Source organism: Ascidiella aspersa, chromosome 9 (assembly GCF_963924565.1).
Source record: "Ascidiella aspersa chromosome 9, kaAscAspe10.2, whole genome shotgun sequence".
Classification (NCBI taxonomy): Eukaryota; Metazoa; Chordata; class Ascidiacea; order Phlebobranchia; family Ascidiidae; genus Ascidiella; species Ascidiella aspersa.
In genome coordinates, this window is record NC_139455.1 from 1182827 (window position 1) to 1302276 (window position 119450).

General features: G+C 35.9%; 7 protein-coding genes and 1 non-coding gene across 10 annotated transcripts; 7 read left to right on the forward strand and 1 right to left on the reverse strand.

The window, feature by feature from the left end:
- The first annotated feature begins 8824 nt into the window (after positions 1-8824).
- Positions 8825-20527, forward strand: LOC146131796 (uncharacterized). Its single transcript, XM_083396864.1, has 12 exons — positions 8825-9008; positions 10315-10481; positions 10938-11010; positions 11329-11408; positions 12315-12384; positions 12717-12793; positions 13753-13949; positions 14509-14604; positions 15734-15833; positions 16881-17099; positions 17548-17692; positions 18432-20527. Exons 1-12 carry the CDS (start codon positions 8868-8870, stop codon positions 18513-18515), a joined length of 1449 nt encoding a protein of 482 aa, XP_083252990.1. The 5' UTR covers positions 8825-8867; the 3' UTR covers positions 18516-20527.
- Positions 20528-29035: 8508 nt separating this feature from the next.
- On the forward strand, positions 29036-32263 carry LOC146131797 (AP-2 complex subunit sigma). 2 transcript variants are annotated; one of them, XM_083396560.1, is made up of 3 exons: positions 29036-29222; positions 30799-30889; positions 30989-32263. In XM_083396560.1, the coding sequence occupies exons 1-3, from the start codon at positions 29167-29169 to the stop codon at positions 31169-31171; spliced, it is 330 nt and encodes a 109-aa protein (XP_083252686.1). In that variant the 5' UTR covers positions 29036-29166; the 3' UTR covers positions 31172-32263. The 2 variants fall into 2 exon arrangements, with proteins under 2 accessions (XP_083252686.1, XP_083252685.1); XM_083396559.1 differs by having other exon boundaries at positions 30799-32263.
- A 2064-nt stretch (positions 32264-34327) lies between these two features.
- On the forward strand, positions 34328-37569 carry LOC146131798 (U3 small nucleolar RNA-associated protein 14 homolog A-like). Its single transcript, XM_083396600.1, has one exon. It carries the CDS (start codon positions 34343-34345, stop codon positions 36440-36442), a length of 2100 nt encoding a protein of 699 aa, XP_083252726.1. The 5' UTR covers positions 34328-34342; the 3' UTR covers positions 36443-37569.
- A 6-nt stretch (positions 37570-37575) lies between these two features.
- Positions 37576-49456, forward strand: LOC146131799 (2',5'-phosphodiesterase 12-like). Of its 2 annotated transcripts, none has more exons than XM_083396601.1 (13): positions 37576-37756; positions 38069-38225; positions 38762-38929; positions 39952-40139; positions 40740-40860; positions 41678-41868; positions 42487-42626; positions 43708-43867; positions 44282-44411; positions 46143-46271; positions 46647-46821; positions 47685-47845; positions 48499-49456. In XM_083396601.1, exons 1-13 carry the CDS (start codon positions 37593-37595, stop codon positions 48616-48618), a joined length of 2004 nt encoding a protein of 667 aa, XP_083252727.1. In that variant the 5' UTR covers positions 37576-37592; the 3' UTR covers positions 48619-49456. The 2 variants fall into 2 exon arrangements, with proteins under 2 accessions (XP_083252727.1, XP_083252728.1); XM_083396602.1 differs by having other exon boundaries at positions 46170-46271.
- A 756-nt stretch (positions 49457-50212) lies between these two features.
- Trnaa-ggc (transfer RNA alanine (anticodon GGC)) lies at positions 50213-50287 on the forward strand. Its single transcript has one exon. It is a non-coding gene; the product is annotated as a tRNA-Ala (tRNA).
- A 12644-nt stretch (positions 50288-62931) lies between these two features.
- LOC146131801 (mitogen-activated protein kinase kinase kinase 1-like) lies at positions 62932-105840 on the forward strand. The gene is made up of 29 exons (XM_083396827.1): positions 62932-63217; positions 63633-64311; positions 64580-64671; positions 65068-65157; positions 65668-65724; positions 81029-81199; positions 83649-83762; positions 84511-84627; positions 86434-86579; positions 87764-87885; positions 88457-88611; positions 89261-89427; positions 90318-90447; positions 91127-91248; positions 92149-92240; positions 93244-93391; positions 94385-94511; positions 94777-94946; positions 95405-95813; positions 96626-98154; positions 98801-98873; positions 99229-99331; positions 99726-99994; positions 100339-100470; positions 101300-101462; positions 102529-102660; positions 103334-103476; positions 104508-104639; positions 105474-105840. Exons 1-29 carry the CDS (start codon positions 63014-63016, stop codon positions 105618-105620), a joined length of 6135 nt encoding a protein of 2044 aa, XP_083252953.1. The 5' UTR covers positions 62932-63013; the 3' UTR covers positions 105621-105840.
- Positions 105841-110592: 4752 nt separating this feature from the next.
- Positions 110593-111633, forward strand: LOC146131802 (choline/ethanolamine transporter FLVCR2-like). The gene has a single exon (XM_083397055.1). It carries the CDS (start codon positions 110593-110595, stop codon positions 111631-111633), a length of 1041 nt encoding a protein of 346 aa, XP_083253181.1.
- A 1196-nt stretch (positions 111634-112829) lies between these two features.
- On the reverse strand, positions 112830-114793 carry LOC146131803 (putative MFS-type transporter C09D4.1). The gene has a single exon (XM_083397059.1). The coding sequence runs from the start codon at positions 114791-114793 to the stop codon at positions 113393-113395; it is 1401 nt and encodes a 466-aa protein (XP_083253185.1). The 3' UTR covers positions 112830-113392.
- Between the last annotated feature and the right edge of the window lie 4657 nt (positions 114794-119450).

The following is a 119450-nucleotide window of genomic DNA, read 5'->3' on the forward strand; positions in this document are numbered from 1 at the left end:
AATTTGAATTATATGACCCCTTTAGCTAAAAAAATGTCACAAAAAATATTTTGATTAAATATTTTATATGCTTGGTAATAGCCTTGTTTATCACCCAAACTTTTGCTAAATTTTTTTTAGATAAATTTAAATTTATTTCGGAACAACAAAATAATTCAAATAAAGTTTAAAAAGTAAACTGTATGACATGACCAAATGACCGTAACACATTTGACCGTGACTATAAACCAAGTAACAAGGAGGTACCCGGTAAAACGCCCTGGTAAATCATTCTATGGCCAGGCGATGTGTACAAAAGGATTGGCGATAAGCAAAAATTTAACTAACTGAATTCAATTTAACAGAACTGAACTGGACAACCCACTCAACTAAAATAATGTACGAACTGTTAGTACTGTTTCATGAATCTTAAGTTATTCCTGTAAGTTGATTGCCGTTCTGTTACAATTCAATAAACATAGATACGTTTAATCCTTGCTGTTGCTTAACTGTTGGAAGACCCAACCTCAACAAATGGAATCGGATTCAATCCTAGCGTAACTAGCATTAGTGTCTGAAAAACTCAGTTTAGCTCTGTAGTCTCCAATCAATTCTTTTAATCAACCCTAAATAACATATAAAATGAAATCAGCATTTACATGCGACCCCGTTAGTTTTCGGAATAAGTAATTTTTCAGTTAATGCACAGGCGATTGAATAATGCGCTTAAGATTCATAGGCTACAATTTCAGAGAACTGTTGCTACACATTTGTATTAAAATATGAAGTTCAAATTGACACATGGATTTTAAGTTAACACATGAAACACAATTTTATATTTTTTTAACACTTACAATACACTTATTATGCTTGTTTAATCCACCAGCGCAACAAAACCACCAAAACTGCAGGAAAAATTGGTTTATTGTATAGCGGATATTTAACTCCCAGCGTTATATCGGTATCTCGGTATCAATAATTTTAGGAAAGTATGTTTTCTGATATTTTACTATGAAATAATTGGCCTTAAAAACAAAACAATTATAATTTTTTTAACTTGCAAATTTGTCTACATTTTAAATACTGACAAATTTAACATGAAGTTAAGTTTCATGCAAGGCTAGTAAACAAAAAAAAAATTGTATTATTAAATAGGTAAATAAATTTAATGTTACTTTCAACTAGTTTAAATTATAACAATATCAAAGGTATAAAAAAAATCAGGATCGGGTATCGGTTGACAAACACATAAAAATCAGTTAAGTCAGTGGTCGGCAAACTTTTGTTGGATCCAAAGTACTTTTTTCAGAGCTACTGAAGGTCCATGTAAAACCAATACGAGAAAATAGTTGTGAATTCTGGTCTCTGGATATTTGTTTTTGAGGTAAAATATTACACTGCGCCTTGTCCAAAACACTGCCATGCCATAATGTAAAAAAAGGTCTTGCCCTAACATACAGATAAAGTTATCAAAATAAAATAGTTAGACAGGCTCTCGGGAACACATTTTGGGTCTGAACCACGCTTAATATATAAAAATTTTAAAACACACAAACTTTTAAAATAAAGTGCAATTATAATAAAAATATCAAAGCCCATACCGAGGTAGGTATCATTTTGAATGTTTCGAATAACTTTTTCATTTTAAGTCTTACTACAACCTACAACCAATATGCTCCAAAGTGCAATCAATGTCACTACATGATAACACTAAGCTTTTTAAAAGTACATCACAGCCCAATTAAAAATGGCACTGCGGCCCACAGTTCGCCGATCATTGGATTAAGTGATAACAGTCTATCTCTAGTGACTTTACTCACCATTTGGTTTATCTTCAGCGTGATGATGATAGTGTAAGCCAGGTTGCTTTTATAAAATTCTAAACGTCTTAATTGGGCCGAAAAAGTAATTTATTGCAGATAGACCAAAGTTATGGCTCTCAGCCCTAAAAATACATGTTAAATCTTTTTAAATCAATATTTTTAAATTGTTTGCCATTGATGGAAATATATCGAGAATCCGGCAAAACTGTAATATAACTTACAAACTGTATGTTTTCATAAATTACATTACATTAAAAGACAGAAAAACATATAATGTTTTGTAATTGACAATTTTGCGTGCTGGTCTGGAATCCTACCACTTTTGTTTACAGTACTGAAACTAAAGTGAAATTGTAAGGAAGAAGTAAATATGGGAGAATAAAAATATAGAAACCTATATTGCACCCTAGCCCAAATTATATCAGGAATATAAATCCCTAAACGCAAATATTGTTGGATTCTAGGCCAGCAACATATTTCAACCTTAGTTCAGAATAATGAAGCTTGAAAGTAATGTTACAAATTAACTAGAACTTTGTTTACAACACTGGATATTATCATTTTGGTTACCTAGAATACTTTGTTGGTACCTGCGATGAGTCTTCCAGATGTCATGAAGTTATGGCAAGAGGAAAAACATGCTGAAGTCCTCTTTGATGAACATCGTTAATAAGGAGAGCTCGGAGAGATCATCCCCAGAATGAAATGTTTAAATAAGTTTGTTTGGGTTTATTTGGTGCAATATTCAACCAACCGGGTCAATATTGCACTAGCTGAAGTACAACCTTAAGCCAAAACTGAAGAATATAAAATAAACCGTGTTATTCAATTTGGTAACAATCTGCGACCAGAGTTTAGTACAAATTCAGTTAGTAATTTAATACTCTTTTTATTAAGTAGAAGGTTCTTTCAAGTTGTATTCAACATTTAGCTTATTGAAAAATAGTTTAAAATTATTTCTAATGTAAGTAATCTAAAGAAACCCTGTTTATGCCGATGTTAAAGTGCAAGTGAATAAATATTGGTCAAAAAATGGTGTTTGTTTATTTAATCGATAAAACTTTTAATATAGTAGGATGCCATGCCACACATGTTTACGACTTGCTGCTAGAAATCAACATTTAGCTTATTAAAAAAATAGTTTAAGATTCTTTCTAATGTTGGAGTATCTGGCAAAAACTAGAAAGTGTTTAGTGGTTTCTGGAGTGTGCCAAAATCACACATTAGTTTTGGATGGCATCCAATCTTATACAGATGGTAGTTTAATTAGCTATAGCCAGTACAAATTCTGGTTCAGCAACTTTTTAAGAATTGCTAAAGTGTTGTTATAATATAAAGCAAAATTTGCAGATTACTGTCTAGTACAGAAGAAGATCGAAATCGACTGAATAAGACCTAAATCTGCCGGAATACAGCCTAAATTCATCGGAATAGGGCTTAATGGCTAAATTTCGCCTAAAACTGTAGGTAAGGGGTATGGGACAATCGGTCTGGAATCAGCCGCTTTGGTGACTACGTTGAACGCCCTAGTTTGACCGGCACCATAAAGGTGCCACAGCTTAGGCACCGCATTTTTGGCCCTGTTTGGGGTTATTGGTGGATAATGGGTGGGGTTAGAAAATGGGTTAGGGTTGAATTTATCAGGGGAGTTAGTGATGTACTTAGGGGTGAGCTTTGGGGGTAGGTAAAATGCTTTATAGGCTTGATTCTGGTTTTTAAGGTGTTATTCCAATAGGGTTAGGTCTTCCGATTTAGAAGGTACTACAATCATTAGGTATTTAGTCCAATTTCGGTCTTATTTCGAATGGAGTTTTTTTCTGATGTTGATGTTCTTCTTATTTCATATAAATCCCTAAACGCAAATATTGTTGGATTCTAGGCCAGCAACATATTTCAACCTTAGTTCAGAATAATGAAGCTTGAAAGTAATGTTACAAATTAACTAGAACTTTGTTTACAACACTGGATATTATCATTTTGGTTACCTAGAATACTTTGTTGGTACCTGCGATGAGTCTTCCAGATGTCATGAAGTTATGGCAAGAGGAAAAACATGCTGAAGTCCTCTTTGATGAACATCGTTAATAAGGAGAGCTCGGAGAGATCATCCCCAGAATGAAATGTTTAAATAAGTTTGTTTGGGTTTATTTGGTGCAATATTCAACCAACCGGGTCAATATTGCACTAGCTGAAGTACAACCTTAAGCCAAAACTGAAGAATATAAAATAAACCGTGTTATTCAATTTGGTAACAATCTGCGACCAGAGTTTAGTACAAATTCAGTTAGTAATTTAATACTCTTTTTATTAAGTAGAAGGTTCTTTCAAGTTGTATTCAACATTTAGCTTATTGAAAAATAGTTTAAAATTATTTCTAATGTAAGTAATCTAAAGAAACCCTGTTTATGCCGATGTTAATGTGCAAGTGAATAAATATTGGTCAAAAAATGGTGTTTGTTTATTTAATCGATAAAACTTTTAATATAGTAGGATGCCATGCCACACATGTTTACGACTTGCTGCTAGAAATCAACATTTAGCTTATTAAAAAAATAGTTTAAGATTCTTTCTAATGTTGGAGTATCTGGCAAAAACTAGAAAGTGTTTAGTGGTTTCTGGAGTGTGCCAAAATCACACATTAGTTTTGGATGGCATCCAATCTTATACAGATGGTAGTTTAATTAGCTATAGCCAGTACAAATTCTGGTTCAGCAACTTTTTCAGAATTGCTAAAGTGTTGTTATAATATAAAGCAAAATTTGCAGATTACTGTCTAGTACAGAAGAAGATCGAAATCGACTGAATAAGACCTAAATCTGCCGGAATACAGCCTAAATTCATCGGAATAGGGCTTAATGGCTAAATTTCGCCTAAAACTGTAGGTAGGGGGTATGGGACAATCGGTCTGGAATCAGCCGCTTTGGTGACTACGTTGAACGCCCTAGTTTGACCGGCACCATAAAGGTGCCACAGCTTAGGCACCGCATTTTTGGCCCTGTTTGGGGTTATTGGTGGATAATGGGTGGGGTTAGAAAATGGGTTAGGGTTGAATTTATCAGGGGAGTTAGTGATGTACTTAGGGGTGAGCTTTGGGGGTAGGTAAAATGCTTTATAGGCTTGATTCTGGTTTTTAAGGTGTTATTCCAATAGGGTTAGGTCTTCCGATTTAGAAGGTACTACAATCATTAGGTATTTAGTCCAATTTCGGTCTTATTTTGAATGGAGTTTTTTTCTGATGTTGATGTTCTTCTTATTTCATTTTTATGGCTGGAGTCCGAAGTAATATTTACATTCTAGGTAAATCAACCTAATTTTTAAGTAAGCGTGCACAAAAATTACCCCCCTCATCCCCCCTGAAAAATAAAACTATTTTTTCCAAGTTGCAATATACATTAATGCAATTTTTCGTTTTTTAAGTTTTTCATTTAGGCGAATCGATAAAATCTTTGTTATGTTTGTGAAGAAGGTTACACCTCTTTAACCACAAACTTCAACCATATAGAGTCTTATAGACCAGTGGTCTCCAACCTTTTTAATAAGCGACCCCTAAATAAATTGAAATCAGAATTAACATTGCGACCCCATTTTTGTTTACAATTTTTTTTTTTATATAATTCTACTGGAACTAAGTAGCACGAGAGGATATGCGTAATTATACCCCAAAATCATTTAATTTAGATAGTTTTATTTAAATTATGAATTTGTCACACAAACGAACACAAAAATTTCAATTTGTCTCAACCATAAATTGCATTTAGTGTGATGGTTGCGCCTGCATAGTGCCCACCAGTTCTGAAAAACGCGGCTCCACTTTGCATAAATAAATAATGCTCTACAATCGATTTACGGTGTTTCATTTTTATATGCACACTGCGCTGAATTTCATTAAACAGAGCCATTTAGTTAAAAACAGAAAGAGTAATTAACTCAAATTGGATGAAGTTGGATAAATTTGCTGAAATCTTTGTAACCTATACCAGCTCTTAGGAACTAAAACAGCTATTTTATAAGATTACTTTTTCTATGTAATCAGTCACGTTTATTAGGATGACGTCACTGTAAAAAAAATATATAAATCTTCCTAAAAATGGGCAACAGAAGAAATGTGGTAAGTAATGGCGACCCCAGAAAAAATTTAGGCGACCCCTTGGGGTCGCAACCCACAGTTTGGAGACCAATGACTTATAGACGAGCTGTGAAGCTTCCAAGGTTAGTTTTTTATGACGTCACGTTTCGATGTAACTTTGTGCCGCCATGTATTAGGCTGAATCCCCACCGGTTAGACAAAAACGCTTTAAAGCAGTCTGGTCGCGACTAATGAGATGGAACGCTATTTCTTTTGTTGTCGCGTCTCCACCGACCAGACTTGACGCAAATCTTACGCACAGCAGACAGACACGACTAAACGCGTTTTTAGCGAGATAGCGCGTGCACTACTTTTTAACCGTGTCTGAAGATGCTTTTTGATAGAAACCATTAGTTTTTTCCGGGTTTTTGTGGGTTTTATATTAGGAATGTTATTTTAAAAGGTTAAGCAGGTTATTTTTTTAAAATTCCAATAAAAATATGTTCCTGGAAAGGTCTAAAAGCCTTTTAATTCGTATCTTTCTTTTCCATGTATGATTTTACCAGCTTGACTAGTTAAAAAAACAATTTTGAAGACACCCTTGCGTACTTTTGAAACTTATCTTCATGTTTTATGAAAGTTAGAAAAAGTACATGGAAAGAAACCTCTTTATACCTTTTTTTTACAAATAGGGTGTACCCAGTACTTGTGTTGTCGTATAAACTGCTGGTTACGTTTCCAAATACATATCGCTTCCAAAATTTACATGTTATTTGCCTCCGCCATGATCACAACTGAATTATATCGCCTAGCTTTGACCAGTTCAAGTTTCGCGCGCTTTGTCGGTGGGGATTGGACAGAGTCGCTTTCAGGCACGACGCGACAAGTCAACAGTCAGACATGTTTCGTCGCGTCGTGTCTGAAGTCCGGTGGGGATTCAGCCTTAAAGTATCTTTGTGGCGTTATCTCTGAAAATCTATGTCCCCGCCAAACATACATAGATCCGCGCCTGCTTTTAAATACAGAAGTCAGACATAAATAATAATTTAATTAAACTTTCGCTGTTTTCCACGGGTGAGCTGAAGAGTAGTGTGCTGTTATTTGGTCTCCAAAAGAACAGTCTGTCATTTGCTTTTGTGCATGTATTGAATATTTTAATATAATTTAACAACTTTTAACAGTTTTAACAAAATAATTTAATTATTTAAAATCTTAGATTAAAAGTTTTTTTATGAAATTGTTTCAACAGTGGTACATCACCGATTGGGACTTTTAATGATGTACGTTTCTATTACATTAATTTTTTAACATAAAGGGACCGTTATTTATTTTTACAGTTTCATGTATTTATGAAATAAGCTGCAAATAAACCAATAAAATATGAGAATACTTGCAAATTAACTAATTTTATTTTGTTGTAAAGAAACAATATGTGACTACTGTTACAGTACAGTCTTCTGGACAACGCCTTTTTTCACTGTAGCCAAGTTTTTTTAGCTGTGTCATCTACAAAACAGGTTTTGTTTGTGTGTAAACTGCATATTGGTGCTAGTCTAAAATCCTACCAGTCCACGGGTTTTTATTGCTAAGATTATTTTGGTTAGGGTGGGCAAAGAGACTTTAACAAATCTCTTTAAATCTCTTTGGGGTGGGTAAAGTGGTAATTATTATATTTATTTCTCTGATTTATGGAATGAACATATTTTATCATGTTTGATAAATTGAAATTCAAAAAAATCAAATGATGTTTCCTAAACGAAAATTGATTGGAACTCAAACAGTTAAATAGATTTTAGTTAACGTTGCTTGATTTTTGGGCGCTCTTTCACTTATGTACGTGAAAAGTTATGCAAAAAACAAAACAAAATAATACCGCATACCACAACGCATATTGTTTGGGTTAGGGTGCGGGTTAGCGTTTGGGTGAGGGTGGGTCAAGTTATTATTATACATGTGTAGTAACCCGCGCGCCAAGTCATCCAGAACGGACACGCTCCGACTGAGGCAGTTTGTGACGTTTCGGCGCGCCAGGGAGATAGCCATGTCGACCTGACGGAGCCAGGCCTTGTCCTTGAAGGTTCCGGCCACGATCATGCACTGGATGGCGCTGTGGCGCGAGTCAGTGCCCCGGTATTTGTCGAAGTGGCCGAGAGGGGTAATACTAATTTATGGAATGATGAATGGTCGGAACGCTCACTAATTTACGGAATGGTCGGAATTGTCGGAATGGAATGAATAGGGCCGAAACTAATTTGATGAATGGTCGGAACGAAATTAACTGTCGGAATGAAATGAACGAAGCTGTAGGAACAGAATGAACTATCGGAATGAAATGAACGAAGCTGCAGGAACAGAATGAACTGTCGGAATGAGAGGAACGAAGCTGTTAGGGTTAGGGTTAGGAATGAACTTTCGGAATGAAATGAACGAAGCTGTATGAACAGAATGAACTGTCGGAAAGCTTCGTTCATCTCATTCCAACAGTTCATTCTATTCCGACAGTTCATTCTGTTCCTACAGCTTCGTTCATTCCATACCGTCAGTTTATTCTATTCCTACAGTTCATTCTGTTCCTACAGCTTCGTTCATTTCATTCCGACCGTTCATTCTGCTCCTACAGCATCATTCAATCTATTCCGACAGTTCATTCTATTCCGACAGTTCATTCCGTTCTGACCATTCATCAAATTAGTTTCGGCCCTATTCATTCAATTCCGACCATTCCGTAAATTAGTAAGCGTTCCGACTATTCAGACCATTCATCATTCCGTAAATTAGTGTTACCCGTTGTGTGAAAGCTTGTCAACTGTGTAAAACAATGTGTTAACAGCGTGACTTGTTTACAGTTATATATAGAGAGAGTTAGCTCCAAGAGGCAACATATCAATAGATATAAATCGTTCTATTGTTATATTACATATTTAAATTAAATCCAGCAACACTTTTACAGTTAAGCTTGAACATAAAAATACTGAGAAAAAATAACTTTTAGCCTGATAATGTGGGGTCAGCAACAGCAGCAGCCACCCCTACCGCCCGGATGGGAAGCAAAATACGACCCAAACAACCGTCGCTGGTTCTACATCAACCACCAGACCAAAGTCACTCAGTGGGAATATCCTCAAACTGCATATCAAATGGTGAGCCATGATCGCTTACGAATAATTTGTTTAATATCTTTAACACAAGAATTACTGGTGCGGTCAGTTTGACTGTTTTTGGTTTTCAATTGTTTATATCTCCAATAATGTAGCTGTTGAATATTGAATCTCACTGATTTTTCTACTCACAGTATGAGAGCAGAAAGCGGAAGTAATTCCACACGAATGTGAACTGTCAAGAAAATAAAATGCAAAAATTGGTTGTGGTTGCTGTAGATTAAGTTGCAGAAAGTGTACAAGTGTGTGACACTTGAATGTGTTGCGTTGAATGAATTGCGCTAAGTACTGCTAATTTTTAGGTTCATTGTATACTTTTAGGTAGCTATACTTGTGGTCCATGTGACAAGCAGCATAATATAAAATAGCCTTTTATACTTTTAGCTTATTTAAAACCTAATTGTTTTTCAATTTCGATGTTCATGGTAGTTGTAAACAAAACAAACAAAACCAAATTTCCTCTAGGCAGCTAAAAAACAAGTTGAAGCCCTACGGCTACATTACATCAATCCGTAGATATGGTCTATAAAATATATTTCAAAACATGATATTATAAGCCTCCAACATATTAATGTCAAACCTACAAAGGTTTAGGTCGCTCAATATTAGAAGAAACAATTATTATGCATTTTTTCTTTATTCTTTTTTATTCCAGGTAATTGTAGGTTTGTTCACCGCGCGGTAATTCTAGTGTTGAAACTGTGACAATTTTTTAAAAATAAATAGATTTTGGAAATTGGTGAAGTTTTACTTTAAACACATTTGCTTTGTACAGAAGTTGTATGGATTTTCTGTAGTTGTTGTTTTACGCTTCGGTTTGCTTAAAGTTATTAGATTCAAGGTTAATTTTTTTTTGTGCAACTTATAAACCCTAAAAAATTGACCATGACTATGTTGCTTCGAAGTATTTTGGGGGGCTTTGGTTATAAAACCTTCAGGATTTTTTTTGCATTATTATTTGCTTAATTGTTTCTTGTAAATTAGTAGAGAAATTAGATAGTCCTATTAAAACTGTCAAACAAAAAAAAATTGTTTTAGAAACCATTTTTTGATAAAGTTTCCTAATTATATATATGTCATAAACAGATAAGTAGTGTAGTTTGCTTTAATCAATTTAATTGTCGTCCACCAAAAAACACAATTACTAAACAGTAATAAGTACAAAATAGTAAAAATTGTCTAATTTTAAAAATAATACACATAGCAATAAAATGCGAAATTGTACATTCATAGTCAAATAAGACAAGCTGTATTGCACTTTTGTATTAAAACTGTTTCACTTTGATAGCAACAACAGCAACAGAGACAGCAACAACAACAACAACAACAACAAAGGCAACAACAACAAACGTACCAAGGATTTCAGCAAAGACAAGAAACCAGCTTTATTGAACCAAACCCGACCAAAGCAAGGGAACTGAAAGAAGACTATGGAATAGACATTGACATGGCTAAGTTAGTCAAAAAACAGCCCAATATTTTTTGAAGCTTGGTGGCGTAGGGTTGTAGTTAGACATGGAATTATCAAAGTCATACAGATGCAAGTAGAATTTTCAGATGTTGAAAACTTTCACAAAATGCAACCTACTTCTGTGTGGGCTTTGATATTCATTCTATGTCTACCTATAACCCCCAGCCATTATCTTAAGATTTATTTTAAAACATTCAAAATGCTGCCTACTTCTGTATGGACTTTAATATTCTTTCTACATCTAACCTAATAATTTATGTTGATTTTAGATAGTATTTGTGCAAATGTGTTAGTAAACCCAATCTCCTGTATTTTTTGCTAATTTATCAATTATATCCTACAGTAAGTTTGCCGACAACAATAATAATGTTGTTATTGAGCAAAATGTAACTAATGCATAAATACAAAACTTGGATATTTTCAAACCTGTATTTTTGCAGTGCCTTGCTGAGAACTCACTCAAATAATGTTGATTCAGTGGAACAAGCACTCAAGGGAATGGGATACAAAAAGGTAATTTCTAACTTGATCTAAATGGTGTCATAGTTAAAAAAATAGATTAGCCTTAGGACTGTTATTTGATTAATGTTAACTTTAAATGAAAAAAATCATTTAAATAAAAAATATTTTTGAATCCAGCCAACAAGAACCTGAAAGGATTTTATATATATATATATATGTATATATAGCAGGAACGTTTAATTAAAATTTTAGTTCTACTTTCTCCACAAATAATTGTAAAATGTTTCTAACTATATTTTTTGGTTTGTTATCAGTTTATCACAGGCCCCTTTTTTGCCAGTTTTGTATTATATATATTTGCTTTTTTAGAAAGAGGTTATTGTGGCCAATGAACATTACGCAACTCAAATACGAAGTGACTACCCTAGCGCAAGCATAGACGTGGTTAAGTAAGTCATATTTTTAGCATTTACAAAAAAGTTAGTTGTTGTATATTTATATATTGTATCTGTTATATGATTTGTTAGTTTACCAATGAATTCTAAAGCTTCATGTAGAGATTGAGTGATATTACTTTTTTCGACTGAAACCTTGAAGCATAATAGTTGGAGGATGTTAATAATGAATAAAGAAACATTCTAAATGAATAGGTTTAGATATTCTTACTACACTGATACCAATAACCTATATTTTTAAGTTTTTGTCAACCGACAACTGATACAGATATCAATTTTATTTATACTTTAACTATGGTAATTACTTGAAGCTGAAAAACAAATCTAAATAACATTAACTTTGCATGTTGCTAAACACCGCAGCCGGAAATCTACAAATACAACTGTCAAATTTGCAAGATTATAAATAGGAAATTTGTTTGTTGTTCAAGAAAATCTATGTAATATTTTCTTAGTAAAATATCGGCCCAAATTTACTGATACCGGTGGCAGGAAGGGAATATCAACTGATATATCAATCTATCTCTAATCTCATGGGTCACTTGCTAGAACAGGGATGTCCAACCTTTTAGCAGAATGGGCCACATTGCCACTTTAAGAATTTCGATAGGCGGCAAAACCTATTAAATTAAATGGGTGACGTCATAAGTTATGTCATATCTTGACGGCATAAAACAACTTTTTCAATAAAGGCTACTGAAAGTAAGAATAAGTGGTTGGCTGCACGTAAACATCAGACGGGCCGCGGGTTGGACATCCCTGTGCTAGAGTTTGCATGTGGCATTGTTTTCTTTAAATGCATTTTTACTCACACAAGTCAAACGTAAAATAGTAAAGCCAGATGGAAGAACCAGGAGTATATTTTTAAGGTTTGCAGCTAATGAGACTGAATTTTTGCAGGGAGTCACTGGTCAAGCACAAAAATGATTACATGGACACAATCAGAGACCTGCAATCCAAGGGATATAAGGTACTCTTGTATTTTTTGGGATTATTCACCTCCAACAAATTTCCATAGTAGTTAATGCAAACGTTTCTCAACTGCAGATTACTGAAGTATTTATGTTAATTTGGAGCATAATAGTTGCAGGTTGTATTAAGACATAATAAAAATATCAAAAGAATTTTAAATGTTTAAATAACCCTATAATAAGGAATAACCCTTTTTACGTTTTTTTTTCAACATTAACGTCTAATAATAGTGAGTTATTCAAAACGTTCAAAATGATTGATTTATATACACTAAACCTTAAATTAAAGGTGACTTTTTGTAAAAAAAAATTCCCGAATATTTCTTTCCAGAAAGAAGTCAAGCCAAATGAAACGTTGGTTCAACAACTTAAAAAAGTTTACTCTGATGCTAGTACTGACCTTATAAGGTAATTTATGTTTTATCACTTTTTACAATATCAGACAACACACATGAATACTAGATTAAAAGTTGGGAATATGCAAGGCAGGCCAAACATTTGCTGAATATTTTTGTGGTCCACAGTGGTTTTACAGATTGAAGTATTTCTACTGTATTATTTCTAGAATTTACCTAATTCCAACCAAACGATAATTTAAAAATTGACTTTGTTGATCTGTAATGTTACCTTTCAAAAAAATTGTGTGTGAAGCTAAATTTTTGATAATTAACCAACTGTGGCCTGCTAACGATAAAATAAAAAACACAGTTCTAAAAGTAGTTAAATTTTTATTTGCCGTACACACGTGGCCCACGGGGCGTCATTTTGGGCACCCCTGTTGTAAACACAATTTGGAGAAAACTAACACAAAATACACATATTAGTATAAATACCTAATTTGTCAGATGAGGTTTACTGTTATAAGATGGTAATTATTCATCTTTATTTCAGCGTACAAAATTTAATTTTTTTTACATTATAAAGATGGAAATATGATTATCTGTAATAATACCTTTTTTTTGTGAAATATTTTTATTTGGACTTATTATTAAATAAAACACATTTGCTAGATAAGGGTTAAAATGCTTAGTGTTTTGATGCGATAATATTGCCATTCAGATACAAAAGTATTATAAACATGTCAGTTACATTTTGCAGTCAAAAAAACATAATAGGTAAATAACCAGTGATAACTAAACTTCTGAATGCTAACGCAAATTGTGACCTAATAAACCTGAATGGAAATTAGCACTGAACATTTCAAATTCATAAATTTATCTTGTTTGAGCATAGTAATTTGGTTGTAATACTTTTGATACTTTTACTCATAATATCGCTATCGAAATAAAAAGTCAAGTAACAGACATTCCTAGTATTTTTCACTGTAAATATAGAATCGGTGATTTTATAATGCAATTATCTTATAGGGATTTACTAATTTCCACTGAAAACAAAGTTGGTCCTTTTCGAACCAAAATCGAACAGCTTGGTTATGAGAAAGGTGGAAAGAAAAAAGAGGAACTTTTCAAAAAATCGACGCCCAAAAAGACGGCCACTCCCAAGAAAGTAACGCCTAAAAAAGAGACCAGTAAGCCTGCACCACCCAAAAAAGCCATTAACAAAAGTTAGTATCACGTCATGTTTTCATTTTTTGAAGGAAAAATGAGTTTGTGAATGTCAAATGTGTACGGAATGGAATGTTTGGGGTTTTGCAACACACTTCACAAGAATTAATCAGCATGCATTTATCTGGAATAAATCTATTTTGTGAGAGGTATCATCCATTATCATTATAACATTTTGTTTTAGTTTTTTAATTTTGATAAAATTAACAGCCCCAATGATTCACCTTATTTTTTTAAATAAGCCTCTTTTTGACAATCCAAACATTAAATGCTAAGTTTGTTCACAAGCAAAAAATGTAGTTTCAATACTTTCTGATTTTCCAAAGTGAATCACTCTGACTAGTAAACTTGCAATGCCTTTTTGTATTAAAAAAAAAGTATATTCCTTTTTTACCTTATTAATGTGATCTTTACCTGTTTTTTTAATAGGCTAAAATTTAATTACCAACAACTTTGTATGTGTTGTATGTGTATGTTATTTGTACACAGAAAAGTGCTTAAAATAATAAGTGTTTAGATCAAAAAGTGTTCAAACTAAATTGTTGTACTTATTGCTAGTGGTAAAAGATCTTCAGCAAAAGCTTCCTGGAACCAACAAGAATGTCATCGAAATGTGCCTACAAGAAATGAATTACAACCTGGATTGGACGGAGCGTAAATGTTTAGTTCTTAAAATTATAAAAACAATTCTTTAAAAAATTAAAAAACACAGATGTTGACTTTTTTAAATAGAAACTTATATTGATTGTATGACTAAACTTTGAAATAAATGAACTTTTTTTTTTTAAATTGTTTATTTTTGCTTTCACTGTACCTCTGCTTATCGTTTACATAAGTGCTGCTGAGTTGGTTAAATATAACCAGAGTTCAGAAATTGTAAATATCACAAAAATCGTATAATTATAGCGCAGATTTATACTGGTAATGGTAGGAAAAAATAAAAGATTTGTATTTGTTCCCTTTATCCAGCTTTGTTAATTTTTGAATGAATTAGCACAAAGGAACAAACATTTTTTCAGGGAATCACGTTCTTTGTTCAAATCACAATAGTGAATTATATTGTTTAGGTTTTTTATAGTTTTTTTTTTATATTATTGGTTTTGTTTTGCATAATTACATATAAGTAATAGTGAGCTCTGGACGATCAGAAACCGCGAATGATAACAACTGGCCTTCCGTGTTCTATTAGTAAAGTTCGGATAGATTTCATTCACATTATCTGATGGAATGCTTTTCCTCTCAGCTTATTTTGTGAAATTTTAAGGACGAATTACAGTACAAAAGCCACATTAATAAACGTATTACAGTCAGGGACGGATTATTGTGTGCTTTTCAGGTAAAATGTGCGTTGTTTGTGTTTCATGTTTATAAGGGTCAGGTTTCGAGTTTTATTATATTGTTTAGGTTCTTATCCAGCCAAAACAATATACTTTAATTTAAATCCAGACAATTTAATGGAGTTCTGAGTTCGGCTCCAGATTTTTCAGCCTATATTCTACCAATTTACGTAACTGAAATAAGATTGAAGGTTTTCGTGTAATTCATCCAGCCACAATGTGTGGTTGGAAGAAATTCACCCATATGCCATTGCACCTTTACAATTTTGTGTTTGCGACCTTATCAGTTTAGAAACCTATTACTGCGCAGTGCGCATGCACACGTCACGGTCAGACTCTGGTAGTTTTACCTAGTCTTACTCGAGTCCCGAGTCCGACTCCAGCAAAACAAACCGACTCTCTCCGACCCCGCAGCCCTGCTTCACAACTATTTATATTTTTTTCAGAGGCTTTAAAATCGATGTCTACACAAACAGACACAACACCAAAAAGAGCGGTGTACAAAGAAACTGATTTAGATGAACTGTACAAATCAAGCAGTAGTGCGTAAGTACAAAGGTTTAAATGTTTAGTTCTGTGTGCTTTGCAAGTACTGTTAATGAAGGTACCTTAGTGTGTAAACAAGTCATTTTGAAGGGAAAATGATGCTGTCACGCTCATAACCAAATTGCCCAAGTCATTTTTATATGATTTTCAAAGTCAGTCACTCCTTGTTGCCATCCCCATCCATAGAAAAAGTACCTAAGTCATTTTTTTGCACAAGTGAGTGGAAAATGACGTAAAAACGACCTGAGCACTTTTTCTATGGATGGTGACAAGGAGTGACTGAAGCAAAAACTTTGAAAATCAGTAAAAAATGACTAAGGCAATTTGGTTATGAGCGTGACGTCATCTGTTGCCCAAGTCAAGTTGAAGTTTAGTAATTATTAGAGCAAGCCAACTACAAGTTCAGTCAATGATATAAAAGTAGATTAACCTTTAAAATTGGTTAACTTGTTTGAGTAAAGGAATAGCTCAATAAAAAACAACAACATTATAATCATGTGTATAAATTGAGACAATTAGCTCATTTTTATAATAAATGATTAAATAAAAACACAGAATTTCAACCAAAGATATTTGACTCAGGATTAAGATGAAGTAAAGTCATTTGTCCAAAACACTTAAGTTAAGTCAAGTATTTTTTACAGCCTCTTTTGAGTTCGTGAAAAAGTGTGCATGATAATGTAAGCAGGACGCTGGGTACTTAAAAAAGGTCTTTGTTGATACAATTGTGTACCATTCTATATTTTTTTATACAATTGTGCGCCAACCCTAATTAAATATCTCTTTTTATCCACTCTGGTTAGTTCTTCAATCAGAAAAAATACATTTGGTAGGGCAAAATTCACACTTATAACTAAAAACCATTTAGTTAAAAATTACCCTGCTTTATAACTAGACTTTAAAAATTATGCTTTAAAATTTTTAAACAAAAAAAAATATTGCCTCCATAACTTGGCTTTTATAATTAAGCCTTTCATTTAAAAAAAACTTTTTTAACAAAAACACAATATATTTCTACTTTTAACTAAATCACTTTATTTTCTGCAGGCCTGTAGTGTTTGGTGCTGAGGACGAGCCGTCCGCAACAAGCTCGATGTCAAAAATGCCCGACTACAGCAAGTTGTTCAGTTCCGCGGCAACATCATCCTTTCTTAAACCAAGCTTCACTACGTCAACATCTAGCAAACCCACAGTTGGTTCTGCTGTGCGCTCCCAAGCTAGACAGAAGAGGGTTAAGGTTACCGACAAGAAAATACACAAATCAAAGTAAGTTTGTGGCTTTTACCAAGATGAAATCGCTTGAGTCAGTGTGTTTGTTATGTTACATATATTGCTTAAAAATTGCATTGCTATATCTATATGTTGAATGTTGTCATAAAATATTGTTGTGTCCATTCCAATTATATGTTTTAAAACGGAAACATTTGTTAAAATTATTTTTGGCGTTTCGATAAGTAGACCAGCTGTGAAGCCCATGTTATGTACTCTTGATAAAGCTGGGGATAGCTTTTGGGTGGAATAATTATTTATTATTGTCGGACTAATTGTTTTTCGGTAGATTTATTTAATATGCTCTTTCACATTTTTAAGTAAATTAAAATTATATTCGAAGTTTTATCATTAGTTGCATACCACTGCCTATATTTATATATTTTTGTACTTTATTTGAAGCAATGGCTGTTTTGAATGTGATGTAATGCATTTTTTATTCCAGTGCTGTTAATTGGAAGACTTCAGCCAATCGTATGAAGCCCAACGGTCCAGACCCGGCCAACCAAAAAGGACCAGACCCAAGTTTACTGATTACAAACTACATTGTTCCGACTGGACCCAACCCAGCTTACTACAATGGACCACAGGTGCGGTTATTAGGGATGTTATATAATATCAAATGGTGTCTATACGTCATATTGCAGTATCTGTACTTGACTAACGGCCACAATAGACCACAGCTGTGGTTATTACGGATGTCCAATCATATCACACAGGACCAATGCACAATTCTTTAAAAGTATCAGTATTTCTTTGGTACTAGAGCAGTATCGGTTCTTCTCTGAAACCAAATTCATTTATATATTTTTAACATAGTTTGTGATCCAATGTAATTTCTACATTTTAATGTGAACTTCCTGCAATATTAAATAAAAAACTGAAAGGTAACGAAACTTTATTATGCGAAGCTGTTTGGTTAAATAAACTGAGGAATTTACTGTTGAACTTTTAATTTCATCAATTTTTACTTCTAGTGGTATTGGTATTGGTCCGGGCAGTCATACTTTGATAGACACATTGGCATAATGTTATTTGGGGTGTGCAAAAATAACAGATACTTGTCTACAATACACCACAAGTGTAGTTATTTGGGATGTCCAAAAAATAACAGATATGAGCCAATGTGAAGTGTCAAGTGATAATATTGATAGTTATTCCAAAACTAGGGCGATTATAGTAGCAATCAACGGTCCCGGTATGTCGGAGGTCGAACCTCACTGCAGGCTAGTTGTTTTTCTAGGCTGCCTTGCTTGCATCATTGATCGACAGATTTTTCAGTGTACATTAAAGCAGTCACATATTACAGAGATTTTTTATTTTATATAGAGTACAAACAGATGTGGACCACTGCCAGGAAATCGTGTTGGTCCAAGTGGAATCGCTGTCGGTCCAGCTCAGGCAGTTTATTAAGTGCCTGTTGTTACTTTTAAATAACATTAAATTGCTTATATAAACTGTTGCTACCAGTCATAATATTAATCAAAAACAGCTCCTCTGGTAATTAAATGTGTTAAGTAAAATTGGTTGGTTACAATTTTAATTACCATAGGAGCGGTATTTGTATAACATAAATATTGCTGGTCGTTTATTATTGTTGTGCTGTTTAACATCTATATTGCATAGTTAACCTCAATATTGCATATTTTTATGTTCCATGAATCTCATGTTTAAGTTACTAAATCACACACAAAGAGTTGTGTTTGCTGAAAAAATGTATAATCGTGGCTTTAAAGCATTTGTTGGCAACCCACACTATTTCATCGTCATTATTAGAGTGGTAACTAAACTTCTAAATGCTAAAGTCATTTGTTGCCTAAAAACCTGGAAAAATTACAACTAAATGTTTCTATTTTATCCTTGTTTGGATCAGACTGCGATAATTTTTGTCCTAATTACCGGTGAAGTCTTGGATATGTCTACCAATAATGCCTATTGTTGTTGAAGTTTTTGCAGTTAAAGAGTTAACTGTAGCGTCCAAACCTTGCATGAAATGCTTGTTATATAACCTTGACGGCAAGCTGTGACTCTTACATCTCTGTATTCTGGCTCCTGTGACTCAGAAAGAGTGAATTTATTTAGAAAAACAAGTGTTGTCTTACACACACCTGACGAAGATACATTATCTTAAAATTTCACTTACAAAAATGCACTAAATTAAAGCAATAAATCTTTAAAGGACTACTTTTAAAAAAAAACAATGTATGTTGGGTGTTAACATTTATACAAGTTCCGATACTTTCCCGTTTAAGGCTGTTGGCAAAATGTAAAATACCAAAGTTTCAATGTGTAAATGTAAAACATAAGTTTAAGTGATGTCCATATGTTAGCTGTTTGTTTAGGTTTAGTCAATAATGTGGCTCAGAGATAGATTAAAATGGGACAAAAAGTGGTATTTTTTACTAAAGTTTGCCAGCACATGGTTTGTTGAAACATATACAACAACACCCCCGTATTCATGATATGCGACTATTTTTTATTTACTACTAATTATTCGTTGTCTGTGTGTTATTCTAAGCAAGTGTTGTATTTTATATATTGCATGAGTAAAAACCGTATAAGACGTGTCTTAATGTAAAGAACTACTGGTGATTTCACTTTCTTATATAGCTGTTTTTAAAAGCGCGTTTTTAGTTTACCTAAGTTTCCATCTTTTTATTTCAATGTCTTGTGGCCCTGAAGAAAAACTGGACACATTTGGAATACAACGCATTTAAGATTATATAAACCTGGGTGAACTTTTTGTCTTAGCACAAATTTTTATTAAATGCCTTTCTTCATTTTTTGTATTAGACATTTCTGGTGTCTACTTACACGTTTTTACATGTACCTTTAAACAAGAGCTATTTCTTGTGCTTGTGCTTTTATATATGAATAACATTTATGATTCAAAAAACAGATGCATTTTGTGTATTTTAGTATTTGTTAGTTTACTATGTATAACGTTTTAATTTTAATATTTTTACTGCTAATTAATATATGTTTTAATTAAGTTCTAACATTAGTTGCTCCAATCAGCTAAACTGTAGCCTAAAATAAATTGTTATATTTCAGTAGAGGCAACCAAAATAGCTGGCATAGATTGGCAGAAAACGTAAAAACAGTTATATAGAAAGTACATTTGCAAAAAGCAATTACACTGAGGTGGCGCTTATGAAATAGAATAAAATGCAATTCTATGTGAACTAAAAAAAAAAGTGAACTTAAAATGAACTTAAAAAATGGTGTCCTGGGATATATATTGACTGTATCTATGGCTTAATGCCTGGTGTGTGTGTATTATGTAAAGTAGTTTAAAAACTTGTACAGAAATGGCCTATTCCCCATGAGATATTTACTTTGCATTTTCCTTAAGGTTAATTATATGTGATGTTAAAATTTGTTTTAAGTGTGCTACACTAAGTTTTAGTGCAAATTTTGTTCATAATAAACTCACACCTGATAACATTTGGCATGATAGAAGGGTGATGTGTATTCTGTTGCAACATCTTTATAATATCAGCCTTCTTCCGTAAAACAAGTTAATATGTAACTATTTGTTTGCCAAACATTTACTCGTAATATAAATGGACTGTTGTACAATAATTCTGTGGGAAAGTTTTGATATTTTCCATTATGAAATCAACTTCATAACCAAAGAATATGTCAGAGTACTTTATTTTTTATAATTAAAAATAAATTATGGAAGACAGTTCTGCATACGAAACTTCCACATTTTCAACAGGCTCGCAGTTCCAAGATTTAAAAGGAGAAAGTAGCACATCACAAGATCGTGTTTACTTTCAAAATGCGGTAGCCAACCAAACTGGCTGGAAAGACCCTGAAAGAGCCATTGAGCTGGTAGGATACAACAAAAATAGTGAATTTGAAACAAAATTGTTTAAAACTGAAATAAATTACTAATCCGGTGGCACTGTTAAATATGAATTGTATTTTATAATTGGCAACAATATGATACAACTTGTTATTTAACAGTGGCACCTGACCAGAAAAATAGTGAATTTAAAAAAAAGTGAAATTATTGTTACTTGATTATTGCAATAAATAATCAGGTGGCACTGTTAAATGGGGAATAGTATTTTGTATTTTAGAGCAACAATATGATACAATTTAACATTACCACCTAGATTCGAACGAACAACAAGGAATTAAACTTTAATCTTTGTGCTTGTGAAAACTTTTTTGACATATTTTTGAAATTTTACAATTGTTTGAATTAGAATTCACCTGAAAGGTTGGAAGTAAGTTTGTATCAAGCTGAGACAAGTTTTATACAACCTTCTAAAACCAAAATTATGGAAAGTAAAAGGTGGGTTCTCAGTAGTTTACAAGAGCTTGTTCAATTAATCTAACTTGCTGTTTTTTTCCTAAGTGTTATTTTTGTTACAATTTTAAACATTTTACAGAACGACTCAAAAACCCCCATCAACTCAGGTAAGAACTCTATGTACAAGTCAAATATGTTAGTATTTTGGTTACTTATTTTGTATATATTTTATTTCAATTATAAAAAACATAAAAGAGGCCCAACATGGGTTCTATTTCCTCACAACATTTAGATTTAGTGTTTTTATCCTTTTAAAGTGTGTTATTTTTTATTTACAAGGAATTAATCAGAAAACTTACACTGGATTATCCAAATGTTCCAAGAGGAGTTTTCGAGTAAGAAAGATTTTCCTTTTTACTACCATTCATATGGATAACACTTTTTGATAACTTTCATTATATTCCTTTCGTTTACCAAACTGTTGCTGGTTTGAAAGTAAGATTTTAACAATTATTATTTAGGTATCAACTTTCAAAGAACAAAAATGATTTGGCCAAAACGCACGAAGCTCTTAAACGACTTGGATACAAGAAGACACCAAGACAGCCTTTGCAGAAACAACAACCTCGCCAAACATTAGCAAAAGTTCAAACTGCTTCAAAGGTTGTTTCTATTTATTTGTTGTTATTTTGCTTTTTTTTAACTTGAATAATTATATATTTACCAGGTGCCAGCTGTTAAAGAAGAACCGATCACTATACTTTTACTGGAGTACCCACATATAGAAAAATCAAAACTTGAGTAAGTTTAAGTTCTAAATTTGGTGAGGTAATTGCATTATACAGTAAGCAGACAAGTTGATTTTAAATTTATCCATACTTTTTGTCTAAAACCAAACCTCTTTGCATCAATTTGATGCCTAATAAGTAAAACCCAGTTTTGTTTGGTTTTACAAAACCTTTCGGTTTAATTTGGCTTTTCATCATACAGCTTTACTGTTGCAGTTAGCCAGTTACCTGTAAAAGTTATATGCACTGTTGTAAAAAGTTATAATTGTAGATACTACCTGTGGCAGAATCATAAAGATCTCAACCTGACGAGACAATACATAGAAATTCTTGGATACGGAAGAAAACAAAATGAGGGGATCAAACAAACTGGTACCGTTTTTTTGAACATTAAAAAACTGTGTGAACTATTGCTGAGAACAACATTTTTATAGATTCACCCCTTGGAAGCACAGATTATTTTATTTGTATTTTTTTTAATTTTGTTGGATGTAATAATTAAAACACACTTTTTTAATATGTACAAGTTTGATTGGTAATACTAGCCACTGAGATTATGGTTGGAACTAGTTAAAATTTGATGTTACATAATATTTTTGTATAATATTACATTCAAATTTTAAACCCTATTGGTGTGGCGTGAGTGACAAATGGTTGTAGAAAACTGTTAAAAAAGCCAAGGGGATTTCTAATGCTTTATATAATGTTGCTGAGAATATAATCCCTCCATTTAAAAGTCAAAATAAAACCATGTGCAGTAGATAAAATAAGAAATACTAGATTAAAGTTTGTGGTGCAATACAAATTTTAATAAAAAAAACCTAAAAAAACCTGCACAAAGCGTTTATTTAAAACAACATTGAAGTCATCATTGTATAAAAACAGGAAGAAAGGTTCAAGCTTCTGGTTATACACAACAACCATCTCCAAAACAGTCTACAAGTCGAGTTGCATCATTTTCAGGCTCATCAAGTCACCAAATTTCTCCTAAAGTATGTAACCGTTGTTCAGAATAATCACTATTTAAATTAATGAAATAAATCCCTGTATAAAGGCAGAATCTGCTGGAAACGAGGCAACAATAAACATGTTGTCAAGAGAGTATCCAGAAATTTTAAAAGGCAATATTAAGTAAGTTTTGGGATATGTATTTTTTTAAAACAAAACTATTTGTTGTATTTCAAAAGCATATTTGTATTGTGTCTTGAATTTAGATAAACGCTTAAGATACTATTGAATGTTTGATTTTGCTTTTCAAATTATATATATTTTTTAATTCTAAAATTACTTAAAAAAATAAATTTAGTTTTCAAGAAGTGTTTTGTTTAGATTTCAGTTGTTAAAATATAAAAATGATGTGGATAAGACAAGAAAAGCCCTTGACATGTTTGGAAACAAAAGAGATTCAACACCTAAAACGAAACCAGTTGTACAACACACAGTTACTCAACCATCAGAATTTAATAAAACACATTGTACGGTTTAAACTTCCTTTTTATGTTAAGAAATTTTACTTCCTTCTTAAGTCATTTAATTAAACACTTTATTTTTGGGCAAATCACCTGTACTTTATGTTTCACAGATAAAAACCAGCTGATGCAAAAGTTTCCTTGGTTAAATGATGAATCAATAGAAATGGTTATAGCAGAAGCAAACAATGATATGCAGTTGGCAGAAGGTATGTAGAAGAAAATAAAAATAAAAATTATAAAGCCATAATATTTGATAAAATCAACATTTCGTTGTTGACAAAACACAAAAATAAAAAGTGCACAATTAACAAGAAAAGAAGGCGATGTAGCCTGTAAGTCAGTAAGTGCCACTTGGTTTTAAAAATATTCAAAATCATCAGAGACTCCAGCAACTATTTTATCAAGTTTGATATCTTTGTTAATTTTATTGAAATTACTAAGAAAATCGTCTATTGTTTTTCAAAGAAAAATACAATGTTCGTAGTTATAAAACTTGCAAATTGGGTTTAAAAACATACAACAAAATTGTTGGTAAGCAAAAAATAAGTCAAAAGTTCAAATGTTTAGGTTGACGTTGTTATTTTTGTAATAGCCATGCTGCAGTTATTCAATTCAAATAATGAATCTGGAGGCTCAACAGAATCACAAAGGAAACAAAATCCAACGACAAAACCAGCCTCTAAACCAGGAATAAGCAGGTCAGATGTTACAAATAGGTCTATTTAAGGCTTTCCAAAACCTAAACTGTTGTAACGTTGCTAAAAGCAGGGCTCCGGAGTTGTTTGTTTTGCTAGAATCAGACTTTGTATCTAGTAAGGCTACCGGAGTCCGACGTGCGCATGCGCAGTATCAAGTTGCCAAACTAGTAAAGGCGCAAATTGTAGTAGTGTATCAGCATATTTGGTTGAATATTTTTCAGCCACGTGTTGTGGCTGGATAAGTCACATGACAGAGTCGGAGTCTCGTTCATGTTTTTTGGGGGGGTTTTCTAACCGACCTCGCAGCCCTGGTTTCAAAAATCCATTGTTGTTACTTCACAGCAAAAACCACAAAAAGTGTTGTGTTGGCTATGAGTTTAAAAGCAATATAAAAAGTGTTTCTTTATGTGGTGTGGTACACTTGAAAATGATTATAGGCCTATTGTGCTAAAAAAATTCATTTAGCGTTTAACAACATGAGACATAATTTGGTATTTCACTTAGGCAATTTAAAGTAATGAAACAAAAAATATTGGTCTGTGTTACAGGCAAACAACAACACAAAAAACTGAAACTCCGAGCAGTGCGATAAAACCATCAACAGTACAGAGGAAAGTTCTTAAAACTAAAGAAGCGCCTTCTTCTTTGGCAAAAGAACAAACTGAACAAAAAGTGAAAGTCGCCCAACAAAAAGTTGTGCCAAAGAAAGCAAAGAGTTCAACATCCTCAGGAGAAAAAGCTGAGGCCCCAAAACAAAGATTACAGAAAATTGAAAAACAACAACAGCCACACAGTTCAAAGTAATATACATAACAAGTATAAATTCAATTAAAAACTAAAAAGTTTGCTGGTGAAATTATTATATATTTTTCGTTTTGAAAAAACGTTGGTCCGAGTTTTTTTTTATGTACAAAATAAAAAAATAACAAAAAGAAACGCATTTACTTAAAAAACAGTAATCTTGTTTATTGATAAATAAGCAGCTTTTAACAACGATAATATTTTAATTAAATAATATTTTCAGCTCTTTATATTTTTTGGGTTAAGAGTTGGAATCTAACTTATAGTTGTATAATAATGTATAGATTTATTTACATTTATTACCACAAGAGTATATCGTTTTTAACCAGAAAATCCAACGCTGAAATATCAAAACTTCAAGGCAAATGTCAATTTAAGTCCAAACTTCGCCTTACACCGATGGGTCCTGATGCAACGCTGAAAAAGGGTCCGGATCCTACTTTAAGAACGACAAGGATAAAGTACAGAGGACCCAACCCAATGAACCGCTGTGGACCACAAGTAAGTAGGACCTTTTAAGAACTTACTAATGTACTAAAATACGCCAAACAAAACTACTGGCTAATAAATAGATAAAATCGCTTTCCTGATATAACCAAAGTTAGCCTATTAACCGACGTTTTGGGAGCAGAGTTTATGTCATCATTTCTTCAATATAAAATCTGGATAATGTATTTTCGTTTTAGTTATTTACCCTGAGGAGGTAAGTTAGTATTTGCTTTAAAACGTCGATTAATAAGTTCGTTTAGACCAGAACGCCTTCAGGGTGAAAATATAGCAATCCACACTTAGGCCTACCATATATTGCTCACTTACCCACGTAACATGGGTGGAAAATATTTCATCCTAGCTATTCTACCAATACGATTTACGAAAAGTAGCCATATCCGTTTTGCGCATGTCGCTTTCGGGAATCGGCTAGTCTGTATCAGTCTAACTAATCTGGTTCACACTAGACGCGTTAACGTCTAGCATTAGCGTCTGGCGTCTAGCGGCTAACGTCGTCCAGTTCACACATAACACGTTGCCAGCGTTTACGGCAAATTTCCTCGCTTCTAACCGAAAGCGTCAAAGTTGAAATATTTCATCTTTTCCGCAACCGAAAGCGTTTTTAAAAAACGTTTTACGTTAACGCTAGACGCGTCTTAACTGATTTAAGTAAACTGCCCAAAGGCAGCCAACGTATTGCTGAATATAAATTGAACAATATATCAACAAATAGGTTTTGTTAACAATTCTCAACGTTATTATTTGTATTTTTTCAGGAAAGTTTTCGAATTGGTCCAATACCTTCAAATCGCAGTGGACCAATCGCGATACGTTTGTAATTAACAGACGTTTGTCCCATCTTAACGAAGAAACAATTGCCGACTAGTTGGTGACAGACAAATCTAAAAAGGCTTGGTTCTCCAATAAACAACTTTGCCTTATCGCGTTATATGCCACCATATGAGCTTTATAAGATTCATAAACACGTTTTCTTCTCTATTCTTATAGCCTAAGTGTGTAATTTTATACTGTTTTAACTATATTTGCTTCTTCATATAGTTTTTTTCTGAAATTTATATATGCCACACAGTGTTTTTAAGGTGTTTTGGGACCGAAACAATCCCCCAAATTTCTCCAGCGGTTTCCCAAATTTTTGACTTGCAACTTTTTGGTATTTAAATGAAACACTTGTGGTCTCTTAAAACTACTTAGCGGTCACCCAAACCAAACCTTAAAAAAAAAACTGATGCCACATATCATTTAATCGTGAAGTTGTTTCTAAACTTTTCCTTTGACACTAACATGATCAAAAGTATAGATGGTCGCCTATTATTTATTTTAAACTGTGAAAATGTATTTTTTTGGAGTTACGAACAAAATCCTTATAGACTACCTTTTTATTTCAAAATCAAGTTTTGCTCTATTTGCGTTAAATTGTAGTGAAGTTTGATTGTGTAGCAGTCTGGTTATGCTGTCACTTTAATTTCCGGTCGAGTGTTGTAAATTCGTTCGTCGAATAGCCGATTTCCTAAGTCATTTTGTGTATCGTGTTTTCTAACGAATTAGTAACTACTAATATCTGGCCGATGTAGGCTCTATAAGAACCAGTAAAAATCGTTATTAGTCACATACTGTTCACGCGTGGAATCGATTGCGTATTTTACGGAGATGAACTTATCGTAATTAAAAGTGTAAGTTACCGTTTGTTGGCTCCCTATAAATATTCTCTCAATGTGGCCCACACCCACAATAGCATAGGCTAAGACGTAGTCTATGCTGCCCGCTAAATTATTCTCCCCTCTATTTCCGTTTTCTTATTGTGTCTTAGGCTTTTTAAAGCGAGGTTTGTGTGCCCCTTGTGGATAAGTCGACTAGTTATGGGGGTCCATGAAAGCCTAATTGAAAACCTAGTCTATAGTTTAAGTAAAATGATTTTTTAGGCGAAACGGGAAAAGGGACGCTTTTACGACTTCTTAAATGAATTTAGACGCAATTTAAGTTTGATATTAACACACAAGTACGGGTGGAAACAGCCGTTACTTTTGTTTAACTGTTTTATAACTTCATTTCTAAAAGAATTCACCCGATCCGTCAGAAATCAGTGCAGTTCTAAGCAAAAAGGTCCACGACAATCAGTGCATTCAAAGGATCAAAAAGTCCGACTTTTAGACTTTGAGGTCTTGGACAATGCACTAATTTGCATTAACAAATGTGCATAAGAAGATTAAGTTTAACAATACTTGACCCAACCAAACGCTAACCAGCGCCCTAACCAAATAATGTGCGATAATTTAATAATTATAACGCAGGCCCCAATACCTCAATTTGTGACGTAATAATCTTAAATACAATGGACGAGAAACCATCCGAGTTTGGGCTTTTTTCCCCAGCATTTAAAGAATTATTAAAATAACGCACATTATTTGGGTTAGGATTCGGGTTAGCGTTAGGGTTTAGGTGGGTCAAGTGTTATTAATCCTATCTCACAATTTTTGTTATCTTTTCTGAACTTTTAATGAATATTTTTAATTTATCTTCGCCGGGAGTTTACCTAAAGGTCCAAACCAGTGCATTGCCAGGACCTCAAGGTCTGAAAGTCTAGACTTTTCTGCCATTGGATGCCCTGATTGTCGTAGACCTTTTTGCTTAAAAATGCACTGATTTCTAACGGATCGGGTGAAGAATTCCACCCTGTACCATGTGAACCCAAAAAATGTTTAGGTCGCGTTACAAAAAGGTAAATAAGCCCTGGTCTTAGACTTTTTTCCCTTTTTTGCGTCCTTAAATCCTCGCGTATTTCCCAGATAAGTTTTGGTCGAAAGCTAAACCGGACTGAGTAGGCCTATTCGCTGTTTAGAGTGATGCACCCCATTCTGATAAATTCAGATACAACGGACTCGAGAAACTTGTGCGGGCTATATTAATTTGTTAGGAATTAATCAAAGCAAGAAACTTTAACTTTGGACATGTCCGATAATAACGTATGGGAGCCGATACCTGATATCAAGTGGTTGTTTGTCAATCGTCTTTAAAAAACACCATTAAATATTTCAATTTCAACAATTTTGCCTTTTGAGCAATGTTATGACGTCATTTGCCATCGGATTGCGGTACTCTTCACATAAATTATTGCATATCGAAAATGTCAAATATCGTCCCCGGTTAATGCAGTTACCCTTGTAGTAAGTTTACCAAAATAACGGAATTAGAATGAGAAGAATAATGTATTTCGACCAAATGGCTGCGCGACACGCGGTACGCGACATTTCGTGACTCGCCCAAGAAAAGTTTTATTGATTTTTGCGACTTTTTGGTGGAGGTTAAGTAAGTTAAGGTTACAACTTTGAATTAGGTTTTATTCGTTTCATAGAATATTATTTTAGTTTTAAATTACATTGTATTTCGTTTGAATAGGTTTAAATACATCGGAACTAATTTACTTATTAAGAGCTGGTGTAATTTCACAAGCTCTGTAAATAAATTAAGTGCTAGTAAAACTAGGCCAAATAACCTGAATTTCTGCATCTAAAAACAAGCTTGGTTGTAAAAATGATTCGTTTTATTCTCATCCAAAACAGAGCTGGGAAAACCAGACTTGCAAAATGGTAAGGAATATTGTAAAAACTTAATATACTCAAAGTTGAAACTGTATACCTTTATTGAAAAACATTTTTTTAAATTTATGTTGTTTTCTCCTTTATGTTGTATGTATATGTGCATATTTGGCGCTGGTCTAGAATCCTACCATATCTTCGCCCAAGGGTTTAGATTGCTAACATTATTTGGGTTAGGACGAGAGTTAGAGTTTGGGTTGGTCATGTATTATTATTGTTATAGTTGTTTTTATATATTTATGCCTAGTTGCCATTTCAACTTTGACAACTCGTTTCGTTACAGTTGAATTAAATGTGGTAGGATTCTGGACCAGCGCCAAATATTTATTATTCAGCATGTCGCAGAAAGTGAGGCAAATCTTGACATAACTTTGCAGATTACCTATAGGAAAATCAGGGTTGTATTTCATTTTTGGGGTGCGGGTTGGCTCTGCTTAGGTCTGCATTCCAGGGTAAGTGCGCACCCGAGATTTTTTGAAAGCAGTTTGTGTGCACACATGAATTTCATGGCACATCAAGCCAAGATTGAGGTGTATAGCGCCAATTTTTTAGGTGTGCAGGTGCACAATCAAGGTTACATGCACACCTGAAGTTTTGAAGTCTACCACATTTCAACCTTTTTCTGGAATTTGGGTTTGGAAATCACTAATAGAAGTGTGCCACAAATAGCTTTAAATAATCTTAGGTGTGCACCTGTCACACAGTGCACCAGTCTGAAAAGTATGGCAGATCTCGATAAGATGGTTGTACAGCCGAAAAATCCAGGTGACCGGGTGCAACAAAGTTAAGAAAAGTGCTCCCAGGCACTTTTAAATTTCCGGGTGCACTTTATGATATTCCGATGCACTCTGTATTGCATTCATTGCACTGTAAATGTATGCCACACAAGTGTTTACATATTTTAGGTGAAGTTCAGATTTTTTTGGCTGTGCACTTTTTAAAAGTTGAAACAACCTTGTGGGTGTACTTTTCATATTTATTTCCACAGTGGACAATGCAGAAGGCTTGACTTAGTAACTTACACACCTTAATTCTAAAGAAGGTTGAGGCGTACTAGATTCCAGAGCCTCAGTTGTGCATAAAACCATGATTGCATGTATGTCAAAATTTAGCGCTGCACACGGAGCACTTGCTATACTTTCCACTGTGATATACCTCAGTAAAAGGAAGTTTTTACATAAAATAAATTGCATACTTTTTTTTTTATAAACATAGGGTCTTGCTTTTATGATGTTTTGTATGTTGTTCAACATTTTGCTAAATTTTAATTTAAAAATACTGCGCAAACTGTTTAGTTAGAGATGCAAAAAATAAGCATTTTGCTTTGTAATAATGTTGTAACTTACCATTAATTACCACCAATATTTACTAAATGCCAAAGTTTTAAATAACTACTGTAATAGCATTATTTAAACATAGCATCATGTGAATGAACTAGAGGAAACTCATTATTAAGAAAAAAGCACATTTCTAAGATATAAGAACGAAATGTTGACCCAGCCTATACTTCATTTTTGTCCTGCAATGGTTTCAAGACTTAATGCATAAAAAATTATGTTTACTGAAGGTACATGCAGTTTGATGACGACGAAAAGCAGAAGCTTATTGAGGAGGTTCACGCTGTTGTGACGGTGCGCGACGCAAAACACACAAACTTTGTCGAGTTCCGAAACTTCAAGATCGTCTACAGACGTTACGCCGGCCTCTACTTTTGCATTTGCGTCGACGTGACCGACAACAACCTCGCTTACCTGGAGGCCATTCACAATTTTGTTGAAGTCCTCAACGAGTATTTCCACAACGTTTGCGAACTCGATTTGGTCTTCAACTTTTACAAGGTCTACACAGTTGTGGATGAAATGTTTCTCGCCGGCGAAATTCGAGAGACAAGTCAAACCAAAGTGATCCAGCAGCTGCTGATGCTGCAGAACTTGGAATAGGGCCTTGATTTAAAGTAGGGGTCATCAAGCTATAGCCGGTGGGTCGGATCTGACAGAGTTAATTCTATGGGACCATGTCATATTCTCTTCATAACCAAGAATAGTAGAAATTAGGTCAAATTCAATTAGAAACTAAACTTTGATAAAATTTTAAACTGAACAACATATATTAAGGCTCACTACAATTTTCGTTGCAAAGTTATTTATACTTTCCTAGCTTTTAATGATAATTAAGTGATAGTAGTTCGTTGCAATATTTAATATCCAGCCTGTAATTATCAATTCTTACAGTTATCCGGCCTTTTATGAAAAAAAGTTTTGTGACCCCTGACTTAAATAGATAAAGGTCAATTTTCATCGCATTATGTACTCCGCCATTTATATAATATGATCCATTGTATTGTGTGCTCGATTTCTATTAGTCGTTTTAAAATTATTTTATTTTTAGTTGTTTTCGATTGCAAGTAAACTTAAGCTGTTAGAGTTGCATTATGATAATATTAGGCGGCATGTTTTGGTTATTTTGCTTGTTCTTTGTGTCAACTGTAACTACATTATCTGACAGTAAGCTTTGTTAATGCTTATAATTTGTTTATTTTGTTATAAAATCCTTATTTTTAAAGCCAAAATTTAGTCAGAAATGTGTTTCTTCTTGCTTTCAAATTTACGTTACTATACTTTAAAAAATCTCTCATAATCTTAAGCTTTTTCCTCCAAACTTTAGTTTTGTTTTGTAAATGTAGAAAATGCTGCATGAAACACCAAACCTAGTTTTAATAAGTTGTGCAATATGCTGTGTTCCTCATTTATTATTAGGAACAGTGATATCTGGTCTATACATGTTTTACCAAAATTCACCCATACCTACTTCATATATGTAATCATATTCTGTATTGTGCTGATTAAATTGTTACACACAGGATATTCTTTAAATGGTTTTATTTCGGTAAATCTCTTTTTGGCTCATTAAGGCGTTTTTGGTGAAATAACTCAAATGCAAATTAAAACATAAAACTGTTTATACATTGTGAACATTTGGTTGGCAATCCAACAGAGTGAAACGATCTTCGCCAATACAGAACATTTATTTACTATTGTTATCAGATATAATTTGCTAGCGACATTAAAATGAGTCTTTATCATGATCAAGTTAACAACTGTTAAGTGGGAGGTAAAAGTTGTCTTATACTTTGTTGGGCAAATCCGATATAAAAAATGTTACAATGTTTGATCCGATACGAAAAGTGGTATCCCTAATACCAAACACAAAAAATAGTTCAAGTTTTGGCATACACCAATAAACTCCGTTATTCACTTATTTTTGTGTTTGGGTTAAGATATTTAAATATGAACTTCTTACCTTTAGTCAAAATTTATCTTCAGCGTGTGAAACACTGAATAGTTTTAAAATGTATAAATAATAAACAGTTTAATATGAGTAAACTGCATAAGCTAATTGTTCGTCTGATCGGCATATATTCCACCCCAGAATTGTACTAGAATCTAATTTATTTTTACATTATCAGAGATCCAAATGGCGGTAAGATTTATTGCCATTGATAAGCAATTAAATCAATTTGTAAAGGAGCCATTTTGCCATTTTAATGCAGATTCATAACAGCAATAATAAAAACAAAGATGTTTAAAGTTCTGTTCCTACCGTAGCCTATCGCTAACTTACTTTTGTAAGAATTTCAATAATCCCAAATGCACTTCAGTTATCCTGTTACCAACACTAACATATTGATGTATGATCGGCTTAACGTCCTACGGCTAGGTCAAAGAATTACTATGCATCGTGCTAAACACGGACGATTTAAATGTCAAGAATATTAAGTAGCTATTTCATATACAAAAGTTGGGAATTACAGATCACCGTTAACAAATATTTTCTAGTTATGTATTGCATATAACTTGCTTAAAATGTACATTTATTATTAAAAAAAGCACCTAGTGTTTGATATGTAAATTAGGTAAAACACCACATGGATTCACACATGGGTTTTCAATTGTTGCTCTGCGTTTGCGTTTTAATTGCAAACTTCGTTTTATAAACCTTTATTTAAAATATAAATCTGTGTGCAATAAACGTAGTTTAATTCAGTAAAGGTAAATGTTAAAAAGGCTTCTGATAATAACAGCCTTTGTATGCGTTGATTGGCATGGTAATTTTTTTGTACAAAGTAAAATATATTCAAGCAGTTGCCAGTTATGGTGAAAAATGCAAAAAAGTATGTCTGTTTTCTGTTGCAAAATATATTTAGTAAATAATTTGGCGCTGGTCTAGAATCCTACCACAGTTATTAAATCAACACACCATATTTGGGTTAGGGTGTGAGTTAGTCTTTGGGTGGGGGTGGGTAAATTATTATTAATAATTGGCTCTTTTTTACTTATGTACGTGAAAATTTAAAAAAAAAATACTTTCTTTAAATGCCGCATACCACAACGCATATTGTTTGGGTTAGGGTGCGGGTTAGCGTTTGGTTAAGGGTGGGTCAAGTTATTATTAATAATAAACATAATATTACTTGACCCACCCTCACTCAAACGCTAACCCTAACCCAAACAATATGCGTTGTGGTATGCGGTATTATTTTGTTTTGTTTTTTGCATAACTTTTCACGTACATAAGTAAAAGAGCGCCAATAATTATTCAATACTATTGCATAACCTACCCTAACCCAGATAATGTGCGTTGTGGTAGGATTGTAGACCATCGCCAATAATTTTGTGGATTATACGGATTTACCTTTTTTGCATACCTAATAACTAGACTTTTGCCAAAAAATAGCATTAGATAATTTTTTGTACTTTTAAGTCTGCAATCATAAATTTTTTGCTCACATATTTATGAATTAGAAGAAGATGTTTAAAAAAAACATTTGATAAAATGCTCCAAAATATGTACACCCTGATTCTCCCAAACTTTCACCAAGCACTGTGAACTTTTGACATTAAACACTCAGCCACCATATGTTTAGTTAGGTACCAAACCTATATGCAAACCAAAAAACTCTTTATGTTTTTAATTTTATGTACACAGGATAAAAAAAAATCCACTCACAATGATTTTGAAAAAACTAATGTAAACTTTTTGGTTGGTATAATATACCTAAATATTTTTTTCTAATTTAGATAATATAAAGTTAAATTTTATAGTTCTTTAAAATGAAATTTCAAGTAAGCAACAGTCTGAAGGAAAATCCATTGGCCGAAACAAAAATGGACAATCCTGACGATGAATTTGCGAACAATGTAGATGAAGCGAAGCATGACGAGCTGCTGAAAAGCCTCGGTGTCGACGCAAATAACAATTCGGATTCAAATCGGCGCAAAGGTCTTAGAACGGAAGCCACACAGGATGTTTCAATGTTTTCATTGCTCGGTACCGAAAACGAAAATTTGACAAATCGCAAAGTTCATCTTCATCAGCTTTTAAAGGGGGTGAAAGAATCGGCAAACGTAAATGTCCTTAAAAAGCAAATTAACAGGGTTAATCGGTCCAATATTCATTTGGATGCTCCACTATCGCGACCGGTTGCTGATCGCCTTCAGCAAAAAGTTGAGTACGAGAAGACGACAGAGAAGTTGACTAAGTGGGATCCAATTGTTCAAAGCAACAGAAAAGCTGAACAGCTTTCGTTTCCGCTACAGCAGGAACATGTTCATCTTAAAACTGTTGGCACTTTATTGTCAAAAAAGGGTAGAAAGTTAACTCCACTTGAGGAGGAAATTTATGCACTTCTAAATGGAAACAAATGCATAGAACGACCAGACAATGACCTCACTGTCGCAGAGGAGGAAGCATTGGCTGCCGTCAGCCTCGAAGAAGCAAAAGAACGTAGAGCAGAGCTGCAAAAACATAGAGCACTTATGTCCTATCACGAGCAGAAAAGCAAGAGGCAGAAAAAGATAAAGAGCAAGCAGTTTCACCGGATTCTTCGCAAAAAGAAGAAAAAACAAGATGAAGTGAATGCTCCTGCCGAAAACCCTGGCGATGTTGTTCAAAAAGCTGACAAACTTCGAGCAGAAGAACGAGCATCGTTACGACATCGCACTGGAAGTAAGTGGGCTCAAAGTCGAGCAATAATGGCAAAACACGACAAGGAATCAAAACTTTTGCTTGAAGAACAGTTGGAAAAGCATAAGGAACTTGTCACAAAAGCTCAAGTTGAAAACAGCGATGACAGTGATGTTGAAATTGACAGTGATAGTGACAATAACAAAGATAATAATGCGGGTGTTAAAGTTCATTTGGACGACAAAGACTTGGATAATCCTTGGTTAAGTGCGAATACGTTGAACGAAAGCCAGGAGTTGCGAGATTGGCTCTCTGGGAAGGAGATTGATTCTGAAGTTGCCGAGAAAGTTCCAGTTGATTTGGTGAACACTGAAGCCATGAAAGAATTTCAAAAAGCATTTCAGAATCTAAAAAACGCAAAGGATAATAAAGAAACAAACAATTCCTGTGATAAGGACAAAAACTCTGATAGCATCACGAAAGAAGATGATATAGGTGATGGCTTAAATGAAACAAACAATAATGAAATGGAAAATACTGTTGTAGCAATTTCTTCTCAAGATTACAATGGTAGTGATAATGTGCCTAAAGCTATAGGTGTTAAAACCGATGCTTCAAAAGTTTTGAGTGACGAATTGGCAACATCGGCCTCAAAAATAAAACCGGATCTTGTCACCGAGGAAGACGAACAAGAACAAATGATGACAATCGAACAAGCGTTCGCCGATGATGATGTCATAAGTGAATTCCGCAAAGTTAAAAACCAGGTTGTAGAAAGTGACCAGCCAAAAGCCGTGAGTCTTGCATTGCCAGGGTGGGGCGAATGGGCCGGGTCTGGAATCAAACCGTCCAAGAGAAAACGACGGCGCTTTAGGGTCAAACCCGTTCCGGTTCGGCCGAGATTGGACCAAGAGTTGGGTCACGTTGTTATCAGTGAAAAGCGCGACGCTCACATCGCAAAACATCGCGTCAACTCTCTGCCATTTCCATTCACAAATGAGAAGCAGTTTGAAAGAACAATTGCCCAACCGGTCGGAAACACTTGGAACACCCCTTCAGCCTTCCAGACCTTCATTGAACCGAAGGTTAAGACCACTGCCGGCGCCATTATACCCCCCATGGACTCGGAGCTGGCCCTTAAGGAACTTGAGAAAAGCAAAATTGCGAGGCAAAGCAAGCGAAACGCAAGAAACAACAGAAAAGAAGAACACCAAATTAAACTTAAGAAGCTTAAAATGTTTCTTTAATATAGTTTTTTAAAAAGTTTAATGCCGTTTTTTTTAAACCATCTTCCAATGATTTTGTTTTGAATTTGAATTTTCTAATTCTTGTGAAACGATTGTACAATTGTGTTACTTGAAACCAGACCTTTAATTTTAAAATGCAAGTTTTTGTAGTCCTTCACATTTGGCAGTGATAAACAGATGTTTATGTAGTTTTTACTAAATGAATCAGCAACTCAAGTTGGTAGTATTCGTTAAGGTCATAAAAGTACAATTTATTCACATGTACACCACATCCGTCAAAAATGGCCACCTAAATCAGTCGTTCTGAATGGGATTGTAGTGCAAGCAAGGCCAGGCTAGAACATAAACTAGCCTGTGGTGAGATTTCGAACTCACAACCTCGGTCACTCTACCAACCGAGCTACGCAGACTCAGAAGGTAGCCAGTTAAGAAAACCATAACACCATTGCCTGCTGCATGCTGTTCGTACATACAACATCAATCGAAGGGGTTTAACAGCCTGTATTCAGCAACTAAAACATACATGTACACAATGTGTGTGTTGTGAACATTGTACCATAATCCTGATAAGGCCGACTAATTTTGTTAAGCCTGTTCCAAGGCTTCTTGTGTACTACATAATCGGTGCCGTTATCATTGGCCAGTACGACTCTAGAAAGGCTTGATCACAGAATATACATTGTGTATATGTACATTAAGGTTATACACATGTATTTATACTTGTGTTGGATTTATGTAGCCCCGCACACCTAGTTTGGGAAGCCCTGCTCTAAACCGCATGTAGTTGTCTTGAAAAATGATGTTTTTATTCTTATTGCAGGGTTGCCACAAAATCTTTGAATTTATTTTATGTGAATCTTTCTGTGTTTTGAATGTGTCATACTACAACTCAAATAATACTATTCATTGTGTTGTATTTACTATGGCAATGATACTGTTTTGTTTTCAAATTGTATTTAAAACATGTTGATTAATCCAAAAATTAACCTTTTTTGAAAAGTCTTTTAAATTTATTTCATAAAAATGTTTGGCAGCCCTGCCCTACTTAAATCCCCCAATTTGAAAAGTCCTTCTTTAAACTGCAAGTATTTTTCTTGAAAAATAATGTTTTCCTTTTTGGTGCCTAGCCTAGGCAGTCCAATGACCCCAGATGAAAGTTGCACTGCTAACTGTTTGTAACATTAGGCGCAACCTATGCAACAAAAATCTCAAACAGGTTGGCCTGCTTCACCATTTTCTGGTTTTTCAACCAAAAGTTAAGTTTCCAGTCCAGCCTGTCAGGACCTACACTCCCATTAAAGAATACATTTACCGGTAAGGTGCAAGGTGTTTCAATATTTAGATAAATGATAAAAATATGTATGTTGTTTAGTACCATTTTAAACATTTGGCATTTTTATCTTTGGAACATACTGGCTGGATATTGTTTTTAGATATAAAATGATTATTATTAAGAATATTTTATGTACTCAAAACATTCAAAATATGCTACTTATTCTGTATTGGCTTTAATATTCATTTTTGAAAAAAGATTTTGTTTTTGTTACATAATATGTATAATAGACATAATACTTACTTTTTTTTCTATGTATGTGTATTAAAAGTATGTTTTGATAATATATATAGGAAATTTGTCCGGTTGTTATTCCCATCGGACCAACAAGATTTAATTGAAAAGATGCCACAGTTGTCGCCAAAACCCCCCAAAAAAGTTTTGGTCTCCCAAAAACCGGGCGATTCAAATTTGTGCATAACTTTAGAGCTGTGTGGCAAAATGAGACAGGTATGTTTTTTGCTTACTAAATGTTTATAAAATATATTGCCTTGCTTTTTTAAGTTAATGACGACATTGACTTCAAATAAATTGAAATATTCTTAAGAATTTTCTGGCATTATCAAAGTCAGTCATTTTATAAGATGTACAAAGAATCATTTGAATTAACAGACTAGCGATACAGTTAATAGTGATATATATTCCTCCCTAGTTCGTATTTTATGTATTCCTCTCTAGTTTCGTAGTTTTTTTTCCCTATGTTTTTCAAAAAGTCCATGGAATTATTTTGTCTGAAGATTAAGTTATGTGTTTAGAAAAGTCATGACACTTACCCACCTAGCGAACTCAAATTTTAATTCTATAATAAATCTGACAAGATAACCATTAACAATAAAAGTTTTTCCTAATAGCTTTTAATATTTTTTACTAGATGGCATTCATTTATATGGCAAAATGCATATTACAAGTTTTAGACTTTGCTGACTGATGTGGTTCAAAGCAGTACGCTTGTCAAGCTAAGATGACTAATATTTTTTTTATTTCAGCTTAATCGTCCTTGTGACGAAACTGTGGAAAGCTCGTTCAAGCGAATCCGCGCCAACATCGCAAAGTACTCAGCCAATAGGAAACGAAAGCGTCCAAAAGTCGAAAATGAAGAATTTGTCGATGATTCTGACGTTAAAATCACACTATTTAGTGCAGACGATGTTCAGGTGGATATGAATGAAATATAAGTAACATAATGGGAGAAATAATCGTCACTTGATATTTTTCTATAATCTCAATTATTTTATGTGAAACGTGCGTCCAATCTGTCCGCTGTTTGGTCAAATGAACTAAATTGATAAAATAGATTTTTTAAGCATAATGGTTGGAGGTTCAACATCATTGTTTAAAAATGGATCAAGAGTTATTTAAAACCAGGGGCGGGCAACATACGGCCCGCGGGCCGGTTTCGGTCCGCAGACAGTTTCTGGCCTTAAATGATAATGTGACCTACAGCCACATTTCGCTACTAAAATCATTATACTTATGATGCTTTTAATAGCGAAATATTGTTATCTTATAACTTTAAATTCCAAACAAACCGATTTTCGGTTTACAAAGTTCTGCACTTAGTTTATTCTTCAAGTCGGGAAGTAATCAGTATGTTTAATGTGCAATGAAAGTGTGGCCGTGTTTAAAGAGTACAACATTCGCCACCATTATGCGACAAAACATGCAAGATTTGACAGTACTTAATCCTGCTTACCAAGTACTTTTCCCACATCTGGCCCGCCAACGGAGAAGTTGCCTGCCCCTGTTCAAAACGTTCAAAACGCAACTTACCTCTGTATGGGCATTAAAATAGACCTTTTAAAATTTTATTTAGCGACCAAAATTTTTTGAAAAGAAATTCAACTTATAGTTGTGTGAAGAGTTTGCCTTTTAAGTTAGAATTTGCTGTGATAGATTGCAAACCATGACTGATTTATGCCTAAATAAATTTCGGTATCGGCAGCGATACTACTCTGAACGAATATTTTGCGCATCTTTAACTAAATCGTTAAAAGTGGGAACCAAGCACAAGTTTTTAAACCTTTGGTCCATAGAATACAAATTTTACCCAGTCATAGAACACTTACACTGAAATGCGAAAAAAGTTTTGTTCAAACTTAGTTTATCTTATAGCATTTGCAAAAAAGGTATTCAATTTGCAAAATAACCCTTTCTAAATGTGTTTTCTCTTTTAAAGTTTGAACTGGAAGCTAAGAACGGCGATGCTTGGCCGGAAGCTAAAATTCTCCGACTCAACGATCAGGATTATTCCATCTACTTTAACACTCCAAGCATAAGTAGTCTATGTTTGACCACAAATCCTGTGGCTGGAACACTTTTATATCCGAGGATCTTGTTTGAAAATGCTCAGCATGCATATTCCAGGTATATTTACTACAGCAATACAAAATGATGTATAATTAAACTAAAATTTCTAAATCATATATACACAAAAGTTTATGTCTTACTTCACTATTTTGAATTATAAATGTTATAAATCTAGCAAGGGTACTCTCTTTGCCTTAAAAAACAAGCCTAAGAGTTTTTTTACTTTGTTATTAATCTCATCTGTATCAAGCCCTTGTGTTAAAAACAAGTAACTTTGATTGGTATAATGAAGCTGTGCTTTGTTGTCAAATATTAATTGTGTTACTAAAATCTAAAAAAGTTTTTTTAGTTTTAGGGAACACAATTAAGTAAAAGAACATTTTTGTGTTTTCTTTAAGAATTCTGCTCTTTACTAAAAATGCAACAATTTTTGCCTAAAAGAGTTTATAATTTTGGAGCATAATGGTTGGAGGTTGTAGTAAGACGTAGTAAGAATATCAAAGTCCATTCTAAAATAGTTAACATTTTGTGAACGTTTCGAATAACTCTTGAAAATAAATAAAGAGTTATTTGAAACGTTCAAAATGATACCTACTTCTGTATGCGCTTTGAGTTTATAATCTAATTTTTTATCTTTATAATTTTTTTCACTTTTAGGTTTTCTTGGTACCGATCAACTACTGAAGTGCCAACAACAGAAACAATGGAAACAGATATTTCTGCTGCAAATTCCAACAACAAATCTGAAGTTGAGTGGGAATTTCTACATAATGACAAGGTTTGTAATTAACTTACTTTAAGGTAACTTTGAGGAATATGTTACTTTTTATGTGGCAAACATTCAACAAAAAAATTTTTTTATCAGTGTGAAAAAAATGTAATTAGTGTTTTCAAAATGTTTTATATTTCCCATAAAGTAGTTTAAACAATATAATATAATTAAAACACAACATCTTTATGGAATCCAAAACCAGTGGCAGTAGATTTTTTTTTTAAATAAATCTGATCTTGGTTTTACTCGCGTTTTTAAACTTTATTGTTAGTTTAAATTAGATTTTTTAGACTTTTAAAAAGTTGTTTAATATGAAACCGTCGATACTTACACTGTGTGTATACTGCCACCAAACAATGGATTTTAATTACATTTGCTGATCAGTATGTAAATGCTGTGTTGCTATAAATAGGGTTTAATTTAAACTATTTTGCTTGATTATGCTCAGAAAAAACGTCATTTTTGTTATCTGATATGATATTTTTCGTTTAAAATATTGGGTATTGGAATAAAAAGTTACCAGACATCCCTAGTTAGCATATTACTTTTTGCAAAACGGAGAGCCCTGCAATTAAACCTATTAATACCGATTGTATTTGTTAAAAATAGTCCATATTTAACAAACCTACAAGAATTAAATCATTACCATTTATTGACCTGTTTAACCTTTTAACAAATAAATTTACCCACTTTAAAGCATTTACCAGTTTAAAAATCATTGTTTATTTAATATTTTTTTTAAACGACAAACCAATGGTCTCAAAATCTTACCTTATTTTGAAAGAATGAAAAAAAAATACTATTTAACTTTTATGATTTGCAGACGCACGACTTGACCTCTAGTGACGTGGGTCACGTGTTCAAGGTCGAAGTTCAGGCGGGAAGCGAGCGCCACCCAGCGACCACCTCAACCGATAATATGTCGGCCACTTGCGGCGCTGTTTTACGTGCCCAAGAAAGCTACATTTTTAGCTCGAGGCATCTGCACACAAAGGAAAGATGCGAGAATGGCAGGTGAGATTGGAAAGTGACTTTTTGAACAACAAATCCTCATTTTTTTGCATCGGAACTAGGAATGTAAAAAATATTTTAATTACTATTTTTTAAGCAGGAGTCCCCAACCTGTGGTACGCTAGTGGTACGCCAAAGTTGTTCAGGTGGTACGCTAGTGGCTCCCGTTATTTATTGATCTGTGTAGCTCCCAAAGTTTTGTTGATCTGTGCAGTTAAAAGCTTTGCTATATGTTGTTTACAAACTTTAACTGGGCAAAAAAAAAATTTTGTTACCTTTTGCTTTAGTATGTGAAGGCCCTTTTTTGGAGGCACTCTTAATTAGTTTAACAATAACTTCACCCAGTTATATCAGTAAAAATCGTGCCTACAAAGTTCTGGTTGCCAGCCTGAAAATATTTTTGTATGTTTACCACCCACAAGCCCAAAAGTTTAAGAACCACTGTTTAACACCACTCAATGTTGCGCAGTTTTCATGATGTGTGCTACAACATCATGTGCCATTCACCTTTACTATAATATATTATACGTGTGTTAATTTATAAACTATCAACCAAGTGTTTCGTTTAAAGTGTTTAATTTGTACTTTTTTACCACTCCACGTTTTTTCCATGTTGTGCAGTTTCCGCGTTGTGTGCTACAACATATTAGCCGACTGTTACGCTTCCACCGAATACGCACAGAGCGAACTGTTCGGTCACTGTCCACCACACGCCATCGACATCAACTACAGGATACAATTACTACTTAAAGAACTTAAAGGTTGGTAATAGGGATGTCCGATAATAACTCATCGAAGCCGATACCCGATACCAAGCAGGAGTATCGGTGCCGATCCGATACTAGTGCCAGATAAACACCACATACAATAACTTATTGGGCAGTCGGGTTTATGCTTTGTTTGTCAACTATGGCAAACATGGGCGCCGAACTTTCAAATTTCCAGGGCGTTTTGACGCTCTACGAGAAATCCAGGGCGTCTAAAAATGCTCTGCACACTAACGTTCGGCGCCTATGATGGCAACCTTAATCAAGCCCTCGGTATATTTTATAGACAAAAAAATTGGGTAATTCGTACTGTGTTGTGTAATTCGTACTTGTGTAAATCTTTAGCAAACGTTTGTAGCTGTTGTAGCTTGTTCTAAAAGCAAATGGTTAGTAAATATTAACTTTTATCACTGTATGACTTTTTTCTATATTTAAGACAGTAACTTTTTATGACACTTTCTGCATGTTTGTTTTGCTATTTAACGTGAGTTTTTTACTTATATATTTCTGACAAAATATTGCATAGCATCTAGTCCAGGGGTGGGCAATTATTTTTATCCACGGGCCGCATGAGAAACCTAAAATATTGTGGCGGGCCGGGTCAAATATAGGATCTAAAATACATACAATATGACGTCATACTCTGACGGTCTAAAACAAATAATCAACCAATGTGTTATTACGTTTGGAGTTGTGCGAAAATGTGCAATTTAAGTCGGATTTAAAGCAGGTCGCGAAACGTCGCGCGAAGCGCGAAAAATTTGCGACTATGTTTGTTTGAAAATGCAAACTTTAATTTAGATTTAGATGGTACGCGAAGCATTGAGCACCGACTAAAAATGTATATTGCTTGATATAATAGCGTTTATTAAGTTGTTGGAAGCGTTGACCCAAAACTTAAGATTAAAATACGTGAAAATTTCGTACGAAAAACTTACCTATATGTTCTTTCTTCCTTTTCAAAACTTTAAGTTACCGATGTGTTACAAAGTTTAACAAACTTAGCCTAATATTTATATATATTTTAAATATCAGGCTAAGTTTGTTAAATATACGAATAAAAATATTTTTCCAGGTTACAATGGCGACATAATCTGCCTCCAGGAAGTTGATCGTTTTGTGTTCGAGGATCACTTAGTTCCAGCCCTCTCCTTACAAAACTTTGGGGGTGCATTCGCCCCTAAAAAGCAGGTTAAGGAGGGGGTTGCTCTCTTCTACAACCGCAGCAAGTTCAAGTGAGAACCTGCTTTTGTTTGGGTTTAAACATCAGACAAAGACCAGTGTGACGTCGTAAATACAAATTCTATTATTGGAACACAATGCCAGTTTTTGGTCTGCCAAAAAGTAGTAGATTCAAATTTAAAGCGAAATGCCAAATTTTTGCAATGACTGCGCGAATAACAACATCATCATTCCTTTAAAACTAAGTAAAAATTTATGAGCTTTTCCGTTTTTCAAACTTTGTATTACAATTTCTAAACAGGCGAAAATTAAAAAGTTAATTAAAATACTAAAGAAGTTTTTTCTTGAAGTTCTAAAATCAATCAACTTTTCATAATAAACAAAGTTTTAAACAAAAATCCCATGGTAAGGAAGAACTGTACTCCAACCCATATTTTTCGCGAATTGTTGTTTTTTCACATTTCCAGGGTCATTTCGATCGAGAACAAAATAATTTTCGAAGCTCTCAACAACGATCCCTGCTGCTCCGGATTGTCGCAACGCTTGAGTAACGATGCCCTTCGCAACCGCGTCACGCAACGAGCAAGCTGCGTGCTGGTGCGTGCTAAATCAAGCTGTTGTCAATAGGAAGCTCCGATAATATCGGATCGGAGTCGATACTCGATGCCAATTGCTGGTATTGGCGCCGATTCGATACTAGGGTGGTATCGGTACTCGTCCGATACTAGGGTGGTATCGGTACTCGTCCGATACTAGGTTGGTATCGGTACTCGTCCGATACTAGGGTGGTATCGGTACTCGTCCGATACTAGGGTGGTATCGGTACTCGTCTGATACTAGGGTGGTGTCGGTACTCGTCCGATACTAGGGTGGTATAGGTACTCGTCCGATACTAGGGTGGTATCGGTACTCGTCCGATACTAGGGTGGTATCGGTACTCGTCCGATACTAGGGTGGTATCGGTACTCGTCCGATACTAGGGTGGTATCGGTACTCGTCCGATACTAGGGTGGTATCGGTACTCGTCCGATGCTAGGGTGGTATCGGTACTCGTCCGATACTAGGGTGGTATCGGTACTCGTCCGATGCTAGGGTGGTATCGGTACTCGTCCGATACTAGGGTGGTATCGGTACTCGTCCGATGCTAGGGTGGTATCGGTACTCGTCCGATACTAGGGTGGTATCGGTACTCGTCCGATACTAGGGTGGTATCGGTACTCGTCCGATACTAGGGTGGTATCGGTACTCGTCCGATACTAGGGTGGTATCGGTACTCGTCCGATACTATGGTGGTATCGGTACTCGTCCGATACTATGGTGGTATCGGTACTCGTCCGATGCTAGGGTGGTATCGGTACTCGTCCGATACTAGGGTGGTATCGGTACTCGTCCGATGCTAGGGTGGTATCGGTACTCGTCCGATGCTAGGGTGGTATCGGTACTCGTCCGATACTAGGGTGGTATCGGTACTCGTCCGATGCTAGGGTGGTATCGGTACTCGTCCGATACTAGGGTGGTATCGGTGGCAATCCTATACCAAAATAAATATAAATTTATCAACAACTATAGTAGGTTAACAATTGGAGGTAACTAAATTTTTAATTCTAAAGAAAATTTTGCTGTAGTTACCAATTAAAATTTACTTTTGAACGTTTTAATTTATTCTATTTTTCTTGTTTGAGCATAATTATGATGTCATTTGGTATCGATATCGGAAGTATCGGAAATCCCTATAGTTATAACCAGGGCTGGGGAGCCACCGTAAAATAGCATTAGCTCCGGCTCCAGCTCCGGAGCCATCAGGCAATTATTAAATGGCAAGTTTTAAAAATTGCTTTTGGCTAACTAACGTTGGAGATGGAACAAAATATAATTTCTTAGCTTTAGCACCACAAATTGAAAAATGGCTCCAGCTCCACAAAAATAATAAAAAGGGCTCCGGCTCCAGCTCCACAAAAACAATATAAATGGCTCCGGCTCCGGCTCCAGCTCCACAAAAATAATAAAAATGGCTCCGGCTCCGGCTCCAGCTCCACAAAAATAATAACAATGGCTCCGGCTCTGGCTCCAGAGAAAATGCTTAGCTCCGGGCTCCAGCTCCGGCTCCCCAGCCCTGGTTATAACAAACTTGTTTAAATCCCGAATAGTAATGATTTTGTTGCAAATTACTGACAGACAAAATCATATGAAATAAAATTCTATTGAAACTAATTAAAAGCTGCACCTTTAAACTCCAATAAATTTCTAATAATAAATCCTTTAGTTAAAAGCAAACCTTGGATTTAGGCTCTTTTGTTTGCAAGTTTTCACATCTTTATTACGTCACAGATTTTTCTATTCTTTATTACGTCACAGATGTCGGTTCTCCAGTCGTTAGAGGATCCACAGCGACTCCTAGTGGTAGCCAACACGCATCTTTACTGGCATCCGAAAGCATCACATGTTCGCCTTATTCAGGTTGGTGAGATAAACTACATGAAGGCGTTGTTTCGTTAACAGGTAAATAAATGGTTCTTTGTTAATCTTAAGAAGAAGAAATTGGCTTATTAGTGAAATAGTGTGTGATTGGATTACACCAGGGTTTCCCAAACTTTTTTGGACCACGCACCACTATTTGTAAATCTGTTTTTTTCGCCGACCGCAATACAATTAAAGTTGAGTTACTGAACTTAACAATTAATTCAATGCCAGTATAATTACACAATTAAATTATCCATCAATTTGGTTACGAAAAAAAAAAAAAAAAAAGATTTGATTCTACTTTATTTCTTCAGTTAGGAAAAAAATTTTTTTTGCTGTCATTGATTCTACTTTATTTCTTGATTTTTTTAGACTGCCGTCATCGTAAACCTTTTGGAGGACACGTTGCGCCAACTAGCGGAAGACCGTCCCGACGCGAAGTTGAGTTACTTGGTTTGTGGTGATTTCAACAGCTCGGCTGACACCGCTGCACTTCAGTTGTGGCTCACCGGGAAAGTACCGGCCAACCATGCAGACTGGTATTCCGGTGAGTTTGTTTAAACAGGGCGAATCAAGAATAAAACAAAACGAACCAATTTTAATGGTTGGTAAATTTTTTTTTGCTATTCCGACTGAGAATTGGGGTAAATCAATTTTTTATCGTTTTATTTTTACATTTTTTGTTTTACCAATGATTTTAAGTTAATTTTTGTTTTAATAGTTAGTAATATGTTTTTTAACTTTTTTGGTCGTATGCTGGGTATTTTTTACGAATATTAAAAATTTCCTAATTTTCACGCATCTTTTTAGGTTTGTTTTACTTTTTTTGATGTCCTTTTCAAGTTGTTGTGGTTCTTCTTTATTGACATTTATATTTACTGTGCCACTTATCGTTAATTTAAAAAGATCGATATATGGAGCATTAAAAATGAAGATGTATACTATTTAATACGTTACTCAGTATCAAATAGTATCAAGTAAAACTCATTAAAAAAACATGAGTAAAAACAGGATCAGACGTTTTGTTTAAAAAGAAAATATATTTCGCCAAGTGGCATCGTCAGCTCATGTAAGAGTACAAATAAATAAATAAATAAAATCATCAACAAACCAATAAAAGTAAACAATGAAATATTAAAACATGATAATAGACTAAAAAACGTAATGAAAAGCACTACAGCCTCGCAGGCAACACGACTGGGATAAACGAGTAGGCGACGCAAATAAGTGGAGGAAGGGGAAAAAATACATATGAGCAGTGCGAGATGCTAGACGGTAAAATGCGGCTTTGGATTCTATAAAGATACACCCTATTGTTGTCAATACCAAATACGTCCATTGTTCAAACAGTCTCACCCTCCTTTATTTCGTTTAAATTGTAAACATTTTTTCATTTCGCTTTACCACAAGGCGGCAAGACCGAATACCACAACAACGAGTACATGGGTTTGTCTCATGAACTCAGTCTCACTAACGCGGGCGGCAACCCGGCTTACACCAATTATGTTCCTGGATTCTTCGAACAACTTGACTACATTCTCGTCCACAAGAATTCACTAGAAGCAACCAGGGTGAGGTTTGCAATTTCCTGGTAGATACGATTCATTTTTTCTAAAACTCATAAAAATTAACGAATGACTAATTTTCGATTTTAAATTGTTTAAGTTAAAACAACTCATTTTAAAGTGAGACAAAAATGAAAAAAACATTAGAATTGTGTCACTTGATTTTTCCTATTTTTTTCATATGAAGATAAAAATATTGTTATGTGGGCCCAAAATTTATTTTAGGACACATCTCCTTATTTGTTATAAAACTAAAACAAATCAGAGATAACTTAGAAGAAACTATATTTACTTAAACCTGAAAGACCACGAACGTTTAAAGTTAGGTTTTCATTTCATTAAATTGAACCAACCTAAAATCCCCTAAACCCCTAAAGTTTAGTTATTCATTTCAGGCTTTTTACAAAATTTTACCAAATATTTAAATCATTTTACTCTGGAAAACTATTAAAACTGGAATATTTAAGCAAGCTTCCACCCCTTTATATTTATTTATTCGTTTTATCGCGACGCAACCTTTCCGCCTTTCTGAATGAAATACCGGCATCCCAGTTTGTAAAGCAATAAAACCACACCAGGTATTTAAAAATGTGATTTTCGAAGCCCCAAACTTTAACTTCATCAGAAGTAAAAAAATAAATAAAACCTTCTCCCATCAGGTGATTCCCCCTCCCCATCACGATGACGTCATACGTTACTCTTGCCTGCCGAGTGTGGCCGGACCATCGGACCACATCGCCCAGGTGGTCGACCTGGCCTGGATAGACGGCACCGAATGACGTCATCATCATTGCCAAACGCGATGACGTCATAACTCCGACGAGGCTTCGAGAGTAGAAGATAGGGGCGTCCCCTTGTGTGAAACTTTCGATGGACCGAAATGAAAGTTTGGAATTTAACGAAGCTGAAGTAAAATATTCAGTTTTTTAAGGTAATTTAGCGAGAAATCTCTCGCAAATAAATTGTCCTTTGCGCGAACGCCACAGGAATTTACCCTGGGCAAACGAAAAACAGTGTTTTTATTTTTTTTGGTAGGCTTTTATGGACAGGACAAATATTTTGCGAAGAATATTTAATTACTTTATTTTGAGTTTATTCTGTGCGACAAAGTAACAAGAATTAATCCTGAGCATTAGTATAAATAGAATTATACAGCAGCTTCAGATCTTGTAGTAGTTTTGTTTACGGACAAAAAACAGTCGACGAAGCACATCTTAAGCTGTTTTTTTGTTGAATAATAATAATACACTCTGTATATTAATTGTAGTAATATTGTCCAACGTTCATGTTCTGTAAATTGTATTTATTTCCACGTTGGTCCATATGTGCATTGTGCGTACAAGACAGTCCAAAGCAAATGTCCATGCAAATGTCATCAAAATATTTGTAAGTTGTTGCACAAAAAATACGGTGTTGACACCCTGGGTTAGAACCTCCTATTAATTAAAGAATATAAATAAATCCGTGATTAATGTTTTACAACTTGTTTCGTTTTCAAACTTTTTGTGTTGGTGGTTTGCTTTCTTCTGTATTCTTCATTAGAACAATTTCACAAATTTTCGTTTTGACTTTTTCCAGTATAGGTAATTTAGTTCCAAAATAAATTAATAAATTACATTCTCGAGTTCAGCGTTTTCGCTGATTGGATATCACTTAATCTGTCGTATTTCTAAATTTAAATGTTATTTGTTTTATGTATGAATTCCCGATAATATCAGACTGTAGCCGACACCCGATCTCAAGTGATAACTTGTTTTTTGTCGTAACCAAATTGATAACAAAAAAATCCAAAAACTTTTGAGATAGAAGTACAGATAGAAGAAATTGAGATAGAAGTACATACCTAGGTAATCAACAACTGATTTAAAGTCAGTTTTTTTGTCCGATATCACCCGTACCATCATTTGCAGCAAGAACAGCAGCATATTAACTACGTGGATACTCTCAAGTTAATTACACCTAGCATCAAGCTTCAATCCCTTTATATTTATTTCAATGCCTCAAACTTTAACTTCATCAGAAGTAAAAAAACAAAATAACCTTCTCGCATCAGGTGATTCCCCTCCCCATTACGATGACGTCATACGTTACTAGTACAATAACTAGGTGGCATCGGGGTCTATCCGATTCCAAATTAATATAGAAATTTTGATCTTGCACAATTATTTCTACATTAAAATGTAATAGTCAAATCGTTGGTCAAAAAGCAGCTTCAGAAGGGCTAGATTTCAGTTGTTAACACACATATATGTGCACATATGTTTCATTGGATAATGATATGGTACTGTGGATCCCCTTCAATATGAAGTTGCTTGTACTAACAGATTGAGCAAGCATTGGCGTATGGTTGTTTCTCGACTCGTTCCCTTCTGAGCCTGCATAGCTCAGTTGGTAGAGCGACGGTCCCGGCTTGACCGGAGGTCGTGAGTTCGAACCTCACTGCAGGCTAGTTGTGTTTCTAGTCTGCCCTGCTTGCATCATTGATCGACAGATTCGGTGAGTCTGCAATGGCTTTCAGTGTATTAAAATGTAATATTATCAAACGATAGTAGGTCAACATCTGGAGGTAACTAAACTTCGTAACGCGGAAGCAAATTTTGGCAGTCCTGAAAGAAGTGCATCTGGACGTTTCAACTTCATCTAGTGTACTTGTTTAAACTTATTAATGACTTCGTTTAATATTGGATCGCGGTAGTTTTTGTCTAAAATATCGTTTATCGGTATCACAATAAATTGAGAAGTATCGCCAATCCCTACAATCTCTAGTTTTAGATCTTCGCCCACCGAAAATGGTTTATAAAATAATGGTGTTGAACATGTGGTATTTTTGTAAGGCAGAATTTATTGGCACATTCAGTAAAATACCATCATATCGGTGCCCATTCGATGGCAAATTAAAATAGAAGTTTCAGCTAGGATTTGTCATCAAGCGCCGCGATTTCAACCTAAAATGCAAATTTAATATAAATATCAACTGGAGGGTAAATTAACGTCTTATTGCCAATGTAATTTGGGCCTAATAACCTTAAGGAAGTACCTTCAAGGCTTTAATGTCACCAATTTTCCTTTTTTGAGCATAAATTGACGTCTTTTTCTATCTGATGAGATGGCGGTATTTAATACCAAAAATATCGGAAGAAAATGTCAAGTATTACACACCCCTAATCCAGGACCCACACAATCACGTCGTCGTGATAAATTGCGGCCTTGAAAAAGCAACAGAGCGCGAATTTTCACGCACGTCATTGCTACGGCATGAAATTCTGGGTCGATCGAAAAAAATAATCTGGCCTTGGATTAAGTGTTTGGTTCTGGCTCAAAATAACCGGCGTCAGCCGTGTACGTAAGCGCTGGTTACGCTTATTTACACGGCAGCTTGGCAAAGTTAAGCTTGCTTCAGTGGGCTTTTGATTTATCGTTAAAATAACGTTTTTTGTACCAGCTATCGTTCGATTAGTTATGTTTTGGGCCTTTAAACGTATGAAATATCTAAAAGTTACCGTTTTTACTTAAATTTTAAAGATTTTAAAATAGGTGTAATTTAAAACTTTTTAAACTATCTAAACGACATTAAATTTCACACCTTTGGAAAAAATATTTTAAGTTATTCAATTTAAAACTATCTAAAATACATCCGATTCGACTTTACCGACTCTAAAAATATCTTAAAACTTTTATTGCCACCTTTTTCGACTATAAATATATAAAACATTAACATTTTGGTGCCAGTAAAGTTAAGCAAACTTAATAAATCGTGAAGATTAGGTAAATGTAAAACTTCCAAAAAGTGTTTGCAATTCTCCGTACTAAAATTACCAATAATAGTGTTTATTTGTAATTGGACATTTCCATAATTTAACTTACAATTTCCTAAAGTGCCGCCGAATTTTGTTACTATCGAAAGTGTGACTATTGCGACAAGCGGTCACGTATAGCTTTATAAATTCCCAGCCGAAAAAATAAACGTTCAAAATTTAATCGATAAAAACGTGGGTGTGTCGTTAATTCAATATCGTCAGTAACCTTGAAAACCCATCAAATAATTTGCATTCGGTGATGTTCTACGACGGTTTGACGTCTTTTGATGTAGATTTTGCCAAATCACACAAAGACGTGCTTTATTTCTAGCTGGGGGTAATGGGGGTTTACGTACCATCAATAATATCCCCGTCTGTCGCTTAGTGTGACCTATATTTATGTCCTTGTGTGTGTTTAATCGGATTTACGGTTGTAAATGTCGTCGCTGTATGATTGCACCGATCCACTAACGACAATTTTTAATGGATTTATGGTCGGACACCTTCCGAAAAACATTTCCTTTTATAGCTCTTTGTTTAATATATATTTGATGCAAATTGCGGTGCCCCGAAATGTGAATTTAAATTTATCCGATAAGGATGTTCTGTCGAATAAATTTTCCATTGATGAAGATATTTCTTTCAAGTCTTGACGTAAACAAGGTATTTTCTTTAAAAACAGTCATTTTCTTCAGAAACAAGACATTAAAAAGATCATTTTTCGTAGCAAATTGTGCTGGTTAGCGAAAAAATTCACCTTGTTTTTGCGAGACTCTATACTTTTAAACATTTTATTTAATTTTCTAATTAGAAGATTTTAATTAAGCCTCCATGGACCCTTTTAAATATTCCATAAACCCTCAAAGGGCCAACGGAACATTATACATCTTTAAGCTTCGAAAAACCATGAAAAAATAGTGTTTAAAGGAAAAAAATTGTGTTCTTTGTAAATGAAATAAAAACTTTCCAGAATGTATTGGACTTTTCACCAAAAAAATGTTACATAAAAACAGAGTTGTCCGATCGGAGATATCTGATACCAAGCGCTATTATCGATACTGGTCTGATAATAGGGTAGTACCGGTTCCAAAACTAAATGAATATTGGAATTTTTGTCATGATTTGCAATCAAAATCAGCATTTTTTTCGTTAAAAAGTAAATTTACCAAAAAACAGTAATTTAACAAACGTAGATAAATAAACTTCTTAACGCTCATGTTTGGCCTGAAGAATTGCAACAAATACCGTTAAACAGTTAATTTATAATCATTTGCTTGGTGTTATTTGATCATAATAAAGATGCAATTCGGAGCGGATCGCGATACTTAAAAATATACGCTAAAATATCGGGTTATCGGAATCCAATTTTTTGTTAAAACTTGCTCCTTTTTTTACCGTCTACGTTTTCCAAATACCCCTTAAACAAGTCAGGAAAGAATCCCCACGAACAGGTTGACTTTCTCGGGGGGATTATATGAATTGTCCTGATATGACAAACGATTGCTGGCCGATGGCGCCAATCAACGTTACAAGTGTCATTAAAGTGCGCATACGTCCCAACATAAAAGTATTAGTTTTATTTGCAACATTGCGCTAAGCAGGTGAACCGAATGCTTTTTATTATTGCTGAAACTATCATAGTGACTCCCAAGCCCTACTAAAACAGTACTGACCTACATTCGGCTTATAGCATCTGCAAAAATCCAATGTCTCCCTATCTAAAGCCTGGCTCCACAGGTTGTAGAAGAGCACGTGATGTTTATATTAGTTGTTAGCACACAGCGGCACAATTTCGCGCCAGACTAAATAAACAGTCGGTTGTAAAACACGCTGAGCACCTGATAACGTTTTATGCGGCTCTTACGCCTTTACCGACTTAACGATTTTATGTCAGATACGCTCGCTTGTATAAACGTCCCCAAAATAAACCTGAAGTGATTGATTTTGTTTGTAAACATTGTCGCTCATTTCAGGAAAATCGTAGAAAATTATTGTAATATTTTAAATACCATCGATTTTGTCACCGAGTCCTGTTTTTTTGTTTGCTTCAGCGCTGCGCTTCTGCAAATGAGGGCGTTTTATTGATATTTATGAGTACCCCTGTGCGTCAATGTTAAAGCATTTGGCAAGCAATGCGAACGAATTTTGGTAAATTTAAAAATCCTAAATATATTGAAAGATAAAGCTCATAGGTTAGCAAGATAGTACCACTTGTATTGTCTTTCACTTAATATTTACAATCGATAAAGCAGGGGTTTCTTAATGCTGGTCCTCCCCCTTGGGGACAACAAAGCAGTGTTCGGTGGCCCACGAGCATGCCTTGTTTAAAGGTTAAACATTTAAACACAAATTTGTCGTTTTCCATATGAACCTTATGACTTGATAATAGTTTTTTTTTTGAAACGTGAACAAGGGGGTACAAGTTTTAAAAATGCATGCAGGGGACCACCTTGAGAACAACTGCGGTGTTTTGCTTAAAGAACACACAGTCACAATTTGGTGCGTGAATGATAAAAATAATCGAAAATTCAAGATTGCATACATTTCACAGATTGAACACTTGTAATGTTTCTCAGGTGCTTTAATCAATCTTAAAAGTTTTGATGCAAGCAATTATTCGATGCAGCACATAACCTCGATAACTTGCGCTTGAGTAAGATTCGAACTCACGCCCTTCAGAATTTAAGATCATCGCTATTAACCATACATTATATTTCTTTACAGCGATTTAATTTCTTTTAGAAGTAGTGTGGTCCTTAAACCTATATTATGTTCCGTAAAGGTCAAATATTTAAAATTTTATTTTATTTTATACTGTTATTTTTACCGGATATTTCGGGTAAAACTCCAGTCGCCCGATTCGATACTCAAAGATACCATTCTTGTTACAAAAAAATCCAAAATCCAAACGTGTAACAAAGCCCATACAGAAGTAGTGATATTCTTATTACGTCTCACTACAACCTCCAACCATTATGCTCCAAAACGTGTAGCGCTTTAAGTTTTTATTTGTCTATAAGAACTTTACATTTAATTTTAGAAATCGCTACAAAGTTTGAAATTCCTACATTTGGATCGGTATCGATACCACCCTAGTATCGGACGAATAGCGATACCACCCTAGTATCGGACGAGTATCGATACCACCCTAGTATCGGACGAATAGCGACTACTTAGTATTTCATATCAGCTCCAATAAGACATTTTGGGCCACTTGGTTAATTGTTCGTGTTCTACAACTCAAATACGCATCTTGTCGACAGACATATTTTTACTTATCTGCGCTCTTATTTTAATATATACACATCTGTTTTTATTTTGGACAATTGTCTTAACATACGTCGTTTGCACAAATGTCAAATGGTCTAAAATTGACTTATATATCTTAAGTTTTGCAGAGAAAACAATTTGCGCGCTCTATGTTACGTTTTGTGTGTTTTAGTTGAGTTACTGCTCATAATCGGACGAGTTTACGAATTTTAGTAGTTCATCGTTCAAGTTTTCTGACAAGGACTTGACTTGCTCTAATTATGACTTTTGAATGGGACTTAATTTTTAAAAAATGACTGGACTTGGACTTACAAGTCATTTCAAAATAGTTTGTTTACAAGACCGGTATTGACTGGAGGTCGTGAGTTCGAACCTTTTTGCTGACTAGCCCTAGTTGTTTTTCTAACCTTGATTACTTGCATCTTGATCGACTAATTCGACTAATCTGGTAAAGGCTTTCGGTGTACGTCTGTAGCTTTTCATAAATATATTTTATTGCAGCCGATAGCGAAAACATAGGACGTGAAAAAAAGTAAGCGAAAACATAAAATCGTACATAAATAGGCGACGCTTAAAGTATAAGAGCAATGAAAACGACAAAATGGAAAAACTGTCTAACAACGAGTTGGAACCGGGACACTGAACAGGAACAAGTTGTAGAGATTTAGAAAGTTCTCGAGATACCGGTCGAACTGCATTAGGAAATGGTAGTTTCTGATCACCTCTAGTGAGGGGCTTGGCAGGGATGGTTGGTTGCAAATTTCGCAGGGGGGATAATCACTGAGGGGTCGAACCACTATGGGTCGACAGTAGGTGGTCTCCATCTGTATAAAGAGGGCGGAAATATCGTTTAAAACTGGGGAAACAATAGCACAAAACGACCGTTTTGGTCAATGACTGAATAATATTGATCATTTGGTACACAGCCATTATTATGTAGCCTTGTAGGATCCTCTTAATACTATATATATATATATATATATATTCCTTTAATAAATAAATGTTTGATTCAGTTTGATAGTTTATGTAAATTATTGATTTTACTTAAAGAACGTTTCTTTAAATTAACTAAAATGTCACCTTGTTTTAAACTGAATAGACATTAAACAAAAAAAACTTTGCCCCGTTTTAATGTAATTAGCGCTTGAATAGACATTCCTTAAAGCAGACAAACTTAAATTCTGTTCTATTTGTATTTTAAATTTTATTGCTTTTGCTTATATTTTTAATTTGTTATTGCATGCACTGCAAAGAATTACACGAAAAACAATTTAAATAAAACTAGATTTAGAAAGTTTATCGCTAGGATGAAAAAACTGCTGCATCTGCATTCCATCCTAGTTACTTCGAATTGCAGTTAGTTAGGTGCAAATCATTTGTTCAGCATTGACATTTTTACTATAGTTAAATTCCCCACCTCGTCTTGAAATGTCCCCATGAACTGAAACAGCAAGTTGGCCACTTCAGTAAGCAGAACGTTCACGCTGTAGTAGCCGTCCTGACGCTGGGAATTCCCCGGGGCGCTGACGTCATAACTAGGCGACCCGAAGACGCTCTGCAAGTAATAGTTGAAATCCTGGAGCCCCTTGAGGTTTTTCTCCATCGCGCTGTTCCAGTTGTTGTTTTGCTGCAGGAAAAAAGTGGATTTTTAATTTTGGGATATTAGTTATATACTGCGAACTTAATTTTTGCTGTAGGCTTAAAAAAAAAAATTTTTTTTTCCACGTTGTAACGAGATGCAAAGGACATATTCAATTTCTGTACAGAAGTAGTTTGAACGTTGAACATTTCATTACGTGAAAGTTCTAATCAAACAATACGCATTTCTGGCGTCATAATGATTACAAGTTACAGCAGGCAACAATAGATTTTACCTACTTTTGGGGGGATATTTCATGACTTTAAATATTATTAAGTTTTCAAAAAGTCGTTTTTGGTTTGTTTAATTTTGTTTCCCTGTCACTTTTACTTGGTTACTCTTGTCCAGCTCATAAAAAAACGCTTTTAGTTCTTTAGGTGACTTTTTTACGGTAACGAAACGAGTTGTCAAAATTGAAATTGCAAATATGAGAGAATAAATGAATAATATTATTATTTTACCCAACCAAACGCCAAACCCAAATAATGTTCTTAGCAATAGAAACCCCCGGACGAAAATGTGGTAAGATTTTAGGCCAGAGCCGACTTTTTTTGTACTGCTGAAAAGTACGTACAAACTAATACACAATGTTCACCTGCGGAATATCAACAGACGGCAAATTGGTCAACCTCAAACTGGTGACGTAACTTCGACACGCCTCAATGGTTGTGCAATCCATCTGGTCGCGAATCTGGAAAAAAAATTGAGGGATGATTTTGCTGCTATCGGCCTTGCTTTTTTAACCTGTCGTAACTATTAATGTAACCTAGATATTTATTTGTTTTGAGCTGGCAAAAAAGGGCATTGTAAGAATAATAAATAAGGGCCAATTTTTTTTTATGTGTGATCATCTTATGGTGAAGTAGGCTCATGGTAACTCATACAGCTTAAACCAGTTTTTAACTTGCAATTATTCAAAGCTCTGTGGCAACCCCAAACCATTACAAAGCCATAAATTCCGATTTATTTAAAACAATGTTAAACATTAACACTTTTGGAAATTTTCCACATAATTTCATGCGCATTTAGACAGAGCTAATGGTTGTTAAACGGCAATTTTGGTTGTAATATAACATTACTGTACCCTCTCAAAACCAAATAAACCGACTGTCCCAATTTACGAAAGATGTTATTGCTCTTGTTAAAAACCTAAAATACAAACGATTGGAAATACTGGTCAGGCTCAAGTTTAACTAAGAAAGTGCATCTTTACTTAAAATTAACTCCGTTTTTGAAAGCAATGATGCCAATCGCTGAGTTAAACAATAAATGTTGGACAACAAAGTTTCCGAGATTTGACTATTCCCATAAACTTACAAACTTGGTGAGAGCTTGATCCGTGAGCCTTCTCATATCTGCGATCTCACCCTTCAACTGGGTCGGCTTGCTAAAGTCCCTGGGACCCTGCTGGTTCAGGGGAATTCCCTTCGAAGGCCCCATTAACGCTGCAAAGAGGCAAATTACGAACAAAATCTTCGAATCAGCGGAAAATTGCTTTCTGGCCATTGCAGATTCTGGTGTAGCTCAGTTGTGAAATGTAAATCCTCTTTGATTGCTCTGGTAGCAAGAATAACGCTTAGGGCGCGATTTTGCAGCATTTTATACGAATTTTGCGGCTAATTTAACCGAATGACGCACAGGCTGAGTATTTTTACGATAACTGTGTTCGGCTCCCCCTTTTTTTCGCTCTCAGCAATATACTTTAGCAGAAAAAAATCCTTTTTCGCGCGTAATGTACACGTCATGTTCATTCGCCAATCGGAAGACCAATATGGTGTAAAGCGACGCTTTAAATCATCGATTCGTACTCACAGAAGCCACGGTGTTGATACACTGATTACAATATCGACGTCTTCGCTGAAAGCAGAAAATAGTGACGTGCTGCTGTGTGGAATCACTATACCGTTGTTCCGCCCTTAAATTCCTGCATTTTTCGTCCTGCACTGGAAACGAATGATTTTTTCATCGCTAAATCAGACAGTTGGCGACCAGAAAAGCAAAACATTGCAAAAAGATAAATGGCCACAAAACTTTTTTATATTTTTGTTTTACGAAGAATGCCGTAAGCCACAAAATTGGGAATCACTGTTGTAAGAACGGGCGAAGGGCGGATATAAAATTTTGTGCCGAACTTTTACTGATTTGATCATTATTGAAGAACTAAAATGTCGTTTAACAGAATATACAATAATTTTTTAAAATTGTGGTTTAGATTAAAATTTCATTAAATTTTAGTTTATATTTGCATCCGTACACTATGTAGCCTACAGATCTGTAATGCAGCTTCAAAATTCATGTAAGAGCCAATAACGACCAATGGTGATGTGTCCGTCTGAGGATTTTTTTACACAAAAGTGAGTTTCAACTAATTACAACCTAATTTACAAACAAAGAATAAATATGAGCCTTAAAACATAGTTGCCCATGTTTTGCTTTAATCAAATTTGATTAGTTTACTGATTAAAATAAATAGCACAAAATATTTTACTTTTGGTTTGACGGGCGTGTTTTAAATGCAAAATATTGCTATCGAAATAAGATACAGAAAAATTAGGAATCCCTAACGAAACTACGCTATTGTAGAGAAACAAATCGTGCGTGACGATATATGTATAGTTTGTCATTACCGCGAACAACACAATATGAGTGACTAATCTTCCGAGCAAACAATCGGTGTTTAATTTCGGAAGAAGACCCTTTCCGCTGGAATGTTGTGACCCTCGCGGTTTTATTGTTTGTTTGCAGATTTGTCTGATTTCACTTATTAACGCTTGTTATTTAAGCGGTTGTAAATTTCCTGACGTGTTTGGAATTTTTACCGATAATTTCCCCGCATTCTTGTGACGTAAAATAAATAAATGTAACGATTTGTAATTAGTTCCATACCTCTCTTCTTAATTTTTTTTATTTATAAATGTGTCTCAGTGTATAAATTCAAGGTAGAAGATTTTCTATTGCCCATTTTTTGTTTATATAAATGCACTATTACACTATTATTGTAGGCCTACCATGAATTTTGTTAAGGTTTGGCTTTGGTGACTGCCAAGGATTTTAATTTTTGTGGGGTTCTAAAATGTTCAAAAATGACGTCATAGTGTAACGTCATTAAGTGACGTCCTAAACAGCTCAACCTGAAGCGCCGCCTGCTCTCGAGCGAACTCGTGACCAAATATACAAGTGATATACTGTATAGCTAATTGAGCTATAGGCGCTAAACAAATTGCGATTATTTTGTTTAAATTGCAAACTTTTGATTTAAAAGGAGACGCGGCGTATTTGGCACATAAAATATTCGTATATTTCTAAAATTGGACTTTGTAGCTTTCATAAGAGACCCGACGCCTTATTCGGACTTAAACATTTTCCGCAACATATTCCAAAATATTTTGGTATACTATGCACGGATGTAATGTAACTTATAATGAATTGCAAAAGTCAAAAAGGTGAATTGTTCGACATCATCTTGATTAAGACGTTTCCATAGGGGCTTGTATCATCGTCAGATAATGTGATACAAGTTCGTATCTTGACCTTTTTGACTTTCAAATTTAGAATTATACTAGAAAATAAAATAAATTCTCGCTAAGCGCGAACAGAAAATTGAATATACATAATAAAAGTTGACAATTAAAGTTGTGGTCTCCCCTTGATTTGCACGTAGCCACTTTACCAACATGACTCTTTAACAGTAAAACAGTTTTCTATTGTAAATGAATAAAATTATATTTGTTTTATTTTTCCTGTACTTTCGAACAATATCATAGTGCATGGTCCCAACCTTAATGACCCCCTAAAACCTATCTGAAATCTATCCTAAACGTAATATAAGTCAGATTAATTATCTTGACGTTCGAAAGCAAAGAACTGTGTTTTTTGTGAAACGTCATTCTGAAATTGTTGACGTTGACGTTTTAGTGACCTAGTAGTCCTTCCGCTTTAAATTCCAATTATTTCAGATAAGTTTTTAGGCAGTGAATCATTTTTCGAAATAAACTCTCTCCTAGTTTAAAGTCTGTGGAAAATGTTGGAGAATGTAGACAACGTATAAGACTATCAATATTAAAGACGTCAAACCCGTAAAGTCGCCCGTAAAAAACTATGAAGTTAAATTCGATGCGTATGACTCCCGCATCCTTTCTGTTAGCTTTGTGTCTAGGAATTACGTTAACAATGCAGCAACCAATGCTTTTCGCATTTAAACTAAATCCCTGGAAAAATGGGTAAAATAATAAATTATATTTCCTATAACGAGCGTAGGAATTCATGTGTAATTCATGTGTAATTTCATGTGTATATTGAAATCAGTTTATCTTTATTTAAAATCTGTTTTAAGCTTATTTCTGAGTTAATCACTGCCAGCTCGTTAGCGCTGTTTAGCGGTTGACAGTTTGTTAATATGGCAAAATCTTGGACTAAGGTTAATGTTGCTATTTATTAGAAAGACTTGTTTTGGACTTATATAATAAAATTACTCGTTTACGGCCTTATTGGTATTCTTGGTAAATATACCTTACGATAGAATCAAACACAAATATCTTATCGTTAGGTAACGACGTGAGTTTTTATCTAAACCGAATTTCGTTTTAAAACTCAACATTTTTTCTTTGAAATGTTAATACACTTCCTCATATGATGAAGTGTATATTTAACGATAAGTTTATATAACTCCTTTGTACAAGACTTTACGTTAGCCAGTAAAAGCATTTCTAATTCACGCAAAATAACTATTTAGTGGCAAATTACACACATGCAATTTCGCTCTAGTGTTCAATGGCATGTTTATATGTATTACATAAAAAATAAATATTTTTTATATTGTGCTTATAACTGCGAACATGTTCAAGACGAAGAAACAACAAACTTAATCACGTTTGTACGTCAATTTGATGCTGTTTTAGCGCACTGCGTTTTGCCTAATATTACAACACTAAAGATGGCATAGCACTATTGTCGTTTTTTTACAAAAAGCAGACATTTATGAAAAGTAATTTTGCCTTTTAGAAGTTTAACGAATCTTGCAAACGAAATGTATAGCGGCAGTAAAATAAATTTTAAACTTCCGCGTGATGACGTTAAAGAGGTAACCATTAACGATTGATGAAGCTTGTTTTTGGAAAGAAATCTACGAAAGTAAAATGTGCTTTTGAAAAAGCATTCAGGAAATTTAGGAAGGTTGGTGTTAGTTTGCAAGTTGTCTCTTACAAACTGGACAATATTGGATGAAAAGGTTGTGAAGTGTAGCATTTGTAAAGCTATGAAAAGCATTCTTGACAATTTTTAAAGTTTCGCAAATATAACTTTGGAATGCAAAAGCAGTGTATTTATGTTGAGCAGTTATAGTGAAGCAATAACTGACAATTTAAATCAGAACTTAAAACAGTGTTGGTTAATATCTGCATTGCTAAATATATGTTTTTTATATTTAGTATGAACAATATATTTAGTTTATACACCTAAGTGTGCATTGCATCACGTTTAAGCAGTATTCTGATTTAAAAACGAAGCATTTTTAAATTTTGTAATTTTTAGAGTAAATTTTTTAATAAAATTAAATTATTTCCCAAAACCCAATTTGTAATATAAGGAGCTTTAAAACAAATTTACACTTTTTTGTTTAATGAATAATATTTCTTGTGCAATTTAAGAAATTTGAAGATATCGTATAATTTTTTCGGTTTGTGTTTAACTCGGTGTTAGGGATGATTCAACTACGTTTAATTTCCCAAGTGTTTTTCCCCGTGCTAATTTATAAATTACGTATTTTTTATCAAGCACTTTTTCGATTTCAAGGTGTCTTTATTCTGTACCCAGTTAAACAGCCAAGATTGTTTTTAATCAACCTGTTTGCACACTGGAATTAGTTCAATTCAGTAAAAGTTTAAGTTTTGGTAGAATTCTAAAACCCAGGTTTACATAGAACGCTAATTGCATGTCTGCACACAGGAAAATTGTGTTGCACCACTGAGATCTTGGCGAAAAGGGCACTGGTCTAGAATCCTTCCACATATTTTCATCAGGGGTTTATATTGCTAACACTATTTGGGTCAGGGTGCGGGTAAGCGTTTGTCTAGGTCAATATTATTGTTATATTTCTGCCTTTCATGCAATTTCAACTTTGATAACTTGTTTTGTTAGTGTTAAAATAAATGTAGTAGGATTTTAGACCATGCAATCTTCAGCAAACATTAAATGTTTTTGTTTGTGATATTCAAATTAAATGTTTTAAACATGAGATTTTTTATCTGATAATTTAGCTCAGAGGTCTCTTAAAAATTTAAGGCTCTAAAATTTAATTTAATTGTTTGATTTCTTCTTATAGCTGGCCCTAGGCGTTGTATGCTTGCCTGCAAATGTGTAAAATGACAGCCTTATAGTGCACAGCAACTCAAAAGCACATTTTGAAACAACACAGGATTGTGGATTTATAAGCAATGCAGCTTGCGTGAAGCAAATTCAAGAAAGCAAATCATGTCGGTGCATTTAAGGGCCAGCTATGCCGGGGAAGGTTCTGAGGTCATGTCGAAATCTGGCAACAGTCGACTGGAAACAATGAAGCGACAGTTCAACAAGAAAATGGGACGAAGAACATTGCCAACACCCCAAAAAATTAACGCAGCTTCGAAAATGTCACCAGCTTCTGAGACAGCACAGAACGATGAGCGTTTGCAAAAGGTAAATTTTGGTTTTAAATTGTTGGCTCTATGCTTTTTTTTTAGACCATTTTTCAACATTTAATCTTGATTTTCTTTCTGAAGCATTTTTAAACATATTTTGAAAATTCGATAAATGTTTGAACACATTTGCATGTCAATTGTTTGTTTTTTAGTTATATACTTGTATTTTTGAAATATTTTTCTTTATGCTTGTAAAAGCCTTAAAAGAAGTAGATTGCATTTAATAACAAAAAATGAAACACAATACATAAAACAAATTTATAATGTTATTTTCTTACATGAACTGATTTTTTACTTTTAATTTTTATCAAATACCTAAATTAACAAATATATATATTTGTTATCACAATACCAGACTTTACAAGATGTTTAAAAGAATTAAAATTGTTAACTAAACTGCCTTTTTCTTGCAGGACTCTTCACATTCCAACAGCAGCAACAGCAATGCGGCACCGTCCACTTTTAATCAGAGTGGCGCCGTCATAATGAGACGTCCAATCAGAAAGGAATTACCCACAGGCGTTCACAGGCAAAGCAACCGAAGAAAATCAGCAGAAGCTAAGCTTAGTGAGTCTTCAAAGGAGGAAGCTTCAAGTTTAGCAGCTCAGTCAAACAAAAAGGAAAGTGGACATAAATCGTTACGTGCTTTGGATCGAAGGACTCCGGTTCAATCGAGACATAACCAGCCGAAACCTCGCGCCATTCAGATGCAAATGGCCACTTCTTCTGCAAGACAAGTTTTGGAAAATGTTCTTACAAGAGAAATGCGTGGTGTTTACGTGCCAAGAAAGCGTAACGATACCGCTCAATCAACCGAGGAAAACATTCCAGACGAGAATCTTGAAGGGAGTACATCGACAAATGACCCCCAAGTTCTCGAAGAAGGTCCCATTTCCCCCGTTCCGCCTTCAAAGGAGTCGTCCAACAATCAGCGGTCACCCTTTGCCGGTCATTCCGGTTTGCTGCCCCCTGGACATGTTGGAAACGCGAATATCCGCGAAAAACTGAGGCAGCATTACCGACATAATACGGCTGCTTCTAAATCGGAAGCCACAAAAGTTCAGGATAATCCTACTCAAGAATCCTTTACAGGTCTGGATTTTAAATTATAAAAGTATTTACAACATAGGTTTGTGTTTTCTTTTTTTTTCTGAAAAAAAAGGATTTTTCACTGGAAACTTGTTCTGCTGTTTTTTGTTCTAAACCTATTTTATAGTTGTTTTTTTATAAACATTTAACAAAAATGGGCAACGTAAGAAAAAAGTTTGAGAACCACTGACGATCCAAGAAGAAAGATTTTCCAAATAAGGCCTGTTCAATGTATTTTTTTGTTTTTTAACTTCGTCATTGTTTTATTTAGGGGAAAGTTCGAGCACTGCAGAAAGAAATCATCCATCTACCTCCAACACAAATGAGACTATTCTAAACAAAATCCGTCAAAAGGGACCCGTGGTTAGTTTTGCTGGATGCCTTGGTTGTATCGGATTTTCACCAATTGGGTGCACTATGCACGGATCTGTAATGTAGCTTGATAATGAATTTTAAAGCCAAAAAGGTCAAGTACATCGTCTTGATTTTATCATCTTTTTGGCATTAAGTTTTACCACTGTATAGTAAAATATATTTCGTTTATTTCAAACAATTTTAATTTTAAATCACTTCTAAAGATGTTGCCTGCGAAATGAATTGTTGTGGTATTTATATATATTTCTTTAAGATCTAGTAATTGAATTTTATATACTAAGAATGAAAACACCGTGCAAAGATGTGCACTCTGCCCCTCTCTGCGGTATTCAACAAGACTAATACAATGTTTAAACATAATTAGAGTGCCAAAACTATTTTTAGGTTGCCAAGCAAATGGGAAGTCAGTCAATGGAAGAGTTGGAAAATCTTGCTGCATCTCCAAAGAAGAAAAAGATACCTTCCCAGGCAAAGGTAATGTTATATCATTTTTTATATTTAGTGCATAAATCTAGTAAATCTATTTTGGCTCTTGAGCAAATCTGAGCATTTTATGTGATGAATGTTTTGCAGTTCCTTGTAAGTTTTTTTCCTATTTCCCTTTTGAACACCTAAAATTATATTTTTTTTGTGACCTTAAGCTATTTGAACAGTCGCTACATAATTGCTGGACAGAAGCAACATGTAGTATTTCAAAAGCATTAAAAGTGCTATTAACATATAATCTTAAATATAAGTTATTTACTTTGTGGATTTTTTTGAAGTTGATATTCAAAATATCAACTTGAATGTTTTTAATACACTAATATTTGCTTCAACATGTCAAAGAATCATTGTTAGTAAATATACAAGCTTGTCTTTTTTTAAATTTAGTTATTTTAACATCTTTTTTTAAACATAAGTGTCTCACCTTAACACTAGCTTTACTAGACTAGTGTGCTGTTACCTGTCAGGAGTTTGCATGTTTTATTTCCATGTTTGTAGCCTTCCAGTCGACCTGGGTCTCCAAGAACTCCAAGAAGAAGGGGATCCCCCATAACAGTGAGTGCTAAAAGTCATTAAAAAGTTGTGTTTGGTCTTAATTTTGTATGTGTTTGGTCTATATGTAAACACATATCGTATAAGCAGATCAGAATAATGATAGATACACACACATGTACACTGTACAGCAACTGTTTTTAAAGCATGGTTTGTTAACCAGGGTTGCGAGAACTGTCTAAGGGGGTGTGGGGATGCTGAATCAGGCACAGAAATTATATAACTGCAATTTATTTCTTTGCTCAATTAAATGTAAAACTAATCAACATTATGATAGTGTGGTATCAGTTACAAGTATAAAAATAAAATTACAATGGTTTTGTTATTTAAGCAATTCTAACAAGGGGTGCAAGAATTTGTTGTTGATTGGAGTGCAGCAAGGAAAAAGGTTAAGAACTACTTTTCTAAAGCAACAAATAACTTGCAGAGCCCTTTCCTATGCTTGGCTGTAATTTAATAATGTGTGCTGTGTCCAAATTTATATTAAAGAGCTGAACTTAATGTGGCCAACTAAATAAGTTTAATAGTCCCATTGTTGGTGATGTCTTTGATATGCGCCTCTTAAGATTCAAATCAAAGTCCTTTGATCTTTGGGCGCTGATAACATATTCAAAATTATTTGGTTGTAGTGGTTTTGTAGAGGGCTACTTAAGGACATAATAGTGTGAGATATATTAAAGCAATTGAGGTGTGGCTGTAGATCTTTCCTTGTGGTGTGCCAATGTGCTGGTAAGATGTGCTTTGATTATAAGATGGGACCAGCCACTACAGTACACACCCCTTTGTTGTGCTTTGAAGATCCAATAAATATCCTGGTTTCGCAAGGGTTGAAATGGTTCCGCCTGTGTTGAAAACTTTTCATTTATTTTTTGTGTTTTGTTGTCGCCTTAAAAATGGTTTATTGCTTTGCATTTGTTTAATAAATAGGCACAGATTTACTATAAATTGCCAAACTATTTTTAAACTTGCAAAAAAAAGTGGAATAGATTGCCAAAGTATAACTTTTTTCATGTTACATTAATAATATTCACTAAAATATATTGTTGGAGAAAGCCAAGACAAAAAAGTAGGCTTATACATGAATAGGTTTTAGTTTTTAACCAGTTCAAGTGCCTTGTTTATAAACCGCAGGTTTCCAAAGTAAAAAAAAAAGTCGCCATATTCATCATACACCGTAGAGTATTTTACTTTTAAAGTAAAGTTATTGCCACCCTCTATATTTTTGTGTACAGAGATCGAGTATCTTGTTTAACTATGTTCGGATTGCAAAACAAGCTAGAGTATGTTAAATACACAGCCAGAGGTGCGTTTAATTCAGTGTTTTAATGTTCGTAATTTCGCGCCCTGTGCTAACTTTCCCGCAGCGCCAGATTTCTCTCTTTTTATTGCCCGAGTTGGTCGGAAACTACAAAGACTTGGCGTCTTGTCGATTTTAGCGATCGAATTTGGCGAACACCCGCGGGCCCCTGCTGTTACTTGATGTTAGGGAATGAATGCTTGGATTTATAACAAGGGAAGCAACTGTTTTCAATGGCGGGCAGAATTGAAATATTATTGTTGTCGCAGATTACATTGGTTTTATAAGAATCACTTTTTTGGCGTTGGATCCTTTTATTTGTTCACAGTTTTATTCAAAGTGTTTTGAGAAACCTTAACCATCTCTCAGCTGTTTCAATGTTTTTAAGTATAGCTTCTACTTGTGTAACTAAAGCAAAGAAATAGCAGTTTGCACTCAGATGAAATTGGTTGCCGTCTCCTAACGTTATTAATGTTCTTGAAAAACAAAAGCTTTAAAAAACTGACTGTACAATTAATGAATAGCGCATATAGCAATTGCAAAATACATCGTATGTGTGGCACATATGCCTTTCATAGTACACAAGAAACATGCGAAATATTAATAAACTGCGAGAAGGCCAGTATACCAAGCTGAACACAAGTTATACATTTCACACAAGTTTCGCATTTTGAAGGGTTTAACTTTAATTAAACAGCATCCCACGGTAAATGGAATAAACTACTTGACAAGGCTGTGTGGGCTAAAAATAAGGGCTGCGGGCCTTATGTTGCTCGCTTCTGATTTAGACGCTCCAAGACCAAATATAATGATTTTACGACGTATATTGGTGATTTCCATTTCTTGTTAGAAATTTGATTTGGGTTTGTCACAATTTTAAAATCCTAAGCACATAAAGTAACGGTAAATTAAAAACAAACACGAAACCAAGGCTTATCCAATATTTGTTATTACCACCTGTGTTGTTTTTTATTTATTCTATGTAATACGCTACAACCATGTGCATTGTGCAACCAATATAGCACATTTTATGGGCGAAATTCGTTTATATTACAAGCGTCAAATACTAAAGTGAAATACCTGTCAATGAACTTCCGAACTACGCCGTTTCACAAACAAAATGAATTAATCAATTGGCTTTTATTTTACCGATGAAGGCCTTTTCTAAGTCACTTCAAATTACCTTCAATAGGTTTGTCGCTTGCATGAAACGATTTGAACATTTTAGACAAAACTAATTTACCATTTTAATACCCATTTAGTCAAAATATTACCCGCATCAAATTTTTGTTAACTTATGATCTATTTGACATTTTCTTGCGTGTGTAAGTATATTCCAAGTGCGTGCAAATGCCCAAGCACTAAATCCGAATATATCCCTGTTATTGCCTCTGTGAACTAAATATACTCAGGAATCAGATTACGGCGTTTCGCCACGCACAGCTTGGATGCTATTCTCTGTGGAAATCAGATTTAGTGGTTTTCTTCCGCCGTCGAATTCGATGTACAGTTGCTAGATTGGTTCACGCCCGACGAACAAATTCTAATTCGTTGGGTTGCAAAAGCTTTGTACAATCGGGCAATACGAGATAAAGTGAATTTAGAGTTTTCGTGTTTTAAATTGTATTCCTTAAGTAAAAAATTAAGAAACGGCTCAACAACCTTTGCCTACCTAATTATTTCGACTAAACTTTTCGCAAGCCTAAAGTGAACAAAAAAGAAATAAGACAGCGGAATTGTTGGATTTAATTTTATTTGATACCGAGTCATGCCTTCGTATCGCTTCAGCAAATTTCGTAAATTTTGGGAAAAGCTTTGCTGAGAACAAATCTAGATAAATCTGACAATATAAAACCAATGCAGCCGGCGAACAAACTAAATCAAACGGCGACCTGTAGTTCAAGAAACACTAATATATATGTAATATAAACACACACACGCACATACAAACACACACAGACAGACAGACAGACGCACATACAGACAACCCAACTTGGTCCATGCAGTATTGCCATACAAGGAAAAGCCAAATTAATACTTTCGAATTATTTCAGATTGCCTATTGTTTCGTATTTATTAAGCATTTAACATAAAAAAAGCTTCATCAGAGCCAAAAAACGTACAGCTCCCAAAACATTCAGCTAAAATCCCCTTAAAGTCTAAATAGGGCACCGGTAACATCCGAGGCCACAATCCCATTCTATCGCCGCCAAAAAGCCCGCGCTGCGAGCCACTGTTTGTACAAAGCAGCCCGTTATTCCCCCGTAAGTAAGTGGAGCGTCAGTGTGCCATTAACTGCGGCAACCTGAGCCATACTGGGGAAGCTTTGATTGCCGGTGGCTGCCACTTGTTCTGTTGTGATATCTCAACTTGTGTTTTTAGCAAACGTCCCACTCTCGTGACCCCTTCGTAGCAGAACCTACGCTTACTTGTTATTGCGTTATAAGTGACTCTGGGTGATTTTAATGGCCTTATATATTTCCCTATTTGTACGTTTTTTGACGAGAATATGTGGAAATTGGAAAACAATAATTTTGTTTAACTTACGCCTGCTTAATACGTTGATGCTACTTTATTAAGTGGCTAGGTGGTTTTAATAGCCCTATTTTACTATTTTTATGTTGTGTGACTAGCGGTTGTCGAAATAGAAAAACAATAATTTCATGAAATTTGACATGCAAACTTACGTGAAACGTTTCTGCTTCGTTATTAAGTGACTAGAGATAGTTATAATGATCTTGTATATTTTACTAATTTTATGTTGTGTGACTAGCGGTTGTTGAAATAGAAAAAAAACAATAATTTTTATTAAATCGATTTAGCAAAGCCACCATTCACGTTGTTGCTACGTTGTAAAGTAACGAGAAAACAGTAATTGACGGCAATTTTTACCTTTTTTGTGTACTGAGAAAAATTATAAATTGTACCCCTTTCTTGAAAAAAAAAACGTTAACTTGTTTCTATGTTATTAAGTGGCAAGATAATTGTATCGCTGTATTTAATTTCGCCCCTTTAAATAAGTGTAAAAATATAAAAAAAAACCTTCATGACCCCTTTTTAAGAAAACAGGTAGACGTTTCGAATAAATCTTTTTGCATTTGAAACATGTATGTTAAACTAATTCCATATGTGCTGTAATACTATTACTACTTATGCATTTCGTAAATTTTTTTTGTATATTTAAATTAATGGTCACAAGAAAGCAAAAAATAATGCCTGCGCTCCAAAGAAACCAAACGAATTATTTTCCATAGATTGTTTTGGCAATTGAACGAATTAAACCATTTTTTTTGGACGCCAAGTCGACTAAAAGCCACAAGAGCGTTACTTGACGATTGTGCCTACTATCTACTGCTTAGTCACGTTTATACGACTAATGCCTTACACCTGGGCTTTAAAACGCTACACAAACACGATTAGCGCAAACCTCTGGCTCGCTGTAGCAAGTTTCGAGGGGCTTCGATTCGCACTGTTGCACCCCTAAAGGGGCGGGGTGAGTTTTCGGGAAACCTTTGGTTTGAGGAGTCGGTAGTATAAGAAAAATCAAAGAGATGGAGCTCTAATAAAAGGCTTTTTAAACATTTTAGCTCGCGGCGGCTTTGAAAATAAAAAAATCGCGGCACATTTTCTACACAACAAGTCAGACCTGGGATAAATATCAAGGCACATACATAGGTAGGTTGTATTTTTGAACGTTTCGAATAAATCTTAAGATTATGGCTGGACGTTGTTGTTAGACGTAAAACATCAAAGCCCATTGTCCAAAACTAAGTAGGTAGCATTTTGAACCTTTCAATTATCTGTTTATTCATAGACGTTGAAAATATATATGAGAAACTACACATAATGCTACCTACTTCTATATGAGCTTTGGTATTTTTGCTACGTCTTACTACAACCTCCAACCATTATGCTTCAAAATAATAATATTTGATTTTTAATAAATAGTGTGCATTTAAGTGTAGCATGCTTGCCTGCTTGCGTATTTGTAACACAACTGGGTTAATTGCCTTCCCCCCCATAAAAAAAATCACACCGATTCTATCATTACATAACAACGAAATACATTTGTAACTGGACCATCACTTTTACTTCAAACGAAGTAAAACAAACAACAAAATTACGAGTTGTGTAGTAAATAAAGTTTTACTTTCACGTCTACATGCCCATATCTCCACAAATACAAACCTCGACGGAGCACTTGAGAATTTTTCGAGGCATCCAGTTTAGGAACCAGTGTTCCAAAACCTCAGGTGTTCCGGCTAGGATTTCAGTAGCCTTTACTAGTTAAATATCGGCGCCGAAATTCGAAGAATCACGGTCAAACGGGTTGCTGCAAGGACGCAGTCATTTCTGCTTTAACGCCCCCAGAATCCGAGGAATTTACAATTGGCGGTTGGCTGGTTGGTCCAGTTTTACGCAAAATAAGTCGTTTTTAGTGTTTTGAAGATACGCTCGCTTGAAAATGATCACCCATTTCCGAAGGGGGCTTTGGGTTTTAAATCTCTTGGTTTTGGGTTTAGCTACTGTTTTTTTCTCGAAGGGTCTAAAGATTTTTTTTAAGAAGTGGCTATTTGACCGAATCGCTTTTTACGCTTGCACCAATACATGTTTATGCATCAGGTTAGGGTGTGGGTTGGGTGATGGAATTATATTTTAATTCCAGAGTTTTGTATGATTTACCCGCATGATTCCCAAATCGATTTAAGTTGCTTGTTAGCCGGGTAAATAGCCTCAGCAGATGCCTATTGGCTATTTAACCGGATGGCACTTTTACACTTGCACCTGTTAGTGATAATATGTTGATTTAAACAACTTTAGTGTCCGGGTGAATAACCTTTTCCTTTTTTATCCGGCCAGCGATCGCCAACCCTCACAGTCATCCATCCCTTCACAATAAGTTAGGCGACCCCTTTTCTAATTGAAGATTTGCAAACATATATTTTAATAATTTGAAACTTATTTCCAGTTATAGCTCACTCGTGTGTCCCATATTATTTTGCCCTTGAATAATATTGACCTTTTAAGCGTCGTAAGGCTGCGATTCCCCATAGGAATAAAACATAGCAACAAGCAAGCTGCATGTCTGACCCTGTGGGGATTAGAAATCGACCAAGATGCTCAAATTTAAAGGCTTTGAATCGCTTTCTTACCACCGACGATTAGTGGACATATGGCCGGATTAAAGCGCGATCTTACGCATATGGAACCACTGTTGTAAATAATCAAGTGTAAAGTGCACCTAAGTCACTGTTTTCAATTAACTTGACTTTTAGACTTTCAGACAAATGACTTTACTTGATTGTAATTTTTTGACAAATGACTTAGGTTAAAATGAAGTGTTTTCATTAGCCTTTTTTTTAAATTGAGCCGTAATTTTTGCACGTAAATCAATTTTCTTGTTATGTATTTATGTTGTATATTTCTTATTTTTTTAAGTAAGTTTTTGCTCATAACGGTACAAGTTTACAAATTTTAATGGTTCAAATTTGTAATAGTTTAAAAATTGTAATCGTTAATAGACGACTATCAACTAACGATGAAAAAGTACTTTCAATTCAGGGATAAACATAAGCCACTCTCCTTTAAAACTATTCGTAGTAAAATTCCATTAAATGGTCTACCTTGTCAAAAAGCTCAACATTTTACAAGCCACGCCGTCACTGGATTTCCAGCAAACGTAATTGACTCGTAATTTGGCGCAAAAACGCGAAAAAACGCTCGTTCAAGCAGCAGGAGTCATTCATTAGGCTCGTCGAGTTCTAAAAATATCCAAACCTCAGCTCATCTGCACGAGCACTGAAGCTATTGTGTCTACACCAGGAGCAAATCCATGGTTTTTGTTTTTTGGGGAACGTAATTTTCAGGCATTACGTCACGAAATTACGTCATCACGTGACGTCACAAATTTATGTGATCTTGGCTTAATGAGGACAAACTTTAAGAACACCACACAATTCGTTTATTTTGTTACAATTTAAGGTTGGATAGATGCTGCTTTCAAAACAAAGCTATATTACAGAGATTAAGTGTTATGGGGCGGTCCAAGCGAAAAAAAGCCCCGAATAGGTGGTGAAACGTTGGAACTTTAATAAAATTTTGCCGGAAGAACAGTTGTACAATTGAAACAATGCCTGGCAGAAACAGCATATTCATCAAAAAAGCCGTTATATTGTTTAAGTTGCCAAAACGTTGTTTTTAGAAGGTGCTATAAGACGCACGGAGCCTTTGGGCTAAAATAACTTTAAAATTTTTGTCAAAATAAGCTAAGTCATACTTAAAAATACTTGAAACAAAATTTCAGTATAGCTTGAGACCGAAAAAGGCAAAAAGACAATTTATTATGAATCCACCTCCCCCCTTAGACCCCCCCCCCCTAAAATGCCCCTGGTCTGTACTTCCGTAAAGCGTAATATTTTCCATTCCCTGGCTGTGGTAACTCGTTTTACGCCAGCAATCTAAAAGATCCGGTCTCCGGTAATTACCATTCCCCTGGCTTAAGTTCTTGTCTCTGTGGCAATTTCTTGGACCGCATTTCTTAAGGTTATTGTAAATAGCGATTCTGTGTGGGCTTTGTGTACGTTTTTGCAATACACCCGATCGTTATGCTTTAAACTAGAAACACACTCTTTAACCTTAATTCACCTTTTTGTATTTAATTTGATTTTCATTATTCTATTAAAGCCATCATCGCTAAATAACTAATTGTAATTTGTCTAAAATTTGCTAAAAAGTTTAACGTTCATTTAAAGGCTTTAACCTTTTGTGATTTGAGTATTTGTAGTAGTTAATAATTATGAAGTCATTTCTTGAGATAATTCACCCGCCGAGTAACGAGTAGCGACTAGTTGTCAATTACTCGGTTATTTCTGTCGTCGTGTTATAGTTATCGCTTTTTCCACAGCGCTTGTAAGTATTTTGTCACAAGCTATAACCCTCCTTTTTCGAATTAAAACTCCAATTAGTATAAATTACGCTAGTTGCAGACTCACATTTCAAACAACAACAAAACAAAATTCCCCTATTGTTTCGTCGCAAAGTAAATATTGCGTCACAAGACTTGGTGACGACCTGAAAAATCAATCAAACGAAGTGAGCGAAGTTGCTTTTACCCATTAACGTGGAAAGGCAAATTGGTTCCTTTACAAGGATAGCCATCTTTTTGGGCCAGCTGGCTGTTTTCTATAATTGGTTCGTCAAAATGTTTAAAGCAACAGAGTTCTGTGGGTTTTTTAACTTCCGGGCGTTTACAAGCAAAAGTTTAAGACGAGTTTTTTTTAGTTTTACTGCGGAAGTAACAAGTTCAGCAGCTGTACAGCAACCTATGCTCCTTAAAACTCCGCACAAAACAAAGTTTAACTGTTAAAATTGCCGGGTGACGCTGACGTCGCTCTTTATGTCGATTTCGATGTCGATTCGTTTGTAACAGAAATAAACGCGTACTCCCAACTTACTTACCCCCTACACCCGATTTTTCGTCGAAAATAGGAAACCGCTCGTTTTTGCGGCTTTTTTTACTGCCGTGTGTCGTCTCTGCGTTTGCCCGTAACTTGAACGGCTGCTTGTAAACCAGAAACAGCTGTTTTTTGCTGCGCACAAGCCCGAAGAACGTGCCTGCTTTTCCGAGAAGCGCTTTCTTGGGAGAATGTTCTGGACAACTAAGCTTAAATATTTGAAGCTTTTTCAATCTTATATACCAGGATTGTCAGCACTTGGGTCAAAATGCGAATTTTATAGTTTTCCCGCGCCAAATATAACATACAATAAACTCTCGAATGTCGTGTTATTATTTTTTTTTAAATTGCCCAGATTTCGCCGCTTTTTTTCATTTCATAGCAAAGTTTCATAGCTTGTTTTGTAATAAAAATAACCAAACGTTTCAATAACTTGGTCGAGTTTTAAACTTATGAACTGACTAAAACCAAAAAAAAGTTTACTTAAATGTGTGAAAAAAAGGTTTATTGAATTGTTCGTCATAAAATAAATAAATTAATTTAGTTATAAATCTTATATTCTCGCATTTGTGAACCATTTGAAAAATCGCTGTCAGCAATTTGTGGGCCACATTTATTATTGGTAATCTCCGTGAGGAATCGTAGACTTGCCTTAAATACACCCCAAGTAACTTGTGCTTGCAAGTTTTAAACTGAACGCCTTACATCAATCATTTTGCCAGACACGCGAACATTTAATGACGTTTGGTGATAAATTCTTGGCACCTCGTCGTTAAGCGATCTGTCAAAACGCCAGTCTGCTTTTTGCCACTTGTTGTATGCATATTAGCAGGAACTTCCAAAAGCCAGTTTGATCGGCTTTTCCAAAAAGAAATTTTCAGAAAATTTTCCGAAATGAATTTTTTTAATGCCATGATATATGTTTCAAACCCCGTATTAACATAACTTGATTATTTTATGGCCCAACATATTTTACGAAGGCTTAAGCGAACTTCGTGCTTCATTAAGTCCGACCCCAGCCTATTATAACCTAAATGTTGTAGTTTTTAATGCGGCCCCCTACATTTTTTGAGTGTATTGTGAACCTGGGTCGTCTTGGAATGTCATTGGAAATAAAGCACCCTAAGCTCGGTGTTCATGCTTGTCTATTGTATGTTGAATTAAGTCAGAATCGAAAATACCGGCAGGTTGTGTGGCCTTATTCTCGCTTCAGTGAATGCTATAATTTGTGTGTTCGCTGTATGCTCTGTAACTCCGAACCTTGCCACCCACGATTATTGCCAATATTCTGCTTCCACAAGTTTAGAAACCGAACCATTGCTTGGTGCTAAATATCCAAGCCAAAATCTCTTGTGAATTTGATTTTAAAGAGGGTTCTTCTGACAAAATTTATTTTGTGCCGACGTTTCGATTACCTATTCAGCGTTTTCAAACGAAAGTTTCGAAATAAACTCAAACTTCAAAGATTTCGCGTCTTCGAATAAAAATCGAAGTAAAAGCACGTTGAAGCGTGTTCAACGACGCGTGACGGCCGTCGAAAGTGTTTGTGCACTCATGCGGAACCGTTTATATTTCCTGCTACTTTGGCGCCAAGCATTCCACGCGAGCAGCGGACCGAAACGAGGCGCCGTAACGCCCCCGGTTCACACCGTTGTAAAGGCCGTAGACTGCTGTCGTAACATTACCCGCTTTTCGCCTTACACTTGAGTTGTGATATTCTTGTAAGGTGTGATTTGATTTGTTATACTTCATGTGTTTATGAAACTTGACCGGGTTCACGCGAAAATACCTATAAGGAACAATCTTAGCTGAATAATCTATAATAAATAGTATTAAGAAACGACATAATAAAGGCAAATACGCAGTGGTATCTATAACGGAGTAATTCCGAATTCGTCAGAATAAGTCTTCAATGGCCTAAATAACATCTAAAACCGTAGGATGATGATATCTTGTTCTGGCCGTTTAGGAATTATTCCTAGCAATGGTACTTTGGTTGTTTCTCGACTTGCTCCCCTCTGAGCCCATAAACATCAGCTGGTGGAGCGAAGGTCCCGGTATGACCGAGGTCGTGAGTTCGAACCTCACTCCAGCAAGCTAGTTGCTTTTCTAGCCTGCCTTGCTGGCACAATTGGCCGCCCCTTCGGTGTAGCAATGATACGTAAGCTGTAATCGTTGGTCAAAAGCAGCTTTAGAAGGGCGAGATCGCACGTGTTTAACTCATATGTGTGTGTGTGTGTTTTTCGCTGCTCGCTGTTTGACTTATGGTTGGTATTTGGTATTCTTCTAGGCTTAAATTTAACCTTTGTTTCTCTTTTTAAGAGTTCGATGTATTACTGTTGTTTCTTCTATAAAATTGGCCTCGGTCAAATGCAACGGCAGAAATTACAGTGATGCGTCGAACTTTGGAACATTTGGCAACATATAACTAAAATTGTGGTGTCTAGTAAACGATGGTTATACTTTTAGCTTCACTCTCGTCGGCCACACTCCTGCATATCAGTTCCTGTTGCTAGTACACTAATTGCTGTAAAACTTTTGAATATTTTGTATTTGTCTTACAAGCTTTGAGTTGGCAGTCGAATGTTTTGTGTATGTTTGGGCTTTTCAAACTTGTATAATCCGCAATACGAACTTGGCGATACGACTTTCAGGTTGAAATCGATTGTCCTTGTTTGATTGTGGATCTTGTGTGTGATTTGAAACCTTATGTTGGCTTCTGTGGCGCAGTTATAATCGATTTTGGTCATCTCGTCTGCGTATATTTTACTTCCATATTCAGTCTTTCACGTGCTTACATTTGTCAGTTAATTAGGTTATTTGACCTTGGCACTGTGATTGTTTGACCTTAACGCTGCGGTTATGTAACCTTGACGCTGTACTTTTTTACCTTAAGACCGTAGTTTTTTACTTTAAACTGCAGAAATAACACATCATTACTGTGTATATTTTAGCGTACCGTTGTGGTTATTTTGCACGGTTGCGTATGACCTTGCTACCAGGTTTTTTTTTTAAGGTTTGGTTTGGGTGGCCGCTAAGTAGTTTTAAGAGGCCGCAAGTGTTTCATTTAAATACCAAAAAGTTGCAAGTCCAAAATTTGGGAAACCGCTGGAGAAATTTTTTTGGGGGACCGTTTCGGTCCCCCAAAACACCTTAAAAAACACTGCTTGCTACTATGATTTTCAAACTATTTTCAGGGAATCACTAAAATGGTATTTAAGCATTTTTTTTTAATGAAATAAGTCAATGTTTTGAGGTCCTAATATAATAAACTTTAGATTCAAGCGCAATTTAAAAAAGTTCAAGATGTGACATTGACGAAAGAGATGACTTGCACTTCAACTTATATTCTGGCCAAATAATGCTTTCTCATCATAAAACCACGAATTTAATTGACAGCAAAAACAAACCGCTTCGATGAAAATTAATCTTTCACTCGCTGTGGCATTAAACCGCGAAACTCTCAGGTTTGTGACGTGATAATTGCCTCTGTGACAAGATAAGCTGCGTCTGGCGACCCAAGTTCAAGAGCTTTCAATTGCATCCCACTAAAGAATTGTAATGTGCAGATTCAAAACAAACGCAGTCCGAAAAACAAATCAACTATTGGTGTTACTGCTCCTAAAAAATAGACACTCTTCCGAAATCGAAATTGATTATCTGCCAAACTAATATAAGAGATTTACTAATAGTACTGTTACTCTGATACCGCATAAAATCAGAAAACAAACTTTCAGTTAACTAATCCGATTGTGTGCAAAGTGCAACGAGCTGCCATTGCGAAACAATGATTTTTGTGTTTTTTGTATTAGTTTGTGATTTTTGTGGAGTTTGGGTGCTTTGGTAACCCCAGCTACCTAAAAATTGTCATTTTATTACTTGTAGTAAATTACGCTGCCTTAGCCTGTTTTTATTTTCCACTTTGAAAACGATGGCTTTAAAAAAATAACCTGAGAAAGCTTATCTTGAAATTTAGAAGGGTTGAGTTTTTAAAAAAACTTTTCAAGACATTTTACCGAGAAAAACAAGAAATTATATAGCAATTTGCTTAATTTAGTTTGGTTAAAAAATTAAAATACCTTTATAAATTGCTTAAAAACTATTTTTTCTTTTGTCTGACCAAACAGCTGATCAACAGCTTGGTAAGTGTTGTGTGGCAGGCGGTTGTGTTGCTTTTGGTCTGCGGTGTGTTTCTGGCTCGATCGAAAAGCAGTGGTTGCTTGTTGTTGACAAATTTGTACCTTACATAGCTCTTCAAAAAACGGCAAAGTGCAGTAAAAAATACCCAGGGATAATTTTTTTGAACGACGTCGTGCGATGCACCTGGTATAATGTAAAAACATTAACAATGATGTCTTTTGTCGGTGGTTGGGACAGTCGCAACTTCATAGATGGTCATCATTTTGTTGATTTAACGACAATTAGGCAACAGACTTCCGAATTGCATAAAACAGAATTTATGCAATTTAACGACTAGACATAAGAAAAAGTGCGTTTGGCTGTTTGCAAATAGTTTTATAAACTGGCCAATGCATTAAATAAATGTGCAAAAATGTGTTTTCTATACCAGTTCAAAATGTGAAAACAGCTTTAAAATGGTAGCATGTGGCTTTCAAAGTGGCGATGGATTCATAAAATAAAAAAAAAAAACGGTTTAAAAAGTAGTTCCGGTGCTTAAAAGTTTCCCTGTAGCATTTCGAGCTGGTCTAATACGACTGTAGCCTCGGGCCATGGTTTAAAGGCGCGGGTGGAGCTTTGATGTGGTTTGTGACGATCACATTTCAACTCAACGCACCAAAGTGGAGTCAGCTGCTGAATTTTTACGTTCTTAAATTTTAGGGTTGTGGTTGTTAACGGCTGGTCCACCAAAAGTTTTTTTTGTGTGCGGTTGGCAAACTTCGGTAACTGTTTTTCATCGGACATTCTTACAGATAACCACGTGGAGCGAACAAAAAAACAAATAAAAAAGCACAAAAATCAGTTAACGCTGCTCACATTTAACACATAGTTCTACCAACACATGTTTAGAATTCTGTAGATTTCCGGCTTTTGGAAACGATTATCGCGCCAAACTTTTCGCAGTTAATAGTGGTATTAGATATATGTGTATACAACTCACTATTCATATTATATTTTTCTTTAGTTTTTTTTCAAGCTTATCTTAGTCAACAACAAAATGATATTTGAATTAAAACATTTTGGTCCCCCATATTTGACGTGTACCCTAGGGATAATTGAGCTTAACAGATAGACATCCTAAAAGCGGTTATTACGTGAAAAAAAACACGCGGTTTAGCAAATACAAGTCGTATAATCGCTGTATAAAGATCGCAGGGCTTGAATAATGTATGGCGGAATTAAGGACGGTATACGATATGTAGAAAGACCAAGAGACGCAAGATAACTTATAACTAGCAAGAATACGCCCCTCACGTGGCTTACACTTGCGTGGGACATTAGGGGCAGTTGTTAGGCCTTTGCGCGCGTGAATAATTCATAAGCGACGCGGCGAACGTTTGATTTTCTTATTTATCGACGTCGTCGCTTTTCCCTTTTTTGCTTTACCCACGCAGAAGAAAGTTTGCGGCGAAAACCAAACCCGCTTTGCTGGGAAATCGTATGTTTTTTCAGTTTTTCCTTCCCTTTGCCATGTGATTTTTTGTTAAAAAAAAAAAAAGTCGGAGTAGGGTATGACAGATGAAAACTGTTGTGCTGGTTCTTAATTTATTTTTAACTTTGCACAAAAAAAATTCTATAAAAGTTTACAAGTATTTACTAAATGGCGCCGCAATCATTTGCAATCCACCTTTCGGACATAGATGTAACAATGCATAATCACTTCAGAAATTATTAAAAGCAAATTTAACAAGGTCTTCGACGGAGTAACTTGAGCCAAGACTTAAACAAGAACGCTTGTTGTGGACTCTAATTGAGAAAACGTGAACTTTAACCTTTTTCGCATTTTAGTGTTTAAATTTTGCGCAAAAAATGCTCAAACTCGCATAAAAACATTGGCGAAAAAGGCCACAAATGTAGCTTGAAACCGCAATGAACTCAACTAGTCCAGTTGAATATGGCCTGAATTTAGTTTTACCGAAATAACATGCCACATACATACCTGGAGTGTGGATTATTTGAAACCACGTATAATGCCGTGAGATTTTTTTTAATTTGTTAATTCTCTGACGGATTTTACTTCTGGAATCACGTCAATTTATCAGTGCTCGTGTGTTCGAACCTGCACCGGCATCACTTTGTGCTTACAAATCCCTTTTGAACCCGTTTTAGCCACCCACAAGCTATAGTGTGGAGAGGTTTAATTGCCTTTGGTTGTTAAGCTACTATTTTTTAATAAATTTTCTTTTTAATGTGTATCGGTGCCAACCCGAGATCCAAATATCGAACGAATACCAAAACTTCCACTTGGTATATCGCTTCTGGTCCGATATATTATCGGACATACCTAGTGTTGTGTGTTGTTATCGTTGCACTCTACAACTTAAGAACAGCATTTCAGGAATACCTGTATAATATCAATACCTTCTTGTTTCTTCAGACCGGCCGAACCAGTCCTTATGCAAAGCGGGTCGGTAGCCCCACCAGTAGGGGAATTTCCCGGGGTCGTAACCCCTCACCCAAGGGACGGAACCCCTCCCCGAACCGAAGACCCCCCTCACCCAACACTGATGGGATTTCACCTTACAGCCCCGACGTTACATCGAAAAAGGTATGTTGTTAAAACGTCTAATTTATTTTTTTACTTGTAAAATTTTTAATGTTTCAAACCTGTGCTTTTAAACTTCAGCCTTTTCCGTATAATAAAGATAATGTAGATTGAAATGCATTTCCAAATTAAACTTAGATCAAATTTTAACTTGAACTACAATTTATTGGAGCGCACTACAGTTTTCCTTGTATTTCCTTAAACAGTTATTAAACACTTATCAGTTAGTGCAACTTTTATAACTACAGAAATCAGGTGGCACTGTATAAAGACAAATTGTATTTGATTCTCGACAAGCTTTCGCACAACCGTGCTTCACCTGGCACCTGATTTCTCTATTTAGAATTAGGACAAATACGGCCATATACAAAGATTTTTATAACTACGTTTTCTACGACAGTTTAAACATCTTATTGACTTGAATGTTTTTCCATAAAGTTTGCTTTAGGATTTACACTCAACTTCCTGCTTTACACTTTTTGTGTGTTTGAAAATCACTCTTTTACTCCCCCGTAAAAAAACATAAAGCGTGATTCATTTTGCCTTTATTTTATCCACCACCAGATATTGGGCATTTTCTTTTTTGCATTTTGTGGCGTGTGTCAAATTGACTTAAATTTATGGTAAAATACCTAACTATACTGGACCTTTTTGGAAGCCGTGCATTTTAAATCCTCTTAAAAAACTTAGTAAAAAGAGTTGTTTCTGGTTGTGTGAGCCCTACGTAATTTGTAGAGGTAATTTGTACAAGTTGAAGTACTAACCCTAGCCCCTATAGTATTTTCTGTCCCGTTATTTTGTATAATAAGACGACCGTTATAGTTGAACAGGTCCAAAATTTCAGACACCAGACTTCCTTTTTTCCATTCTGTGATATTTCCCGAATACACTGGCTCGATTTTTCTCATTGCAAAGCGACGGGTTATTCCCCCAATTTTTTCTCTTGCGTGCCTAGCAGCGAGGCCCTTCGGAAACCAACCTTTCCAGGCTGGAGGTTGTGCAACTTGTGCGTATACGGGAGTTATGGTGGAAATGAAGCGACGCTTTGCTCTGAAACACAAGCTGCCCATTAGCGCTGTGTTGACAGTGCATTGCGCTACTCTGCAATGCCTGATTTGTTGACAGTATGCTGGCCAATTACGCTCCTTCGCAAAACGTAGAAGCTCATTTTTTTCCAAACTTATTGCATTTTTTGGTTTTTAGCCCTTTACCGGTTAACAGCCCGCTTTATTCTATTTTATAACGTAAAATCGATGGCTGTTTCACAATTATGTTTGCCAGTTTCAAAAAGCGTGGACCGTCTTTTTAACCATTTTTTAAGGCAGAATGTTGATAAAAAGTTCTCTAACAACAAAAAAAATCAGACAAAATTAAAAAACTGTGGTAAAATCTAAGTAACATTAACCAAGCAACAACTACCTATTCTGTTGGGCTTCAATATGTTTTCTATAACCTCAAGTATTTTACAATTTTTTGCAATTCTCACTACTTTGTACTGTTTTTTCGCCTCAACGGTTTTCAGTAGGAATCTACTGTTGAAATGACAATGTTTCAACGCATATTGACTATCACTGGTAGCGCCGCTTTTGTTATTTCTGCACGCCATGTCTGACCTTTAAAAGCACTTTGCCGACGGAAATTGTAGCTCAAAATTGTCCTCCCCTTTTCCTTTGAAATTCAGCGGTACAAAACTAATAACGCTTAAGTGAATATTTCTAAACGTAGCTTGTTATTTTTTACCTTCTATGCCAGACACGCTTCTTCTTTGACATATTTCGGCGTTAATAACTTTGGGAAACGCTTGTTGAAATTCTGTTTGAAGCAAAATTGGTTTACTAGAAATGAATTTCAAACACAATAAACCACCTTCTGTTATAACTTTACACCACAATGACGTCGATAATATGTGCTGTCATATTGGAACGTTCAAACAATGTAACCTAGTTTTATTGATTTTAAAGTATACAACGAAAATAGAGTTTTAAAGTCAACATCAAACCCAATGTATATAGGCACTATATCGCATGAAATTTAGGTGTTTCTATCTCCAATGGTAATTTAGGCTTTTTATCGTAGTATGTGCCTAAGCAAACTATTTTTTCAGTTTCCTACTGGTGAAATAATGACGGGTTGCTAGTCAATTTACCACAAAGCAGGGATGAAGGTTGAATCATTTTCTCAGCAAGATGGAAAATGTTTAGTTATAATTATGACGTCATAACGGGACGTCTAAAACAAATAATCTTTAGAAAACAAGACACTTATTTTTCGGTGTTTCGTCTTACTTTTGCCACTAGCTTTTTTTTTTTTTTTTTCTAACCACTCGCTTTTTGCCTGTGCGTGTTTCGAAAAACAACCGTTTTAACCTACAACCAAACATTTCAACAGAAACACAATTGCTTTTTTTGACAAAGACTTTAGAATGCGTTCTAAACCCATATTTTTTTGGCAGATAAGTCGTGTGCTTAAAGCTCGTCTTTACTTGCTGCAACAAAACGGGCCCAACTCGTTTCGCATAGGAGGGGATTCCCCAGAGCACAAGTACTTGGTGATAGTCGGGCCACAGGTAAATCTAGAATTTGTTTTTTTGTGTTATTTTACGGTGTTTGGACTTTTTTGTTGATAGTTTAGCGCCTTAGTAATCACGTGGTATATGGAGAAACAAGGCTTCCTAATTTTAATAAAAAGCCGCTTTAATGTATAAAAGACGTGTTTAATGTGTAAAATACCAGAGTTTATGATTTAATTTTAAGTAACCAAAGTTTTAGTAATGTGTTTAAAAACAATTTTTATGTGCAAAATACTAATGTGAACTTAAATATGTTGTAATACTGTTAATGGTTTAATTCAGGGGTCATCAACCACGGCCTTCGGGCCGCAGAGTTTTTATAAGCTATTTTAACCACTTTCTCCTATTCTACAACACTTTCTGTTAGTGTGCTGGGATATATTTTTCTTGAGAGTAAAATGTTGGAATAAACAGTCTGGTTTATCACTTACTTTAAACAGAAAAAACTAAGGGGTGGTAAATGCAAAATACCAGTCTAATAAGTTAAAATTGGAACTTATTCTAAAGATTGTTTTACAATGTGCTACAAACTTTTTTCATGCATCGCAAACTAAGTTTAGATTGTTAATGTTACAACCATGTTTTAACCACTTCTATTATACAACAATAAAGATCTTTATAATCTCTATAATGGGCATTGTTTAATTCGAAACTGTATAACAATTGTATTATGTGCGTCAATCTATTGTTTGAAATCTTTTGTACACATTTAAATAACTTCCGAACATTATTTGTTGCTACACAGACTTGTAATTGCGGAAGAGGGCAGTTTTGTGTCCATGTGCTCTTCGTGATGTTGAGAGTTTTCCAACTTGATTCTTCCAGCAATCTCCTTTGGAGAAGGACTTTAAAGAACTACGAGGTAAACCTACTACTCTTCGAGATTTCGTTTTTTTAGTTTTTTTTTGACTCATTTTTTTCTGCAATTCATTTATATATTTATTTCAAGCAACATTTAAAGAGAATTTTTTTTGAGCAGTTGAAATTTTTTTACTTTTTTAATAAATGGTGATATGAGGTAAATCTCTTCCTTGTTGAGTTTTCGTTTTTAATGGTTTTTAGTAGATTCACTTAAATCCGCAATCGCCCCAGACGTGCTTTAAGTTTTTGCTTTTTTATTTTTTAAATAAATGGTGCAATGTGTAGTTCGAGTGGTGGGTTAAGTCGGAAGTAGAAAACTATTTTACATTGATTTTACTGACATTTTATCAGCGCGACAAATCGGATTGCACTTGCCTAAACAGAGTTTTTAAACTGAACATAGTCGCTTTTGGTGATATTTTTGTTTTATTTGGATTATATATTTTAATAAGTGACGACTGATAAGCTTTCATTGAATAAAAACAAACCTTAATATGTTAACCTAATAAATGAGTTTTCTCCATTCTTTCTGTATTCGAGATAAATCTACTACTTTGTGAAATTTATTGAGACGAATTGTTACATGCATTTTTAAGCTGCCTTTTTTGTCTCAATTTCTCCACATGTTTGAACAAAATTATGTTAGGTAGTTTTTACTGAACAATAGATGTAGGTGTGGTTAAGGCAAATATATAGTTTTTAAGGACAAAATTTGTATAAATAGCAATGAACACAACTCAACTAACCAAGTTTTTGGCACATAACATCATTTAAATATGTAGTTGCACTTTAAACCCTGTCATTCAGCTAACCACTAAGCCTTCTATGAAGCTTGTAAAGCCAACCTGACATTTGGGTCTTTTATGTGGTTCCCCAGCATTCTACAGAACCAGCTTCGCTACCCTTTGATCTATTTCACCCACTTCGTGTATTAGCCCCAGGTGCTGGGAATTAGGGGTTTTTGTGACGTCACAAGGCAGCATTATGCCGGTGAAGCCAAGCTTGAAATTGCCGCGTGTACTTGAAGGCTGGATGTTGACAAATGTCATGTTTATAAGCTAGGGTTCGATTATTTGGGTGTGTTCGCATTTATATATGGCAAGTAGCAAGCTTTTTTTTTCGAGGCCATGATGGTCGTCGATTAATTCGACATCATCTTAAAAAATAAGTTTCGATACGAACTTGTGACATTAACTGAAGATGATACAAGTTCGTATCGAAACGTCTTTATCAAGATCATGTTGATCCACTCAACCTTGTTGGCTTTGTGATTTATTATTAAGCTACATTACACATCAGTGCATAGTGTGTTTAAATATATATAACTTAATACACTACATTTTTTTTTTTTTTTTTTTTAACGAAATAAATATTAAAAGCATCATAAATATATATATGTATATAAATAAACTTCGTCATTTGAGTAGTATACCTTATCAGCAAACGACCCCTATCTTAATCATACTGCAACTTTGTACATCCTGAAAGCTGAAAAATACTGTTATCATGTTTAAATGTTATAGGTGGGCTTTAATGTTCTTACTTCGTCCAACTAATCCCCCAACCATAATGCCGCACAAATCAGATTAACGAATCCTATACAAATGAACCTTGACATTCACTTCTGCTGCTTTTAAAAATTGTTGTACCCATTTATAAAGGTTGAAAGCTACCACAAGATCTGCAGCAACCAAATCCGATTAAAGACAAACAAAATACCGCTGAATTTAGCTTAATAAACCCTGTACAACTGAACCTTGCATATATTTCTATCACTTATAAAAAAATCTTGTTCCTATGTTTGAAGGTTGAGAGTTTGTTCAAGAGCTACCACGAGCGCTGCAACAACCGAATATCGCCCAAGAAGAAGTCTAGAGTGCAAAGGCTCGTCTCACATCTTGCAAGTGGAGCTGATAAACACCCAGACGCCTCAAGCAATAGCGACGATCAGAGGTAAGTTCATTTCGGCTTAATAATGAAAGTTGTCCGTTTACTCCCTCTTCTTCTTTCCTTCTTGTTCCCAACCAAGATTCTGTGATTTAAAGCCATATATACCGGGTTTTATTGAATAGGGACGACTAGAGGTAGGTCAATTGTTGTGGGATGTATTATTCTCATTATTGACCTGTTTTGAGAACTTTACTTTTAACAGTTAATTGGGGCGATCACTTTGTGCTCCCAGCCAGTTTAAACGGTCGTTTAAGAGCGTCAAGCTGTTTATGTTAATTTTTTTAGCCGTTTTCCAACGTTTTTTACAGCAGAAAGACATACAACCTAAAAAAAATTGCATTTTTTATCAACCTTTTTTCCAAGAACAAGATGAAGCTCATTCCAACATATCGTAATATAGCAACTTTTATATTGACTTTGTATAAATCCTTTAACAACAGCCATTGGCTCTGTTAAGACAATTGCTTGTTTTGAAGCACTAACGTAATGAACTTATCGATCGCAAGCAAGATGCAAGTGGCTTTTGCAATTCGTTACTCCTTATTGATCGAAAGCTTGTAAATTTAAATTGTCTTCTCTCACTTTGACAACTGGCCAATTAACGTAGCCGTTTTAAACTTGGCTAGCTCCTTTTTATTCTTTAAGTTTTTTTCCATTTTTTAGTCGCATGTTGTCCACTTTAAATAAATGACTTTCTCGAATTTATCCTAAAAAGAGTAAAAACATGTCCCCACTGCTTTTGGCTGAGAAAAAATAAGGAGTTATGGTTTTTGTAAGACGGTTTTTAATACCAAGGTTTAAAATATTTTTCATATTTTACAGCTTTTGTTTCTTTTCCATTAATGGACACCATAATATTGATTGACCTTTTTCCTGTTTTTCAACTAGTTATGATTGACAGCTTATGCCCTTGCTTGTTTTGATTGACAGCTTATTTCTTTGCTTTTTTGATTTACATCTTATTTTGATTGACAGCTGATAAACACCTTTTATACTGGATTTTAATTGAAATCTTGTTTTGATTAACATTTGTTTTTGATTGACATCCTGTTTTGATTGACATTTGTTTTTGATTGACAGCGAATTCCCTTGCTTTTTTGATTAACATCTTGGTTTGATTGACAGCTTATTCCCTTCCTTTTATGATTTACATCTTGTTTTGATTGACATTTTGATTTGATTGACAGCTCGTCAAAGGGTGAGGAGGAGAGTTGTCCGATCTGTCTCCTTCAGATGGTTGACGGGGAGTCGGTGACAGTGTGTGAAGTCGGATGTAGGAATCGTCTACACACGCACTGCGTCAATATATGTGAGTATTTTTGTGCATATATATCAAAGGGGTTTTAGCTAGGGGTAAATGTGCCCCCCCCCCGTGTTTAGGGACCATTATAGGGTAACGAATAATGGTTTTGGGGTAAGTTTAATATTAAAGGGGTAAATTTGTGCCCGGGGTACAAAAGGAACAAAGAATGGACACGAGTGTTTTTAGGGGTTTATTATGGTTTTGGGATATAAAGAGATTATTTCCACACTCACTACGTCAATATATGTGAGTAAGGTTGTACAGTTATAACAGTGTTTGTAAATGTTCACATTTGTCAAATTATCAATAGAGTAACCCGGTGGCACTATATAAAAACAAATTGTATTGAATTCTCGACAAGCTTTCGCACAACCGTGCTTCATCAGGTCAAATGTGCTACTCTGCCCTGATGAAGCACGGTTGTTTGAAAGCCTGTTAAGATTTTAATGTAATTTGTAAATATAACTCTGTTTCTTTTTGCGGCGGATTTCACCAAATTATTTGTGTTTTCTCTACTTTAAATAGGATAAACTTCAATGTGAAGATCCAAATCGTTTACAAAGCTTGTTATTTGCAGGGGCCGAGGAATGTCGCAGGAACGGCGGCCCCCTAAAATGCCCCCTCTGTAGGGTGATATGGAAACCCGCAGAGACGACCAGGGGCTCGGGGTTGGGGCCCCTCATGGTGGAAATACCCCAGGAATACGCCGAGATGGCTGACGCTTGGATTCAGGTGCGAAATGTGTGACTTTTTGTGGCTTAGTATGTTACTTGAAGTGAGGACCATATGTTTGGCTTTTTTTTTAGAAAAAGCCAAATGAATAACTGTAGAGAATATACATGAATGGTTCCTTTAGGCAACTATTCATTGGAATACACATGGGTATATACTGTCGTCAACCGTGCTTAAGTACTTTCCAACGCTAACGGCATACTCATAATACTATACCGGGTGTAAACAACTACCCTGGAGCGAGGTTCGAAGTAAGTCGAGAAACAACCATAGCACTTTTGTCGTTTAGGAAATCAACATACAGGATCAAACAAACTGCTATTTGAATCCCTAACCCAGGCGGTTCCCAGCATTTTATTGCTTGTGGACGCCTTTCATGGACTCCCAAGAATTTTTGCCCTAGGACGGAGGGACTCGAAGCACGCGTGACGTCATATAGAATACGTAGCGAGCTCGGTTGGACAAATGACGAGCGCCTAGTTTTCACCACAGTCATAAGTACCCGTAAATTAAAAAAATCTTTCCTGGCCCCAACAAAACCCTGGATTCGCCCTTGCTCGTCACATAGTAGCGCGCTTATTTTTTAGTCTTTTAAGATAGCAACCCTGTTTCTAAGCTAAGGTATAAAAAACTCTTCTTGTTTCCTTAGGAGTTCGGGTGGGAGATGGTGTCCTGCCTCTTCTCCAGTCATCCCAACGTCCGTGAAAACGCACTCCGTCGCCTCTCACACGACATCACAGGAGCGCTCCTCACCAACATCCAGATCACCTCCTCATCAACTGAGGTCGGAGGACATCGATCCGACGACTCCGACAGGTGCGCGTTGCCATAGAAACGGCTTACTCTTGCATAGTTGATGACGTCAGAATGTGCAAACGTAAAGTGTTTAGGTTGTTATGGTTGAATTTGCTTAGCGTTACGAAGCTTAAGTCACTTTTAATTGTTATTTTTTGTCCGGTAAAACGCTGAACTAGATTGCAATTCGCAGCTGAATCAACAAGTAATTACATTCGGTATCGGACGAGTACCGACACTACCGCTTGGGGTATCGGCCCGGTCCGATAATGGGTTATCCCTAACTAGAGATGTAAAAACATACTTCAACCTTCAGTTAGCTGGCATCAAATAAAGTGATAACATTTTGAACAATAGTTGGTCACGAACTCAGTAAAAATGACATTGCAAAGAATATTAACAAAAGTTTAACGGATTATTGTCCTAAGCCTTGTCCTCTTGTACTCCGCGCTTAGAATAAAAAAAAAACAGTTAATGGTGAAGTTGGAATTGAACCCAGGACCTGCATAGCCTTGCGAAGCCCGATAGGTATCCGATTTACTCATTAAACATTTATACACATACGTGTACACTGTAAAGCAACTGCCTTCCAGCCCTTAATAGGGCATTGCAAAGGATATTAACAAACGTTTAACATCTTCTCGATCTCTAGGCCATTTTTTTGATTTAGAATTTAAAAAAAAACACTCAATGAAGGTGTTGCCAAAGCTGGGAATCGAACCCTGAACCTGCGGACTTTTAGCCTGGAACATATTGACATCCCTTTTACGAACTAAACATTCATACACATGCTTGTACAGCAAATGTGTTATACCCCTTTATAAGTATTTTTTGACATTACGGCTTACATGTCATAGTACACCTGTTACCTTCCTTTTTATCATTCTTATAACCTCCGACTTTTATCACAGTTCGTCCAGTGGAGTCCACACAAACCACCCAAGCAGTTCAGTGGCCAACAACCCAAGTATTGCTTGTTGTTGTGCGATCCTCGCTATGGTTTGCTCTGATCCTGAGTACAGAGTCTACATCACAGCTCTGGTGAGTTGTTTGGTGTGGTTTTAATAACAAAGATCGTTTGGTCGATTTTTTAAGTCAGGTGCTGTTTGAATTCTATTTATCAAGAGTGGTGATTTCAGTGTTCAACATCTGGATCTGTATTTCTTTTTAATGCTGTTCTAATTTTTTTGCAACTTTACGAGGTTGATCTTTGATTAGTGAATTTTTTTTAGTTTTTTTTTACAAACCAATAATAATATGTCATATAGCAGTCCAACAAGTTTTAGTTATTTATTACCCAATTTTAGGAATAACTGCTAAAAATTATATTTTAATCCTCGTAAAAATTTTTCGACAGAACAATACTTATAAATGCAACACGAAAAACCCAAAAGGCCATAGCCTATTAAAGGTTGGGAACCACTGGTTTAGATTCAGTCCCCCAAATCCTATCATTAGCTGAAATTCTGCCCAAACATGTTTTTTATTTGAAAATGTGGATAAAATGTTTAATATGGAAAAGAAAAAAATCCTAAATGTTGCACATCCCTGGAAAATATGCCAAAAATCTTATCATTAGCTGAAATACTACCCAAACACTTTTTTTATTTAAAGCAATATTCTTGGAAAGTTTGGATATAATTTTGAATATTTGAAAGAATAAAATCCCAAATATTGCTCCCTCCAACAAACGCGTTTCAACCGAGTTCCATTATCACAGCGAACTTTACGTGCGATGATGGCTTACACTCAGTGCCGAACAACTGATGACGTCACAGCCTTCCAGAACCTTCTTACTCCGGTCATTGAGTCAATTCTATTCAAGTGCGCAGACTCGAACAGGTACAAACACTAAAACTGATAAAATTGAAAAATTTTAAAGAATAAAAGGATTTCTATGTAGGTCTTCTGCCTTGTACCTTTGCTTACTTCAGGGTCAGGGGTCACCAAACTAAGTCCCGTCTTGTGGGGCCATTAAACAACGCCCCCTTGGTCAATTAATCCAGCCCACGGAATATTTTTTTAATGAGGATAAGATAAAGTAGCTACCGTTTAAATGTTGCCGGGTGTAATTCCAAACTAAGTGTTCATGACATTTTAAACTAAACCGCAATTTATTAATGCTCACTTCAGTTGTTATTGCATGGTTATTTATATTTCCTTTTTTTTCAATTATTAAGCGAATAAACTTGGGCAAATTTTGGTTACTCCTGGCTTACTGCAACATGCGGGGCTTACAGAAAGAAAAAAAAATGAACCCATTTTAAAAGAGAAGATTAATTTAGCATAATCATATTCTCCTAACTCGTTAAATTTTTAGCGGATTTTTCCTAGCCAGAATATACATCCATCGCTTAAACTAACCCGTTTTATTTCACTATTTCCATGCACAATGACTCTGAATAATTTTGTAAGATGCCCTAAGTGTTGTTTCTGGAAATACTTAAATGTACTTTTACTAAATGGCCCGCTCTGTACCTCGAATTCAGTGACTTATTTCTAAATGTAGTGGGTTATAAAGTTAAATAAAAAAATAGGAGTGGGGTAAAAGAAATATTCAAATAGAGAAAATATACCAAAACAATTAAAAAAATGCAAAATCAAAGTAAGAAAATAAAAATAACAAACAAACTTGAAAGCAGCCCAAAAAGTAAACCAGAACTGGATTAAATTAAAAATATATTTGATCTTGTTTCCATTGAAAATCGAGTCTAGATTTATGATCTATGTTTTTCCGTTTAGACGAACTGTCCAGTTATCGGTGAGCACAGTGATGGAATTGTGCAGAGGACAAACTGGTGAACTGGCTGTTGGAAAGGAAATCGTATCTGACGGTGAGTTCTGGTGTGCTCAGTCAAGGCTGGATTAGCCATTAGGCAAAATAAGCACTTAGGGCACAAAGCGAATTTTTAATGGTGTTTCATGAAACAATCAGAGTTGGTTTATTATGTTTAATGTTTATATTTTGAATGTCGCATATAGGGCACCGGAAATGATTGTGGTCTGTAAAATGCATGGCAAGTATGATTAAAATCTGCTTTGTTGTAAAATATTTATGAACACTTCGTTCCATCGCACACGTGAGTTCAAGTAAAGGTTATTGATTACGGAACGATGTTGAAGCTGAATGGCTTAGTTAATAAGCCAGTGGAGTAAAACGCCATTAAGCCATTCTAAAAGAACCATTCTAAAAGAACCATTTTCACCAGTGACTTGACTGGGACTTAAGTTTTTTTAAATGACTTGACTGGGACCAAAGTCATTTAAAAATGACTTACAACACTGAAAAACCTTCTTTCCTAATCAAATTCCAAAATCCTTTATTGTGAGTGTCATTCCCCCAACCACCTACCAAGCATATAACCATTTTCTCCTTAACACCCCTCATAATCGTCTTCCAAACATCTAATCTTGTTTGCTCCCTGTTCTTTCTAGACACGCTTGGAGTAGTCTGTGACATTTCTTCGTCCAAAACTAGCGAAGGAGTTTTTGCGCGATGCGTGTTCCTCCTAAACACGCATTTCACCAATGACTTGACGTGGACTTAAGTTTTTTTCGCAAATGGCTTGGCTGGGACTTCAGTAATTCCAAAATGACGTACAACACTGAAAACCCCTTTTCCTTTGTCCAATTCGTAAATTCTTTATTATGAGTATTATTCCCCAATCATCACCCAAGAATATAAGTGATGTTAAGACTGTTTACCAAAAACAAGTATAAAACAAAAAAATGATTTCTTAAAATTTCACAGAAATATGCATTCCGCCTTCAGCATATTTCCTCTTGACTCCTTTAATAATCGTCTTCCAAGCACCTAATCTTCTTTGTACTTCCTAGACACGCTTGGAGTAGGTGATGTGGACTACCTCCTGTCCTTCCTCAATTTCGGCAACTCTCCTGACTCTTCTTCCTGGCAGTGGATGTTGGGGAGATTGAACGCGGTCGGGGAGCTCTTCCGGGAGTTCAAGAGGTTCCTCAACCCCGGGTACGTAGTAAAGTTTTATTTTTTTACCAAGTTCAAAGTTTTAATAATTTCGGATAGAAGCCGTAGTTTTAGAAAATGGGTTAGGGTTGAAATTATTACAGCAGTGGAGTTAAGGATTTGGGTAAAAGTTGTTTAGGTTTAATTCTGGCCATATGGGTCTTATTTTAAGTTAGACATAATTCCGAATGTTAGGTAATAGTCCTGTCTTATACCGAACTGAATGAAAGACACACACAAACATATGTGTTTAATAACATCTGTGATCTAGCCCCTCGGAAGTTGCTTTATGACCAACGATGGCTTCCGTATCAATAGTACACCGAAAAGCCATCGCAGACTCGCCGAATCTGTCGATCTATGATGCAAGCAGAGCAAGCCAGAAAAACAACTGGCCTGCAGTGAGGTTCGAACTCACGACCGCCGCTCTACCAACTGAGCTATGCAGGCTCAGAGAGGAGCGAGTCGAGAAACAACCATGCGCCAATACTTGCACATTTTGTTAGTACAAGCAACTTCACACTGGGGGATCATCAGTCCGTACGGTTGCTTGTACTAACAAAATGTGCAAGTATTGGCGCATGGTTGTTTCTCGACTCGCTCCTCTCTGAGCCTGCATAGCTCAGTTGGTAGAGCGACGGTCCCGGCTTGACCGGAGGTCGTGAGTTCGAACCTCACTGCAGGCCAGTTGTTTTTCTGGCTTGCTCTGCTTGCATCATAGATCGACAGATTCGGCAAGTCTGCGATGGCTTTTCGGTGTATTATTCCGAACTGTGTTTTACTTCGACGATTTTACACTTCACAAGCTTTCGAATAACCGTGTTTTATCAGTTCAAAGTATTTATCGATTTAAACTTTGACCTGATGAAGCACGGTTGTGTGAAAGCTTGTCGAGAATTCAATACAATTTATCTTTATATATCACCTGATTACCAAACAAGAAAATATCTCAAATAAATCTGAAAATAATTTTTCCTCCTCCAGTGTCGCCTCCAGCTCGGAAGCATCCGACTCCAGCGAAGGATCGCGGAGGTTGATAAAGATCGCAAACTTCGCTGCATCCTGCCTCAGCAACACAACTCAACCGAGAGTGGGGAAGATTGCTCGGCGTGTATTTCTGCAGGTGAATAGATACAGCCCTTGTCTTTTCAATATATTTTTTAACGTTTCGTCAAGGAACCTAACAATCTAAAATTAATATATTTTATTCCACCAAAAAATACCTTCTCCAGGTGAAAAGATGTTTTCTTTCAACTTTTTACTTTTTTGCTTACTTTCCCTTGTCTCTTTCACATCTTTGGTTTTTTATTTCGCAAAGTCAAAAACAAAACTTCTGCAATTTTAACCCCCATATTATTTCATGTTCAAAACTCTACTTTTCTTCACAGTCTTACAGCTTCGCTTTGAGCAACCCTCTAGTGGCGGCCCGACTAGAATCGATCGTCAGCGAGATGGAGCCAGAGAGCTCGCAGCGCCTTCGTCGAAAAATCAAGTCTGTTAAGGCGATGACGTCAGGACAGGAAGTGACCGAGATGCCATCCGCTTCTAGAGACGACAGGTGACATAGAACACAACAATATTTAGATCAAAGTCAAATTTAACGAAATTAAATTAAAGCAAATACATTGTTAACTACGAATAAGATTTTATTTCACCAATTTGTGCTTTTAGAATGCGACCCAAACTATCCCAACTAAATCCACAACGTTTTATATTTTTCTAAACAATAATAATTAAGATTCATGATTTCTCAACCAGGCAAAGGAAATTATTGATGAAAGTCGTTCTTCTGGTGTAAAGTTATTTACCGCCGTAGGATGTTATAAACTTCACTGAAATATCTAGATTTTTGAACAAGGCCTAATTGAAAACTGTTTTTTAAACTTTAATGGCCAACTAGATAAAAAAACAACGAATAATCAAATCGTGTTAAAAAGAAACTCATTCAAGTCAAATTTTACCTAAAAATGCAAATAAACTCATGTTGAACTAACTCTAATTGTTTGTTCTTTCCAGATGCGACCCAAACCATTCTCACAGTGACGACAACTTCGCAGACAACGAGGTTCTAGACATCCACTCGCCCCAACAAGGGACTTACCCCTATTTGCATAACTACCCCACCTCTCTAGTACAACCTACCCCACCTACTTACCCCGCGCCCCATCGGTGGTATTCACCCCAAAGACAATCCGCCCCTAGCTCTGTACCCCATTACCCCACTTTTGGGGTTAATAGTTGGAGGGGTTCGTTACCTGTGGGTCAGTATACAAACGTGGCCCCCAATTCGTCGGTGATGTGGGGTAACTGTGAGGGTGAGACCCAGGCGACCAATCATCACCCACCTAGCCCCTGCATGGGGACACACCCACCGACCCCACCCCCTTCATCGATGGACACAGCGAACCTGGACGCTGCAATTGAGGTACATTGTTACCATGTATTTATTGTAAAATTTTGCATAAATAAAAGTAGTTTTGTTTTTCCAAAGTTAGTTTTTAAATAGTATAGTTAATTTTCGAAATAAATTTGCTATCATTTTTTAATTTTAATTCGAGCAAGATGTATTAAAAGTTTTTGTTGTTCTTTCAAAATTACACATTGTTTTATTGGTGATCTGCAAGTTTTTTGGTAACTTATCTTACTAAGTACGGCCTCGTTTGCGAAATCTACTCTTTTGTAGTGATTTGTAGTGTGTTTACTGTTTAACAATAAAATTATAAAGTCCCAAAAAAGTTTTCCATCATAATAATTCTATTTTCTATAAAGCTATATTGTTTTCCACAAATGGATTTTTTCATAATTTTTCTATTTTTGCCAATCTACAAATTAAATTTAGGACAAATCATCTCAGCAAACTGATTTTCGGTTCACTAAGTTTTGTATTTTTATCATTGATGTGCAACCAGAATCGTTTGTTTTCACCATTTGGATTCAAGCTGATTCTGTTAATCAACATAAATTCTTAATATTATCTTATATACTTTAGACTTTCCAGTCTTAGGTAAAGTCAGTCATTAATAGGTTCTAGTCTTAACAGAGAAATATATTTCGCCAAAATACGTTTTATTGGTGATATGTTTTTTTAATATACGTAACTAATTACAGTCTCATTTGCCCACCCTGCTCTTAAAATTTGTTATATGTTTAAACAATAAAATTGAAAAATTTCAGGCAGATTCCCTTTTAAAATAAATCCTAGATATTTTCAATTCTAATCTACTTTTTGTCATCCAGGTTTCGCTCTTTCGTCCGATCCGCAGCATGAGTCCTGATCCGACTCCTGACGAAGCAGGAAAGGTGATCGCTCAATTCACCAACATCCCTGAACAACCTCCACTCTCTCCTCCGGAGCAATGGAACGCGGAGGAGGAGCCGGTTACCAGGGCAACCAACAGCGACAAAGTCCGAAGGATCCGCGCCAAAGGAGGTCTGAATCTCCCCGTCACGAGCAAATCGGAGCCGGTCACTCCTGTGTCCGGAAGTTTACTGATATCGCCCACTAAGAGCGAGAAGCCGAAACGCCCGTCGCTCCTCCGACTAAAGTCTGACTCCTCTGCGTTCCGCGAAACCCAGCAGCGGAAAGTCTTCCGCAACAGCGCAGACTTGGGAGCTGCTCGGGAGTCGTCCAGGGATCGGAGCAGCAGCAGAGAGTCCTCAACCTCCTCAACTTCCTGCTGTGAGGACTTTCGCAGGACTTCGGATCGCAGGATGAGCGTCCGTGAGCTGGCGGAGAGCATTAACAGAAAACAGCATCGGCAGGATTCAAGCATGAAGACAAATTCATCTTCTTCGTCTTCGAATTCTGCTCCTAGGAAGCTTCCACAGCCGAAGCGCTACGACAAGCAGAAGTCCTCCGGATCCGGGAGCATCCTCCAGGAGAAACAGGCGTGGAAGTCGGACACAGATGATGTAGTGGCTCATGGAAGACCTCTTGCTCTTAAAGGAGCAATCGAACGAAGAGGAACAGTGGAGAGGTATCGCGACGGACTCAAACACGGACATCCACCTTCATCGCATCCTCGGAAGATAAGGGAAGACAATGGGAGGAAGATGGATGAAGTGAGGGAGAGTGGAGATCTTCACATCTCACCTTTTGTTGGCTCTTCCGGATCGGGAAGAATTCCGACAAGAGGAATCCTGAAAAACAGCGGAATCCCGGGTCCGTTTACTCCCTCGGTAACCTCTGTGTCCACCGCATCCGAGATGGTCGCTAGCGCAACGGACAGCGGATTCATAACTGACACGAATCACTTCTCCGATAACTCCCAAGCGAAATCCCGGAAGATCCTCTCTCCAGAAAGCGAGAGTCCACAAGAGGATATCGGCCATTTTGATCATGTGCGCGACTCAATATCAAAGATGCGACTCGACGACAGCCTCATTTCTCCATCCGAACACTCCTCCGCATCACAACGGATCCCGCGAAGGTCAGGTCTCCCATCTTCCTCCGGAAGTCGGAAACCGCGAGCACTCCTTAACTACCACAAGCAGAAGTCCGCTTCCCTGCCAAGAGATCCTCCGCTCCAGGATGACCCGGACTCCCCGACAATGACTCGCTCCGTGGAGATGGAAGCTCCATCGACATCCGCTTCCAATGAGTTCAATCGATGTCCATCCGCTCCAGCTGCTACGCTCCTCAGAGCAGGAGAAGAATCCTCACAAAATCTTCCTCCTAATGAAGAGGAAGGTCCGGAGGAGATCTCGACCGCTTCCGACATAACTTGGTCAGCTTCCGAGTCCTTATCTTCGTCCAATGTCCGGAGGTTAGTTTGTTCTGCTTTTTATTCATTTGGATGTATTTTCGAACAATCATTTCAGCTTCCTTAATCACTTTTCAAGGCTAAAGTCTTTTGTTACATTTTACATAAACAGATATTTTAGTATTTTCTAACTCAAAAAAGTGATTTTCAGAAAATAGTTTAGAATAAAAAATAACTAATTTCCCGAATGCTCAAGCAAATTCATTTCCAATAACCCGGTGTTTTTTTTTCTTTGTGTTAAGTTTAAAATCACCCAAATCTCCATGATTCAATAATATCGTTTCAGCAAACTCTGCTATAAACTTGTATACAGTGAAGCAAATCATAATACTGACGTTTTTAGCAGTTTGCAGCGATCAATTTACAAAAACAATGTCTTAACAAACCGCTTGAAAATGTTTGGTAAAAACTACAATGTTCAACAACATTTTGTTGCTCACAAACTTGACTTGGATTCAAGTAATTTATAAATGACTTATTTACAACAATGCCGCTACAACATGTGCAGTAACCTTTTACCTCAGGTAATACAACTCAATTAAAATCATTTATTGTCAACATGTTAACACCATGAAATAAAACGATAAATCAAGTCTGTTAAAACACTTGTTGTTATTTAAATAATAATTGGCATTGTTACGTCACACAGACGCGGACATCCGAGAAAGCTTCCCGCTCGACCGAATCGATTGTCTCGAAGAAAGGGAAGAGATAAGCTGAAGGTAAAACAACTTTAAAACCTTATCTACGATTTCAATTTTTTAACCATTGAAATGCACTTTTTAAACAGTTATTGTTATTAAACCAGATGTTTTTTTGTCAAAATTTATTTCTATTGAACCTAATTTTGATCTAAGTTGCAGTTTCGTTTAATTTTTACTTAAATTTATAATTTTTGCACATTTTGTTAAAGTTCGTACAACATCAATAAATAAATCTTGAAACGTTATCAGGCCTAATGTTCGTTATTTAACAGATTGTGACGTTGTGTTATCAATTGTGACGTAATTTTATCGATTATGACGCTGCTGTATCGATAGTGACGTTACATTACCAATTATGACGTTGCTTCCACAGAAACAAGTGAGTCCCCGTCTATCATCGAGTGTTGAAGATCTTTTGGCTGAATCTGATCATTCATTGGCCGAAAAAACACCAGTCACTTTCAAGTCAGAAATAGGTTGGTTTGTCTAATTATTAATTATTATTTTGGTACCTCCATAATTAAGATCGTAAAGTATACTACCATTTCAATTTCTAAAAACTATATGTATTTTACTTTTTAAAAGAGTGTTTTGTGTAAACTGTGTAGAAATTAGAAAACAAAAAATAGCAAAATTACTGATATGTATCTTGACTGACCCATTGTACTTCACAATTCACAGACTTACCAGTATATTTGAAAAATTGATTACCTCTTAAATATACACTAAAATTGCAATGAGGCTTTGGACCCCCTAAAACTAGTTCACGTGCCCTCAAGGGGTTTATGGACCCCAATTTAAGAATTAAAAACAAATAGTTAAGCAACAAATACACATTAATCATCTAAACCGCAATGTTTTCGCAACCAGGAGTCCAAACTCCAGGAAGTTTTCCTCACGAGGACGATCCTGGCACTACAGCGTCATCTAACGGCCACCGTTTATCCGCCGCTCCGTCGGTAGAGGGCTACGAGGCCGACCTTGAGGTGCATTGCTCATGTCGCATGCAGATCGCCGAAGAGGAGGACAAGATGTTCGCGCACACTCTAGCGGTCAGTTATGTGCAGGACGCGCTGCCACTAGTGCCGCACTTGAGCTTCGACGACGCGGAAGGCGACATCGTGCGAGTTCAGTCAGAGGTGAGTTGGAATGTTTGGTTTTATTGTTTTTTATTGTGAACTTTTGAACAGTCGTGTTTTACTTTAAATAACGATTTTTTTTCAATCTATTATTATGTAGTACAATTTAACATAATTTGATTAAATTTATTGTCAACACGATTTAACGCCAAAATACCATATTTTACCAACGCTTTTTACTTTTCAAACTTATTTTACTCCTAAATCTTTCTGCTGCTTAACTCGACCATTTTTCTTAGAATTTTCCATATTTTTTTCCCAAAACCGTAACCAACCAATACTTTAAAACATATTAAAACCACTCCAAGTATATTTCACAAACTTAATTACCTCCAACTTTTTAGCACACGAGCGTCGAGCGAGAATACAAGGAAAACAAGCAGTGGTCCAAGGGCGCCCAGATCGGTTTAGGGGCTTTTTCGGCCTGTTTCCAGGCCAGGGACATGTTCACAGGAACACTGATGGCCGTAAAGCAGGTGAGACCATCGTTATTGGATCGAACTTTAGTAACTTTATTATTGGCGGCGAGAGGTGTTTGGAAATATTAAGAAAGTGATTTTGCTCTCACTGTATGCCTATTGATACAGCTTTTTGATTAGAGCACTATAAATCAAATGATGTTTTTTATTTATATTTAGAGTTGATTTTGTTCTTCCAGTTTCGTTTATTGGTAAAACACTTCTTGGTAGTTAAGATTGCCCGAATAGGTGTTCGAAACGTTGGTACTTTAATAAAATTTTGCCGGAAGAACAATTTTTTTTTTTTTACAACTGAACGTTGAAGAAATGCCTGGCAGCAACAGTATATTCACTTAGTAAAGGAATCGGGTGGCACTGTATAAAGAAAAAAAATTTAATACTTTGACCTGATGAAGCACGGTTGTGCGAAAGCTTGTCGAGAATTTAATACAATTTGTCGTTATATAGTGCCACCGGGTTACTCTATTGATAATTTGACAAATGTGAACATTTACAAACACTGTTATTTCTGTACAGTGTACAACCTTACTCACATATTTACCCTATTTAGAATTAGACAAATACGGCCATCTAAAAGACTTTTAAGTAGGTTGTTGAAATTTATGTATTATTTCTGCCATTTTATGGGGTGCCATAAGCCATAATCTGTTAATATTCTTACCCGACTCTTTTTATATTCTCTTCATACAAAAGAAAGCGTTTGTCTACAAAAACGTGGTCCACCTGACAGCTTTACCCAACTTTCATTTTGTTGCCTAACAAAAATCGTATATTGCCAGTTAAAATTAGAACCAAAAGCCAAAACAATCTCTTCCCCAACCTCCAGGTGAACTACATCCGCTGCTCTCAACTGGAGCAACAGCAAGTGTTGGCGGTCATTACTGAAGAAATAGCACTCATGCGGAACCTAAACCACCCTAACATTGTGAGGTTACACGGGGTCACCAAAGAAGGACCGCTCTACAATGTGTTCATTGAGTGGTGTGCAGGTAAATACATACCCTGTTGTTCAATATTTTCCGTGGTCTACTTTATGGACTTCCTGAGGAGACATCTATATTTACTGAAGCCAGCTGTAAATTTAATATTTTTTTACACAGGAGTTTACCATATAACCTGTTGTTAACAGGATTGATATTAATAAAAAAACAGCTCCTTTTATAATTATATTTCCTCTCCAACATTTCGGCAACCTTTACAAGTCGCCTTCTTCTGGGTGAATGATCATGGAGTACCAAAACGTTGGAAAATATAATTGAGCTGTTTTTAACCAATAATTTAACGCTGTCGGTTATAAAAAATACATTATATTTAAAAAAAAAAACATTATATTTCAATCTACCCGATGTTGTTCGTTTATCATTAAAACCTACAACGAAATGCCAGAATTGAGTAGCAAATTAACTCGTTTAAGTGGTAATACTTCTCTGCCAGTGCTGGAAATAATTTTAATGTTAAAACGAGAGCATTTAAGAAACAGAGATCAACTGAGAAATAAGTCCCTATCCCGGTCTACTAATATATGTGTGCTGTTATGTTATCTTGGTCAGTTCAATTTATGGACTAGGTCGCAATTGTATAGTGTACACACTTGTGTATGTGTATGGGTGTTTGAATTGTAAAACTATTTTTTTGTAAATCGTTTTTTTTACAGATGGTTTGTTTGGGTTTTTAAATCACTCACCCAGCTGCTGTCTGCGACTATTTTAAAAATCAACTATTTTTATAGGCTTTGACGAAAGAATTCTCCACTTTTATTAGGAAAACATTTTATACAGTAAATTGTTCTAGGGATAAATTTTCTGTTAAATAACATAAAATAAATTATAAATTTATTTACAAATGTTAAAATATTAACTAAGTTAAAAACGACTATCTGCATACAGAAAACATTATATTTCATTGTATTTTTAAAGGTTATAACTTTTATCTCCCCCGTTCAAAATTGTAATAGGTTGGTAAAAAGTTTAGGGACCACCTAAAAGAAATTCGCAGTCAATTACTTAGAGATAAAAAGTATGATTTTCTTTAAAATAAACCGATTTATTTATACAGGTGGATCAGTTTCCGCTCTCCTGTCCCACTATGGCAGTTTCAACGAAGCAGTGATCGCCAACTATGCTCTTCAGCTGTTCAGAGGCTTGGCTTATATACATGACCAGCACCTTATACACAGGGATATCAAAGGTGGGTACGACGATCAAAGTTGACAGCGGTGTTTTTTAGACTGATTTAACCGTTTGATCGAGAGTTTTAATTTAATATTTCGGGTCTGGGTTTAAACACAATATCAAGCCCATACAGAAGTAAGTAGGATTTTGAACGTTTTCAATAAATCTTAAGATAATATTTGGAGGTTGTAATTAGCCGTAGAATGAATATCAAAGCCTATACAGAAGTAAGTAGGATTTTGGACGTTTCGAATATCTCGTGTACGATTCTAGTTTTCTAATTCGACGAATTAGGGCAATGTTGCGACCTTGTAACATCTTTAGACGTGTTACGTTTCTAATTGGTATTGTAATGTGATTTATAAATTGCTTGTGTGCTCCAACTTCAGTTTTAATATAACGATTCAATTTGGCAAATAGCGTTTTTTTTTATTTACTCAATCGTGACAAATTTTTAATCATAAAAGGAATTTTCATAAGAACAAGAAAAAAATGCGTTTTTATCGGAATTTATTATCGATAAATCTATTTTAATTTCTAGTTGTCGCGAATAGTTGGAAAAATATGATAAGATCTAATTTCAATTCTAATCGAATTTGGAAAATCGCAAAAAAGTTCTTAAGACAAGAGTTTTATTTTGTGCAACTTACACGCACCCTTGGAACGCAAATCTACTCTTTTTAAATCAGGCGCCAACCTGCTCATCGACTCGACCGGCCAACGGTTACGCATCAGCGACTTCGGCGCCGCTGCCCGCCTGGCCTCGAAAGGAACCGGCGCCGGGGAATTCCAGGGACAACTGCTCGGAACCATCGCCTTTATGGCGCCAGAGGTAAATGGGCGGTCAATATTTGTGGATAATGCGAGTGTAAGGTAGTGCGATTTGTTCGGAGCCGATAACGAATACCAATTAGTACTATCTGTACTTGTCTGATACAGACTTGGACAACTAGATTTATTTTAGATTTTTAAGATTTGATTAGAATTAAAATTGAAGCATTTTAGTTTTTCCAAATTGGATTAGAATTAGATCGTTTTGAGTTTTCTCAAATTAGAGTAGAATTAGAATTACCGAATTCCTAAAAAATCAAATTTCAGTTAGAATTTGCTAGAATCACATTTATTTATAATTTAATCGCAATTTATTCTTATAAGAACGTGAATGGTAGTTATGTGTGTGCTAATTTTTATGCCTTTTTATGCTTTTTAGACTGTGAAAATTACATACAAGTTGTTCCAACCAAAAATTTTAATTGAAATTCTGTTTTTCAACTGAGAGACTAAAAATTCCGTTGGACAAAGTAGAATGTTTGGTAAAATTCAAATTAGATTAGAATTAGAATTAGCCGCATAAAGTAGAATTATCTAGCTGTCTAAGTCTGGTCTGATACTAGGTTGGTATCGGTGCCGATCCGATAGCAAATTAATATAAATAATAAATTACCCCTATGCCAGATAATAAAACCGTATGCAAAATCGTTTTTCTGAGCGCTTAAACTCGGCCACACCTTCACTTAAGTGCAAGCAAAAAAATTCTAGCCCGCTGTGGGGTTTGAACTCACAACCTCTCTACTTGGTAGATTTGAACTCAATGTCTATAATAACACTCTAAAATTAAAATGCAAGCCGATCAAAGAACTCTTGAAAAAGACTTGTGGTGGTCCGTCATATTCGAACTCAAGACCTTCACACTTTCATTAGAAAAAAATTTTCCATCAAAAAAAAGCACACACTCCATATCTGAGCTTAATATTTAGATAGACAAAATTCGTCATTTTCTACTTTACTTTATTCTAATTTTGTGAAAACCCGTAGTAATTGGTGTCACCCTCAATGAACCCCATTTTCCCCCTTTAACCCCAGGTTTTGCGCGGCGAGCAATACGGACGCAGTTGTGACGTATGGAGTTGCGGTTGTGTCGTCACAGAGATGGCGACGGGAAAGCCCCCTTGGGAGGCCGACATGCATTCCAATCACCTGGCTCTTATATTTAAGGTGAGAAGTTGTTTTTTTATGTTTTTTGCTGTTTGTTTGACTGGTGATGCTCTTAAAACATCAAATACCTTATTTTTTTAACCCGGCGTTTTTTCGGCTATTTTTTGATTTTTGAAAGTTTTTAAAGGTAAAAAAGATACAACTTAAGTGTTCGTTAAATGACAAAATAGCAGTTTAAATGGGGCCGCCTCACATACCTTATTAAGCTGTGAGTTTGCTACGTTAATTAACATATGATCGGAAATCTGAATGTATACCTACTCGTTTATTAAAAGATCTTTATAAAAAAATGAAAACAAGTTGAACTGTTGACAAATTTGTATTCCACTGTTGACGAGACTTCGCACAACCTTGGTTTATCGCGTCATAAGTCAACTATTTATTAGGACTTGTAGTGTCAACTACTTTGTGTGTTAATATTGACGTGCGTTTATATGCTGTCCTAAAATACCATAATTTAGGACTATTTCTACTTACTTGCAAGTTTTTATTAAAAATAATTGCAAAGGTTACACTAGTGTGCACGGATCTGTAATGTAGCTTGATAATGAGTTGCAAGGGTTTAGAAGTTCAAATTTACAATTTTGGCAATGAATTTTTTAGTTTTTTAAGATTAAAACATCAAACACTTAACAACAATAGTTTCCAACTATCTAATGTACATGACACATAAAATTTTTACCTTTACAATTTACCAATCTTAACTAAAAAAATACCCTATTAATAAGAGGAAGCACATTCAGATGCCAAGAATCAATATCATATTGTTACGTCAGAGAGGGCGCGATCCATTAAAACCACAGAACCCCCTTTATTGACACAATTACCCCCCAGATCGCCAGTTCACCCACCGTACCCCCGATACCTGACGTGCTGTCTCCAGCCATGCGTGACCTCTGTCGTCGCTGCTTGCAAACCAACCCACGTGACCGACCCACTGCGTCAGAGCTGCTAAAACACCCCGTATTCATCCGCTGGTAGGTGCATCCGCAAAGCGCGGAGGGTTTTTTGCGGAGGAATATGCCTCGTAGTGTTTTTGTGACCACTTAGCACTAATCGAGTGGTTTTTGATTGAAAAGTGTGTTTTAGTCGCAGGTTTTAACGCATTTGCAGGTTATTGTTAAAAATTGCGTCGCTGTTGATTTTAATCAAATGTTTATCACTTTTTCTTCTGCTACGCTTTTTTACGATTCAAAATTTAGCAAATTTTATGATCTTTTAATGTTCTTAACTCGTTCCTTCAAAGGTTTTTGCAATTGTGTGAACTTTTTTTCTGCGTGATCGATCTAAAGTCCTTTCAAATATTTAGTTTCATATACCGCTGCGCGCGAACCAGCATTTCATATATTGCGCAATACTGCTGATGTATTGCGCAACATTCACGTTGTCCTTCTTGTATGCTTGTTCGTGCCGGTTCATTTCATATAGCGCTTTTCAACTTTATCGATGTGTAGCTTTTTGTAGATGCTCTTCTCTCACTGCCGCGCTTTACGCTTGCTCTATAACGATCGTTTTACTGTTCTTTTCTTGCTAATGTCTGTGCTTTCGTGTCTTTGTGTCTCTCTTCACTTGACCCTATTCGCAAACGCTCTCCACAACTTTCCGTGTTTGTTTGATGATTTTAAATCATTGAATGTTAAGAGAATTGACAATTGTTTTATGTCATGTTCGTGTAAGATGTTGCTTTATAAAATGTCAAACTCACCTTAATATTGACTTTGATCAGTATAAACTTAAATATTTGCCCTCTAATCAGCCCTGTCAGTTTTTTGTACTAAGGCTGGCGTGATTGTTACATCACAGTACCTTGGCCACGCGACATTTATTCATAAAACTGTTATTAAAACAAGTCCTTTAAAAATGATTTTTTTAAATCTCGAATAAAACAATACACGAAACGACTCTGTGGACATTTTCAGTTTTTTCCCACTAAAAATGCCATTTTCTGCTTTTTCTTCGTTTATTTTGCTGTTCTGTAAAGTTGTTCTACTTTTAATTGATTTCAAGCAAATCTTGCAAATGCATTTCTGCCTGGTGATCCGACCCCACACATCTTGTATTGTTTATCAGTAATCTTCTGCTCATTTTCACCTTGTTCGTCCATGTTAAGTATTCCCCTCATACCTCAGAGCAGCGATTTTTTTGTTTGGTTGTTCAAAATTTACGGCCCTATTTGGGTTATCGTAAAAATCGCAATAATAAATCGCATCGATGTTTCAAAATGGCATAGTTGAAAAGAATGCCGCTTTGGTTGATTTACGGTGCTCTCTGATACTTTTAACGCAGTATTCATTCTCTAAACCAATTGCCGATTTGCTGAAAGTATTCCTTACAATCCATGTCCTTAAATTGTATAATTTTACGATGGTGAGTTCAAAATATAATCGCAAGGTGTTGATATAGATGTTACACCTTCGAGGTTACTTAATTTTCTTACAAATAACGACCATTTACACTTTTCTATTTCCTTTTAACCCTTTCCAACCCCGAGACCCATTCCTGTGCCACAGAAAAGCAATATCCAACCCAGTTTATTTTTCGCCACACTATGCCTTCTTCACTGTTCGAATTCCCAAGTTAGCAACTGTGTTTTTGTCAAACTTCTGTTTTTTTCGCTTTTTTTCTCATATGGTTAAATCTTGCGACCTTACACTTTCTACAAAAGAGTTTTTTTCAGTTCCAAACCTCTCAATAGTTTTTTGCTTGCCCGTATATTCTTTTGTTGTACAGATAGGTGTGTATTTTTACGATGATCTATTACAGTTGCTTTTTCATTCTTTTTTTTTTGTATTTTTGTTATCATATTGCCGCTAGAGTTAGTTACTTGTTTTCGAGTAAATTGGTAACGCGTGTTTTGTGACAACCTATTATCCAGCCGTAACATCGGCTTGGCAACTGCCACAGTCAATGGCAATGTGACAACTGCCACAGTCAATGGCAGTGTGACAACTGCCACAGTCAATGGCAGTGTGACAACTGCTACAGTCAATGGCAGTGTGACAACTGCTACAGTCAATGGCAGTGTGACAACTTCCACAGTCAATGGCAGTGTGGCAACTGTCACAATCAATGGCAATGTGGCAACTGTCACAATCAATGGCAGTGTGACAACTTCCACAGTCAATGGCAATGTGGCAACTGTCACAATCAATGACAGTGTGACAACTGCCACTGTTAGTTAGAGTTGTTTTGTTTACTTTATTGTGCCAAACATACAAATTCGGAACTCCACATTATTTGCCTTTTAAGTTGTCCAGCCACTGAATAAGTATTGTCAAGGTTTGCGAATGTATTAAGTCTGTGGAACGAGATCTGTTTTCATTTGGATTTAGAGTTTTATTAAATTGCAATTGATAAAGACAGTTGCGATTAAGTTGGTACGAGATTGGTTATCCATTGCATTGAACTTGAACGAGTTGTTATTGAATTGAATGAGTTGGATTAAACGCTTTGATTCGCTTAAACTTGAATGCAAACGATTGAACGTTGTGTCGAATTGAATAGAATGGGTTGAGATTTGTCAGTCGGAAGATTTTAAATTTAAAACGATTGGCCGTATCAAAAAAAGACCGAATGGGTGTCGTTTTGAACTTTAAATATATTGGGATTTGTTGTGTTGAAATGGAAAATTGTATTTTTAAGATAACCGCTGTGATTATCGTAACAACATCAATTCAAAAGTTGGTATTGTATGAAGCTATGTTGGTTGAATATTGTTGAAACGATAACAGCGGTATTCATATCTTGATTCCGTTGTTCTTGTTTGATACAATTTTTGTTAAAGTGACTCAACTTTTGTCGTTTAACAACTAATTCTGCCCTCTACAGAATGATTACAAACAATTACTTGTATATGTATTTTTTGTTGTCGCGTTTTATTTTTCGTGTCTGTTATTGTGACGTCATATCACCACCTGTTCTCGATCGTATGTCGCCCCTTTTGTTTTTCTCCCCTGTTTAACGTTTGAAAGAACCTAGTCTCGTTTTCCTTCCGTTAAACAATAAAACACCAACTGTAAGATATAATGTGTGTGTTATCACAGTTTCCAGAACTTTCGAATGTGCTCATCTTTACCCAAGCGTTGAAGCACTGGAAAGAATAAACTCGCTTGCAGTGAGGTTCGAACTCACGGCCTTTGCCATATAGGGACTAAACCCTTTAGTGGTTGGTGGATGGGAAAAAAGGCATGAGGGTAGTAGATATTTGTGAAATAAACTTTGCGAAATTAGCAAAAGGCTAAAAATGCGTCATAGGTTTATTTCGCATAAAATAGAGATATTTAGGTGTACAGAGGAACTTAAAAAAAAAAGTTTTCTATTACACATGAACACAAGCAAACATGCAAATGTTGAAGGCTTATCCATCAAATTTATAACTTCGCCGTAATTTGCAGTATTGTGACTTAATATAGAGTTAATGGTTTTCATTTGGACTTCATTTTACGTCACAATGCTGCTGCAACTGTTTAAAAGTAGGCTACAACTCGTTTAAGTCTTAAACTTTAAGACCAGTTGTATGTGAAAGATAAGAGTGTTTTAATTGCAACTGTTGCATTACTAAAATTTGGGTTGATTTTGATTTTTGAAGGTCCACCGGTCCGCCAAATTTGTTTTGAAATTTTACCGGTCCGTATGCTAAAAAGGTTGAGAACCACTGGCTTAAAGTATTTCTGCAATTTAACCATGGTTTGTGATGTAGTGTGGTGTTTTGCATCTTGAAAGAAAAGTTTCTCAAAAAATTGAAATTAATAACTAAAGAAACAGTCGGTAATGTAGCTTGATACAAATCTCAAAGCCAAAAAGGTAGAGCAAATTGACATTAAAAAATATGTTTCTATGCGTTGTTGTATCATCAACAGTTGACGTATCTATTTGATAAAACCGAAGATTTAGGACTTTCTCGATTGCGGCGTTAATAAAGCAACATGTCACCGTATTAACAGGAATGTTAACATCGCCTGGATTGTTCAGTCATTAGGCCAGTTGTTTGAAGGCGGAAATGTCCGCTCTACATTCATTAACGACGCCACAGGCTTTTTAGCTTTGCTCAGTAGATAACTTTTGCCGAAAAAGATCTTAAAACGACTGTGCTTATTGTATGCGTTTGTGGCATTATATTTAGAAAAGTGCTAATGTCTAGCGATAGCTCTGTGATATTATGCAGCAGTGATGGCCAGCGAACGTTGACTATAGTAACCATTTTTTTTTAAATAACTGAACTTAGCTGTATAGACTGATGGCTAGACTTAAACCCATGTCTTCTAAGCAAGCGACTAGACTTGACTATAGGGTCCAACTGAATACATTTTTAGTAACATAACGACATTTACTGGATTTGTTTTAACTGGCTTTATAAAATGCGCTTAAGTTTGTGGAAACACGCTTCTTACGTTTAGAACTCTATGCCTTCAGGCAAAATATGTGCACCGGCAGGAATTTTAACGTTAGTCAGATTCGTTATTTTTCAAGAGACAATTATAATTAATTGCGTTTTTACTGTAAATTTATCTGTAGGCCATTTATTTAAACATTAAACATTACTTTCAAGAAAATGACAAAATCTTTATATTGTGTCAAACGAAATTAGCAGAAGCGCCATGCTATAAGGCTTGTATTTTAAATGGATTTAAATAGTGTTGTCTGATTTTAAATATTTAATAACACATTTAAAATTTTCTACAATATTTTATAAAATTTGTTTTTTAGGTAAAGTGGGCCACTAAGCATAGGCCTACAATCCATCACATTATAACCTGTGGGTCAGTGGTTAACCATCTCTGGTATAGAGCATTATTGTAAAAAAGGTGATTTTAGGCCCCATTTTACGACGATTACTTTACAAAGTCCTCTATAGATATTGAACTCAAACAGCTTCTCCCTGCTGTGTATTACAGCAGTTGCTTGTTACAATTAAAGGCGTTTAATTTGGTTTCTAAATTTCCCTGTACCAAAAATGGAAAAGCAACTGCTTCTGTCTTCCGAACCAGAACAAAATACCTCGCGGGCATCTCTGAAAAACATGGAATCAAGGAATCCCCAAGAAACCTTGAAAGAAGAGGAATTTGTTCCGAGCAAGCGGAGATGGTTCGTCGGATCGGTCATCTTCTTCGTCCTCCTAATCCGTGGTTACAACCAGTCTTGCTACGGATCCATAAACGACATCCTCTCCTCCTATTTCCACGTTGCTCCCTGGCAAGTTGACTGGATCACCCTCTGCCACTCCGCAATCTACATCACCGCAACCTTCCCCTTGTCTCTCCTCACCACCCGCATCCAGCACCAGAGGGCGTGCTGTCTCATGTCCGGCGCTCTGGCCTCCGGTCTGTGGCTCTGCACGGGCGCCCTGGCCCTCCCCGGCGCCAGGTACCCCCTCATGGTAGCGGGACAGTCCCTAACCGCCTTCTGCGGCATCTTTTCGCTCTCCATCGTCAACAGCGTCGCCGCCGTCTGGTTTCCTAGCAACGAGGCTCCCGCCGTGGTGGCCGCCATGCTGGTTGCCAGGGGAACGGGCGAGTGCGCGGGCGCGAGTCTTGGCCCTGCTCTCGTGCGCCTCCGTGAGCCGGTGGCGACCTTGAAAGTGACCTTGACCGTCCTCCAGGGCTCAGTGGCAATTTTGAGCTCGGCTCTTTTTATCCTGATCCTAATCTTCATGAGGAACGCCCCGGAGCATTTCGTGAGCCTGGCTCAGCAAAAAGCGGCCAAGAGGGACTCTCCTGCCCCTTTTGATGGCCTGGCCGGCACTCTGGGCCACTACAAAGAGCTTCTGGGCCAGCTTTTCGGCGACAAGTACTTCCTAGTGCTTTGGCTTGGGTTCGGCGCGATGTTTCCAATACTTCGCTCACTGACCATTCTGCTGTCCAGTCTCGTCCACCAGCGGGTCAAGAATGACAATGAGCTGAACCTAAAGTCAGGGCTGGCCTTGAGTGGCGCTTGGGCGATGTACGTGCTCGGGAGCTTACTAGCTGGGCCATTCTACGTAGAACGAAGCGCCTGAAAGCACTTGCGGTGTTTGGGTGTGCGTTCCAGTTTGCTTCATGTGTCGGCGTATTCACTGGTTTAAAGCTTTCCTCAATTCCACTCACAATGTTCGCTGTGGCGGCAAACGGTGCCTTCCTAGGCCTTACAAGTGTTTGTTTCTACAACTTGGCAGCAGAGGTCACGTATCCAAGGTCATCTCTCCCTACCACGATGCTTAACATCGTCACCATGGGAATCGCGCGCGTTCTTTACGTCACAATGGGTCGTCTGTTGCTCGGTGCCTTCGACGCAGAGACCGCCATTGTTTTACCCATTGTCGCGTCACTGCTCGTCACAATCGCGATCGCGACGCTCGACTGGCCGATGAGAAGAAGTGAGGCGGAAAACGATGTTGGACAATCTTAGGTATTTGGAGATTTTGGAGGATTTATTCTGGTTATGTGATCTATGCTGAGAACGAGGCACATACGATATAATATTGGATCGGAGCCATGTGAAGTGGTTGTCTCGTCTGATTCTTGGGCAATATCTTGAATCGTCCGATAGTAGGGTAGTATCGGTGCCGATTCAATACCAGAAAAAATTGTGTAAGTTGTAAACTTTCCCATACAAATAAAAAAGTATAATTTCCGTTGTTTCAAATAATTGTAATTTAATTTGTTATTTTTGTTTCGGAAGCCTTTTTGACTTACGGCGCTTATCCTAAAGAAAATAAATTGTTCGCGTCACTCTTAGTAACATTTTCACTCAGAAATTTCTCGAATCTTTCTACAAAATATTAAAATAAAACGCACATCAACTGTACACAACGTAAGAATTCTTTTATTTGCACTGATATCGTACAAAAAATGTATCAAGCTTATCAAAATGAAAATTGAAAGCCTAGAAAATTAACTATTTGTTGGCACCCTTAAGCTTGAGATTGGCACCCCAGTGTTCCACAGCACCCCGGTTGAAAACAACTGCCCTAGAGGTTTATACACAACCAATAAATTAGATGTATTAGATCGAAAAAAAAAACATTTGCTTTTGTGAAACGTAAACAAAAATCATTAAAGCACCAGTTGCAATTCACATCAGACACTGTTAAAATATCTTAAAGATTTATATATTTCGCCAGTAAAGGCACCGTCAGTATATCTCAATATTATACAATATTCATACTAAATAATCATACTGTTTCGTTTTTTATTTAGGTATACTAATCATGACTTTTCTGGCGAAATATATAGATATATATTTTAAGATCGTTTATTATTGTCTGACCTGAATTGCCAGCTTTGCGAGACCAATCTTGTATTACTGATCAGAAATTAAAGTCGACATTTATCAAGGTGATTTCCATTATCACATGTTCAGTGCAAAATAGACAGCTTTACTTATTTCTTTCTAGACAGCTTTACTTATTTACAAAAATCGCCAAATATGGTCGAAAATAAAAAAATGTTTTCGTCAGGTTCGGCAACAATAAGTATCATTACAAAATTGAGTTTCCGTTATGTACGGCAAAATATATATATTTTTTTTAATTTTGATCTTTTTTACAGCAGAATTATACCAGCTGTAAATGCACAAACCGAGCAAAAATCAAACTATTGCAACAATAAAACGTTTCAGCGTAGTAACCATTCCTTAACAGCTTTAAACAAAGTCGTGATAAAATGACGGGCTTTCGCCCAAAATAAAACAGCAAACGATAAAAACAAATCGTCACAGGAACATTTTGAAAGCCTTTTTGCCAGAAACACACCACTTCTTCCAGAAAACAGACTTTTTCACTCCTTTAATTCTTCCAGCAGTGAAGTGTGTTCGGAAATCTCTGCGTCGGTTCGCTTATAAGGCAGCTTGGTGGCCAGTAGCAGGATAGTAATAATAGTGGTCATGGCAAAGGGAAGTGCGAGCGAAGATGCCGTGTTGGCCGTGGACAAGAGCACTCTGCCTAAGAGCGGGTAGAGAAGTCTCATCACACCAAGCCCGATCAGGTTAAGCATTGCAACCCGTAGAGGAGACCTTGGGTAGGTTACTTCGACTACCAGCTCGTACAAACATGTGCACGCCATTCCGATGCTGAACCCAACCATCACAACGCCGCCGAACACCAAGGCAATCGACGAGATCCGCGCACCGATCAGAGCTAGCAAGGTTGCAAGGCTCTGTAGGCCAACAGACGCCACCGCGCACCACTTAAAGCACTTGGTTTTGGTCAGCACCGGCCCTACTCCGATTCCACCGACAAGGGAAAGAATCCAGGCCGCCATTATGATAAAGCCCGACTGTTCGTTCAAGTCCTGAACGTCTTTGAACTCTGTGTGCAGCATTGAGGAAAGTAAAATGGTGAAGTTTCGCAACACAGGGCTCACAACTGCGAAAGTGATCCACACGACCACGAACGGCCACTCGGAGAATAAATCCTTCAGGAAGAGGAAAAACTCCTTGACTGTGATTTTTGCCACCGGCTGACGCAAGCGCTTGGCCTGGGCCACACTTGGGGGCAGAGGAGGGCGGTCGGGAACCACCAGGAACGTCAGGGTCATCGAGATTAGAAGGATTGAAGCGGCGCCGGCGAGGAGTCCAGCCATCCTTTCACCGACTTCTTCAAAGCTTTGGTTCATGTTGACGAGGAGGGGGGTTGTCATGGCTCCCACCGCTTCCCCGATGCCCCTGGACACCGACATGAAGCCAACCACCGTGGATACCTCGTTGGTAGGGAACCACGTGGCTGCTGTCTCCGGAACAATCGACATTGAAAAGATGTTGGAGAGACCGGAGACCATTTGTCCGGCAATTGCAAGCGGGAAGCAGTTTGGAATGATGAAGGCGACTGCTGTCATAAGCATTCCCAGCACAAGGCTGCCAGTCATCAGCAAGTTGATGGTCTTTAGTCGCAGGTGGACGGTGAGAAAGGCGGTTGGGATTGTTCCCAATGTGAAGACCACTGCCTGAGTCATGACCAGCCAGTCGATTTGCCACGGCGCGACGTTAAAGTGCTTGCTGAGCACGTTGTTCACCGAGCCGTAGCACGCCTGGTTGAAACCACGGAACACAACGGTAAGAACGACGTTGGTCATCGCCAACCAGCGGGTCTTGTACGACATGAGTTGCTCGTTGTCGGTCAGAGATCCATTGTCGCTCGACTTTTCCTCGCAACTTTGGTCAGTTTGCTGAACAGTGGCCATTTTTTGCGTCCTAAGTACTTAAGTCAAGAATTTCAATGGCTACTTAGTTGTTAAAACTGTTGTTTTGACTTTAATAGGCGTACGACAACGCCTGGAACACAAAACGCAAGTTTGCTTAATAATTTTCAAGAAATACCAATGCAATAAATTCGATAAAATCGAAATTTTTCAAACGTTACGGCAATAGTTCATATTATCATCAGTGTTTTGCCTCATTGTATCATACAGTAAATGTTAATTTTATGGAATAATATGGCTTTGGTGACTTTTTGTAAAGTGTTGTTTTTCGCCTTTCTGTACTGCCAATTTTATCAAATGCTTTCACAAATATATTGTGTTCAAACCAACAGCTACGCTTTACTGGTAAGAGAAACATATAACTCTATGACGAAAGATTGTCCCTCAATAGATCAGTACTAAAAAAAAATACAGTAATTTTTTCCTTTCGCAAAAATAGCTTACCGCTAAATTTCACCGTTTCGTATCAGCTTTGATTTTTACAGTCATACCTCTTTAGCAGCTTTTCCATTTATTTTGGACCTGCTGGGAAACAGCTCCTAAACAATTATACCCGGGATTTGCTCGTTTCCCATAGAAAACATAGTCGATGAACGCAATGCAACTAATGGCGGAAACCTGGCAATTTAACGCGGCAATATAATATTCGGCTCCATTCATCGAAAATCAAAGTAATTCTGGTCGGTTAAAGCGGTTGAAATCCTTACTCAGCACAAAAATTGCACCAAGTTATCAGATTGTTGCGCTATTATCAGTTTACTAAAACAAACCACTAATCTAATAAACTTTTCAGTCAAATTTTCATTAACCGTATATAGTAAGCCAAGCAATGCTTCTAATTACTGTACTGTAGAAAGCTGGTATTCTCAAACTTGCTTCGTTTAACTCGTAAGTTGCTAGATCACAACAAGCTTACAATGCCTCACCACACACCAGTGATGCCTGCAACTTTTTTTCAAGCAAAGAAATGGTGCGTTTAGATAAGATGTCAAGTTGTGTCACGAATTCTCGCTGACAGCACTGTTCAACCGGAAAACGACTCGAAAGTGGAAATCGCAAAACGGGAAACGCAGATTTTACTCTTTTGTTATCATTATAATATTTTTACATGGCGATTCCTAACTTACATTCGGTCGCTAACCAATGTACAAATAATTTTAAACAGCCAAAAGCTAACCAATGTACAAATAATAAAACAGCCAAAGAACAACTAAAAAAAAAACATTACGATATTGAGAATTTATAGCTCGCGTGACTTTTTCACATTGTATGTTTTGTCTAAAATGGACATACTATAAAATACTAAAAAGCCAACCCACAGTCTTGACTTGTAGGCATGTGCCCAGTTTCCGAATTTAGACGTTCTGTTAAGTTTTCCTTGAACTGACTAAAGGTAATATAAGTATGTTAGTATCCCTGTTTTAATATACTAATCGCACAACATGACCGAAATATACGAGCTGTCTTTAGTCAAACAACTGCTGTTACAAACACTGCTGTGTTTTTCTCCGCTTATATTTAGGCGTTTGGTAAAACACGAAAATGTCTCCAATTTCCTACAAGGAAAAGACAATTGAACGATGGTCGTTGCTGCGCCAGCTGAACTCAAATATTCGGCACGGCAGTGGTTCCCTATCTGTTTACTATCGCTACCCTTAAGGCGAAGATATAGACTTTAATGACAGTTTTCAAGTGACAAATTACTGCCTCAAATAAGCGACACAAAAGTGGCACCATAGCCCATTACATATATAAATTATTGGGGCGCTAATAGTTTTTTTTAGCGTGCTTGTAATTAGCTATCGTACTAAAACTAAACTTAAGTCAGCGTCTAGCTTTTTGGGCAAACCTATGCTAGAACAGGAAAAACAATACATTAAGTGAAACAAAGCGAAATATAATCGTACACAAAAATTTTCTTCCACCTTTCGAATAATAAAAAAAGTATTTTAGTAAAATGTGAACAAGCCCCTTAATAAAGTCAACTTATTACGCATTGGGAAATAATCACCCTAAGAGTCATTGCTATTTACCGCGACTTCTTAACCAATAAACAATCTAACCTACTGCGAGGAATGGTAAAGCAGTGACAACTTGCAGCAGCGCATTGATAAATAAAAACTTAAGGTCAATATGTTTCCAGTGTAAAGTTCGAAAGATATTAGATTTGGGCATGAAACAATTTCAGTCAGTATGACAAACTACAAACATACCGAAAAAAAAAACGAAAATTCTATCAACCACAAAACTCTTACACGCGTTTGAACAGCGCAATTGAATAACGTTAAGCGCTTAGAAGTATTTTTTTTTGTTTAGAAACGTTTTATTCATGCCGGTTCGGGATTTTACACAATGCGAGTTCAACTATATCCGGCGAGTGCTGATTGACATAAAGTCGCCTAAAGCAAAACTATAGGTTGTTGCTTGTTGCTATGTGATCAAATGTTCTAATTTGCGACAAAATGTGTTAAGCGCTATAGAATTAGTTTTCTGAAGGTTTATAACTTGGGTTACACGTATGTTAAAAGCTACCATTAAAAGTTTACATACCCACATAAAACTGGATGAATCGATTGTTGTTTTTTAGTTACGTAGAAGCAAATTATATCACAAATCAAAATGTTGAAGATAGGTAGGAGTAGGACATTGACCCCACAGCTTATAACTAAACAGAAACACATTAAAAACAGTGTTTATTTTTCCAAAATCATGGAACGTTTTAAGTTAAAAAAATGTTACTTACTGCTACTTTGTTTGACAACTGGCAAGGTTCGGTAAACCTAAAGTACTTGTGTGTCGAATTTTCCAGGTGATTAGCAAATCGAATAATAATAAATAGACGAGTGAAAGACGCCGGCCTTCTCTTGTAGCGCGGTTTTCTATTAAAAAACAAAGAATCGTCAACGAAAAATCAACAAGAGTAACAAAAACGTAAAATTGCGCGTTTTAAAAAAAATATAGTTTTAAAGCTTAAGATTAAACTAATTTGTACCTCACTAATGTATGGTTGAATAAATAATTTGTCTTGATATATGCTCTGCTATTTTTTGTTCTAAACCTATTTCATAGTTTGTTCTTTCATAAAAATTATTGGGCCACAGAATTTATTGGGCCGAAAAGAGCCGATACCCGAACTTGTAATATCGGTACTCATCCGATACTACGTTGTAATATCGGTGCCGATCCGATATTAAATTGACATAGGAATTTCAGCCTTAATTTATTTATAAAATAATTTTAGGTTGAAAAACAAATTCATAAAAATTATTTAGTTTAACAATTAGAGATAACTAATCTAATAACAAAAAAGAAAATTTCACAAATCCAGCTGGAAAAGATTACATTTGAACACTTTAATTTCATCTATTTTGATTTTTTAACATATTACCGGTAATGGCGTCCTTTTTTTTCAGAACGCGATATTTTTTGTCCAAAATGTTCGGCATCGGAAAAAAATGTCTTGAACCACCCCAGTAGTTCCGGTAGTTAACCAATGGTGTGATATCGGGGCAGATCCGACATCAAATTAATTCATACAGTACCGGTATACAGACATCCGACCACATTGAACGTCAATTTCGAGCAAAAATTACCCTAAATTTTGTCCTTACGCCACGAAAATTATTTTCTTTTAACCATAGAACTTTGTTATCGGTCGCACCAGGGAGTCGAACCGGATTTGGTCCAAATTTTCCCGAACCGTAACCGAACCTAAAACGTTTTGTTAGATCCTGAGGAGCCGAACCGGAACTGAACCGAATATTTTGAATAAACCTGAATCTTAACCGAACCCGAATCTTTCAACAAAAGCGGTTCACTCCAGCATGACGTAACAACCTCTATTTTACAGAGTCATGTTATGCCATGTTTGGAATTTTATCAAAACAAATTAATACTGATTAAATAAAACGATGCTTTTTGTTTTTCAGATATTTCAATAACGAGTTGCTTGTTTACGTCACGCAACTTTACATTTATTGACACACGTTTTCATATTCAATTGCATCCGAACCGGAACTCTATGAACCGGTTTGGAAAATAAATTTAGTCGCACCGGATTGCGAAAAAATCCTTGAACCCGAACCGAACCTGAACAGTCAAACGGTTCGACTGGATCGCAGCGCCGTACGTTTTGCCCAAAATACCGAACATCGGTAAAATACCAATCAACAATCCATTAAAACAAGTTACAAAAATACTTACCAACTATAATCTGTCCAGGTCAAGAACACTTCGTTTTTTTTATATAGCCCTACATCGTATTTTGCGAAGCGCGTATTTTTAAGTAAAAAAACGCCATATTGTTGGCGTCGCTTTACCTTTAATACACATATAACGTCATATTACGTTCATGTTCTAACACAGTAATTTTAACTACTTTTTTGTATAGCTGCCATTGAAAATGGCTGCCGGTTACAGCGTTTATAAACCTGTAGTTTATTTACAAAACATTATACAAGTTCTGGCGCTCTTTCACTTATGTACGTGAAAAGTTATGCAAAAAACATCAACACATTAATTACTCTCATTACATTTTTGCATTTAAAGCGATTCTAAACAATTTCAGTCATATACGCAGCAAAATAAACCTTTAATCACTTTAAACTTAGGCAAATAACTGGTCAGACAAAACCGCCGA

Bases quoted from the DNA above. Each gene is read 5' to 3' on its own strand.
- LOC146131796 (XM_083396864.1), top strand. From the start codon at position 8,868: ATGTGGGGTCAGCAACAGCAGCAGCCACCCCTACCGCCCGGATGGGAA. The intron at 10,482-10,937 runs GTTAGTCAAAAA...GTATTTTTGCAG, and splicing joins ATAGACATTGACATGGCTAA to TGCCTTGCTGAGAACTCACT. The intron at 13,950-14,508 runs GTTAGTATCACG...ACTTATTGCTAG, and splicing joins CAAAAAAGCCATTAACAAAA to TGGTAAAAGATCTTCAGCAA.
- LOC146131797 (XM_083396559.1), top strand. From the start codon at position 29,167: ATGATTCGTTTTATTCTCATCCAAAACAGAGCTGGGAAAACCAGACTT. The intron at 29,223-30,798 runs GTAAGGAATATT...TGTTTACTGAAG, and splicing joins AAAACCAGACTTGCAAAATG to GTACATGCAGTTTGATGACG.
- LOC146131798 (XM_083396600.1), top strand. From the start codon at position 34,343: ATGAAATTTCAAGTAAGCAACAGTCTGAAGGAAAATCCATTGGCCGAA.
- LOC146131799 (XM_083396601.1), top strand. From the start codon at position 37,593: ATGAAAGTTGCACTGCTAACTGTTTGTAACATTAGGCGCAACCTATGC. The intron at 38,226-38,761 runs GTATGTTTTTTG...TTTTTATTTCAG, and splicing joins TGTGTGGCAAAATGAGACAG to CTTAATCGTCCTTGTGACGA. The intron at 43,868-44,281 runs GTGAGAACCTGC...TCACATTTCCAG, and splicing joins TACAACCGCAGCAAGTTCAA to GGTCATTTCGATCGAGAACA.
- LOC146131801 (XM_083396827.1), top strand. From the start codon at position 63,014: ATGTCGGTGCATTTAAGGGCCAGCTATGCCGGGGAAGGTTCTGAGGTC. The intron at 101,463-102,528 runs GTAAATACATAC...TTATTTATACAG, and splicing joins GTTCATTGAGTGGTGTGCAG to GTGGATCAGTTTCCGCTCTC. The intron at 102,661-103,333 runs GTGGGTACGACG...TTTTTAAATCAG, and splicing joins TATACACAGGGATATCAAAG to GCGCCAACCTGCTCATCGAC.
- LOC146131802 (XM_083397055.1), top strand. From the start codon at position 110,593: ATGGAAAAGCAACTGCTTCTGTCTTCCGAACCAGAACAAAATACCTCG.
- LOC146131803 (XM_083397059.1), bottom strand. From the start codon at position 114,793: ATGGCCACTGTTCAGCAAACTGACCAAAGTTGCGAGGAAAAGTCGAGC.